Source organism: Gouania willdenowi, chromosome 18, assembly GCF_900634775.1.
Source record: "Gouania willdenowi chromosome 18, fGouWil2.1, whole genome shotgun sequence".
Taxonomy (NCBI): Eukaryota; Metazoa; Chordata; class Actinopteri; order Blenniiformes; family Gobiesocidae; genus Gouania; species Gouania willdenowi.
Window position 1 is genome coordinate 25,030,234 of NC_041061.1, and position 132,114 is coordinate 25,162,347.

At 38.3% G+C, this 132,114-nt stretch overlaps 3 protein-coding genes across 8 annotated transcripts; 1 reads left to right on the forward strand and 2 right to left on the reverse strand.

Moving 5' to 3' along the window:
* Window positions 1–8,601: 8,601 nt before the first annotated feature.
* Window positions 8,602–83,720, forward strand: zanl (zonadhesin, like). Of its 2 annotated transcripts, XM_028475034.1 has the most exons (70): window positions 8,602–8,776; window positions 10,964–10,989; window positions 11,818–11,964; window positions 12,071–12,336; window positions 14,149–14,233; window positions 14,304–14,456; window positions 19,584–19,751; window positions 19,833–19,930; window positions 20,917–20,995; window positions 21,076–22,062; window positions 22,343–22,536; window positions 22,893–23,034; window positions 24,079–24,323; window positions 24,853–25,001; window positions 26,392–26,520; window positions 26,838–26,976; window positions 27,758–27,899; window positions 28,904–29,103; window positions 29,223–29,361; window positions 29,511–29,627; window positions 31,727–31,851; window positions 31,975–32,120; window positions 32,213–32,356; window positions 32,585–32,692; window positions 35,299–35,468; window positions 36,416–36,618; window positions 36,780–36,924; window positions 37,108–37,301; window positions 38,072–38,213; window positions 38,572–38,816; window positions 39,346–39,494; window positions 40,772–40,900; window positions 41,218–41,356; window positions 42,135–42,276; window positions 44,688–44,887; window positions 45,007–45,145; window positions 45,295–45,411; window positions 47,334–47,458; window positions 47,582–47,727; window positions 49,448–49,591; window positions 49,822–49,929; window positions 51,240–51,409; window positions 52,250–52,452; window positions 52,614–52,758; window positions 52,976–53,223; window positions 53,298–53,475; window positions 54,871–54,979; window positions 57,088–57,182; window positions 57,569–57,745; window positions 63,623–63,831; window positions 63,915–64,059; window positions 64,137–64,234; window positions 64,315–64,461; window positions 64,548–64,712; window positions 66,439–66,566; window positions 67,796–68,067; window positions 68,149–68,357; window positions 68,661–68,805; window positions 68,895–69,142; window positions 69,238–69,367; window positions 69,449–69,650; window positions 73,591–73,752; window positions 73,886–74,016; window positions 76,821–77,023; window positions 77,092–77,227; window positions 78,220–78,357; window positions 79,659–79,755; window positions 79,903–79,947; window positions 80,166–80,206; window positions 83,435–83,720. In XM_028475034.1, exons 1-70 carry the CDS (start codon window positions 8,706–8,708, stop codon window positions 83,488–83,490), a joined length of 11,268 nt encoding a protein of 3,755 aa, XP_028330835.1. In that variant the 5' UTR covers window positions 8,602–8,705; the 3' UTR covers window positions 83,491–83,720. The 2 variants fall into 2 exon arrangements, with proteins under 2 accessions (XP_028330835.1, XP_028330836.1); XM_028475035.1 differs by lacking the exon at window positions 79,903–79,947 and having other exon boundaries at window positions 8,604–8,776.
* Window positions 83,721–84,593: 873 nt separating this feature from the next.
* On the reverse strand, window positions 84,594–104,968 carry gal3st4 (galactose-3-O-sulfotransferase 4). Of its 4 annotated transcripts, none has more exons than XM_028474496.1 (4): window positions 104,669–104,968; window positions 96,726–96,842; window positions 87,897–88,194; window positions 84,594–86,953 (listed from the first exon to the last, which is right to left on the reverse strand). In XM_028474496.1, the coding sequence occupies exons 1-4, from the start codon at window positions 104,689–104,691 to the stop codon at window positions 85,865–85,867; spliced, it is 1,527 nt and encodes a 508-aa protein (XP_028330297.1). In that variant the 5' UTR covers window positions 104,692–104,968; the 3' UTR covers window positions 84,594–85,864. The 4 variants fall into 4 exon arrangements, with proteins under 4 accessions (XP_028330297.1, XP_028330296.1, XP_028330299.1 ...); XM_028474495.1 differs by having other exon boundaries at window positions 87,897–88,197; XM_028474498.1 differs by lacking the exon at window positions 96,726–96,842.
* Window positions 104,969–122,127: 17,159 nt separating this feature from the next.
* tm4sf21b (transmembrane 4 L six family member 21b) lies at window positions 122,128–128,732 on the reverse strand. 2 transcript variants are annotated; one of them, XM_028475293.1, is made up of 5 exons: window positions 128,352–128,729; window positions 127,494–127,559; window positions 125,032–125,183; window positions 124,042–124,228; window positions 122,128–122,500 (listed from the first exon to the last, which is right to left on the reverse strand). In XM_028475293.1, the coding sequence occupies exons 1-5, from the start codon at window positions 128,541–128,543 to the stop codon at window positions 122,498–122,500; spliced, it is 600 nt and encodes a 199-aa protein (XP_028331094.1). In that variant the 5' UTR covers window positions 128,544–128,729; the 3' UTR covers window positions 122,128–122,497. The 2 variants fall into 2 exon arrangements, with proteins under 2 accessions (XP_028331094.1, XP_028331093.1); XM_028475292.1 differs by lacking the exon at window positions 122,128–122,500 and having other exon boundaries at window positions 123,789–124,228; window positions 128,352–128,732.
* Window positions 128,733–132,114: the final 3,382 nt, after the last annotated feature.

A 132,114-nucleotide genomic window follows, 5' to 3' on the forward strand; every position in this document is an offset into this window, starting at 1 on the left:
GTATAGAGGCTATATTGAATTATTGTTTATGTTTCTTTAATGGTGTTTTACGATGTTGAAAAATTAATCTAAATAAAAAAAGTTCAATCTAAATCAAAATGTTCAATCGAAATATTAAATCTAAATCTAAATTCGCTGAGAGTACTTTTTCCAGTGATAAAGACACCAGGACAATCGAAAAATGGGCCAATATTGGTTTGTTTTATGTTTTTTTGAATAAAATGGTAAAACGGTTTGTTTGAAAAGGAGAGGAAGAAGAACCATTCTTTTATTTTGGTTCACAGATGAATTAGGGATTATCCAATGATACCCAGACCTGATTCAAACCATTCAACCTTTAACATGTTCAGCTACTGCCTCCAACCCACTTTTTTCAACTTGTTCAACCTATTTCAACTTTTTAAAAAAAACTTTTTCAACCAATTTAACTGTTTTAAACTTTTTCATCTAATTTAAACTTTTTTCAACCTAATTGCTAATATTTAGCTATTGCTAGGTTACTGCTATTTCTAGGAGATTGTTAATGCTAGGTTAGTGCTAATGCTAGACGAATGTTCACGCTAGGCTAATGCTAATGTTAGCCTAATGCTAATGTTAACGCTAGGCTAATGTAATTGCTAGGCTAATGCTTTTGCTGTACTAATGCTTTTGCTGTACTAATGCAATTACTAGGATAATGCTAATGTAATCTTCTTCTTGCTTCTCTCAACGAGGACAGTCGCACTCTCTGTTTCTCCCTCCTTCCTTCTTATCTCTCTCCCAGCTGCTGCTTTGTCTGGTCTTGTGAGCCTAACAAGAGCCTCTCTCTGTAACTCATCCAAAACCGGAATAATGGAATTAATTAGTTGGTCTCTCAGTGCTATCGATCAGATTTTTTCGACAAAAAGAACCGGGGGTGGTGAACCCGCATGTCCAAGCGGGACGTTTGCGGCTGGATACACCCTCGACCCTTGGAACAAGTGGCGAGTTGTGTGTCTGTCCATCCTTTCCGTGGAAGACGTGGAGGACATCTACATGATTGGAATAATGATAGTAGGCATGCTGCTGATCGGAGCTGGTGGCTTCCTCATCTATCGAAAAGTCCGTACTACGCTGGCGACTGTTTTGGAAAAGCTGCCAGTGATTTCTGAAGGATGTAGCAGGGCTCTGAACACTCAGACTCATGTGTTGATCGATATCAAAAGCAAGCTGCTTTTGGATCGTCTACGCGTTATGGATAACAACTGGGAGAAGTTGGAGACCCGGCTTGGAAGTGGAAACTAGGCCATTCATTGGATTACAGCAGAGAGACCCAGGACAGAAGGCTATTGAAATTGACATAGCCTGTATCAAATCACATTGCTTATCTCCCTTTCGGCTCCCCAGCCAGCCAAGGCTAAAGCCAAGGTTGTCTCATCTCTTATCACCAGGAAGTTTCTGCAGACGGCGGCTCTTACCCCCACTCCCTCCCCCCGCTCCTTCCCTACATTCCCACCTGGAACTGTTGATGCTGAACTTTTCCACACGTCATCTGGTTGTCAGTAACGCAGCTACAGGTCTTCAAATTCAAATGCCTCATTGGCCATCTTTCCCCACCTCCCATCCGCAGCTGCATGGAGGCGTGGTTGCAGCGCCCATTGGCAGCACGCCCATGTCCCCAAACAGCTGGAATCCTGCTGTTCTTCCCACCTGACCCCCTCCCCCAGCCAACCTCCCACCCAACCCTTCCCACATGCCTTGTCTCGAGTTGTTTGACTGTGTCATGCTTACATTTATGTTTGCAGAGGCGGTTTTTTTTCCTGGTTTCACACTGCTTTCTCTGTTTAAGGAAATCAGTTTCAAACTGGCAGTTTTTTTCCCCTCACCCCTCCTCTCCTCCTGTTGTTGATCCCTTCTTCACCTAAATATGTGGGCGCTGCAAAAGGCTGCTCCGGTGTGTTGATGTGTCTTCTTTCACTGCAACTACCAAGTCAAATTCCTCGTATTGTTCTAAACTGTACCTGGTCAATAAAGCTGATTCTGATTCTGATTCTGATTCTGATAACGCTAAGCTAATGCTAATTCTAGGTTAATGCTAACATTAAGCTCATGCTAAGCTAATGCTAATGCTATGCTAATGTTAACCTTTGGCTAATGCTATTGCTAGGCTAATGTGATTGCTAAGCTTATATTAATGCTAGACAATGTTAATGTTAGATTAATGTTAGCATTAGGTTAATGTTAATACTAGGTTAATGATAATGCTAGGCTAATGCTAACGCTAGGCCAATGCTAACGCTAGGTTAATGCTATTGCGAGGCTAATGTGATTGCTAGGCTAATTCTAATGCTAGGCTAGGAAATGCAAATATTCTAGTTCAGGTACATTTTATGGAATTTCAACCACATTGCATATTTATTAATAGATTTTTCTATCTAAATGAATTTATTAACATTTTAGTCACCTTACTCTAAAGTGCCATTTTTAAACTGGGCTACATTTCTTTCTTTTTTAAGAAAGACCAATATTCAATTATTAAATTGGCAATTTGGTCCCACCGAATACAAATTAATGTACATATACAACCTAAACAATTGACAAATTAACATGTTGAAAACAACTGTAGGTTTGCAGACAACCAGGTAAGCCAGAGAAAAAAGATCCTATCAAACATAAATAAAACCATAAAGACAGAAGTGTTTTGATGCCAGACCTTTTATTTTCTCTCCTGGTCCCGGCTGCTCACTGCATTTAAATACAGTTAGAATAATGAAAACGCCCCGCCACAACTGCGTTTAATCATTCACAAGAGCCATTCCCATGTACAACTTCCCCTGCTCCTCCCAGTCCGCCAACACACACCCCACAAGCAAATAAAATATTTTTTGAAGTAAAAAGTTGATAAACTACAATAGAAAAATATAATACAATTTCTTCCTTTCAGTGCACGTTTTTTGTGGATTTTTCTTCAGTAAAAAAAGAAATGAGTGATCAGACAGACAGCCTGCTCTGCTTTTGTTTAAATCGCAGCAGTCAGCACAGGCAGGAGATAAAACAAAACAAGAGGATTGATCTAAAACTCTGGTATAATTCACTGTCAAATTCAACGTTGGTATCGATATTGTCAATATTTGATTTTGGAATTTGGAGCAAATAGAATGCAACCAGAGCACTTTTAGCCCCATTAGTTTACTAGTCCTGCTGCAAATGGGTTTACTAGTCAACTAGTAGATATCTTGCTTTCACTGGTTCACTAGTAAACAGAGCTTCATTCCCAGATTTCTAGATTCAAGCCTCAATATGATGCAGTTCCCTTTTAAGTTGTGCATGATGCTGCTCTGTTGTAGTTGCATGGACAAGGAAGTCGTTCATGAACAACTCTTTATAATGGTTTTGCTACAGTGATATACATTTCTTTAGCCTCATTCAGGGGCCAAAGTTGAAAAGGTTCTCTCTCCCTTGTTATTCCACATTTTGTAAAAAGTCAACTTCTTTTCCTGACAATCCTCGCTCCTCCTACCCTATAAGAATGTGAGCTCCTCCCTCTCAAACTACCTCAGAGGTAAAACAAACACTGTGGTTTAATATAGAATATACATTATATGTTATTGTCATATATATAAAGCTACATACACAAAATGCATTCTCTGCATTTAACCCCTCCCTGAGGAGCAGTGGGCAGCCACGGTGTAGCACCCAGGGAGCAGTTCCATATTTAGTACCCGTTATACCGCCTTGTATCGCCTTTGATATGATTTGACGTGTTTGTGACCAAATATGACGCAGCGGTTGGACAAAACAAATGATTATCACGTTGAATGGACTATCCCTGTGGTTAGAAGAGGACAGGATGATAAGAAAGTGACTTAGCAGTTTAACACTCGGGTGAGTGTTTGAAAGAGATGACTGACTCCGCTGCAGCTGCCAACCACACACACCCTGAAGCAGCGTTTGTTCACAGTTTTTTTTTTTTATATATACTTATAATATTGTATTGCATATTGTAATCTAAAGTGTTCTGACTGGACAGTGAATCTCTGCTCCTTCTCCTGGCTCTGTAAATGAGCTTTATAAATACAGGAGCTGGACTTCAGCCAATCAGAGATCTTTCTACCAACAGGGCGAGCCCATGAGGTGTTTTAAGCATTACTATTGGCTGCTCGAGCTGCTCAGCAAAAGTCAATGTGCGTTGACAATCTGAGAGTAGGGACAGTCCCACTCCCATGGCATTATATTCCAGCTGAAGTCTCTGACATGGCAAAGTAAGAAGAAAAAGAAAAACCGAGGTGGAGAAGCAACAGAATAAAGGCACAAATGTGTTCAGGAGGAACAGACTCTGCAGAGTTGGTGTGTGCCCCGAGTCAGAGAGAGAGAAAACAGACGGAATAAACAGCTTATTAAAAGAACAGACCCAATTCATCTGCAGTGTGGACGGAGTGTGTTTGCTCTGATCAGCTGGGATCAGGAGGCAGAGGAGTGACTGCTTGTGTGTGAGGAGCAGCTCTGAGCCTCTTACTGTCCTCACAGCAGCAAGTGATACGTTCTTTCATGTCTCTAAAACTCTCCAATAGCATAAGATAAAGTCCCTACATTTGTTACGAGTCTCTATGGATAAAATCATCGCAAAGAGTTCCACAGTGTGCACGTGCACAAGAAGACCGGTGAGGGGAGGGGGAGCGTGGAGCGCCTCACACTTCTACACACCACAGCTTAAAATAGCCATGTGTTTTACTGTAATGTGGAGTTTTCTGCTGAAAACAATAACAAGAGTGTGTGGATAGCAAAATAAAATCACAATAGTGATAACTAATCACCCTTGCAAGAGAGAGGCATAAAGTCTACGTCTACAGACACACCCACTCATGCATATGCATGAAGGCCCAAATACAGCCTGTTTTTAGAAGTGGTCTGAAAGTGGGGCTAAAACTCAGGAAAAAGGTGAGTTTGGGAAAATTAACCTAAAGTACTTTGTTTTTGGGGTTCTTAGATCAAATGGAGATGGGTGAAAAATAGCATAATAATGAACCTTTAGAGAGTACCTAAACCCCTGCTATATTACTCAAAAAACTGTCCCTACTCTACTCCCACCATTAGCCTCAAAGCACTGCAGTCTCACACACACATAAACCACATGCACGTTAGCGCACACGCAAAGACAGATGTCGATACACACAACATGTGTCTGTACACACATACACATAGCTTGATGAACCCTTTGATTAGACCAGAATCTGCTCTTTATAGAAGCACAGAATCAAAAACATCACTGCTACAGCGGCTGCTTCACACAGAGCATTAGACTTCCTTATTAAACTGTCAATCATTGCTCAGTGAGGGTTGTGATTGGAATAAACCCTCCTCCCTCCTCTCAGCTTTTATAGGAGGGGCGGGACTAACAGTGAAAGTTGATGATGCAGGGCAATCCTAAGAATCCGTTTCAGCCAATAGCAAAATTGAAAAAAGTGGGTTTGGGATTTAGTTACTCTTTAAGTAAGTTAGGTTGTAGCTGAATATGTGTAGTAAAATTTCCCAGAATTCACCAGTAGCCTCAAAGGAGGAAAACACTGTTGCTCCACTAAGTCTGGCTGTTATTTTGTCTGAGGCGGGATAGACGTAGTACTATCTTTTTACTGACTTGTTCAGTTTGGTGAGGTCGAAACAGATTCTTTACTTTGCCTGTGTTCTTCTTTAGAACCGGAATCGTCGGCTCCCACCAATCATCAGGTTGGCTTACTCATTCGATAAAACACCACTTTTCTTCCATTCTTTTCAGTTCATCTTCAACTTTGTACAGCAATGGAAAAGGAATTTGACATGCAGTGTGTACAACATATGGCACTGCATCATCATATACAGAAATACACCATGCTCACCATAAGCCTGTTGGTGGTTTGGAGTACGCCATTTCATCTACTCGCTTCACCAGGTTTGAATCTCCTCCGTTTAATAATCACTGCAGCCACCACTGTGGGTAAAGCTGTGACAGTTAGTACGTATGTATTACACATGCAAACCTTATGACAAAAACAGGCACCACAAACAGTTCCATGTTTGATACAATTGCTAGCACATGCTACATTAATTATGTTTTCACATTGCACATATTCATCAAATTTAAACACACTTATTAAGTATTAAGTATTGTGCGTGGAATGTCGGGTGCTTGAGAGACAAAATCCCATGGTTATGGTAGACGCCCCGTATGACACAGGCGCAGACCTTTGGTCGATAAAATAAATCATAGTCTTTGATTATCTTAGAGTTATCTGGTTTTTCATAGGTGTGGGACGATACACTGAGTTCACAATATGATACGATGTGCTCACAATCACGATACCATACAGTTTGTTAAGAAAGAGAAACATGGAAAAAAAAATTGCAGTTGGAAAAATAACCATGCTTTACATTGACTTTAACTTACAGACGTACTCTGAGTATGACCTTTATAACTCTGTAGGAATATAATAAATAAAAACAAACCATAGCACATCTGTGTGTAGTTGATAGTGTGGAATTTATTTAAATCAAACCCCAATCGATGATAGATCTTGAAATGTTTTAATATCGCAATATCTTGTGGCACGGTATACCTTCCCACCGTCAGGTTATTGTGGTTTCTTGATTGGTTCAGTGACTGTTGGTTAAAACCAAAAAAAGTCCCTCCAGCTTTTCTTTCTTTTCCTGGAATTTTGTCCCAAGTACAGCTCTCCACCAGGAAGTCGTCAATAAATCATTTATAATATGAACAATGCACAAACTCTCTTCGCAATAAATATATTCCCAGTGTTGTCTACGCGTTATGGGCCAACACACCCACTAAAGATATTTTCTGAGCAGTAATCACAGGGATAGCCCTTATTTCTCCGATAACACTCAGCAGTGTGTGTGTCATTGCTGGATGACAGATCAGAGGTTAAAGTGCAAATGGAAAATAAAGGTAATCTGGTTGCTATGTACAGGTTGATGTCAATGTGCTGAGTTTACTGTACTAGATCAAGACATTAAATGCCCACCAACAAAAACATGTAAATTATAATGAAAAGAGATATGTGTTCATGTTCCAGATTGACAGCAATGTTTTATATATAATGTATATATAATGTTTAAAAGTAGAGAAGGAAATAATAATATAAGAGAAATGAGAAAACATTGCGTTCACACCACCCTTAAAAGTATGTGTATCTCTCAAGTAGGAATAACTTGGATAAAGAGACTAATAGCAGCCAAAAAGTAGGACACTTTAAAAGAATGTATAAAGACATTATCTTTAGGAAATATGCTGGAGAATACTGTTTTTATTTTTGCATAACTATAAATGATAAATCCTTATTTGAACACTCTGTACGACCATAAACGAAAAGTATATGTGCTTTGTTATTTGTATGACTTTAAATTGTGCTTTTCTTTTTCTTTGATTGTACGACTATAAACAATTGTTGAAAATGTACAAGCATAGACTCATGCATGTGTTGTTTGCACGAGTCTACGCTGAAAGTTTGCCTTGGGATGATTTAGAAGCACGAGAGGGCAAGGTCATTATAAGTTCTTTGAACTCTTTCCTGCTCCTTTTGAGCAAAATTGTTTTAGTTTTGTTATTATGTAAAACAAGTTTGTAATATGCAGCTCAAATTACTAAATAAATAAAATGAAATTAATATATATATATATATATACACATCCAAGATCCGATCCATAACTCATCATGGCTGCAGGCCTTGAGCACCAGAGCAATAGAGGCCAAGATCTATCACACCAGACAAGACCCCAGGTGTAGACTGTGCAAAGAGGCCCCTGAGACAATCCAGCACATAACTGCAGGGTGTAAGATGCTGGCAGGGAAAGCTTACATGGAGCACCATAACCAAGTGTCTGGCATAGTGTACAGAAACATCTGTGCAGAGTGTGGGATGGAAACCCCAAGGTCAAAGTGGGAAACACCTCCAAAGGTGGTAGAAAATGGCCGAGCTAAGATCCTGTGGTACTTCAGACAAACAGAATGGTAATGGCGAACCAACCGGACATTGTGGTGGTGGACAAAGAGCAGAGGAAAGCCATTATGGTTGACATAGCAATACCGAGTGACTGCAACATCAGGAAAAAAAACATGAGAAACTAGAAAAATACCAGGGCTCAGAGAATAGCTGGAGGGTGAAGGCATCAGTAGTGCCCGCGGTCGTCGGGGCACTTGGGGCAGTGACCCCCAAACTGGAAGAGTGGCTACAGCAGATCCCAGGAAATACATCAGACGTCTCGGTCCAGAAAAGTGCAGTTCTAGGAACAGCAAAGATACTGCGCAGAACCCTCAAGCTCCCAGGCCTCTGGTAGAGGACCCGAGCTTGGAGAAAAAAGAGTTAATATATATATATACATATAAATATATAAAGCTCTTTGTCCAAATGTTATTATAGTGTGTATGCTGAATGAATGTGTCATGTAATCAAACTGTTTGATGTATTACACAAGCTTTATTATTGCTTACAGTTCTCATTTGTACAGTATTTGATGGGCATCTCCACCCAAGCCATGAACAGCAGAGGGGTCAACAACCACTCATACACACCTGTGAGCTCACACCCAATGAAGACACACCCTGTTCCTATCACACAGTTACTTATTTACACACATTACAACACCAAGTATCGCAGCAATTCAGCATCTAGGACCCCTAACGCCCTCACACCCATCCTTGTCCTGTATAAAAGCTCAGGTTTCCCCAACCCCAGTCTAAGGATAACTAAGTCTTAGTTATGGAGAGAATAAAGTTCATGATTTTGCTTCTGTGGATGTGCTGCTACAAGGAGGCAAAGGCAGAGCTAAGGTGAGCAGCAGACTTAAAAACTGGTTACTGTATTTCATAGTGTACAAATATGGTACACAAAACAGGGCTCTTTCATATATGTCTTCTGATGAAAGTCTTATTTCACCAAATTGTCAAATAAATTAAAAAAAATTAGTTGGACACATTTTTGAATTCAGTTGAACTTTTTTGCTTCTGTCTTAAGTTACAATACAGAGATTACTTCTTACTGGTTCTATTTATTATTATTATTATTATTATTATTATTATTGTGCATTTTATTCAGTTTTCATCCTATCTTTGTTTGCATTTAGTCTTGTTTTCATCAATGAATAGTTAATAACACAGATAAGGTCAAACAAATATTCTAATATCAGATTTACCAACACAATAAGTAGCTGATTTCAAAGTTGAAGGGGAAATATTTTATTCAAATAAAGTAAGTTTCTTCATCCCATATTGGAAAGATTTATATAAATTCAGTGTATCCTATAAACTTGATCAGCAGTAGCTGTTCCCGTATAGTGATCAAAAAGAGTTACCCAAATGAGCAATGTGTGAAAGATAAACTGAATATGGAGGACCAATAGTCTTTTCAAAGGTTAGATCTGCCCAAGGAAGTGACCCCAATCCATGGGGTGCCCCTGAATTTGAAAACCTAATGTCATTTATTTTATTGTTAATGGTAGAATAGTTAAAAATGGAACATTAGTTTGTTCTTAGTCAAATTGTCCATGTTCACACGGTATGATTGAAGTTGTTTCCTTACATGGTGAACAGAAACCGGACAGTGGCACTATTTACTCCATTTAAAACTTCATCTGAACCATCAGCCCAAATATATATGTTTATACAATTTCTTTTTTTTTCAGTGATAAACTTCATTATTCGTTATTTTAAAATTTATTCAAAGATGTTACTGTTTGTAGTTGAGCCTTTTTAATAAAACTAAATCAAAATCTATCAAATTTTAACCTCTTTTTGAAACTCCCTTATTCCCAAACTATGAACTTTTATCTATTATGATTTTTTCCTCTCTTTTTGATCTTAATCTCTGTTTGATTGTTAATTTAGTCTGTGTAGCACTTTTTTACCTCTTGTTTGCAGAATGTGCTATGTAAATAAAAAAGGTTCTGACTGGACATAGGAAATGCTTATTTGGTCGTATATTTAAACAACAGTACTCAGAGTGTAAACCAAGCCCAGCACCAAATATCTTCTTTGTCAGATATTATGCTACCATGATCATTCAAACTTTAAAGGCTTGGAAGACATTTCTATCGCCATTAATAATCATACAGTAGGTCCAAATGTATAAATGTTTCCCCCTCTCCCTCTTTTTTAAAAAGAAATTGCGTTGAAATGCACAATAATAACACATTTCACAATATTTGACATTTTGCCAATGATGATAGATTGGGACTTTTCAATGTTGGAAACACATCCAGAATCAGTATATTGATCAGGATCCCCTCCAATACGTCATAGACTCTTCTATGTAAAGGTCTATCTTTAAGTACTTTAACCGTAATCCTGCTAACAGTAAAACAAATAAATAAATAAATAAACGTCGGTGAAAATATAACCTCCTTGGCGGCGGTAATATTCATCTTGTGTTCATCAATAAAGGTACCGTATATTATGCAACAATATATTGTAATATTAAAATGTAAGAAGGTCTATCTCCGATGGTAAGAGTGGTATTGTGATATTGTGAGGTGGGGCGGGGCGCTGTGTAGACTGTTCCAGTTTGACGTTTTAGAAAAATTGTTTTTCTTTTCTCTTTTTTAATATTGTCTTTATGGCTGTCACAGATTGTTTTTGCATTCTATTTGCAGAGTGGCACTTTTTCACTTAAAATTGGTCTAATTTATGTTATTGTTTATTTTATTCTATTTATATTCCTATTGAGTTGAAAGGTTTATACCATGAGTAAGTATGACAGAACGACCAGTGTTAAAGTTTAATAAAAACATGACTTTTTATCCAACTATAATTTATTTTCTCGCCTTTCAAAATATTATTATATTGTGAGTGAGCCCATTATCATCTATCGTGTCCCACCCCTATTTTGTGTTTTACACCTGTGTTAATCCATTGTTAGGTTGAGTCTGTTTTTCTTGATCATCTTAAGTTTCTTCTTTGGAAATGCTTTGGATGCAATAGTTAACCTTTGTTCTGTTCCCTTTTGTTTTTGTTTTTTTGTAGCCAGTGGAAAGTTCAGCGTGACGAAGGTAAGAGTGGTGTACTTTGTGTCACACAAAGCTGGGACAGCCTCAGCACGTGATTCACTACACCTATAGCACTCTGTCCTTCTTATATGGCACATTGCCTGTAATCATTTAACTATAGGATCATAAACTCATTTCTGCCTTGTTGTCGATTCCGTTTTTTTTTCAAAGTCAAATTTATGGAAGAAGATTAGGGCCACTGAGAAAAAAAACAGCAACCGGAAGAACAACAACAAACTTTAAATCGTATGGTTATCTTTTTTGTCTTTTTTGAAATTTTTTGGTCTAAACCTTTTTTTATTATTATTTGTTAATATATGAAAATAAATGAAGACTAAACACAGACAAAAAAGACCATAACCATATGATTCACAAAAAGTGTTCTATAATAGTACTTTTTTTTCAGTGACCTTAACCTTCTTCTGTACAAATTTCAGAAATGTTACATTAAAGTACCAATAGTGTTAGTGCACGAGTGTTTTTAAATAGTTACACATTCCATCATGTTCCCATTTTTGAATTTTTCTGCTGATCTGAATGCAGATGTTAATGAATGTCTCAGATGAATTGATGAACTAATTAATAGAAATGTAAAGTTTAGTGCTAGGCGTAAACATATTTACAGATGTAACTATTACAATACAAATGTATTTGTTGTAATTCTGGGCTTATTTAATCCGTCTCTGATTCCTTTATCATTCTACTAATGTGTGTGTGTGTGTGTGTGGAAAATAAAATTGAAACACACATTTGTCATATTATTTTGCTGTTTGTACATTAAAGATGATGTGTCATGTTTTCTTAAATATTATGTTGTGCACATGTCAACAGGAGTGCTCACCTCCTGTGATTTTAACAAGGACAGCGAGCCATTCTGCAACTTTACACAAGACACGACAGATAACAATGATTGGATTCGACAACAAGGTCCAACTCCGACGCCGGGTACTGGTCCCAGTGGGGACTACCCCGATGGAAGTCAGTATCTATATGACGGAAACTTAATTCATTATACATATAGCCATCTTCCTCAATTTGGTTATTAAAAACACTACCAACACTTCTTCTGTCCCGTCTCTTACAGAGGGCTTCTATATCTATCAAGAATGTGACAATATGTCTAATGGACAAAAGATTCGTCTGCTGAGCACCACCCTGTCCACATCAGCCTCTCAAATTTGTGTCCAGTTTCACTATTTCATGTATGGCTCTGACAACACGAATGTGTTGAGAGTTCTTTCAAAGACGGGCGGAGAAGAGCTGGAGGTTTGGAAGAAGACTGGCATCCAGAGTCCATCCTGGTTAAAGGCATCAATCACTGTGTCCAAACCCAGCACTGATCCCATGACTGTAAGTGTTACCACATCACTGCACAATTTACCATCTAAGAAAAGAACAGTGAGGCTTAAAGCATGTGCTATGATAGGGTATGGAGGCTTATTGCATTCACAGAAAAAAAAAAAAGTTTCGTTTTTTTCTGAAGTGATGAGATAAAAATAAGTAAATAAAACAAATTTTGCCCTGTTTTACTGTTTTTATAGGAAATATTTTTTTTGGTTTTTCTGAAATGAGATACATTTTTGTAGGAAAATATTTTTCTTTTTTTCTGAATCAATGAATATTTTTGGGTCAATGAGATAATTTTACAAGGGACAAACCAAAACATATTTCCTATAAAAACGTTCCTCATCAACTCAAAAACCGAAAAATGATTCCTATGTCATTGATAAGGGTGAATGTGTGTGGCTAAGCCTCCCCTCCTAGTGACGCCTTTGGACAAAATGTTTCCTTTAAAATTCTGAGGGTTTAAGAAACTCAATCTCCTGAAGTTACTCTCAGAGCTGGGATTTGGTTTGAGGAATTGAGTGAAAAAACTAATAATGTTGCTGAAAAACACTTGTACTTGCTCTTCTTTGATGTACATAAAATGATTTTACAGTACTCCTTATCAGTTTTTATTATCAGCAAGCAGGTTATAAAACTGTGAAACAAACTTGGAGGTGAGTGAATGCTGAGGTTGAGACAGACGTGTTGATAACATGTTCAGCAGCTACGCCCTGAGCAATAAACCTGACTATCATATTTACATGCAGATATGGAGGTGGTTTGCTCACTTTCCAAACAGGTGCTCTCACAAATAATGTCATCTAAGGTTCTTATATACAGTATTTGATTGTGTGCTATGTTGAGTTCACTGAACATAAATACAGGATGACTGAAGCAACAAATACATTACTTTACATTTTCATTAAAGATAAAACAACATTAAATTGCTCCAAATGTCTAAAATCAATCAGAAATAATGTTTTCCAGTTTAGCAGCTACTTTTGATGAAGAGATGTTTATTGTGAAGTTTAGACATACCGACAACAGTTTCAGTTTTGTTTATTAAATGTGTCTATTTAGATGAAATGGACTAAACAAGTTAACTCAAAGAATTGAGATGACTAAAATGAAACTATATGTAAATTCAAGTTTCTCTAGAACTCAAATATTAAGTTTATCACTTGTTATGTCAGGGTTCCCAGCTGTCCATATGATGGTGATTACAGTGAAGTTGATAAAGTTTACTTTTCTTAGACATGTACGTGCAATACTAATTGTAAGGGAGGCCTGGTACCAAGAGAATACTAACACAATCAAACTTTTAATCTAATAAAATAAAAAGCACTTTTTGTTCTGTAAAACAACATTTCAACCTGAGGAATGGTTCTATTCAAAAGAAAAAGTTCTATATTAGCCATCATTTAGTAGCCATCCTTTCTCCTCTGATGACCAAAAGCATTTAGCAACAGCTTAACATCTTCACTACTCACAAAGGCTACACACACACATTTGTATCACACTCATTCTAAAGTTTCACCTAAATTTCCAGGTTATCCTATAGATTCCTGATCCAAAACCTTACTTTCCTTTTTTTTTATTCAAAAATTACATTATACATCTTGTGGCATTCATCTCAAAGTCTGCAAATGTGTATTCCTCTTTAGAAATGATTCATCTCAAATTGAAAACCCAAATACTCTGCTTACTTTAGTAACATTTAGTTGAAAACCTTTTCTCAACAATTAATGTCATTGTGCTGCTCAGACCCTCATTACCTATCATAGCTATGGAAAAACAAAAAGTGTTTATTGTAATGATGTATTTTCTCATTTGCAGATTGTGTTTGAGGCACAGAGAGGCTTTTCTTCATCCTGTGACACAGCTCTGGATAACATTGTTATCAGCCAGGGAGCATGTCCATGTGAGTAAAAATACACACACACAGACACACACTAACTACTATTTCTAATCCGTTGCTGTTTGGTCCTCAGCCTGTATCACTGGCTGTGACTTTGACACTCAGGACGATCTGTGTAGCTGGACGACTCACACAGACAGTCCAGATGTGTATGGCTTCATTCAGTGGTCAGGATCAACTGAGACAGAAGGCACTGGGCCTGATGATGACTTCTCCAAACCTGGATGTAAGTGTTTAATCGATGCACAATCCAATCTTTCTTCAAGTTTCATGTCTGCAGAGGTGATAAGTAACGAAGTACAAATACTTTGTTAGTGTATTTAAGTAATTTTTTTTGGTATCTGTATATTATTGAGTATTATTTTTTTTGGCTACTTTTTACTTTTACTCCTTACTTTTTAAAACAAATATCTGTACTTTCTACTCCTTGCATTTTGAAAATGAGCTGGTTACTTTTAAGACCTTTGAAGATGACGCCATGACGTAAAAAGACACAGGTCCCTTAGTTTTATGGTTGACATTTTGAAGTTTTTAGAAATGTTAAACTCAAAACATCTCTGGGTTAAACTGAGCATTTTTTTTCTTCTAAAAACTTTTTATTTACATAATGATCTAAATTCTCCAGGTGTTCAAAAGTAGCAGATTTAACTTGTTTCGATGTATCAATCAATCATCAGTCAATCTTTATTTGTATAGCGCCAAATCATAACCAATGGTATCTCAAGGCACTTTACAGTAGAGCAGTCTTAAGGACGGACTCAGTATTCAAACCCTGTCTTATTATTTGATGGGACATTTGTTTTACTTTTTTACTTTTACTCAAGTCTGGTTCAAAATGAGAATTAGAATAAATGACCAAAGAAAAATAACAAGACAATGCAGTTAAACTAATTTTCAAGTCACTTTACAAACATCGGGTCTGGTCACAGTACAGTGAGGATGGAGGTTAATGTAACTAATAGACTAATTACATCTACCCTTTAATTATTCTATATGAATGCTATAACCAGCTTTTTTATTTGGGGAAAAAAGCCTTGAGGAGGCAGCAGGGGAAAGTTTTGGAACAAATTTAGCTTTGGTAACACATTCATTTTCAATATATTGACTCTCCCGATCATAGATATTGGTAGAAGCATCCATCTTTCAATTAAATGAGTTAGATCTTCCTTTATGAGATCAAAACTACCATTTCTTTCAGATCTGGCAAAATTTGGATTCCCAGGTACTCAAACTGTGAAACTACATTAAATTGTGATACCTCACGAGGTGATTTGTTTATCAACAGTATTGAAGACTTGGTTGTGTCAATTTTGTAACCAGATATCTTATTAAATTACTGTATTAATTCCAAAATGATTGGTATTGACTTGCTTAAATTTGTCAAAAACAAAATTACATCGTCCGCGAACAGCAAAATTTTGGTCCAACCGAGATCCCACTAAACTGAGGGTGAGAACGCAAAGCAATAACAAATGGTTCAATTGCTAATGTGAACAGTAAGGGGGAGAGAGAGCATTCCTGTCTACAACCTCTGCTAATCTTAATTAGTTCTGAAATATTTTTATTTGTCATAATTTCAGCAGTTGGATTCTTGTATAGTATCTTCACCATTTCAAAAAGGTTGCCCCACAGCCAAATTTTTCTAGAACCTGAAAAAGTCTCTGCTAAATCGTGGGTCGTGCATGGTGTAATATACATGGGGTCACGAGAAGCGATTAACACCTCACGTCCAGCTCCCGATCAGCAATCGTAGGTCGTAAGTCACTCCTCGTGAGAGTATCACACAGTTGAAGCAGTGCCACGGACCGGCTTACCATAAACGCTCACACTGCGCATGCGCGAACACTGTAGGACCTCTGTAAAATTGACGATCAGTACTCCCCACGTCTGTCCAGCCAGTTCCTGGTCCATCACGTCACCGTCTTTTCTTTTTTAAAGCTCTTTTTGCTGAGATTTGTGAGCGTCTCTCCACTTCCGGGTTTTTCTTATTCGTCTGTTTTAATGGTGACGCTTCAGTGTTTTTCTTCTTCTTCTATTTTGTACGTTGCATTTCCGGAAACAAGACCCCGACGTGTCGTGTATGAACGCACAGTGTGAGCAGTCAGATCGTGTCAGAGTGTTGGACCGTACAGTGTGAGAACATGCATCGTGAGCACATTCGGGCTCTGCCTCTGAGTCGCACAGTTTGACCTGGAGCTGAGTACAACGATTAAAAAAAACACAGTGTATCCCAGCCTTTAGTCATCTATTGATAGATCAGTGTCAAGTACATTATTATAATGAATTGTATTTAACAATCTCCTTACATTGTGAAAGCCCTGCCGACCCATTATAATTCCATTCTGATCCCAGTCAATTATGTGAGGTACAATATTTTGTAGTCACCTTGAACAACACTTTAATAATTATTTTTGATCCGAATTCAATCGGCTAATGGGTCTAAAATTATCACATTTATTCATGGGTTTACCTGGTTTTGGTAAAAGAGCTGTATTCATCGTAGAAGGGAGACAGTTCGACTGAAAAACTTCTGTAATCATTTTCAACAGAGGGCCCACCAATTTGTCTTTAAATTTCTTATATAGAACAGTGGGGAGACCGTCTGGTCCTGCTCTTTTCCCTGGCTTCATATTGTCAATGGCTTGTCCTATTTCTTCTTCGGTCATTTCTAAGTTTAGATCATTTTCATTGTCCTTTGAAATCCTTGGTATATCCAAAGTATTCAAAAATACATTTATTTCTTCTGATTGTGTAGTTGTTTGTGCTTTATACAGCTCTTCATTAAAAAAATTTAAAGGCCATATTAACTTCCTGTGGATCTTGGCCATCAGATAGTATCGATGTGATAAGTAGTTTAGATTCCAATTGTTTTATTTGCCATGCTAAGATCTTGCCGGCTTTATATCCGTGCTCATAAAATGATTGTTTGAGGTGCAGAAGACTTTATGCATCTATAAAATAGGAAGCATTTAAGGCATTCCTTAGAGGTCATATAATTAGTTATACAGCTCATAAATCCAAAAAGAATCAAGAAGTTAAGACACAATTAGAATGTAAAATGATAATACTTCAATATAAGATTAACACAAACTATAACCCACAATTATAAAAAGAATTATTGACTGTGAGAGAAGAAAACGATAAGCACTTTAGATGCTGTTGTTTGTGTGGTGTTGATTTCAAAGGAAATATAAATTTGTTTACAAAATGTGACCATTTATGTTGAAATTGCCACAGTGGAGGGTCTCTTTTAAGCTTATCATCTTTTTATACTGTATCAAGCAGCAGGGAGCGTGGTCTGAGATCACGATGTTACCATAAGAGCAGTCATAAACTTTGGATTGTAATATAGTAGAGATGAGAAAGAAATCTATTCTAGAATAAGTCTGGTGAGTGCCTGAGTGGCAGGAGTAGGTTTTAATATTTTGATTTCTTTCCCTCCATATATCTATTAAAGTTAAATCTTTCATGAATCTATAAATTGTAGCTTTACAACTAGCATGTGACTGATCTACTCCACTTGATCTATCCAATTCTGGGTTGAATGCACAATTACAATCTCCCCAATTATGTGTGATCCCTGAAGAATAGAAAGAGTAAAAAAAAAAAAAAATCATTGTAAAAATCACTATCATCCACATTGGGTCCAAACATTTGTCAAATTCAGAAATTCAGAAAAAAAGAGTACCCTGGAGAATTAAATACCTTCCTCTTATGTCTTTGATAGTATTTTTAATTTGAAAGGGAACTGACTCATGTATTAATGTTAAGACTCTTCTAGACTGTGATGTAAATGCTGCTGTATACACATTAACCCACCACCTCCTTGACAATGGCTGTCAAAATTAACAGCCACTGAAAGAAAATGCAGAGTAAAGCGTGCGTGTGAGGGAGAGAAACATCTGGAGCTCCATGCTGTTGCTTTGGACACGCCAGTGAGCTTGTGTGTCTTCTTCTCTACATTTCAACTCTCGTGTCACATTGATGGCAAGGAGAATCAGGCCAGAATCAGCTGAGCAGCTGCATAATTTGCAGCGATGGCACAAGGTTCACTTCAGAGAGTGTGCGTGACACAGCCTACTCAGGAGCCCAGACCTGCTGGATGATGCTTTCCATGGACTGATAAGAGCAAAGTTACAGGAACTGATGGAACAGACACATTAATTTAGGGGGAATAAAACATTAGGTGTTAAAGTTTATTAAACATAATTTTTATTTGTTTATATTGTTTTCTACATTATGAATGTCTGTGCAGCAGACAGAGAAGTCCACCTGCCTCCAATTAAACTTCCTCAAATGTCATTTTGTCCTTCTGTGCACTCACATGTCCATGTTAATTAACAAAATGTTCATTTAAATAGGGCGGTCTTGACCACATTTATACGCACACCTATATGTGCTGCAATGTCAGTGAATTCCTCACAGCAGGTGAGAAAATAGTACCACCAAATGATTTAAGGACGCAGCTGGTTTACCATCCTTTATTTCAGATCTTAGTGAATCTGCCCCAAAATTGTTTTTTGTTCCTTATGTTTTTTGTTTTCTTGTCCCTGCTTGAAAAGAAGAATAAATCAAATTAAATAAATTATTAACCTAATGAAAATTCTACTCGGCAATAAAACTGATTCTGATTCTGTTTTGTCAGAACAACCTTCTAGTCTGGGCTGAAAGTGAAAGCATGTGTTTAGAAAGTCATTAAATTTCTCCAGTTTGATGACAGCAAGCCTTTTTTCAATACTGATGTGGTTCTCAGATATGTGAATAATGTGAGCTTTTAAAATTTCATCAACTATAGCATAACATTGTCCAAATCAAAAACTCTGCATCCAGAGGATTTTTATGCAACATTTTTAAGCAGGTAAAACACTTTACTTGAAGTTTTATGCATAAGGCTGACAATACGCTGTCATTATCTGTCATTACCATGGATACGGTGTCATGAAGGCTGTCATTAAGTGTCATTTGCTAAATTATGACACCTTTGGAGCTATGTTGCCATTTTTTGGGTTAGGTGGAGTGATCTAGTGGGGTTAGGGGTAGGGTTAAAGTTTGGGTAACAAACGGCAATTAATGACAGCCTTCATGACACCGTATTCATGCTAATGACAGGTGTAATGTCATAATAATAACTGTGTAATATCAGCCTTTATGTATAAAAATTAAATAATAGTGTTACCAAAAGTGAACTATAACATTAAATCCAATCAGACACCGTAGACATTACCACTAAGAGGAGTGAGTAAAATACTTGTACAAGAATAAGACTAAGGTTTATTCACAGTTTGTTGATTGCTTTTCAGATTTTAATTAGGTTTATTAATTATTTTGTTTGTTCTCACCTTTACAAACATAGTTGGCATGTACATGTTGATGGATTCGCTTGATTACATCGCTGGAGCAAGTGCTCAGATCCGAAGTCCTCAAATTAATCCTTCTTCTGGATGTTTGGATCTTACCTTCCATTATTACTTGTATGGTACCAGCGCGAACATGCAGCTCAGTGTCCACACCATCACCGCAGGTAAAATTGCCAAGCATCTCATTTATTTGCAATGGATGCCACACAAGATTTGGATTGGTATTAACTGTCTTTGTTTACCAGGAGGAACTGTTGGACCTGCTCTTTTTACTGTAAGAGGAAACCAGGGTCAGAGTTGGAAGCCTGCTGAGGTCAGATACCAGGGAAGCACGAATATTAAGGTAAATAGTGGACTTATTTTGTCATTACCATCTATATATTCATGTGAGAGATATTCAATATTCGCTTCTTTTTTTTAGATATCCAATATGCAGATATTGTCCAACGCTAAATACGCGATTTCCGAAATTGACCGACACAGACATATACATAGAGCCCCTCCCCTCCAACCTAATTTAGGTCACAATACCATGGAATAAACCTGATAAACCTGCTTTTAATATTATGCCCCACTGGATGTTTTCCACAAATAAACATCATCAATGCAAAATAGGATACTTCAGTAATAGTAAAAGTACCATATTGATTTGTAAGATGTTGTCTCAAACAACAGCTGTCTCAGCCTCAGTAGTCGTCCAGACTAATTATCCAAGCAGTTAAACAGTTATAAGAACTCCACAACAAACAAGGTTTACTGTAAAACACTAACAATACAGAAAAAAATAACCTTTCAATATTGTCCAACAAACATCACATATACCATTTCTTATATTGTATGTATGTACATATGATGCAGGTCGCTTTACATAGTTATCAAGTTAGCGTTAGCCTAAGCAGGCTAAGCTGGTTAAGTATGTGAACAACAATAAAATGACTGAAATACATAATGAACACTGTCTACCAACTGAAAACATTTACAGACATTGCTTTAGCACACGGAATGGGGGGCTAACAAGCAGTTTCTCGTCGATCCCACCAACTCACAGGGGGTAATATTCCTGGACATCTGGTTTTGACAGGAAACGACCCGCATTACAAAGGTCAGGGTGGGAAAACCAAAAAATATTATTTCCACCACGAGACAGCACTGTAACTCATTACCAAATTATATTTATTAACACAAAGCTTCTTTAAGAACAACCGCACATTAGTGATACTAATACTGATGTCAACAGGCATTACATTTTATGGCAAATAGTGATTATATTGCTCATCTCTAATTTTTGTGTGAAAGTTGTCTTACTTGTTACACTTTTATGTATTACAGTTTGTTATTGTGGGTACATATGGAGAAACTTCCCTGAGTGATATTGCTGTTGATGCTGTATGTGTCACAGCCTGCACGGGTAAGGAACAAAACTAAATACTCTTTTTAGCATTGGAAATACCAGTTAGCATATTTTTTTTCACTTTTCTCTTTTTGTAGCTCTGCCAACTCCATTACCTACACCTGTAACATCTGCACCAACACCTGGACCAAGCACACCTAGACCAACACCAGGACCAAGCACTCCAAGACCAACACCAGGACCAAGCACTCCAAGACCAACACCAGGACCAAGCACTCCAAGACCAACACCAGGACCAAGCACTCCAAGACCAACACCAGGACCAAGCACTCCAAGACCAACACCAGGACCAAGCACTCCTAGACCAACACCAGGACCAAGCACTCCTAGACCAACACCAGGACCAAGCACTCCAAGACCAACACCAGGACCAAGCACTCCTAGACCAACACCAGGACCAAGCACTCCGAGACCAACACCAGGACCAAGCACTCCGAGACCAACACCAGGACCAAGCACTCCTAGACCAACACCAGGACCAAGCACTCCTAGACCAACACCAGGACCAAGCACTCCAAGACCAACACCAGGACCAAGCACTCCAAGACCAACACCAGGACCAAGCACTCCTAGACCAACACCAGGACCAAGCACTCCGAGACCAACACCAGGACCAAGCACTCCTAGACCAACACCAGGACCAAGCACTCCAAGACCAACACCAGGACCAAGCACTCCAAGACCAACACCAGGACCAAGCACTCCTAGACCAACACCAGGACCAAGCACTCCAAGACCAACACCAGGACCAAGCACTCCTAGACCAACACCAGGACCAAGTACTCCAAGACCAACACCAGGACCAAGCACTCCAAAACCAACACCAGGACCTAGCACACCAAGACCAACACCCGGACCAAGCACTCCAAGACCAACACCAGGACCAAGCACTCCAAGACCAACACCAGGACCAAGCACTCCTAACCCAACACCTGGGCCAAGCACTCCAAGACCAACACCAGGACCAAGTACACCAAGACCAACACCTGGACCAAGCACTCCTAACCCAACACCAGGGCCAAGCACTCCTCGACCAACACCTGGACCAACAACCAAGCCACCAAGTAAACTGTCTTTTTTATACAATACTCCATCATTACAATTTTGATTTTTAATACTATACACAAAAACCACATTAAAAAATGATAAAGTCTTATTACTACGACTAATTTTCAAGTCACCCACCCTTTGACTCAGTCATAGAGGCTACATAGAAAAAATACTTCTACTTACTATAAAAAAAACTCCCCCATGAAAGAATAAATTCCAGTAACATTCCTACATCATTAAAGTCAGTAATCTTAGTCTGATTTCCCAACCTCTTATCTCTTTCTGCCTGCACAGACCCATGTCCACCGGATGCAGAGTTCATTGAGTGTGGTCCATCTTGTATTCCCTCATGTAAGGAACCCTCCACTAACTGCTCTGGCTCCTGTATCACTGGATGCTTCTGCAAACCAGGGTTTGTGTTTAAGGGAAGACGCTGTGTACCACTGGAGACGTGTGGCTGTCTAGATGAGCACAATAACTATTATGAGGTGAGAAGTTTACTATTCCTTTAAAATTCCATACTTTTATAATTATGAAGGGGAATGAGCATGTTCCATATAGTGTATAAATCCAAAATAATTCCATTGTTACAATGGCTACACTTGTAAGCCACTTGATTAGGTACAGTTGTAAAGTCTCAACATCAGTCATCCAGGGCAATCATTAGCTTGGTTGTGGTGGTTTAGATAAAGCAACCTGACTTAAACACAAGTCACCACTTATCCATGTAGCTTCTTATAGGTCTCTGGGGCAGATTTACTAAATATTTGTGGCTGTAAAAACGTGTGAACGCCACTACTTGCGCTGAGTTGAGTTTTACATCTGTTGAATTTGTCTGTTTCAGCCTGGAGAAATTATTTCTGGAAAGGGCTGCACTGAACTATGTCGTTGTGTGGGGAACTATACCTTGGAGTGTGTTGATAACTCCTGCGACCCTACCGAAGAGTGCCGAGATGTGAATGGTGTGGCAGGCTGTTATCCTAAAGGTATGATCAGTCCAGTCAAAGCGACTGTTTGAATATACACCATGGAATGAACAAAGGGTGTCCTAATCCAATTTTGATGACAAATATTGGCCCGATATCAGCAAAAATATGAGTATCAGATTAAATTGGCCTTCATCAAAAATCTCCGACACAAGCATGGACATTGGAAAATATTGTGGGGAAGGTTTTCATGTTCTCCGATGTTCCCACATATACTTAGTGTGGAAAAAAACTGGTCACACTTTATTTGAAGTTTTATACATAAAGCTGACATTACGCTGTTATTATCTGTCATTAGCATGAATAAAGTGTCATGAAGGCTGCCATTAAGTGTTGTTCACTAAATTATGACACCTTTGGAGCTATGTTGGCATTTTTTGGATTAGGTGGAAGGATCTAGTGGGATTAGTGTTAGGTAGGGATTGAAATTTAATGGGCACGGACCACAAGAACACTTCTCCCTCCATATAATTAAGGGTTAGGGTTAGGGGTTAGGATAATGGAAGTGTTAGGGGATAGGCTAACGAACAACATTATTGACAACCTTCATGGCACTTTATTCATGCTAATGACAGGTGTCATGTCTTAATAATGACAGTGTAATGTCACCCTTATATGTATAAAACTTCAAGTAAAGTGTTACCAAATAACTTTAGTATTCTTATTAATTATTTTGCTGACTATTGTTCTCTGTTTGAGAAACATCACAAAATCAAGCCTTTTCTAACATTCCACACTGCAAAATAAAAGTTTGTATAGTTTGTGCTTAAATTGCATTGGATTATTATCGGTGACAATATCAGTGTCATATTGGAAGTGAAAAAGTTGTGCCAGGACACCCATAGCAGGAACAGTAATTGTTTAAAAGAAAAGCATTGAATGTGAAAAATAAATGTGATCTTGTAATAATCGGTAAAAAGTGCATCCCTAAGTGTTATTTTTTTGGGAATGCTACACAAGGCTTTTCAGCATTTAAGTCCCAATGAGTTCAGGGTTTATTGGCTTTATGTTCCAGTGACTCTTTCTGATTTGATCTTCTCCTAGGAACATCTACATGTATCGCATCTGGTGATCCTCATTACACCACCTTTGACAAACGCAAGTACAACTTCATGGGCAACTGTAGCTACCTGATGTCAGCACCCTGCAATGACAGCGATCTGCCATACTTTGAGGTCCATGTCGATAATGAAAACCGCTTCAACAACCCCTACATTTCCTATGTAAAGGCTGTTCACGTGTATGTGCACACAATGAAGATCTCCCTTCTCAAAGGTGGCACTGTACAGGTAAGAAATGTTTTTTAATGACATTTGATGTCATGTCAAGGACAGTTCCCACCCCAGACTCTTCCTGTTTGAACTGTTACAATCAGGCAGACGGTATAGGTCACTCTAAACAATATCTTATTTATTTGTATTCATTTAGTTTCTTGCTTTTATGCTATTTTTATGTTACTTTCTTGATTGGATGACATTTTTAATTTTAAGGTCCTGGGTTCAAGCCCCTGCATGGACATTTACGTCCTTTGGAGTTTGCATGTTCTCCCCATGCATGGGTTTTCCTCTGATTACTCTAGTTTCCAACAACAATCCAAAAACATGACTGTCAGGTTAATTGGAGTCTCAATAGGAGTGAATGGGAGTGTGAATGGTTGTCTGTCTGTGTGTATGTTGCCCTGAGATGGACTGGAGTCCTGCTCAGGGTGTAACCCTGCCTAGAGTCTGATGACTGCTGGAGAAGGAACAAGTGGGTTGGACAATGGATGGATGTTTTACAATGACAATAAATAAATTATTTTCTATTCTCATCCTGTAGGTCAATGGAACCAAAGTGAACCTACCAGTTTCTCCTGCCCCTGGTGTTTCCGTGTTTAAATCAGGCAAATACTCCACTGTGTCCTTGAATTTTGGAGTCACTGTTCGCTATGATGGAAACCACTTCATGGACATCAAAGTGATTAAAGAGTGAGTTGGAAAACACGATGAACACTGTGATTAGATTAGGATTTAAAGGGATTGGGTGTGAAAACAAATAAAAATTAAAGCTGCGAGTGGCGTGGTAGGGTCCGAAGGAGTGGCCAGGGTTGCTAACCCATGTGTATCAAATATGAGACTGTTTGAACTTTGTATATGAGAGTTATAGCGGTTTTCTATTACGGCGTGCGTCATCTGAGAACGCAAAGCATGATGGGTAATTTTCACATTGAGCCTGTTTAGGGCTGGACAGTCATCATGTGTATCAAATATGAGGCTTTTTGAATGTTGTATATGAGAGTTATAGCGTTTTTTCTATTATGGTGTGCAAAATGGCGCCAGTCAAAAAAACACAGTATGGAGGAAAAACCAGTTTAAAATCTCTCTCAGTGAATTTGATGCAAATCCATTGAAAAATAGCCAAGATACAGCATTTGGAATGTGATGGCAAAGGATTTTCCGGTGAAATTATAGGCCCCTCCCACTGATCACAGCCTGTTTTTTTGCCATCAGCGACCTGCTCCCATCTTATAAGATTCATCCAACACTATTTTGAAGTCAACACGTCATATCGTCTTTCCGCTAGAGCTGTTAGCGTCGGACTCCACTAGAAGCGGCGCCCTCTGAGAGCACAAGGCATGATGGGTAGTTTTGACATTGAGTTATGTTTAGGGATGGACGGTTTAGGGATCATGTGTATCATCTGATACACATGATGATGTGTATCAGATATGAAGCAGTTTGAAATTTGGATTAGAAAGTAATATGCATTTTCCTATTATGGCGTGCTCAATGGCGCCAGTCGCGCCACGACCAAACCGTTAAAGATACGCAAATACTTTCGATGATTTTAAATATTTAGTGGGTCCTAAGTGTTCTGGCCGAGTTTGAAGCGAATCGCATTGAGCCCCTCAGACTAGTTCGCAGGGGGAAACACCATTTTTTGACCAAAAATGGCTGACTTCCTGTTTGGTTTTTTGCTCATCTTAGGGTCAACAATACATGTGGGGAAGTTCATATGAATTTTGCAAAAATATATATTTTTTAGGCAGGACTAAAGTGCATGCAAATTGTGATGACACTTTGGGTATCCTGAGTGGCATTTCTGAAAAGGAATAATAATATCCAAGAAAAGCAAAAAAATAGGTTCCTACGGCCAGTTTGGCCTTCGGACCCTAATAAAAAAAAAAAAAACTCTCTTTAACCAAAGTGTTTCATAAAAAGACAAATGACAACCTTACCAATTCTATCCTCACATCTACACTTATACCAGTGTTTGTGTTACTGTCCAATCACTTGTTTTCTCCACAGTTTTGTTTCAATGTTCTAAATTCAAAATTCCATCTATTCATTTTAAACTGAAACCTTTTTTCCCCCACAGCTATAAGAACACGTTGTGCGGACTGTGTGGAGACTATAATGGGAACACTAAGGATGACTTCCGTAAACCAGATGGAAACTTGACCAATGATCCGAATGACTTTGGACAAAGTTGGAACAAAGATCCAGAGTAAGTTGTGGAAACTGAGATATGTCAGGATTTAGGCTTTTTAAAAGAATGTAATGAATTGTATTATTTCGGTTTTTTACTTATGTAAAATAATTAACAACTTTTTATCCACATAGGAAAATTTGAAATTACATTAACTCAGCATAGCAAGGAAGGAAATCAGAGATATTGTTTGTTAAAATTTTCTGTCGTAAAAAATCTAGGATTATAATCACTTAGAAAAAAATCAGATTTTGCAAATCCCCTACAATCAAACTGTTTCATCAAATTGTTAAAAGAAAAAGCACTTAACTTTAACTCTATGTGTGTTCTGACAGTTGTAACAAGAAACCCAATGTCACCATTCCTGGGTGTGACGATGACGACCTGGACTTGTATCAGAGCTCAGGTTTCTGTGGCATCCTGCTGGACAAAAAGGGACCCTTTGCTGTGTGCCACCCCAAGATTAACCCAAATGTACACACACACACACACGCATGCACGCACACACGCGAGTAACATCGATCATTGTGATCTACCAATATGGACTTTTTCCAAACTGATTGAAATACCAAAAAGCTTGAACTACTTTGGTCAATAAGTTTAAAAAGTGTCTATTTGTACGGTTGGCGTACGGACAACCCCCAGTGCTATTGGTACGTTTACTGAAGTACGCATACGTATCATCTTAGGGTTATGGTTAAGTTTAGGGTTAGGTGATAACCCTATATCGCAACAATTTTTAGGGTTAGGGTTAGGTTTACGGTTCGGTTTAGCCTTAGTCCGTGACCTAAACTGGCCAATGAGGGGAGCTGCGTACGGATATAGTGTCGGTATATTGATACAGCAACCGTACGGATAGCCTCTGCCATAAGTTAAACCTCAAACTGTGTCTAATAAAACAAAGCCAAAAGTATTTTTACCAAACTTTTTTGGAACAAATGTGGAGAAGAATCTATTACATCTATATAAAAAAAAAAGAACATTACTTTATACTGAATTGCCCATGTCAGGTATTGGACATCCCTGTTTGATTATAAAATAAACCCAGAATAATCCAGTTTTTGCTGTAGTTATGGATTGGAGTGTTGGGGGTGGAAGCTAAAATGGAGACTTTTACATAAATGCAAATGAGTACATTGTATTACATCTTAAAGGTTGTTTGATTTGAATCAGGTTTGCATATAAAGCTTTGAAGGATGCAACATAAAATGGAGATATTTGGTTTGTAACTGCAAACTACCATATGTTCCTTTAGAATTACTTCAGAGACTGTCTCTTTGATCTCTGTGAACTGGATGGAGCAAAACCCATTCTGTGTGAGGCCATCGAAGCCTATGTGAATGAATGTCAGGATCGTGGGGTCATCATTGGACCCTGGAGGAATGAGACTTTCTGCCGTGAGTGTTGACTCTTAATGCACCACATCGTGAAAAGTAGGGATGCATGATTTTGGGTATTTTTGGTTAATATGCCAATATTTATATATTATAACTCATTTGGCTGATAGAAGATACTAATACTGATATTTTTATTCCCACACATAGTTGCAGATATCATCTAGTTTTTGTAGTGGAATTAATACATAGAATTATTTTTGCAGACTCTTTAGCATGTTGGCCTGCTGCCAAAGGCCGAGATAAGACAAAGCTGAAAACGATGTAACATCAGTAATTATTCCTTGTGCAAAATAAGAAAAGATACTTCAACTCACGTTATGCAAGTTTTGTTTTTAAGCCAAACAATTAGGAGACTTACAGCCAATCCTAGTAAGAACAATTTATATCTACATAAGTTTTATATGTGAGTGATAAAAACAGCATTTTTATAAGATACAAGTATTCTGTCAGAGCTATAAAATAGAATACACCTTTATTGATCCACAGAGGGGGAATTTGGTTGTTGCAGCAACACACAACACAATAAAAAAGGAGCAGACAGTAAGAAACAAGAATAAATACTAACATGAGATAATAGTGCAAAATATAACTGTAGGATATAAATAAATAGGAATAAAAGTACAAAAACAAACCAACAAACACAAAACAAAACAAATGTGCAAATGACAATTGAAGGAATTGGGTTGTTGTATATGATTAAAAAAAAAGATTAAAGTGTTTAGAAAATGGTAAATTTAGTGAATAATTCTACTTTGATGATTACTCCCGCCTTTCCACTGGACATGAGACGTCTACGTACAATATAAATATGATGTTGATTGGTTGATCAAGGAATCAAAACCTGTTGTTGTATTGGTTATTATCTGCTGAATGATCGATCTCCAATACTTAATTTTCAATCCAACGTGTCAGACACTGATAGTGTGTTGATAATATTGTGCATCACTGGTGAAAAGGATTAGGAGTGGAATCTGTTAATGAATCTTTTTCCTCCCTCTTGATAGCACTTCCCTGCCCACCTAACAGCCACTATGAAGCGTGTGCAGATGCATGTCAGGAGACATGTACTGGAAAGCCTCCCTCTTGTGGTGGTCAGCCGTGCTCCGAGGCCTGTGTGTGCAATCCTGGTTACGTTTTGAGTGCTGGCAAATGTGTTAGAAATAGTTCTTGTGGCTGCACCCACACCAACGGCCAGTATTATAAGGTACAGTGATGTGAGCTTTTGTTTGTTTTGTGTCATGGTTTTACTAACAATAAGAGACTGAGCTCTTGTTGTAGTTAAAGAAACACATTTTATTTGTTTTCTGCTGTTTGCTCTTATAGCCTGGAGAGGAGTTTTATTTGGAGGACTGTAAGCTCAAGTGTCGGTGTGATGCTCCGTTTATTACCTGTGTGGCCCATGATTGTCCCTCAATGCACGAGTGTAAACTCCAGGATGGCCAGTTGGGCTGCTATCCTACTGGTAAGTCTACATCGGTCCAACTGAAGTAAAACAATTGTTTTGCACAATAAAAGCCTCATGTAGACTTTTATTTTAGGAAAATGGCCAATTTTTGAGAACTTGACTGTGTTGCATATTGACTTGTCTGCTTGTTCCATCCTGTCCATCAGGATCCCAGGATTGTGTGGTCTCAGGAGATCCTCACTACATCACATTTGATAAGAAGTTCTACAACTTCATGGGAACCTGTACCTACACACTGGCCAGGAACTGCAAGAATACCACAGGTTATAACACTTTCACTTTAAACTGACAGGAGACCAGTTATTCTCATAGTTGTCTCTCTTTTTCTTCTAAGGAAATCCTACTTCCTATCTGTGAAAAATCTCCAAATTTTGCACAAAGGTCCAGTCCCATATCAGATTACCTCAGCTGCGTGATCTAACCCAATTGACACCAAACTTGCGACAGCACATCTTCAGACTGTCCTACACAAACGATTAAATTTGTGAACGATAAACCAATGTGACCGGATATCCGGTTCAGCAAGTGAGAGATACGGCTGCATCGGTAGTAGCCTCCTCAATCGATAGGAATTAGCCAGAAATATCTAGAATAATCGGTTGTAGAGGCAAGAATGAGGTATCGCAAGACTTGGAATCGGTTGGCGGCATCACACACACGGCAGCGTCTCTAAGCTCCACTTAAAAACAATGCGAGTCCCGAAGCTGCCGGCGAAACCAAGGCTGCGTCCGAATAGTCCCTCCTATCTCCTTTGCTATCCACTGTTCCTTCACCCTCGGAAGTGTTTAAGTGATGGCCGTGATAAAGAACATCCGAGTTCTCTTTAAGCTCAGTAAAAGAGGCTCATTTTTTACCTCCTTTAGCCTAGGAAACACTGTTGCATCCTTTACCAAAGGAGACGCGATAATGCTGACCCATAATTACATGCATGGCCGCCTTGAACAGTTTCAAATAAATAATCTTGAACTGTAAGTGAACTACATTACTGTGTGTGAGTTAAAAACTATAATGATTGTTTACTTGTGAGTCAGACTTAACTGCAATGTGAGAATATAAATGTTGGGCAGTCTACTTTGCACTTTGGACCAGATTACCTTTCCCAAGTCAAAAAGCAGCTGTTTGATTTATTTTATACATATCATGTATGTTATGTATTTATTTTCTCTAAAAAAAATTGTCACTTTGTGTTAGCATTGTTGAGATAAGATGTTAAGATAATGACCACCAGGGGTCATCAATATAAAGTTATAGATACATGGTTTGTTTATAGGTGTGTAACTTGTTTACATTGAAATGTTGCATCTTTGTTACCTACCTCTCGTGCTCAAAACACTGCTCAGGCTGAAATGTTGCACTGTTAGTATTCTTTTTTTTTTTTTTGGTCCATGTCAAAAAATAAATACATTGACATGTGATTTTGTTGTTCTGTTTTTGTTTTGCCAGTGCCATAAAGCCACCATGCTTGGGATATGTGGCCTTTTGCATATTTGAAAAGAAAATATTGTACAGTCACTTTAGAATTGACTTCTTTCTTTTATAAAATATCTACAACAAATATTTACCGTAGAAACAAATCAGAGAGTTCCTACACTATCAAATCAAATCGATTCGTATCAAATCGGTCTGTAAAAAAAAGGATATTGTTTTTTAATCGAATCGTAACCTGTGTATCTAGATGCATCCCTACAAACGCTACACGCATATTTTTGATTTATGAAATATTGAACCTGCAGTGCATCATAATGTTTGATTGTAAACAGTGATGTAAACATATATCTGTAAATTCTTGCTAAACACATTTTCAATGTTCAATTAAAAAGAAATCCCAAAAAATTGAAGCCATTGTAGATGATGTTTGGAAAATATCAGAATTTTATTTCAAAACTGAGTTTTTTACAGTATTTTGACTTTTGCTCTCGTGCAGATAATTGGAGTCAATGTAAAAAATAAATTGTTTTTCACTTATGGAACAAATAAACCATTGTTAAAAATACATTACCAACATCCCCATGCTGTCGAGATGCAATTTGTGTATTTTAGGATTTTTGTCTGGAAACAGCCGCTATCTTGCAAAAATACATACAGCTGACTAGCCTAGTGAACTTGTGAAGCTCCATGTGACATTTCTATTAGCCAATTAGCTCAGGGAGATAAAGCCGATGCTTTATCTTGTGCCAGAAACTATAACTTATGTAAAACGCACATTAGAATGCATTTTAGAGAACTGGAGCTTGAGTCCAGACTTGGAGAATGCCGACTCTACAAGTCCCCCAGTATAGTATTAGCTGATTAATTAATTACCTGCCAATGGTTTGTTAGTGTTCACCTGTGTGTAAGCAGTGTTTGCTCTCCCCCTGTACAGGTCCCTGGTTCTCTGTGGAGGGGAAAAATGAGGAAAGAGGGGTGTCTAGTGTGTCATACCTGAGAAAGCTCTATGTGACAGTGGACAGAACCACAGTGACTCTGATGAAAGGCAGGAAAACACTGGTCAGTCTGACTGATACCATTTTACCTGAAGAAAACTGTCAATAATATATTATAAAACAACAAGATGTTAGTTAATCCATGCTTAACACTGCTCATTCTTGTATTTCCTCATCCATCTGTCAGGTGAATGGAGTCAAGGTGGCCCTCCCTCACTCCCCTTCCCCTATGATATCCATCAGCCTTGCGGGTCAGTTTGTCACCCTACAGACAACCTTTGGCCTTAAAGTCCGCTGGGATGGAAACCATTATGCACAGATCTCAGTTCCAAGGTATGTATGCAAGTCTTTTCTGCACGTTTTCTCCTATATAGAAAGTGGCGCCCTATTCACCCTGTTAATACCTCTTCATCCTCCTCCATCAGCTCTTACTACAACCAAACGTGTGGTCTCTGTGGTGACTATGATGGGACACCAAACAATGACTTCACTAAGCCTGATGGCACCCTGGTAGGAAACGCCAACGACTTTGGGAACAGCTGGCAGACAGATGAGGATGAGGATGACACGTAAGTTTTTTCAAACCCTTGTGATGCTGTAAGCTGCCGTTTGACTGTTTTTAACAATGGTTTTCACATTATGTGCCTGTGTAGCATTTGACGTATTCAAAATAGGATCAAATAAAATTGTAAATAAAAAACAAGTTTGACTCAAATACTAACAAACATGAGGTTTTTTCACAGATCAGTGTTGTTTGCATCATGCTCTGTACTGTGTTTGTGCTTTGTGTGGACCAGATGCACTCCAGGCACCAAACCAGACCCAGATTGTGACCCCAAACTCGAGGCTGAGGTAGTGAAACCTGACAAATGTGGCAAACTCAAAGACCCTGCTGGACCGTTTAGGTGAGACTATGGCACCATGTGTGATCATCCACAGAAGCTGAAGCCAAACCCAGAACAATTACACATTTACACAATAACACAATGTAAGGGAAAGGCTACTTTAACTAGTGTTAACTTTTTAATGTGACTATCTTTCATTTGTTACTTCTAAAAAGATTTTGTGTTTTGAGCGCACTTCAAAGCTAATTCGTAATTCGGAACATATTCTCAGGAAGGGGTGTTTAGAAATAAAGCTCTACTCAGCCCGCAAGTCTTTTGACAAAAAAATAAAGTGAGACCATGAAACACAACACTTAAACACAATGAGGTATGAGATCATTTTTCAAGCAAAAACCTAAAGGAACTTTTAATTCACAGATATTTCAGAGCTGATTGATTGTATGTAATAACAATGAACCTTCAGCTGCTATGCTCAACACCGAGTGTAAAGGGGTGCTGTGCGGTGACAGCATTAGAAAAAGGAGATATAATATTCTTTCTTTACGGCTGTAAATGGCTCGGTTTCTTTTGAAACAAGGAAGTGAGCAGAAACGGTGGCATTACCATACTCACTTTCTTAGAAGAAGTAAGGAGGTGGGTGTGCCTTATTGTAAGGCTACTAACTTGTCGGACATACTGCCAGTATAGTAACTACTGGATCATAGCCAAACATCCTTGCATTTGGATGACTTGTGGATTACCACAGCTATTCCCCTGAACAAAGTTCATAGAGTCAGCGACCTTATTCACATTTCGGGCGGCCTCCTGAAGAACTTAGTCAAGTGAGTGGTTGGCACAGCGCACAAACACGAAACTCAACCGTAAACTGTCCCAACATATAAATAGCTTCATCAAAACAGTATCCCTGGGTCATTTGGTATGGTCACCCTGAGAAATGTCAGGAGGATTGCAAAATCTAAAGAAATTCTCCATGTTGTCATCCACATATTGCGGCATCACTAAAAATTGTTCCATTATACTGGTGTCTGTGAGTCCATAGTACGAACTATTTGCAGCATGGCATACAATGTTTGGTAACACTTTATTTAAAGTTTTATACATTACGCTGTTATTATCTGTCATTAGCATGAATAAGGTGTCATGAAGGCTGTCACAAGGTGTCGTTTGCTAAAATATGACATCTTTCACTAAATTATGACACTTTTGGAGCTATGTTGTCACTAGTGGGGTTAGGAAGGGTTAGGGTTAGGGGAACTGAAACGTGCCCTTCCACTGTGAGGATCAGGCGGTGCACGGTCCATCCCCCGGTCATATGCCCGTCTCCCACGTCCGTCATTCCAGTCATGCTGGTGGAAAGGTTTGGCCCTCCTCCCATAACGGACCACTGTCCCTCAATCCTAAGGGTGAGGGTTAGGGTTGGGTAGGGTAGGGTTAAGGTTAGGGAAACAAAGAGTCAGGGTTAACAAACGATATTTCATGACAGCCTTCTTGACACTTTATGCAGGTTAATGACAAGTGCCATAGTGTCATAATGGCAGCGTAATATCAACCTTATGTATGTATGTATGTAACTTCAAGTAAAGTGTTACCCAATGTTTTTGTGATTGGGCTTTCCTTTTTTTTATTTTTTTTGTCTTGTCTGCACATGCTGTCAAACGTCAACACTACAAGAAGTGCAAACAATGCATGTTTTGCTATTGCAATAAAATAAATTGATTTATTTTATTGCTTAATTATGACCATCACCAGCCCTCCCTAAGGAAGGGTAAGAAATCTTTTATTATCGGGAGGATATAAAAAGGGAGAGCAGTGTTACACCTAAGTGGAGAGGGAGGGGGAGGGGAAAGGGAGCAGGGAGGAGAGACTCAAGGTAGGAAATAGAAAGGGTTGGGAGAATAGATTGTTTTACAGTGAGGGTGAGATGTGAAGTTGTAGAATATATTGTGCTTATTATGTTGTGTAATCAAGCCAGTATAGTGACAAGTGTGAAGCTTAGCTATAATGGTGGTGGCTGTGGACAGGGGGAATGAGTGAGTGGTAGTACCTAAAACAGGTATTTGGGATTAACGTGTCTAAAGTTAAGCCCAGTATGAGTTTTATCCCACATCCCAAGGCGTGCCAGTGCATCGTATACCAGTAAATGTGCAAACACCACAAACCCAGGAAATGCCCCGGGCCCGCAGATGCAGCCAGGCCAGCAGAAAGAGTGGGGGCCAGGGAGCCCCAGGCCACCCCCCCACGGCCGAGCAGCTCCCCAGTCACCCCCAAGATTCCAGGCTGAGAGGCAGCCACCGCCCCCACACAGACATCCGAGGAAGCCCCAAGCAGCCGAGCACCTGGCACATCCCGCCACCGACCCCAACCCCCAACTGTGATTGGGCTTTCCAAAAAAGGCTAAAATACATTTTTGGCCATTTTGGCGTTAGCTCAATTTCAATCTCAAGTGAAGGTATGGGACTCTACATACTGTACGTCACACTTGACCTATTTCCCACGGTGATGCCACAATTAAATCGATTTTAACTTTCATTTCTGGGGCTCTGTAATAAGCCTATTGTGTGACTCATTAGGATAAAATATTGTTGCATTGTTTTTAAATGTCATATTTCCTGTATATAATATTGCTCTTTCACTTAGCAATAACCTGGGCACCTGCTTTCTTCCAGAGACTGTGTGAGGGTGGTGGATCCCACTCCATTCTTCCAAAGCTGTGTGTATGACATGTGTCAGTTCTTCGGGCAGCAGCATGTACTCTGTGACCAACTGCAGGCCTACACGGATGCATGCCTGAGTGCTGGGGCTAAAGTCCACCAGTGGAGAACTCCAGACTTCTGTCGTAAGTCTTGCTGACTTTAGTGTTATGGTTGGAGAGGTGGTGATCAGAGGTGTAAAGAGTACTGATATATCCGCTCAAGTAGAAGTACTGTTACTTTATTGAAATTCTACTCAAGTACAAGTAAAAAGTGTCTAAATGAAATAATACTCAAGGTAAAAGTTACTCGTTACTTTCACCCCCCACATTTATTTTTGGTAATAAATCTCATAAATCTCGCCTACAGTAAATCAACCATACATGTATAAACTTCAGAAGGAAGACAAAATCATGCACAATTGGAACTTAGTTTGTTTTCCACAAAGACATCTGTATAAAACAAAAGGTTTTTCAAAATGGACAATTATTTTTTAAATAAAACAACACCAATTAATTCAGTTAAAAATAAAAAGATTCTCAGGCTCTGTGTATAGCTAAATTATGAATTCTAAAACTGAGAAAACAACCGATATTCAATGGTGTTTTGGTGCCATGCATTACGTATAATCTGGTTGGTCGGCTATGATGTGATGCATTTGATTATTGTCTGATCATTTAATTTTTTGTAGTTTCACAAATTATAATTTACTCAGTAACGGTTGGGGGTAAAAATGTAACAAATGACTTTACTTCTTTTAAAATGTACTTTAGTACAAGTAAAATTACTGATTTAGAAATGTACTCAAAAAAGTACAAGAAGCCATAAAAGCAACTCAATTACAGTAATGTGAGTAATTATAATCAGTTACTTTCACCTCTGGTGGTGATAAATAGACCTGTTAGGTCCATAAGTTATTTAGCCTGTACCTGCATGAAGCTCAAGTGTCCTAATGCAGAATGTTTGATGTTATCTGACTGTTGCTTAAAAATGTACTTGTATCCAACTTTACATCATTTCATAAACTACCTTTGCACTATCCCTTCTTTGTTTGGGAGTGGTCTAGTTGACTTAAATTGCACTCTTCTTCCAGCCCTGGCCTGTCCTCCCAACAGCTCCTACTCCCTGTGTACCAGTTCCTGTCCTGAGACCTGTCTGGGTTCTGTTGGCCCATCTGGCTGTGAGGATGTGTGTGTGGAGGGCTGCAAGTGTAACCCAGGCTTCATCCTCAGCGATGACAAATGTGTAGCACTGAAAGACTGTGGCTGTGTGGATCCCAGTGGAGTTTACCACCCTGTAAGTCAGAGCCTTACATGTCTGAGCAGTGTTTTTTCTACAGAGTCTTTACTTGCTGAAATGTGGTCAACGAACGATTAAAAAGATTATGGTCAATGAAATATAAAATTTAATCTCATAGTGCTAATTAACTTCATATTGTGATCCCCAACCTTGCATAGGCAGGGGATGACTGGTATTTGAAGGACTGTGAGCAGAAGTGCACGTGTCACAGTGGAGGCCTGATCCAGTGTCAGAACATCAGCTGTGACCCAACCACTGCAAAGTGCCAGCTGCATGAGGGAGAATATGAATGCAAGCCTCTGGGTAGGTTTAACACACACACACACACACACACACACATACTGTAACCTAGTTAAAATACTTCTACTTTTTGACCTGCCAACACTTCCCCAAGTGAAAGAATAAATTCCAGTAACATTCCTACATCATTAAAGTCAGTAATCTTTGTCTGATTTCCCAACCTCTTATCTCTTTCTGCCTGCACAGACCCATGTCCACCGGATGCAGAGTTCATTGAGTGTGGTCCATCTTGTATTCCCTCATGTAAGGAACCCTCCACTAACTGCTCTGGCTCCTGTATCACTGGATGCTTCTGCAAACCAGGGTTTGTGTTTAAGGGAAGACGCTGTGTACCACTGGAGACGTGTGGCTGTCTAGATGAGCACAATAACTATTATGAGGTGAGAAGTTTACTATTCCTTTAAAATTCCATACTTTCGTAATTCTGAAGAGGAAGGAGCCTGTTCAATATTTTTTTATAAATCTGTCATACAATATATCCATTGTTACAATGGCTACACTTAGTAACTAATTGACTAAGTAAAAGAACGATTGTGCAGGCTCAACATCAATCATCCAGGGCAATCATTAGCTTGATTGTGGTGGTTTAGCTAAAGCAACCTGACTTAAACACAAGTCACCACTTATCCATGTAGCTTCTTATAGGTCTCTGGGGCAGATTTGCTAAATATTTGTGGCTGTAAAAACGTGTGCAAACGTCACTACTTGCGCTGATAATTAAGTGGTGCAAACTTTACGCAATCAGGATTGCATCTGTCAAGCATGCAACATAATTCATTTAGCGCGTTTGTCTCTGATGAAAAAGTAATGTGGGTGGCTCATATGTGGGACACAAAATATTGGGAGGAGGAAATGCAAATACATTAATGCAGTAGGCGCAGTCACATTTATGAAACCTAGAACTGTTTGCGGTGCCTGTTTTTGCGCATAAATTAAGTACATCCCTCAGGTAGGTATTAAATCTCTCAGCATTATGCGCAGAGATGCGGCTGCACTGAATATTGTCAGAAGACACAGTGGAAATGGAAATAATAAATGTTTATGCTCCAGTTAACCTAGCTTAACTAGCTGAAAATATTTCAAAGTGTGCTTAAAGCGGTTGCTTGTGCAAAAAGTTGGATTTTCCATCTGTTGAATTTGTCTGTTTCAGCCTGGAGAAATTGTTTCTGGAAAGGGCTGCACTGAACTATGTCGTTGTGTGGGGAACTATACCTTGGAGTGTGTTGATAACTCCTGCGACCCTACCGAAGAGTGCCGAGATGTGAATGGTGTGGCAGGCTGTTATCCTAAAGGTATGATCAGTCCAGTCAAAGCGTCTGTTTGAATATACACCATGGAAGGAACTAAGGGTATCCTAATCCAGTCAGAGTAATAATATGAGTGAGGTTGCTGCACCTTTTCACTGAATTCTTTGCCGGTTTAGCTTTTTTGGAGGCATCGTGTCCAACCAGAAGTGCTCAAAACCACAATTATCAGCTAAGAAAAGCATCTTTTACACAAAATAAAGCACGAACAGCTTAGCTGTGAAAAACATGTCCTCTCAAAAGGGCACCATAACCAGAACTCTCTAATTTCCATTTAAGTCCCAATGAGTTCATGGTTTATTGGCTTTATGTTCCAGTGACTCTTTCTGATTTGATCTTCTCCTAGGAACATCTACATGTATCGCATCTGGTGATCCTCATTATACCACCTTTGACAAACGCAAGTACAACTTCATGGGCAACTGTAGCTACCTGATGTCAGCACCCTGCAATGACAGCGATCTGCCATACTTTGAGGTCCATGTCGATAATGAAAACCGCTTCAACAACCCCTCCATTTCCTATGTAAAGGCTGTTCATGTGTATGTGCACACAATGAAGATCTCCCTTCTCAAAGGTGGCACTGTACAGGTAATAAATGTTTTTTAATGACATTTGATGTCATGTCAAGGACAGTTCCCACCCCAGACTCTTCCTGTTTGAACTGTTACAATCAGGCAGACGGTACAGGTCACTCTAAACAATATCTTATTTATTTTTATTCATTTAGTTTCTTGCTTTTATGCTACTTTTATGTTACTTTCTTGATTGGATGACATTTTTAATTTTAAGGTCCTGGGTTCAAGCCCCAGCATGGACATTTACGTCCTTTGGAGTTTGCATGTTCTCCCCATGCATGGGTTTTCCTCTGATTACTCTAGTTTCCAACAACAATCCAAAAACATGACTGTCAGGTTAACTGGAGTCTCAATAGGAGTGAATGGGAGTGTGAATGGTTGTCTGTCTGTGTGTATGTTGCCCTGAGATGGACTGGAGTCCTGCTCAGGGTGTAACCCTGCCTAGAGTCTGATGACTGCTGGAGAAGGAACAAGTGGGTTGGACAATGGATGGATGTTTTACAATGACAATAAAGAAATTATTTTCTATTTTCATCCTGTAGGTCAATGGAACCAAAGTGAACCTACCAGTTTCTCCTGCCCCTGGTGTTTCCGTGTTTAAATCAGGCAAATACTCCACTGTGTCCTTGAATTTTGGAGTCACTGTTCGCTATGATGGAAACCACTTCATGGACATCAAAGTGATTAAAGAGTGAGTTGGAAAACACGATGAACACTGTGATTAGATTAGGATTTAAAGGGATCGGGTGTGAAAACAAATTAAAACTAAAACTGCAAGCAGTTACGAAAGGGGGCCAAGCCTTCATGTGCGACTCGGCTCTCAGGTTTCGCGGAGCCCATGGAAGTACGTCACAAAGGATGACGGGCTTGGGGCGAGCGTCAGGACAGGCCAATGTGCCATTTGCTGTGAACAGTTGGATATGAAGTTTTGGAAGATGTGATTTAAATTGTGAAAGTTACAAGCCAAAATGCATCTGCACCCAATATAGCACCACCTAGTGGCGCACATTTTGGTATGGGTGATCTGTGTACTCTTATATATGTACTCTGTAAATTTCACAGCCCTCAACATAATAATTCAGCTGAAGTAAAAGTTTGTTTATTTTTATGTTGTGCTGTGATAAGCCACACCCACTTTGACCAATCGCAATTAACTTTGAGAGCGACCCAAGGTCATACCCACCAAATTTGGTAAAAATCGGTCTTGCCATTTAAGAAATATAAATTTCCCATATTTGCAGCGCCTCCTAGTGGCGTAAATTATTAAAACTTTGCTCATACCCTTACAGTCACACACCAACCAAGGATCTCAGATTTAGTGTTGATAGCATTTATTTTGACCGAGATATGCACCAGTTCGCGTTTTTATAGCTATCTATAAAATTTGCGCATATTTTACCCGAACAAAATTATTTTATCAACTTTAGATCAGGTCCAACTGAAGACTCTGTGTACCATGTTTCACGCTGATTGGACAAAACCCCAAGGAGAGTTAGAAAAAGTAGGTTTTCCAGTTTTTGCGATTTTGCTCCGACAAAAGTCCAGGCGCAAATGGGCGTGGCCAAGCCCAGGTGATTCAGTGCTATTCAAGGAATCTGTGGATATGAAGTTTTTGAATGTGCAACAAACAGTGTGGGAGTTAAGGGCCAAAACGCGTTGACCTTTGTTATAGCGCCACCTGCTGGCAGACATGTGTGAGTTTTTGCGTCCAAGGTACACGGGGGGGATGCTTACATACGCGGTTCCCTGGCCCCACGGGCTTGGGCCCGTAATTAAGAAAAACTTCTCTATAACCAAAGTTTCATAAAAAGACAAATGACAACCTTACCAATTCTATCCTCACATCTACACTTATACCAGTGTTTGTGTTACTGTCCAATCACTTGTTTTCTCCACAGTTTTGTTTCAATGTTCTAAATTTAAAATTCCATCTATTCATTTTAAACTGAAACCTTTTTTCCCCCACAGCTATAAGAACACTTTGTGCGGACTGTGTGGAGACTATAATGGGAACACTAAGGATGACTTCCGTAAACCAGATGGAAACTTGACCAATGATCCGAATGACTTTGGACAAAGTTGGAACAAAGATCCAGAGTAAGTTGTGGAAACTGAGATATGTCAGGATTTAGGCTTTTTAAAAGAATGTAATGAATTGTATTATTTCGGTTTTTTACTTATGTAAAATAATTAACAACTTTTTATCCACATAGGAAAATTTGAAATTACATTAACTCAGCATAGCAAGGAAGGAAATCAGAGATATTGTTTGTTAAAATTTTCTGTCGTAAAAAATCTAGGATTATAATCACTTAGAAAAAAATCAGATTTTGCAAATCCCCTACAATCAAACTGTTTCATCAAATTGTTAAAAGAAAAAGCACTTAACTTTAACTCTATGTGTGTTCTGACAGTTGCAACAAGAAACCCAATGTCACCATTCCTGGGTGTGACGATGACGACCTGGACTTGTATCAGAGCTCAGGTTTCTGTGGCATCCTGCTGGACAAAAAGGGACCCTTTGCTGTGTGCCACCCCAAGATTAACCCAAATGTACACACACACACACGCATGCACGCACACACGCGAGTAACATCGATCATTGTGATCTACCAATATGGACTTTTTCCAAACTGATTGAAATACCAAAAAGCTTGAACGATTTTGGTCAATAAGTTTAAAAAGCGTCTATTTGTACGGTTGGCGTGCGGACAACCCCCAGTGCTATTGGTACGTTTACTGAAGTACGCATACGTATCATCTTAGGGTTATGGTTAGGTTTAGGGTTAGGTGATAACCCTATATCGCAACAATTTTTAGGATTAGGGTTAGATTTACGGTTCGGTTTAGTCTTAGTCCGTGACCTAAACTGGCCAATGAGGGGAGCTGTGTAAGGATATAGTGTCGGTATATTGATACGGCAACCGTACGGATAGCCACTGCCATAAGTTAAACCTCAAACTGTGTCTAATAAAACAAAGCCAAAAGTATTTTTACCAAACTTTTTTGGAACAAATGTGGAGAAGAATCTATTACATCTATAAAAAAAAAAAGAACATTACTTTATACTGAATTGCCCATGTCAGGTATTGGACATCCCTGTTTGATTATAAAATAAACCCAGAATAATCCAGTTTTTGCTGTAGTTATGGATTGGAGTGTTGGGGGTGGAAGCTAAAATGGAGACTTTTACATAAATGCAAATGAGTTCATTGTATTACATCTTAAAGGTTGTTTGATTTGAATCAGGTTTGCATATAAAGCTTTGAAGGATGCAACATAAAATGGAGATATTTGGTTTGTAACTGCAAACTACCATATGTTCCTTTAGAATTACTTCAGAGACTGTCTCTTTGATCTTTGTGAACTGGATGGAGCAAAACCCATTCTGTGTGAGGCCATCGAAGCCTATGTGAATGAATGTCAGGATCGTGGGGTCATCATTGGACCCTGGAGGAATGAGACTTTCTGCCGTGAGTGTTGACTCTTAATGCACCACATCGTGAAAAGTAGGGATGCATGATTTTGGGTATTTTTGGTTAATATGCCAATATTTATATATTATAACTCATTTGGCTGATAGAAGATACTAATACTGATATTTTTATCCCCACACATAGTTGCAGATATCATCTAGTTTTTGTAGTAGAATTAATACATAGAATTATTTTTGCAGACTCTTTAGCATGTTGGCCTGCTGCCAAATGCCGAGATAAGACAAAGCTGAAAACGATGTAACATCAGTAATTATTCCTTGTGCAAAATAAGAAAACATACTTCAACTCACGTTATGCAAGTTTTGTTTTTAGGCCAAACAATTAGGAGACTTACAGCCAATCCTAGTAAGAACAATTTATATCTACATAAGTTTTATATGTGAGTGATAAAAACAGCATTTTTATAAGATACAAGTATTCTGTGTCAGAGCTATAAAATAGAATACACCTTTATTGATCCACAGAGGGGGAATTTGGTTGTTGCAGCAACACACAACACAATAAAAAAGTGCAGACAGTAAGAAACAAAAATAAATACTAACATAAGATAATAGTGCGAAATATAAGAACTTTAGGAGAGACATAAAAAAGAAAAGAAAAAAAGAGCAAAGACAATATAAAAAAAAGAACACAACAGATGTGCAAATGGCAATTGAATGAATTGGGTTGTTGTAGATGATTAAAAAAAAAAAGATTAAAGTATTTAGAAATTGGTAAATTCAGTGAATAATTGTACTCTGATGCTTAGTCCTGCCTTTCCACTGGCGATGAGACGTCTACGTACAGTATAAATATGATGTTGATGGGTTGATCAAGGAAACAAAGCCTGTGGTTTTATTGGTTAATTACAGTTGAGGCCAAAAATATTAGCCCCCCGGAAATTATGGAACGTTTCCCTAAAATTCTTCCCAATATTTGCAGCACTGATAAATGTGACACAATCAAACATTTGCCAGTTCTATTCAGTAGCTTTTGGTACATTTTTGAATATAAAATCCAATTTTATACTTGCTTTATATCAAATGGGGTCATCAAAAATATTAGCTCCCATGTGAATTCTTGCTTTCAAAACACACCTAATTAACAAATCGGCTTTCAAAATACACAAATCACAAACCACAAGTCAATTGGCTTGACATTCAATCATCATAACAGGACTCCAAGGAACAGGGCACTTGAACATATTATTGAGAGGGACACCTTTTACTCACCATGCCAAAGACAAAGGAAATCAGTCTTGAGCTCTGAAAGAAGATAGTCGAGGCTCATGAGGCTATACTGCAATTTCCAAGCGTTTCACAGTGTCTAGAACTGCTGTATGTTGCATCATTGCCAAGTACAAGGAGACAAATTAAGAATGAAACTTGGGTGTGGTCATAAGCGCAAAATTTCAAGAACTTCAGAGATGAAAATAGTCAAAAGATGTCAGCAAGAATTCCCAGAAATCTGTTAAGATGATTGTTGCCAGCCTGGCCTCTTTTGGAGTTGATGTTTCAAGGAACACTCTCCATCGTGGTGAACATTTAAACGACAAAGATGAGTTTTGGAAGTCTGTGCTTTGGTCTGATGAGAGTAAACTGGAACCGTTTGACCACATGTATGCTGCTAAAAACTGTTACTAAAAACAGTTCTCACAGTTAAACCTGGTGGGGGAAGCATAATTTTTTGGGGCTGTTTTGCAACCTCAGGCACATAAAGCCTTGTTCGGGTCCATGGAATCATAAAAAAAAAAAAATACATTGAAATTTTGAGGGATAATATGCATCTGTGTGTAGTCTAACCTTAGGTCGTCACTGGGTCTTCCAACAAGACAATGACACAAAGCACACATCAAAAGGATACCAAAACCAAGGTTCTGGAGTGGCCTGCACAGAGCCCAGACCTCAATCCTAATGAGAATCTGTGGCAGTGCTTAAAGCGAATGTCCATGCTTGGAAACTATGCAATTTGGACCAGCTGCAACAACTTGCAATGAAAGAATGAGCCAAAATCCCTCAGGAAACCTGTGCCAACCTCGTAATGAACCACCAGGTTGTTGTCAGTTGTGGCTCAGAAAGTGTAAACTATTAACTATTCGTGACCAGGGGGCTAATAATTTTGGATATCTCATTTTTTCCCTTTTTTGTTTGAAATCATTGTATTAATAAAATTCACTTCACACACTTGTTAATGGCCATTTCCGTGGAGAAATCAAGAGTTATGTCTTATTTCATAAGGGGCTAATCATTTTGGCCTCAACTGTATATCTGCTGAATGGCCGATATTCCATACTTAATTTTCAATCCAACATGTCAGACACTGATAGTGTGTTGATAATATTGTGCATCACTGGTGAAAAGGATTAGGAGTGGAATCTATTAATGAATCTTTTTCCTCCCTCTTGATAGCACTTCCCTGCCCACCTAACAGCCACTATGAAGCGTGTGCAGATGCATGTCAGGAGACATGTACTGGAAAGCCTCCCTCTTGTGGTGGTCAGCCGTGCTCCGAGGCCTGTGTGTGCAATCCTGGTTACGTTTTGAGTGCTGGCAAATGTGTTAGAAATAGTTCTTGTGGCTGCACCCACACCAACGGCCAGTATTATAAGGTACAGTGATGTGAGCTTTTGTTTGTTTTGTGTCATGGTTTTACTAACAATAAGCGACTGAGCCCTTGTTGTAGTTAAAGAAACACATTTTATATGTTTTCTGCTGTTTGCTCTTATAGCCTGGAGAGGAGTTTTATTTGGAGGACTGTAAGCTCAAGTGTCGGTGTGATGCTCCGTTTATTACCTGTGTGGCCCATGATTGTCCCTCAATGCACGAGTGTAAACTCCAGGATGGCCAGTTGGGCTGCTATCCTACTGGTAAGTCTACATCGGTCCAACTGAAGTAAAACAATTGTTTTGCACAATAAAAGCCTCATGTAGACTTTTATTTTAGGAAAATGGCCAATTTTTGAGAACTTGACTGTGTTGCATATTGACTTGTCTGCTTGTTCCATCCTGTCCATCAGGATCCCAGGATTGTGTGGTCTCAGGAGATCCTCACTACATCACATTTGATAAGAAGTTCTACAACTTCATGGGAACCTGTACCTACACACTGGCCAGGAACTGCAAGAATACCACAGGTTATAACACTTTCACTTTAAACTGACAGGAGACCAGTTATTCTCATAGTCGTCTCTCTTTTTCTTCAGAAGAAATCCTACTTCCTATCTGCGAAAAATCACCAAATTTTGCACAAAGGTTCAGTCCCATATCAGATTACCTCAGCTGCGTGACCTAACCCAAGTGACCCAAACTTGCGACAGCGCATCTTCAGACTGTCCTACACAAACGAGACAAGAATATTTTTGTTTTATGAAATATTAAACCTACAGTGCATCATAATGATTGACTGTAAATGGTGATGTAAGCATATATATGCCAATTCTTGCTAAATAAACTTTCAATGTTCAATTAAAAAGAAGTCCAAAAGAATTGGAGCCATTGCAGATGATGTTTGGAAAACATCAGAATTTTATTTCAAAACTGAGTTGTTTTTTAACAGTATTTTGACTTTTGCTCTCGTGAAACAATTGTAGTCAACGTAATAAAAAAATATATATATATTTTTTACTAATGGAGCAAATAAGTCATTGTTAAAAATAAATTACCAACATCCCAATGCTGTCTTGATGCAATTTGTGTATTTTTGGATTTTTGTTTGAAACAGCCGCTGTCTTGCACAAATACATACAGCTGACTAGCCTAGTCTACTTGGGAAGCTCCATGGGGTTAGGGTTAGCCAATTAGCTCAGGGAGATAAAGCATCATATCTTGTGCCAGAAATTATAACTGATGTAACCGGCGTCAGACCTGGGGGAATCTGAGCGGCCACATGTGATACACAGGCTGGAGAGCACTGTGGACCTGTAGGTGAATCAAGAGAGAGATGTGGATTTTAATTCTGACAATAACAACACATGCCCTTAAATCAGTAAAACAACAATGTTTTCACTCTTTAGAAAAATAATAAATGAAACAAATGACAATACAAAAATAAATTACTTTAAATAATATTACAATTATAAAATATAGACAAATACAGTAAAAATACTTTAAATAATATTATGATTATAAAATATAGAAAAATACTTTAAATAACAGACTTTCCTCTTAACATACTACCAAAATATATCTATTGTGGCTGACACAATATCCAATAAACTCACACACTTACTTTATACAGTTAAAACATACAACACTGTTGAAACCACATGAAGTTGCCACAAATTCAAAAGGTTTCAGTCTCTAAAAGACCATTTTCAATATAATCTGTTAAATACAGTAGTGTACAACACTCAACATTTAAAACTTACTTTCAATAACATAACCAAACACTTTAAACTTACTCTCAGAAACATTACCAAGTTTAACACTATCCATCATAAAGCTTTTATATAAAATCCACTGATCATCAGTCCTTACATAACCTGCTCTAATGGCGGTGATAACTCTCAGCCATACACTCTATTAACTCTGAACAAACTATCACACCCTTCTAGTTCCAACTTTACCATCCGGACAACTTTACTAAACAGTTTCCTAACCATTTCTCTTAATGTATGGATAAGTAAAAGGCATGAAATATAGTCAAACTGTACCTCTCGGTGAATCAAGAGAGAGACGTGGATTATTGTCTTGATCAAGCCAGCGCCATTTTAATTCTGAGTCGTGCTGGTTTGGCCCAATCTCTTACTCTCTTTCTGCCATACAAGCACTTGGTTGCCATCTTGTGACCAAGAGGTGTAACAGCACACCATTAGAAGTCAGTTAGTTACATTGTAGATAATATTTTTTAAAAATAGGGGGTGTCTGACTTATGCATTTTAACTTCCTTACGCTGATGTAAAATGCACATTAGAATGCATTTAGAGAACTGGAGCTTGAGTCCAGACCTGCAGAATACAAGTCCCCCAGTATAGTATTAGCTGATGAATTAATTACCGGCTAATGGTTTGTTAGTGTTCACCTGTGTGTAAGCAGTGTTTGCTCTCCCCCTGTACAGGTCCCTGGTTCTCTGTGGAGGGGAAAAATGAGGAAAGAGGGGTGTCTGGTGTGTCATACCTGAGAAAGCTCTATGTGACAGTGGACAGAACCACAGTGACTCTGATGAAAGGCAGGAAAACACTGGTCAGTCTGACTGATACCATTTTACCTGAAGAAAACTGTCAATAATATATTATAAAACAACAAGATGTTAGTTAATCCATGCTTAACACTGCTTGTTCTTGTATTTCCTCATCCATCTGTCAGGTGAATGGAGTCAAGGTGGCCCTCCCTCACTCCCCTTCCCCTATGATATCCATCAGCCTTGCGGGTCAGTTTGTCACCCTACAGACAACCTTTGGCCTTAAAGTCCGCTGGGATGGAAACCATTATGCACAGATCTCAGTTCCAAGGTATGTATGCAAGTCTTTTCTGCACGTTTTCTCTTATATAGAAAGAGTCCCCCTTTCAGATTCAGATTCAGAATACTTCATTCATCCCCGAGGGGAAATTCGGCTTCATTTACATCCCGTCCAAGAAACATGAAAAGACAATAACATATAACATGGGAGTACAGGAGCTGAAGTACAGTGGGTCACAAGCCATTAACTCATTCACTGCCAGCCATTTTCAGAGCAACCAACCCAATATTGCCAGGCATTTTAGATGATTTTCACTGATATTTCAAGACCCACAGAATATTTTGTACAATGACAATCTGAAATCTTAAACCGGAGTCTGAAATATTAGACTCTCGTCTATAGCTTGTTTCGCTCTTTCGTAATCCGCAATTGAATAGAGGCAAGTTTCACACAAATCGCCAGTTTGTGACAAAAAGCTGAGAAAAAAGGCTTTTTCTGAAAAAACCTGTCAATGACTTTGAAACAATTTTTTTTTTTGCTTTAGGGACACCTCAACATTAGTTCCCTTCTATAAAACTACAACACTGAGACCAGGCTTTTCATGACAAAATTATTATTATTTTGCTTTCTGGGTCAGAATTGAATGGTTTGCTTACTGTATTTTGGCCTTCCTCCAAGTCTCTCCCCCCCCGTCAGTTCCCACACATGCAACTTCCTCCTCCTCCGGACAAGTGTCACTACTTGCCCCGTTTTTTTATCGTTTTCTCTCACCATTGCGACACTCTCAATAGTCCACTGAGTTCTGCTTTGGTCAAGTGTGCACTGCATTGCCGCAAATCGCGCAAGCGCAAAATGACCAAAATTAACTTAATCTTTCTCAACAATAACTATTTTGTTTCATATACATCTACCTGGGCTGCAGATTTTTTTAAGACTGCTGCCAACTTGTTTGTAGTGTTATTTCAGCAAGTTTCAGTTTTATGGTTACAGTTGGGGACCTTTGTAATTGAATACCCTAGTTACAGCACAGCAACCAAATTGAACTGTATCAACAAAGTGAATTAATAAAAATGGCTTGTGTAAAGGCTTTTTCAAATGAAAAAATTCTCCTGTGAAATCTGACCTGTTTACCTGCACAACTCAAAGAATCGCAATCGAGAATCGTTTAGAACAGGAATCAAAAATGAGAATCGGGATTAGAATCAGAATCGTTAAAATCCAAACGATACCCAACCCTACTCATCACGGGTGATCTCTCATCCAAAGGTGCGCTATTGATATTCACGGGAGAGCTTCATCACACTGTCTCCTAGCAACCCCAGCCAAAAAACACAATTAACGTCTTTAGGCGTCTTTGGCAGACAACGTTACTAAACCCAATTGAAAATTCAAAATTCGAGGACATAGCACATACAGTATGGTCTGGGGAGGGGACTTATGGAGGGGAGATTGCAGCCAGCTGCTGGGGAGCGTGCGAGTGCAGCCTCTTACATTGTTTATTCGGTCAGGCTAAGCACAATTTTCCGTCAAACTTTGGGTCCATCTCTCAAGCAGTAAATCCAACATGGTGGCCTTATCACGAAAGCTTAGCAGTTAACTTTTCCAAGTTAGATTCAATTCCGTGTAGTCGTTCCGAAGTAGCATCCTGCTTACTTTTGACTGTTTATCACATGAGTCTGAGTGTTAAGAGCCCTGCCCAATCCATTGGCAGCCTTCCCAAAACAGCTGCCAACGCAATTCGAATTAATACCTCTTCATCCTCCTTCATCAGCTCTTACTACAACCAAACGTGTGGTCTCTGTGGTGACTATGATGGGACACCAAACAATGACTTCACTAAGCCTGATGGCACCCTGGTAGGAAACGCCAACGACTTTGGGAACAGCTGGCAGACAGATGAGGATGAGGATGACACGTAAGTTTTTTCAAACCCTTGTGATGCTGTAAGCTGCCATTTGACTGTTTTCAACAATGGTTTTCACATTATGTGCCTGTGTAGCATTTGACGTAATCAACGTAGGATAAAAAATAAATAAATTAATACAAAACAAGTTTTACTCCAATACGAGCAAACATGAGGTTTCTTCACAGATCAGTGTTGTTTGCATCATGCTCTGTACTGTGTTTGTGCTTTGTGTGGACCAGGTGCACTCCAGGCACCAAACCAGACCCAGACTGTGACCCCAAACTCGAGGCTGAGGTAGTGAAACCTGACAAATGTGGCAAACTCAAAGACCCTGCTGGACCGTTTAGGTGAGACTATGGCACCATGTGTGATCATCCACAGAAGCTGAAGCCAAACCCAGAACAATTACACATTTTCACAATAACACATTATTGTGTTACAAGTGTTTTACCTTCTGCTTCACACTCATTCACTGTTTCTTCCTTTTTGGCTGCTTTAAACCACCTTCTCCCTAAGATCTTGGTTGTATCTCTTTTTTAGTTGTTCTGTAACCAAATCCACTGCTTCATGAGACTCACGTCAGCATGAGTGTTGTGCTGCTGCCTCTGGCTTTGTGATTTGGGGTTTTTGTCATCCTGTTCACTTCTGGCATTTTCAGTCCAGCTGTGGATACCTTGTGCTGTAGGTTCTCCACCACTGCATCATCCATGCACTTTCTTAACAATTCAGTGCACTCAAGGGCACCCAGTGTGTTGTAAACTCCTGGCCACCATCTCAATTATTATTATTTTGCTATCTGGTTCAGAGTTGAATGTATTTCTTACTGTATTTTGGCGTTCCTCCAACTTTCTCTGCCATCAGTCTGCACACACGTAACTTCCTCTTCCTCCCCGACGTGCAGAGTGTCACTGCTTGCCCACTCATAAATATGCATAAGTAGTCCACAAATCAGCCTGTTTGCATAGAGTTACTCAGAAAGTGACATTTCAGAGGCTAAAACGCTGGAAAACAGGCGAGTTTGGGGAAATAAACCTCAAATACTATGTTTTGGGGTTCTTAGAACAAATGGAGATGGGTGAAAAATAGCATGACATGGGACCTTTACGTGTGTGACTAGCACGACACAAATTGTATTGACCGTGACATTTTTTAGTGTTTCCAAGTAACTTTTCAGGATAATATTAGATTTTTTTTCACTTTATTTAATGTATTTATTTTGGTGTGAATACATTTTTGGGGTGCCCACCAGCACCCCTATTTCCCATTAATTTCTTTCAACCATAATTTCTTGGGCTCTGTAATAAGCTTATTGTGTGGCTCATTAGCATAAAATATTGTTGCATTGTTTTTAAATGTCATATTTGCTGTATATATGATCGAGAGGTTGGGGGTTCGATCCCAGTACCTGACTATGTGTTGAAGTGTCCTTGGGCAAGACACTGAACCCTCAGTTGCTCCCAGTGGTCGACTAGCACCTTGCATCTGTCCCATCGGTGTGTGAATGTGAGAGTGAATGGGTGAATGAGCTGATTTGTAAAGCGCTTTGGGACTACTTCAGTGTAGGGATAAAGCGCTATATAAATGAAGTCCATTTACCATTTACCATATAATATTGCTCTTTCACTTAGCAATAACCTGGGTATCTGCTTTCTTCCAGGGACTGTGTGAAGGTGGTGGATCCCACTCCATTCTTCCAAAGCTGTGTGTATGACATGTGTCAGTTCTTCGGGCAGCAGCATGTACTCTGTGACCAGCTGCAGGCCTACACGGATGCATGCCTGAGTGCTGGGGCTAAAGTCCACCAGTGGAGAACTCCAGACTTCTGTCGTAAGTCTTGCTGACTTTAGTGTTATGGTTGGAAAGGTGGTGATCAGAGGTGTAAAGAGTACTGATATATTCTACTCAAGTAGAAGTACTGTTACTTTATTGAAATTCTACTCAAGTACAAGTAAGTCATACATAAAATACAGTACAAGTACAAGTAAAAAGTGTCTCAACTAAATAGTACTCAAAGTAAAAGTTACTAGTTACTTTCACCCCCCATGTTTATTTTTGGTAATAAATCTTATAAATCTTGCAAACAGAAATTAATTCAATTCAAAATAAAAATTTTCTCAGGCTCTATGTATAGCTAAATTATGAACTCTAAAACTGAGAAAACAACCGACATTCAATGGTGTTTTGGTGCCATGTATTACGTATAATCTGGTTGGTCAGCTATGATGTGATGCATTTGATTATTGTCTGATCATTTAATTTTTGTAGTTTCCCAAATTATAATTTACTCAGTAACGGTTGGGGGTAAAAATGTAACAAATGACTTTACTTCTTTTAAAATGTACTTTAGTACAAGTAGAATTACTGATTTAGAAATGTACTCAAAAAAGTACAAGAAGCCATAAAAGCAACTCAATTACAGTAATGTGAGTAATTATAATCAGTTACTTTCACCTCTGGTGGTGATAAATAGACCTGTTAGGTCCATAAGTTATTTAGCCTGTACCTGCATGAAGCTCAAGTGTCCTAATGCAGAATGTTTGATGTTATCTGACTGTTGCTTAAAAATGTACTTGTATCCAACTTTACATCATTTCATAAACTACCGTTGCACTATCCCTTCTTTGTTTGGGAGTGGCCTAGTTGACTTAAATTGCACTCTTCTTCCAGCCCTGGCCTGTCCTCCCAACAGCTCCTACTCCCTGTGTACCAGTTCCTGTCCTGAGACCTGTCTGGGTTCTGTTGGCCCATCTGGCTGTGAGGATGTGTGTGTGGAGGGCTGCAAGTGTAACCCAGGCTTCATCCTCAGCGATGACAAATGTGTAGCACTGAAAGACTGTGGCTGTGTGGATCCCAGTGGAGTTTACCACCCTGTAAGTCAGAGCCTTACATGTCTGAGCAGTGTTTTTTCTGCAGAGCCTTTACTTGCTGAAATGTGGTCAACGAACGATTAAAAAGAATATTGTCAATAAAATATAAAATTTAATCTCATAGTGCTAATTAACTTCATATTGTGATCCCCAACCTTGCATAGGCAGGGGATGACTGGTATTTGAAGGACTGTGAGCAGAAGTGCACGTGTCACAGTGGAGGCCTGATCCAGTGTCAGAACACCAGCTGTGACCCAACCACTGCAAAGTGCCAGCTGCATGAGGGAGAATATGAATGCAAGCCTCTGGGTAGGTTTTAACACACACACACACACACACACACACACACACACACACATCAAACAAACTCTTGACTTTTGCCAAGAGTAATAATGCTTAAAATGAATCGAAGAAATCATGTTTTTCCTAAAAAGTAAAATACTTTTTGGACCGCTTTGAAGTACAAAAATTGAACACACTTCATACAGTGTGTACACATCATCTAAACGTGTACCTTCCTGTGCAGGAAATGGCATCTGCTCTGTATCTGGGGATCCTCACTACACAACATTTGACAAGCGCACCCACCATTACATGGGAGCCTGCTCATACACCCTGACCAAGCCCTGCAATGAGTCCTCTGACCTGCCATATTTCACAGTGGATACCCAGAATGAGCATAGAGGAAGCAACAAGAAGGTTTCCTATGTAAGAGCTGTTGTGGTTAATGTGAACGGTGTGACTGTGGTGCTGGGAAAGGGCCGCACAGTGCAGGTAAGTCACATCCCAGGTCACTCTCAGATGTCTCCACCCTGCTTGCTGCCACCATTAACCTGCTGCTCCGACAGGTGAATGGAACAGCTGTTATTCCACCTGTCACCTCCATCCCTGGGGTCCAAATATACATGAGTGGAAAGTTTGTTGTCCTTGAAACATCCTTTGGTCTGAGAGTTCGCTTTGATGGGAATCACCATGCTGATGTCACTCTCCCAACATCCTACAACGGCCTGCTGTGTGGCATGTGTGGTAAGATCCATCCATCCATCTCTCTGTTTCCAGCTTCCCCCAAGAGTCCAAAAACATACATTGTAGGTTGATTGGATTCTCTAAAAGGTCTGTAGGAGTGTGTGTAAAAAAAAAAAAAATTTAAAAAAAATCATAAAACCAGCCACAGGTTTAAGAACTAAAACTATTTTGTATCAATTTTGTGATAAATGGTTTTCCTTATACTTGATTCCTCACTCTGAGACCTGAGCATGTCCTTAAATGTACACTATATGCAGGAGAAATGGCCAATGTCAAAAAGCCTTAATTGCTGCCAGATAATGTAGCTAAATGTAGCTAATATTGTTGAAAAAGAACATGACCGTGTATCCATTTATTTATTTTTATCATTATTATTGAGTTGAAAAAGTTTCACCCAGAGTAAGTATACCAAGTTGGCCAAATAAAAGCGTGGTTATTTTTTTTCCTTTCCAATATGTCGTCTCACCCTTGAACTTTGTATATCGTCCCACCCTGAGTACGTACAGAACAGGTTATTGCAGTGGTGATGGTGGTTGAGGTGTAGGTGGGACTATGATAGGGATCTAACGATTCACTCAACTCCCGATACGATTCTCTCACGATTTAATTTACAAAATGGGACTGTAGACATATGATGACTGAAAAATATTCCTTTTTTTTTGTGGGGTTCGAAACTATAAAATACTGTACTGTTTTCCTTTTATTTTTCATTGTCAGAAGAATCCCTTGTTAAACTATTCAAAACAATTCAATTTAACTAAAAATAAATCTTGAATGAAATAAATAAAGGAATAATACAAATGAAGAAGAAGACTATTAATTTAAATTCTGGTTCGATAGTAAACAATGCAAAACTGCATAATAGTTCTTTTTCTTTTTAAAAGTGCAACTAAAAATGTATTTTGTGCCTTAACAATTGGACTTAAAAAACAACCAGTCATTGCATTGTATTTAGGTCAGATATTGGTTTGGACCAGCAGAGGGCGCTGGTAACCCAGTGGTCGGTTGGCATGCAGATATCTTGCAGTGAAGAAGAGATGCTATGCTAGCAGACAGAGCTAATAGAAAAATGTGAGTTTTACAGATATTCACGTAATATTACAGATATTCTTTCGGTGCTAAAGGGGTAAGGAATCATTTATGAATATGTTTAAGAGTAGAAGGCGGCCAGAAAGAAAGTAGTAGCAGATTCCGCCCGCCACTTCCGGATAGTGCCCTCTGCTGTTTAAAAAAAGTACTGCGATTCAATTTTCACAGTATCAATGTGAACAGTGATACCTATGAATCGATTTTTAACTGCCTTACAATTAATCGTTACATCCCTAGACTATAATGTTCTGTAGTGTTGAATGGTAAAGCTGTTAGCCTTTCTTATTCTTTCTTATAACCTTGCAGGAAACTTCAACGGGGATTCCAAAGATGACAACTTAAAACCAGACAATAGACCTGCAGCTAATACCAACGAGCTAGGAGACAGCTGGCAGGTCCCTGACCCACGGCCTGAGTAAGTCCCCGACACTAACAAACACAGCTTAAGGTGGAAATGACTCAGCACATTTTGCATACTGGACTTAGGATCGCATACTAACGTGCTATACACTACACACTCAATGAGTATATACTGTCTACTATATACAATTAGTAAAATTAGTATGACTGTTCCCACTTAAGTATTCTTACAAGTTTCCCAAGATCATTTCAAACCTACAATAACAAAAACCTGAAGCGCACTGAGACTAAATATCTTCGTTGATTCGCCACCTTTGAAAGTTCTGAAAATATTTTAAGCGCAAAATTTTCATTTGATCCCTAAAACTTGCAGAAAACACATTTCATGCTGACATTTCGGAGATTTTCGTAGACCCGCCATTGTGCTACTGACGAAACTTCCGGTTAACTTCAAAACAAGAGCCCTATTTACAAAAGAGTTCAAAAAGTCAAGAGGCAGTTGAGTATGAGTAGTGTGCCAACCCTGCATATTATCCGGGTATTTCTTGCGTACTCAATCTTTGCATACTATCTAATGTGAACGCAATATATACTCATGTTGACGTCAGACTTAGTATGAGTAGTATGTTAATATGTGATTTCAAACACAGCATAGCCAAGTCTTCTTCTCGTAGACTAGAAGCGGCAGAGGCAAGTTGCTTTCCTCACAGGTCATCAAGGGAAGTGTGTGTGGACCATAAACAGTCTGGTGTAGTGTAGACAGTGCGTGTAAAGTATGTCATGATGATGAGCATATATTAGCTGTGTGCTTCTAGTTTCAGACTGGTAGGAATCGTCAGTCTGGCTTTCAGGTTTTCCCTTCAAAAAAGAAAAGTGTATTCAGTTTGAAACTTACAGTGTTCATCGTCAAATCATTTTTATTTTATTTTATTTTAGTATTATGATAACATTGTTAATTAAATAAAACAATATCTTTATTTTTCATTTTTAAAATATTAAGCCCGTGAACACAAAATAGTTTAATGTAACTTGTCATGAATTGTATCGTCACACCAGGGTCGGCCCGTTACATAGGCAATATAGGCAAATGCCAAGGGAGCCATACAGCCAGGGGGCGCCAAATTGGCTGAGTGAAAAAGAAAAAAAAGTAATTAAACAACCAAAGCGCTGACATTATTAGCATACTAAACTTGATAGTATTATTGACAAATAGTTTTAATGACAGTTTAAAAAAATTTATTTAGGGCGGCTAAGACTTTTAAATTTGTCTTGTTTTTTTGTGCAATGTCTTACTCTAATAATATTAATAATTTGTATTTTGAAAACGTTACTAAAACCTATATTTAAAATCGCTTTTATTTACTGTTTGTGTTCTTTTATATGTGTATGTGAAACCCTTTTATCAAAATGAAAAAGAAATATCAAAAAAGTAATTTTGCTCATGTTTTCTTTTTATGTGAAGAGTATTTGTGGGTATGGTGAAGACCACTATGCAAGTGTTATGAATTATTGTGATAATGATACTATTATAACAATAATGTAGATATCAATAACGCTATTTAAAAAGGCACCAAAATAAAAATCTCACCTAGGGCGCCAAAGAGACTAGGGCCGGCACTGTTTCACACCTTTAATAAACAGTAATATATAGTAGAATGGCTATAATATTGAGAAAAGAATGAAACAATGTGGCAGTGTACAAACACTCACACACACTCTTCGATTAGAACATTTGGCCCAAATACATAGAGGATTGTAGGGCATTTGCCCACCAGACAGTTGTTCACCCCAAAATTTGAAAAAAATTGTTAAATACTTACTAACCCTAGTCCTATCCTTGGATTTGCCAGGTTTTACGTAGTACAATATATTGGTGGTGGTTAAATGTCTCTTTGTGTACTTTTTGTTTGAGCAAAAATGTCCAGCAACAATAAATGTTCACAGTCATCTATCTACAAACTCAAACAAATAGTGTTAGTACTAACAGCATCTATCATGGTTTCTGTAAAACTTAAAATCCAACAAAAGAAAAAGTTACATTTCAAATAAAATGTCCATAGGCAGTTTGTCATCAAAGCAAGAATATGTGCAAGGCCACTAATCAACTGTGAGGCTCTATGACTAAAGTGTTTCTGACAGAACAAATGTCTACCTTTTCCTCAGCTGCACTAACGGGGGAGGACAAGAGGACTGTGACAAGACTGTGGAGGAAGAGGCCAAGAAGCCCACCAGCTGTGGCATGATCACTGATCCCAATGGTACACCAACACACCCACACTTCATATTCAAACATTAGTAAGCAGTGATTTTTATGACATTGATTTGGTTTTTTTACTTTTTGGATAAATGACTCATAGTTCATGGGTGAGCAGGTGAAACAATATATCTGTATTTTTGGGACAAAAATGACTCCAAACACACACAGAATGACAGAAAAATACACAAAAGGACAACAAAAAAGAAATTGGTGAAAGGAAATAGTAGAAGGAGCACAAAATGAAGGAACACTCCAAAGACAGATTTTAGCCTATAAAAGCCTGGTCTTTTACAAGACGTGAGATGACATATTGTGATTCCACACCATTATTATTAATAAAAACTGAGTCACATTGATTACATCTCTTCTCTGTGATCTCTTCCTCAGGGATCTTCAAGCCCTGTCACAGTGTGGTGCCGCCGGAGTCTTATTTTGGAAACTGTGTGTACGACATGTGTGCCACAGGGGGTCAGACTGTAGCTCTGTGCCAGGCCGTGGAGGCCTATGCTGACATGTGTGCGTCTGCAGGAGTCCCTATAGCGTGGAGAAACAACACCTTCTGTCGTAAGTTTTGGTGAATGGGTGCATGAGTGTTATTGACAAACGGTGACGGAGAACAATGAAAGGACGGGTGAAAGCGATGCCATTTTGTTCGTGCTGCTGATATTGTGAAGAGGAGTGGAGTCTGCTGTGCCAGTATTGTGAAATGTGTAGAGAGAATATTAGCGGGAAAACATCCTACTGCTCAGACGCTATGAAATAAAAGTGAACAGAGGGAGTGTGTGTGCTTGATTGTGTGACATCACTATGTATTAGAGGAAACTCATATTTAATCTGATCACTTACAGTCAGTGATTACTTTTATAAATGAGCGACTAATTAGATAATGATCATGATGGTTTCTGCTGGTGACGTGCTGGTGACGTGCTGACGTGGTGACGTATCGATCATTTCCTGTTTACACTCTACCGCTGTTTGCAGCGCTCTACTACTGTGTTCTGCTAACTCTAATCAAACTTGTTGTCATTGATATTTTAGCCTTGAAAACACTTGTTTTAATTTTTTACCGTACAGTTAAACGTACGAAGGTTAAGTAAAAAGCAATCTCGCCTCTTATAGGCAGTACAATCTCCTTTAAACTTCCTTTTGTCCTTAGCTTAGCTTAGCTTAGCTTAAATTTAGCACCTATGGCTTCTCTCTCCTCCCCTCCGCTCTCCTGCCCGGTGTGTCAGATGTTTAGTTACTCCTCGTCCTCCTTTAGGGACAATGGTAGTTGCATAAAGTGTAGCGTACTGTTAGATATGGAGGCGAGGATCAACAATCTGGAGAAGCGGTTCCGCACCCCTGATACCAAAACCGAAGCTAGCAAGCAGGACCTAGCCGGTGCGGACCGTGCTAGCTCTAGCTTAGCCTCCCCCCCGGCCAGCAATGAGTGGGTTACTGTCCGTGGTAAGCATAGTCGAAGGTCAAAAAGCCGCTCGGGACACCACCATGTTCACGTCTCAAACAGGTTCTCCCCCCTCTGTGAGGACAACACACTCACCGGGGAACAAACTCTGATAATTGGCGACTCCATAGTGAGAAACGTGAAGCTAGCGAAGTCAGCGGGCATTGTGAGGTGCATCCCAGGGGCCAGAGCGGGCGACATAGAATCAAATCTAAAGTTGCTGGCAAAGAGTAATCGTAAGTTTGATAGGATAGTCCTCCATGTCGGCACTAATGACTCCCGACGTCGCCAGTCGGAAGCAACCAAAGTGAACATTGAATCAGTTTGTGCTTATGCTAAAACAATGTCGGACTCCGTAATTTTCTCTGGTCCCTTACCAAATCTGACCAGTGATGACATGTATAGCCGCATGTCATCATTTAACCGCTGGCTATCGAGGTGGTGTCCAGAAAACGAGGTGGGCTTCATTGATAATTGGAGATCCTTCTGGGGAAAACCGAACCTGATAGGAAGAGATGGAATCCATCCTACTTTGGAGGGAGCATCTCTACTATCAGAAAACATGGCACATTTATGACATCTCATGAATGAGACCATGTTACAGAGGGGGAGTCCTCCACGCCCCTCTGCGCTTGCCTTAGGACAGTTTCCCTCCCATTGCTATCAGGATAGCTGTGTTCATCGCCATGACAACTGTTGTGATGGTGATGAATATTATTTTATGGAGACGGTGTCAGTCCCCCGACCCATATTTCACAATGATTTTAACATAAAATCAAATAAAAGAGCTATCAATTATAAAAATCTGAAAAAAATTAAAATCTCAAATCTAGAAACACCAAAACATAAAACCATTAGATGTGCTCTATTAAATATTAGATCACTGAGATCCAAATCTCTACTAGTAAATGACCTTATCTCAGAAAATAACTTTGATTTATTCTGTTTAACTGAAACATGGCTGTATCAAGATGAATATGTTAGTTTAAATGAAGCCACTCCTCCCAGTCATTTAAATACTCATATGCCACGAGACATAGGCCGTGGAGGTGGTGTAGCAGCTATTTATCATTCCTCTCTCCTAATCTATCCTAAACCAAAGGCCAGTTACACTTCCTTTGAAAGCCTGGTTCTAAATTTATCTCATATCGAATCAAAAACCTGCCAGCCAGTCTTATTTGCGATAATTTACCGTCCTCCAGGCCCTTATTCTGAATTTCTATCAGAATTCTCTGAGTTTATATCAAACTTAGTCCTCAGTTCTGATAAAATACTGATAGTAGGAGATTTTAATATCCATGTGGACAAAGATAGTGATAGCCTGAGCTCAGCCTTTATGTCCCTAATAGACTCAGTTGGCTTTTTTCAAACTATTAATGAAGCTACTCATCGTTTAAATCATACTCTTGATCTTGTTCTAACATATGGCCTTGATATTAATGAACTAAAAGTCTACCCTGAAAATCCTCTGCTATCAGATCACTTTTTAATATCTTTTAACATTATCCTAGAGGATCTCGCACTGTGCAATAAAATAGTTACAAGTAGAAATCTATCCAACAGTGCTGTGGCTAAATTTAAAGAGGCCATTCCTGCTGCCTTAAACTCAGTGCACCATCCAATAAATAACTATGATATTAATTATAACCCCTCTCAACTGGATCTGCTTGTCGATAGCTCTGCTAGTCTACTAAAATCCACCTTGGACTCAATTGCCCCATTGAGGGAAAAAACTATTAAACGTCAGAGGAAAGCTCCGTGGTTTAGCTCTGAAACTCACACACTCAAACAAACAACCCGTAAATTAGAGAGAATGTGGCGCTCCAATAAAACAGAGGAGTCACGAATACTTTGGCAAGAAAGCCATAGTAAATACATGACAGCCTTACGACATAGTCGATCTACATACTACTCCTCACTAATTGAAGAAAATAAAAATAATCCGAGGTACCTTTTCAGCACTGTAGCCAGGCTAACACAAAGTCAGAGCTCTATTGAGCCCATGATTCCTCTAGCCCTCAGCTGTGAGGACTTTATGACATTTTTTAACGATAAAATTCACAAGATTAGAGATAAAATTAGCCACTCCCTGCCTTCACCTGGGCCTGCTGTACCATTAAATGTAAATAGGCCTAACCTAAACTGTTTCACACATATAGGACTTCAGGAACTTAACTCTATTATTTCATCCTCCAAACCATCGACCTGCCTTTCAGATCCGATCCCAACTAAGCTGTTTAAAGAAGTTGTTCCCCTAGTCTGCCCATCTTTGTTGGAGACAATAAATATATCCCTATCAATAGGCTACGTGCCACAGTCCTTTAAAGTAGCTGTAATCAAACCCCTTCTCAAAAAACCTACTCTTGATTCCAGCACTTTAGCAAACTACAGGCCTATATCTAATCTTCCTTTTATTTCAAAGATTCTTGAGAAAGTTGTGGCAGCTCAGCTCTGTGAATTTCTTCAAAACAACAGCCTGTTCGAGGACTTCCAGTCAGGCTTTAGAGCTCAACACAGCACAGAGACTGCTTTAGTTAAAGTAACTAATGATCTACTCTGGGCTTCAGATGAAGGACGACTCTCAGTGCTGGTTTTATTAGATCTTAGTGCAGCTTTTGACACTATAGATCACTATATTCTACTAGAGAGATTAGAGAAATTACTTGGAATCACAGGGACTGCCCTAAACTGGTTTAAGTCCTACCTATCTGATAGGTACCAGTTTGTACACGTGAATAATAAGTCTTCTGTGTACACTAAAGTAAGCTACGGGGTTCCTCAGGGCTCTGTGCTAGGTCCAATCCTCTTCTGTATCTATATGATCCCCCTTGGTAATGTTATGAGAAAATACTCTGTTAACTTTCACTGCTATGCTGATGATACCCAACTGTATGTATCAATGAAGTCAGGTGAGACAAATCAGCTATCTAAACTTGAGGCCTGTCTAAAGGACATTAGGGCCTGGATGGACCAAAATTTTCTTCTTCTCAACTCAGACAAGACTGAGGTCATTGTACTGGGCCCGCGACACCTTAGAGAAACCTATGCTAGCCTAACTGCCCTAGATGGCATTACTCTGGCACAAAGCACAACTGTTAGAAACCTTGGGGTTCTATTTGATCAGGATTTATCCTTCAACTCTCACATAAAACAAACTTCAAGAACTGCCTTCTTTCATCTCCGTAACATTGCTAAAATCAGATCTATCCTGTCTCAGGGCGACGCCGAAAAACTAGTCCATGCTTTTGTTACCTCTAGACTGGATTATTGTAATTCTCTTTTAGCAGGCTGCCCGAGCAAGTCGCTTAAGACACTTCAGCTGGTTCAAAATGCTGCAGCACGTGTACTGACTAAAACTAGGAGAAGAGATCACATTACTCCTGTATTAGCCTCTCTGCATTGGCTTCCCATAAAATATAGAATAGAATTCAAGATTCTTCTTCTCACTTATAAAGCCCTAAATGGACAGGCACCAGTCTATCTCAAGGAGCTTGTAGTGCCATACAATCCCCCCAGAACACTACGCTCTCAAAATGCTGGACTACTCGTTGTTCCATTCATCTCTAAAAGTAGTATAGGAGGAAGAGCTTTCAGTTATCAGGCCCCACTTCTCTGGAACCATCTACCAACCACGGTTCGGGGGGCAGACACCCTCTCTACCTTTAAGGTTAGGCTCAAAACATTCCTCTTTGATAAAGCTTTTAGTTAGGAACCAGCTCATAGCTCATAATTAAGATGCAATAGGCATAGACTGCCGGGGGGGGGGGGTCTGGCATGCTCGGTTGGAGAGAGGTTGGAGAGGGCGTTAAGAGAGAGGTCATTTAGGTTAGAGAGGGACCGGAGAGGGTCCCATTCCTCTTTCAAACACTCCCTCTATGTCTGCTTACTCCCTTGTGTGTTTGCTCCTGTACTCCTTCTGGCTTTTGTCTTGCAGGTCCGTGGGATCCTCAGTGTGGAGTTACAGAGTCTCAGCGGCTCTGTCTCCACCCTTTTCTCTGCACACACCCAACACAGCATAACGTGGATGGCTGTTCATCATAGGAATGGGATCCACACAAGGTTCCTGCTGCTTAACAGAAGGTTTTCCTTGCCGCCATGATGAATTCATGTTGGGTGTGGGATACATATGTATGTGTATATACGTATATATGCATATGTGTGTATCCATAAAATGAAGAGTCCGTCCTTAAGACTGCTCTACTGTAAAGTGCCTTGAGATACCATTGGTTATGATTTGGCGCTATACAAATAAAGATTGATTGATTGATTGATTGATAGTGACTTAAAGAAATTCTCAGTAAGATTCAAATTAATTGACGATCTAAGTCAGGTGTTCTCAACCTTGGGGTTGCGAGACACTGGGAGGGGGTCGCCAGATGCCTTAAAGAAAACCTTACCCTTACTCTTTTCTGTAACTTCACCAAACTTGCCATATTTAAATTTATTTTCATCACATTTTACCATATTTTTGATCCTTTTAATGCATTTTTGCTAAATTACTCCCTTTTCTGCCACTTCTCCATCAAATTTCAATGTCTTTTCTGCACATTTTGTTCACACTTTCATAACATTTTCGGCACTTATTAATCCTTTCCACCACTTTTCCCACATAATGTCACATATGTTGACTCATTCTTGTCACTTTTAACCACTTTTCACCATATTTCATTCTTGTTTTTGCCGATTTACCCACATTCACAATGTGTCACCCATTATTTGCCAGTTCAAAGTAATTGTTCCAATATTGACACTTTGAACCACTTTTTCTGTCCATTTTATAGCCACTTTCATTTGCAACTTTTAACCAATTTATGTGGTTTTAAAAATCCCATTTCAACCCTTTTTCCACCATTTTTGGTCACTTTTAACCCATTTTATTTCTGATTTAAACAAGGATTTACACCTTCAATTGTCTATATAGTATGGCACGTGCATGCGTGCTTGCGTTTTTGTAATGTAAAAGTTGAATAAGAAGTTTTTGTTGTTTGTTGCAGCTCTAAAATGTCCTCCGGGCAGCTCCTACACACCATGTGGTCCTGCTTGTGCACAGCCCAGCTGTCAGAACCCTGCCGGCTCTGGTGGTTCCTGTAACCATCCGTGTGTGGAGGGGTGCGTCTGTAACCCTGGCCTCATCCTTAGTGGAGACAAATGTGTCCCACTTAATGAGTGTGGATGCACGGATGAAGATGGACATTACCGACCAGTAAGTGTGCTGAAGGGGCGGAGCTGCCAGGGTGGTTTTGTTAGATTGAACCAATATGACTGACACAGTCTGTGGGCACGCAGGTTGGAAACACTTGGTTCACAGAGAGTGATTGCTCAGAACGCTGCAAATGTGTTGGCAATGGAAACATCACATGTGAGCCATGGCAGTGCAGCCCTGCACAGGAGTGCAAAGTGGTGGAAGGAGTACTTGACTGTCACTCCACAGGTAAAACAGAACATACCGGTACCTATGAGCAGATGAACACAGATTATCAGTAACCGAGTCTCATTTCTTCACCCCAGGTAAAGGAGTGTGCCATGTAGCTGGAGATCCTCACTACTACACCTTTGACGGTGTAATGCACACATTTATGGGGACATGCACGTACACATTGGTTGAGGTATTGGAGAAACTTATCTGGATTTTTCTCATTTTCCCAATAAAACATCTAACAAGTAGCTCATCCCATTTATCATTCAGGTGTGCAACACCACCATGGTAACTCCTTTCAAAATTGTTGCTAAGAATGAGGAGCGTGGGCAGCCGGAGGCTTCCTATGTTCGCTCTGTGAAAGTTTATCTTCCTCATGAAACTGTGGTGGAACTGCAGAAGGGCCGCAGGGTTCTTGTAAGTAACTCACTTTCAGACTTGTAAAGGTGAAGATGTGGCAGTAGGAGTGCATCACTGATGTGTTCCCACCGACACCTTTTCAGGTGAACGGACGGCGAACAAGATCTCCTGTTTCCATTGCCTCAGTTGGAGCAAAGGTGATAACCAGTGGAGCCTACAGCCTGTTGGACACAACCTTTGGTCTGCAGGTGAAATTTGACGGAGTCCATCATCTGGAGATTACTATTCCTGGAGAATACTTCAACAAGGTAAGATGAAGGATCCAATCAGACATGTGAGCTGTGCCAGAAATCACACAGCGTTCGTTTACCTTAACAACCTTTGTGATGTTTTAACAGCCTATTAGTCTTTGAAATACAGTAACTGATATCAGCTGTAATGGTCAAATACAACACAACAAAATGCAAGACATTAGCAAATGTTTAAAGAGGAACTAAACCCCCAAACCACGTTTTTCTCTTCTGAAAACAAGTGTATTCAGTATGAAGTACTGTTGTTGATGGATTATTTTTCCCAACTTTCAACATTTTAGTCAAAGTATTTCAATTTGCCACATTTTGTTGTAAAAAGGTAAGAGTGACTGCCCTCTATAGGTTGAAACCAGACTTTTACAATTGCATTTTGCAATTGGCTCAGAATGTTGGTCAATGATGATTTGTCTTACATCAAAACCAGCCTTTTTAGGAGGCTCCACCTCTCCTAAAAAACAAGCACCTGTCAACTACTCTGTGGCAAATAGGTTGGATTGAGATAATTATGCATAAAGAAGTATAGTAAGTATTTAGTAGCTAGTTAGCATAGTGTAGATTGTTCTTTGGAGATGTTATAGCATAGACTGTGTGTGTCCTAACTGTTCAAGAAGCCTCGCCCATAATCAAGGCATTTTATAAAGTTTCCAGCCTGGACGCACGTCAGCTAAAACCTCAGGGTTCAGTTACTCTTTACGTATGATGTGTTAATCCTTTTTAGTATACTAAATATAAACTTTGAGTCTATCGTCAAGACAAGCTGGTTCTTTTAGAAGGAAGGTGTTATTCAACCTTTTTTAACTCATTCAGTGCCAGACGGTTTCAGAATTTCTACCCCCTCAGTGCCAGCCATTTTAGAGCATTCTGACTGATTTTTAAAGACCCACAGAATATTTTGTACTATGACAATCTGAATTCTGAGACCGGATTAAAGATTAAAGTCTCTAATTTCATTAGAAAAAATAATTTTGTTTCTAGCTTGTTTTGTTCTTCTGTAATCTGCAGTTGAATAGACACAAATCGCCAGTTTGTGACAAAAAGCTGAGAAAAACAGATTTTTCTGAAAATCATTGGTTTCTTTCTATAAAACTACAAAAACAACACTGTGACCGGGCTTTTGATGGCAAGATTATTATTATTTTAATCTCGGTCAGAGAATTTCTTACTGTATTTTGGCGTTCCTCCAAGTCGCTCCCCCGTCACTCTCCCCACACGCAACTTCCTCCTCATCCCGGACATGCCGAGCCTCACCGTCGAGTTCCACACATGCTCTGGTCGGGTGTGCGCTGCTATGAGCTGCTGGGAACTTCAGCATCAACTCTCATAGCGCCATTTTCTGTCTCGTAAACTCCTTTCCTCTTTCTCTGAGCTCTGCTCATCACGGGTGATCTCTCATCCAAAGGCGTGCTGCTGTCTGGCTCACAGTTGAATGTTTTGCTGATCACTCCTTAGTGCCATAATCTCCCTTGTCCCTGCTTCTTCCTCCATAGCTAATGGTAGCATCAGTGGCTCATCTCTTATTCAAAGGTGCGTTGCTGCCACCTTCAGGGCACCAGTTGGTCACTACATCACACTACAGCTTAGATATTGATAAGGGACCTCCGCCAGGGTGTAATTCTAGTAATCTCTGTGAAAAAATGTAAATGATGTAATATTGCATGAATGGCACTAAAAGAGATAATGTCAGAAACAGGACAATAATATTTTACACTGACCTTCTCATTAGGTTTGTGGCATGTGTGGAAACTACAATCACAACTCCTCAGATGACAACCTGATGCCTAACAAGAATCCAGCCAAGGATGTGATTGAACTTGGAAACAGCTGGAAGTCTGAGGGTGACAGTGATCCTGGGTGAGTGTGAAGCTCATCTTGTTTCTGTGATCAAGTTAGTCTTGATCAAAATCTAAACTAGGTCTTAACTTAAAGTAGTATTTTAGAGTGTGTTACATGGTGCGGTAAAGGACACTTCTCACTCTGGCTACACCCTGCAGTAGGGATGTAACGATTAATCATAAGGCAGTTAAAAATCGATTCATAGGTACCACGGTTCACATCGATGCTCTGAAAATTGAATCGCAGTACCTTTTTTAAACTGCAGAGGGCGCTATATATTAATCCTTCCAGAAGCGGACGTGACGGGCGGAATCTGCTACTATTTTCTTTCTGGCCGCCATTTACTGTTAAACATGCTCATAAATGATTCTTTACTCCTTTAGCACCGAAAGAATATCTGTAATATTACGTGAATATCTGTAAAAGTCAGGTTTTTCTATTAACTCTGTCTGCTAGCATAGCTTCTCTTCTTCACTGGTGGAATAACTGCATGCCAACCGACCACTGGGTTACCAGCGCCCTCTGCTGGTCTAAACAAATATCTGACGTAAATGCAGTAAAATGACTGTTTTTTTTTTTGTTTGTTTTTTTTAAAGTCCAATTGTTAAGGCACAAAATACATTTTCAGTTGCACTTTTAAAAAGAAAAAGAACTATTACGCAGTTTTGAATTGTTTATTATAGAACCAGAATTTAAATTAATAGGCTTCTTCATTTGTATTATTCCTTTATTTATTTCATTCAAGTTTTATTTTTAGTTAAATTGCATCATTTTGAATAGTTTATCAAGGAATTCTTTTGACAATGAAAAATAAAAGGAAAATAGTACAGTATTTTCCCCAAAAAAATAAAGGAATATTTTTCAGTCATTTGTCAACATTCCCATTTTGTAAAATAAATCGTGAGAAAATCGTATCGTGAACCCAGTATCGTGAATCGAATCGTATCGGGAGTTGAGTGAATCGTTACATCCCTACCCTGCAGACTGGTAAATATCCAGAATAACTTACCAACTTGTTGCAAAAAGTTGCTGTTAATTTTAGCATGCAGAACTTTACAACTTTACATAGTGCTCTTCCATGTCTGTGTACTGGTTGAGAGGGAGATAGCGCACTGGTTCTGCTTCACTTTTATACACTCCCCTTGGTCATAAAACTAACTGTCCTAATTACATTAAGAAACAAGTTGCTGGGTCACAGCAGGAAACTGTGACCTCACCCAAACTGATCCAAGCATATTCCTTTGCAGATGTCAGCCAGACACTCGTCCGGACATCCACCCTAACTGTACAGCAGAGGAAGAACAGCTGTATGAAGCTCGGTGTGCCGAGGTCATCCTCTCTGACCTCTTCAAGCCCTGCCACTCCCTGTTGCCTCCCGACGCCTTCCTGGGTAACTGTATCTATGACATGTGTGAGTATGACGGCATGCAGGCCACACTCTGTGATAACGTGGAGGCGTACGCTCAGGCCTGTCAGAGCGCTGGAGTCACCATCAGCTGGAGAAACGCCACCTTCTGTCGTGAGTTGGACTCGCACTAATCCACACACCAAGCACAGAGGAAACCTGCTTGTACTGATATTTGGATGAATTCTCCTGCAGCAATTCCCTGCCTTCCTAACAGCCACTACTCAGACTGCACCCCACCATGCCCCCCCACATGCTCGGACCTCTTCCCCATTTTCTGTCATCTCCCTCCGACCACCTGTGTAGAAGGGTGTCAGTGTGATGCTGGATTTGTCCTCAGTGATGGAAAATGTGTCCGTCTGGATAAATGTGGCTGCCTTGGACCAGATGGAGAATATCATGACGTGAGTAAAAAACAAAAGACACCCCAGCATTTGTCTGATAACCATCACCTTTAGTAGTACAATTCTGGGGAGTTATTTTCAATCACTATTAATGATTAAAAAAACAACTGATAAATGTGTTCAGGGTTCAAAATTTCTTATTCTTTAGAATTTAGACTAGGCCGTGATATTCATACTGATACTGATATTTGAATATTAAACTTTTTTTCTACCATTATATTGTGAACCCCAATATTGAGGATGTCTAGTCAGTGTGACGATACCGCAATGTGCAGATATCTCACATCATGTGTCCATCTGTAGGTTGGTGACTCTTGGCTAACGGATAAATGCGCTGACTCGTGCAAATGTGAACTCGGTGGTAAAATCACGTGTAAGGATCACATCTGTAATGCTAACTCAGTGTGTGCCCTGGATAAGTATGGAGATCTCTACTGCCAACCCACCAGTGAGTCCACTTGTCTGCATCAGACAGCAAACAGCTGATTGAGAAGAAAGTACACTTGATGATCCTGTTGTTTTTATCCCTCTCTGTAGAGTTTGATAAGTGCAGCGTGTCTGGAGATCCCCATTACCGGACATTTGATGGTTTCACCCACCACTTCCAGGGCCCTTACACCTATGTCCTGGCTCAACACCATGACCTGCAGAATTCCCAGTCCCCTCTGGTAGTGAGGGGTAAGAACATTAGACGTGGGGGCAACAGGAGGGTGTCCTTCCTGGATCAGATGTATATTGATGTATATGGTGTCAATGTTCGCTTCCTACAGAAGAAAGTTGTCCTGGTGAGTAGTGTGGGAAGCACTTCCTTTTTTTTTTAATTTCTTTTTTTATTTTTTTTTAAATGTAATTTTGCACTATTGTGCTGTGATATTTATAGGTAAATGGCGAGCGTGTTGCTCCCCCTCTTAGTCCAGTTGATGGTTTGACCATCACAATGAACTCCAGACAGGTCCAGCTCACCACTGTCTTTGGACTCACTGTTCGATTCGACGGCAACAGTCGGGGAGGTAAAAACAAAGGGTTTTCACCTTGATGATTAAAAGGTTTTCATCAGCCTTTCCTGAAATGTTCCTTTGTCTGTTCATCAGAGATCATACTGCCCAGCACCTATAAGAACTCTATCAGAGGTCTGTGTGGGAACTATGATGGAATCACCAGGAATGAGTACATGAAGCCAGATGGGACGGTGGTTAGGGATCTGAACTCCTTTGGAGACAGTTGGAGAGTGACTGACCGACAGGCTAACAGTCTTACAATCCGAGACACGCCTTTAACTGTTCACGTTCACAGGTACAACCTCCATCACAACACAGCTCAGGTAAAGTTAAAAAAAAAAAACAATGAACTAGATAGGCCTACGGTCAAATGGGAATATTAGCCTGCTTTGCTTAGTAAAAAAATACATGTATTAGAAATTTTTGATATTAGCTTTTTGATTTTTTTCAGCTCGATACTATGTACCAACACTAAATTTACAATTTTCAATATCAGCCAGAAAATATCAACCATAAAACTAAGGGACCTGCCTCACAGAAAAACTACCAAAATTTAGCACTCGCTTCTCCTCCATGTTAGCAGATTGACTAGCACTAGCTTCTCCTCCATGTTAGCACACTGACTAGCACTAGCTTCTCCTCCATGTTAGCACATTGACTAGCACTAGCTTCTCCCATCAATGTTAGCATATTGACTAGCACCAGCTTCTTCTCCATGTTAGCACATTGACGAGCACTAGCTTCTCCTTATTTTAGCACATTGACTAGCACTAGATTCTCCTCCATGTTAGCATATTGACTAGCACTAGATTCTCCTCCATGTTAGCACATTGACGAGCACTAGCTTCTCCTGATTTTAGCACATTGACTAGCACTAGATTCTCCTCCATGTTAGCATATTGACTGGCACTAGCTTCTCCTCATGTTAGCACATTGACTAGCACTAGCTTCTCCTCGTTAGCACATTGACTAGCACTAACTTCTCCTCATGTTAGCACATTGACTAGCACCAGCTTCTCCTCCATGTTAGCATATTGACTAGCACTAGCTTCTCCTCCATGTTAGCACATTGGCTAGCACTAACTTCTCATGTTAGCACATTGACGGGCACCAGCTTCTCCTCCATGTTAGCATATTGACTAGCACCAGCTTCTCCTCCATGTTAGCATATTGACTAGCACCAGCTTCTCCTCCATGTTAGCATATTGACTAGCACTAGCTTCTCCTCCATGTTAGCATATTGACTAGCACTAGCTTCTCCTCCGGCTTCGCGGTTGTTAGTTTGCTACTTTTTACGTCGTGACATCATCTTCGAAGATCTTAAAAGTAACAAGCTCATTTTCAAAATGTAAAGAGTAGAAAGTACAGATATTTGTTTGTAAAAGTAAAAAGTCTGTAAAAAATAAATACTCAAGTAAAGTACAGATATCAGAAAAAACTACTTAAGTACAGTAACAAAGTATTTGTACTTTGTTACTTGTCACCTCTGATATCAGCCCACTACGATATATACACAGGTCTAATTTTAGGTCAGATTATCCATAGTAATGACATAATAAGACTAAGCTTTTAATGTGATCCCACTGGCTGTATTCCACAAAAATAAAATCATCTGAAATAAGAAAACTTATTTACCTTTTGTAATGGAAATAGTTGCTTTTAATGAATACAAATTAATATGAATAGAACTTTATTGTCACTGTGAAAAACAATGAAAAAAGGTTTGGCATTCTCTGAATAGCAGCATCAAAAACAACAAAATTCCACAATTAACAAGGAGTTTGGATGATGTTTACTGTGAAACTGTAACAATATATAATAAAATAACTTTTCAACATTGTGCAACAAACATGTATGTGCATGTGCTGCAGATAGGGTGGTCAGACCCGTTTGTCCAGTTTATTAAGAAATAGGTATCTGTTGCCGCTGACAGAAAACACCCTGAAAGCAGCAGCGCATTTTGCTTAAAAACGTGATCTCTGTGGACTGTGAGCTGTCAATCACAACATAAACCAGTTAAAAAGCTCAAAAGTTGTCAACACGTTTGATTGGTCAATGGCATTGACATTACTTGTTCACTTCCTCTTATACTTCCTCCTTCAACAAAACAAAAAGCTAGTTTTTTTGATTCTTCAAAACTATTTTATGGTAACTTTTATTTTTTTATGGTAAATTTTGCTTTCTTTTACTGATGGCCCCTTTAAATTTGGTTCAGCCATCGCAATAATACATTTTATCCAAAAGGAAGAAAAACTTAAATTTATGTGGCCTTTTTTCATTACAAATAGTTTCTTTTGAAAATCTGTCACCTTCTTTAGCTAGTCTACTGTCTTGGTGTCATGTACTGAGTGCACATCGTACTGAGATTGTATATGTGCATATATGCGCATACGCGCACATGCGCACTACCGAAAAATTAAATTTTCCTCAAAAAATAATAATTCATTTTACTTTTCAAAGTGAATGGACACGTGTTTTATTTGTTTATTAGATTATGTTAAGGTTAGGGTTATAATCTCAGTACGAAGGTGACCGTGACACCGGTTTTGAGTTTTAAAAGTCTGGTCACCCTAGCTGCAGATCAATTATAATAGCTAGCGAGTTAGCATTAGCTTAGCGCATAGCCCGTGAGCAAGTTAATTATGTACAAAACTATCTATATTACCTCATAAAATGGCTAAAACGCATTCCAAACACTTGTCTACAAACGGAAAATGCTAACAGACAATATTTTAGCACCCAGAATGGGTCTGATGTACCGCGATAGTACGTTCCTGTTCTTCCGTTTGAATGGTGAATGACCCACATTGAAATGTTAGGTTGGAAAGCCCAATCTTTAGGGATGTAACGATTCACTCAACTCCCGATACGATTCGATTCACGATACTGGGTTCACGATATGATTCTCTCACAATTTATTTTACAAAATGGAACTGTAGAAAAATGATGATTGAAAAATATTCCTTTATTTTTTTGGGGAAAAAACTGTACTGTTTTCCTTTTATTTTTCATGTCAAAAGAATCCCTTGATAAACTATTCAAAACAATGCAATTTAACTAAAAATAAATATTGAATGAAATAAATAAAGGAATAATACAAATGAAGAAGAAGACTATTAATTTAAATTCTGGTTCTATAGTAAACAGTGCAAAAGTACATAATAGTTCTTTTTAAAAGTGCAACTGAAAATCTATTTTGTGTCTTAACAATTGGACTTTAAAAAAAAAACGAAAAAACAGTCATTTAACTGTATTTAGGTCAGATATTTGTTTGGACCAGCAGAGGGTGCTGGTAACCCAGTGGTCAGTTGGCATGCAGATATCTTGCAGTGAAGAAGAGATGCTATGCTAGCAGACAGAGCTAATAGAAAAACGTGACTTTTACAGATATTCACGTCATATTACAGATATTTTTTGGTGCTAAAGGGGTAAGGAATCATCTATGAACATGTTTAAAAGTAGAAGGCGGCTAGAAAGAAAGTATTAGCAGAATCCGCCCGCCGACAACACTTCTGGACAGCGCCCTCTGCTGGTTAAGAAAGTACTGCGATTCAATTTTCACAGTATCGATGTGAATCGTGATACCTATGAATCGATTTTTAACTGCCTTACGATTAATCGTTACATCCCTACCAATCATTGTTCTTTTCAACCACTAGTTTGCACTGTAACATCATAAAGACAAAGTAAATCCAGTAAAGCTTTAGGCAGAGCAGCACATATCGGTATTTTAATATCTAGGGGGAAAAAAACGATAGTGCTATCAAACAATATTACATTTTATGGCAAATATTGTCCATCTCTAATGGTGATTAATCAATATTATTGTATAAAATGTTTAAGTAAAAAGGCAAAAACTCCCAAAAATCAAATATGTTCTCTCTCTGGATAACTAACAAAAGCAGTGGTAACAGAAGCAGCTGGTTAGAGCCATACAAACACACAGGCCTGCAGTGGAATGTGCAAACCCCAGCAACAGGGTCCAGACACAGTGTGTAATACAGTGCTATAGGATAATGTCACAAACCCAAGTTCTTGGTTTAAGGTAGTAAAGTCATTCCAACACCACACAAGGTTTCATCTTCAAGTATCTCTACAAATCCAAGGAAGGGCAAGAGCTGCAAACCTGATGGTGATAGTTTAAAGAACATGTTTGCAGCTGCAGCCTATTTTCTTTAAGCTATTCCATTAAAGTGCACTTTGGACACTGTGTCTTTGTGTCTGTTGGGTCTCAGGCGAGAGGTGGAGACGGATCCAGACTCTGGGTTTGAGACGTCAGACTGCTCTCAGGATCAACTCAATAACTACATTAGTGTGGCTCAGTGTGGGATTCTGTCGGACACCAGCGGACCCTTCGCCGCCTGCCATGCTACGCTGCCTCCCAAAACCTACCAGGAGTGAGTGTTAGTGTGTGAGAGCAGACATCATCCTTCCAAACAAGCTTCTGTGGTGTTTGTGTGTGTGTGTGTGTGTGTGTGTGTCCCCCATACTCTTACTAAGAGCATGTTTGTTTGCTACTGTGTGTTACAGTGACTGTGTATTTGACTTGTGTGCTGAGAGTGGCAGTGCAGAGCTGCTCTGTAATAGTTTGGAGGCTTACGCTGCAGTATGTCAGGAGGCTGGAATCAAGCTGGGAGCCTGGAGGCAGCAGATGGGCTGTGGTAAGGCACAGGGTCACACTATCCTCAGCTGATAGATGGAATGTAAAAACATATTTTGCCACTTTCCTCACATTTAGCTCGTTTTTCTTTCATTTGAGACATTCATGTAAAACAGCATGTTCTATATCATTGTTAATTTGTAAAATAAAATACAAATGTTAGTGCTGTCAATAATTAATTATGCTCTGTGATTAATTAATCTAAATAATCTCTTTTTAATCTCATTTAAAAACGCCCTTAACTTGGGGTATTTTCATTTAAAGGAGCAGAGGTCAAGATTTGAGAAAAAATAAACATTCATTTTAAGTTTTTATAATGCTAATGGGCGATGAAGCACTCTAAACCAAGGAGAATGAGCCCACACACATTTCTACCTATATTGCCTAAAAAAAAGACTGTGTGCTAAATGTTTTACTGCTGTTCCGGGTCCGATTTCCGCACGCAGTTCTGCGGAAGTGAAGTCAAATGACATTGATAGTGACGTCAAATGATGCTGGTGCGCGTTCTTGATGGCTTGGAGAGGCGGCTCGCTACCGGAAATAAAAAAGAATGAGACGAAAACGGCTTGGAGACTGAAAGAAGACAAGCACGGTGGATTAAACTACTGTTTCGTTCCACAAATGTACGCAGAGGCATGCGCACAGATCTTGCAATGAACAGTCACATGAACGGAGAGTAAATGAATAACCGTGTCACAGTTGGAGTGTGGATCGAGCTGCATTTTCTCGCCCAAGTCTGTCCCGACAGTGGAAACCTTGTTTTTTTTTTTCCAAGAAATGACATATTTAGGTTTGTTTTAGTGGTAAGTACCGATTTTATTAGCAAACAACTGTTAATGTCAACATCAGCTCAGCGGACGGGTAACAAGAGAAAGTAAAACACAAACAGGGGCGTAGTGCACGCAAGACACCCATCGGATTTATTTACATAATCTGAACCCTGTCATCTTGTCCAGTGTGGATTGTATGGGCCACCCTGTCTGCTCGGTCTAGTGTACCGTCCGAAGGATCGCTGTCCATGCTAGCTGCTACATAGTTAGCATTGAGGTGAAAAAGCTCAGCTGGAGACTCCTCAGCTTCTACTGTTGTAGTTGGTGCATCAGTATTTAAGGGTATACCGGGAACTCATGCAATAAAGAAAGGTTCTGCGCTGTTTGCGGTGCAAAAACAAAGTGGTTTTTTTTTACGTAATTAATAGGGATGTAACAATTCACTCAACTACCGATACAATTCGATTCACGATACTGGGTTCACGATACGATTCTCTCATGATTTATTTTACAAAATGGGACCGTATATAAATGACTGAAAAATATTCCTTTATTTTTTGGGAAAATACTGTACTATTTTTTATTGTCAAAAGAATCCCTTGATAAACTACTCAAAACAATGCAATTTAACTAAAAATAAATCTTGAATGAAATAAATAAAGGAAGAAGAAGCTTATTATTTAAATTCTGGTTCTATAGTAAACAATGCAAAACTGCATAATAGTTCTTTTTCTTTTTAAAAGTGCAACTGAAAATGTAATTTGTGCCTTAACAATTGGACTTGAAAAAAAAAAAAAACAGTAATTTCACTATATTTGCGTCAGATATTTGTTTGAACCAGCAGAGGGCACTGGTAACCCAGTGGTCAGTTGGCATGCAGATATCTTGCAGTGAAGAAGAGATGCTATGCTAGCAGATAGAGCTAATAGAAAAACATGACTTTTACAGATATTCACGTAATATTAAAGATATTATTTCGGTGCTAAAGGGGTAAGGAATCATTCATGACTATGTTTAAGAGTAGAAGGCGGCCAGAAAGAAAGTATTAGCAGATTTCGCTCGCCGCCAACACTTCTGGATAGCTCTGCTGGTTAAAAAAAGTACTGCGATTCAGTTTTCACAGCATCAATGTGAACCTTGATACCTATGAATCGATTTTTAACTGCCTTACGAATAATCGTTACGTCCCTAGTAATTAATGAATCGCAATTAATGCATTAAAGTGACACCCCAAATAAATGTTAAAGTTAAATCTAAATGTTAAATATAAATCTAGAATGTAAATCTACAGTAGTTCCTTTCAGCTGTCATCCTTGTTTTAAAAACGCTAGTTTGTTTTTTCTATTTACAAATCTCATGACGACGACTGATCTTTTGCTGTTTTTCTTGGTACATGCAGATTTAAGTCAAAGCACAAATGCATATATTGCAGTACCTGTGTCAGTCTATGGAATTCTAGACAGAATGCAGTTGCAAGCTTAGAAAGATTAACTTTAATGCCACCCTGGGCAAATTCTTGAAAGTCATGCTGAAACCAGAATCATATTATAACAGGGAAAATGTTGGCATTGAAAATAATGTAAAAAAACGATATCCATTATTTAAATTATTTTTTTTAACTTAATTATAAATATCGGCATCGTTTTCTATTTTGGAAATATAAAAAATTACAATATCGCCTATAGCGATATATATATATATATACATTTACATTTAGATTTAACAATTACATTTGTTTTTAACAATTACATTTAGATTTAACATTTACATTGAGATTTAACATTTACATTGAGATTTTACAATTACATTTAGATTTTACAATTACATTTAGATTTATTTTTCATGTGTACACATATTTTAACAATGATATAGAACATGCTGTTTTAGATTAATTTCTGTCTCAAATGAAGAAAAAGTAGCTAAATGTTCAAAATATGTCAGCAATGAAAAAATGACCAAGGTTTTACATAAAGTCCAGGGTGGTTTTAAGCTCACACAAAGCCTGAGAGTTGTTTTTTGTCTGTGTTTGTGCCAGGGCTCACCTGTGATGCCAACAGCACCTACTCCTCATGTATGTCCCCCTGTCCTGCCTCCTGTGCTGACCTGGCAGCCCCCTCTGAGTGTGACAGCAGCTCCTGCATGGAGGGATGCCAGTGTGCAGCAGGCTTTGTCATGAGTGGGGGTGTTTGTGTCCCATACACCCAGTGTGGCTGCACCTTCCGCAACAGATACCACCCTGTAAGCACCCGCAGCTCCTGCAGAGACTGTGTGTTCTCCATGTGTCTCACCTCTGTCTTCTGTTGCAGCTGGAAGAGAAGTTTGTGACGGAGGACTGCTCTGAGTCCTGTACGTGCACGGTCACTGGCACCGTGTGCCAGCCCAAGGCATGCACCAGCGGGTTCGTCTGTGCCATCTTTGACTATACACGGGACTGCTACAAAGGTCTGTGTGTGTTCAACCTTGGGGTTGGGACCCCATTTGGGGTCGCAAGACATTGGCAGTTGTCGCCAAATGCCTTCAAGAAGCTTTTGCTGCAACTTCACCAAACTTCTCATATTTTAACCTATATCCATCACTTTTTATTTCCATATTTTTGCTTCTTTTAATGCATTTGTGCTACATTACTCCCATTTCTGCCACTTCTCCATAAAATTTAAATGCCTTTTCTTCACTTGCAACTTTCCTGCCTCCGACCCGGTTGCACGATGTACTGCTTTACGGCAGTCCAATACAAAATAATGATAGATTATGACCAGCCGCGTGGCTGCACGCTGTTGTCTACAAATTCACTTTTCTCAAACTTATAACATGGTGGAGCCAGCAAAAAAAGGCAGAGAAGACCTTTGTCTTCTCCATGCATTGACAGCTCAGCAGCAACACATAGCAATCACACACACTGTCGTCGTAGTGTGTGTGATTGCGCAACAGGCACGGACACACACTCGCAACGCAGCACTCCATCAGGCGGCACACACACATATATGGACTTTTTATCATGAGAACCCCTAATTTTTTCAGCAGAAAAAACACTAAATATGCAATATCTCCAAAAATAAGGTGAACAGTGAAATATTTTTTGATGAGGATATTGCAGCCTTGATCATGTCATTAATTGATAATAGAAGTGAATTTAATGCATTATTATTTTTGGTACAAGGACAGTTTTAAATAAATAATTACACTTGTACACCTTGTGTACACAAACAGTCTGTATCATCAAAGTGAAATAAAAATGCACTACATGAATATTTTTTTTACTTCAACCACATATCAGATCTTTTCAACTACTTCATAGATATACACATTTGGTACCAGAGATGCTGCTAAGCAAAAGTCCCAGGTTTAAGCAGCTGCTGTATCTGCTATCAAACACATGCTGTACTGGGACATTGAGGCTGTTTGAGTGACACTAGTCTCCTGTGTCTGTGTTGCAGCAAGTCCCTGCTTAAGTTCCCCATGTCAGAATGGAGGCACATGTGATGCATCCAGCAACAACATCTACACCTGTCAGTGCACAGACGGCTTTGAGGGCACAAACTGTGAGGTGGAGAAAACGCCAACCGAAGGACTGGGTAAGTCTTCCAATGCTCTGACTGACTTCCTCACACATTCCATGTCTGATCTGAAGCTGCTTCTACAGTGTGGGCATGTCAGATCGGAACGCAGTGAGACTAATTAGTTCAAGACAAATCTGTGACACCAGTACCATACTCTGTTTCTAATACACTTTAGCAATTGTAATATTCTTTATTGTTTTTTATTTTATTTTATTGAATGAATACATTCAGAAAGCCTAGTCTGTGTGGATTGGGGAACTGTCACGTAAATAACTGAATCTATTTTCAATTTCCACATTTCAAATGTATGTATTTGATTTGGAAGATATTTCCATAACCCTGAACAAAATGTTCTGTTCAGTTTTAGCAATGAAATCCGGCCCTCCAAATCGGCCCTTAGGGGAAAGTAAAAATGGCAGAGAAAATGACTTAGAAAATGATTTAGTTGTGGATATCTAAGTAGGTGGTGTCTAAGTATGGTGGATACACACCCTATCCACCATATTATGATATATTACTCCATGACAAAGCCGTAAAATATCTGGCAAATTTCCACAAGAACTTAAGCTTGGGAATTTTGGCAATATTCAAAAAATAGAAACTTTTCATGGTAATTACTAATATATGTACTGCAATGTTTTTGTGACAGCTGTGCTTGTTTTATTATTGCAATTAAATAAATCAATTTAGCCAGTCTGGTTGTCGACTATATCCTTAATGCTATTTAGTTGACTAAAACTTAACTATAACTGAAATAGTCCTGATAACTAAATTTTGACTAAATCTAAGTTGCATTTTGGTCAAATACTGCTCCTTTCTAAACTGATACTATATATTTTTCCTCCTTTTCTTTCTGCCTTCCTAAGGCTGCAACACCAATGAGCAGTTAGAGTAAATGACCCGTAGTGGTGGGGTTCGACCCAATGACCCTTCAAAGTCCACCTCTTTAACCATTCGTCCACTCTGCTTCTAATTTAATGGATTAATGAAAATTACTTTTGGCAGTAACCAAAAAAGTAAATTTGAGTTTTCTTGATAACTAAAATATATAATTAAAAGCAACATATGATCCGATTTTTGTCTCAGGTTTTTTTTTTAGAGAAAGTCTACAGAAGGCAGAGACGTTGTGGCGTGAGAATAGCAGGCTGTAGACTGCCTTCACCAAAGCATTAATCTGAATAAAATTCACTCACAGTTTTTAGTAATTTTAACAACTGCTAAAATACAATTTTTGTGAGTACTGAACCGTATTTCCGACAGTTTTATAGAAACTGCTGTCAGAGATGAGCTCTAGACTCTCTGTTTTTCTGTTACAGAAACCAAGTGGATCATCCTGATCGCTGTCCTGGTCTCAGTTGCTGTGATCATCATCATTGTGATTGTCACCGTGTGTGTTTGCCAAAAGAGTTCTAAGTAAGTTTCTTCTTTATAGACTTCTCTAAAGAACAAGTTCAGAGTTAACCACGACCAGGGTTGTATGTGTATGTGTGCGTTGATGACAGAAGTGCTCATATCACAGCTGCCACCAGTCAAGGAAAAAAGTTTCGTTTTCATTTCCAGGTCATATGTTTATGTAATTCAGAAGAAGAAGTCATCTCACAGTTGGTGAGAGAAAATACTAATTTTCACCTTATTGTGGGAATTTCGGGGGGAGCACCATCAGCACGGGAAAGGGAATGGGTTGATTTTTGTTCAACTGACTTCCACTTTCACTCTACCTTTGGTTTTGGGAACCTGTCACACCTTCATACTTGTTCATGTAAGTAGACTGGTCATCACGTCTGTGCTAATGTGTTCCATATTGTTTCTTCTTGTTACCACAGGAAAAAGAAACACGAGATACAAAAGCTCAGCATGGCAACAGGTAAGATCAAAGAAGCATGTATGCTAACCTTTGACCAGAATGGGCAACTGTTTTCACAGCAGGGCCACAAAAATGCTATTGTGTCCGATCCAAGGGCCACATAATCAATGTTCATGTCAGCATTTAGTTGGTTAGTTTAATAATGTCCAAGCTGAGCATTAACACAGGAAAGAACACAGGGTTTCATATATTTTCTGTCAATTTGTGTATTTTCGTTGAGGTTTTGTATGTCTTTGAAGTTTATTTGTGTCTGTTTAGCCTTGTTTTTTTGTTTTTACTTTGAACTAGTACAGTGCCCGTTGGAAGTATGCATTCATGTGGGAGCATAAGGGATATTTTGAAAAAATATTTTTTTTAAAAAAAAAAAATATTATATTTAAAAAATATTTTAAAAAATTGCATATTTTTGTATCTTTCTGTTGTGTTTTTGTCCATTTTTTGTATAATTACTGTTTTTGTTGCCATTGTAGTGTGATTCAGGAGTCATTTGGTGTATTTTTTGTGTGAATAGTTTTGTGTGTTTTTTGTATAAATATTTAGTTTTGTGTATTTTGAGCCATTTTCATATTTTTGTTGTATTTTTCTGTAATGTATATTTTTTGAAGTCATCATTAATGTTTGTTTTTTATCTTTCAGTTGTCTTTTTGTGAATTTTTTGTATAATTATTGTTATTTGTTGCCATTGTAGTGTGATTCTGGAGTCATTTTGTGTATTTATTTGTATAAATATTGTTTAGTTTTAGTGTGTGTGTGTGTGTGTGTGTGTGTGTGTGTGTGTGTGTGTGTGTGTGTGTGTGTGTGTGTGTGTGTGTGTGTGTGTGTGTGTGTGTAAAAAAGAGAGAGAGAGACCCGAGAGTACCACGAAAATAAACACCAAAGTCGCAACTCTCTCAACTGCTCTGTGTGAGTTCACCATGTACGTCCCAATGTGGTGCACGCACGCGCATCAGCCGTGTGTGTGTGTTTACATTGTAGCTGCTAGCATCTTTCTTAGCTCATAGAAGAATATAAGAAGAAACACTCACCGTTACGCAGAGCAAACAATAATCATAGTGGACCCATCCGCTCACAAAAAAGTTACATTCCTCTGTTTGAAGAATCAGAATGTTTGTGATATAATCGGCTAACGACCGTCAGCACAGGCACCGCCCACACTCATAGAGATGAAGGAGGAAGTGACGTCTGTGACCCGAGATTTAAAGGAAGTTTGCAATAACGGGAATAATATCAAATAACCATGAAATATTAACTTAAATGACTTTTAGCGGTACAAAAAACGTTTTTAATATTGACCTTTTTTTTGTTTTAACCCAAACAAACGTCATGAACCCGGAACCGGAAGTGGCTATAGATATAGATGGTGCGCTAGCGCCCCCTCACACCCTGAGGTCAAAAGCTGAATAGGTTTCATTTCGGGGCCGTCCAGAAGTTAAATAAAATTAAAATAAACAATTTGAAATGACCAAATTACTCCAAAATAACAGATACACACACTTGGGGTATTTGGAACCCGTTGACCGAGTTTCAGCTCGAACTCGCACCGCGTAGGGGAGATATTTGCTCCACACACACATACACACAGACCATCCTTGAATTATAGTATAGAATAGATAGATAGATGCAATTATAGGTAGATGTATTTAGAGCCAATTTGTGTATTTCTGTTGTTGTTTTGTCTTTTTTTGACTCAATTTTTGTGTTTTTCATGTCAGTTTGTGTATTTTACTTGTCATTTCTAATGTTGTTTACTGTATTTTTTTAGTCATTTTGTGCATTCAGTCTTGGGGCCTCACAAAAATAGTCCGAGGGTTAGGGTAACCTTGTTCAAAATCGTGCACTCACTTACCTTACTTAGTTTACTTCCTCAAAGAGTTACTCAACTCCCAATCCACTTTTTTCTGTATGTAATTGGGAATTAAAGTGTTGTTCATTGATTCTTATTCAACTCTTGACATTTTAGTCAGAGTATTTCAATTTGACATAATTTGTTGTAAAAATGTAACAGTGACTGCTTGAAGCCCGGCTATTATAAATGAATTTTGCTATTGGCTCAGAATGATGGTTTGTGACGTTTTGGTGACTTCTTACACCTGCACGAGCCACCACTAATGCTTTCTAAAAATACTCGTTTTCCTGCTTTTAATCTGTGGCCCACATATTCAGCCCCTGCTTTAGAGACATTGTTGATAATGTAAGAATACAAAAGCGTACTGGAGTTAGCATCTCATATACAAACTATTACAAATAAAATTTCTTTTCGCTTAAAATTGCTTTATCAATCAGTTAATTGTTTAGTTACTCAGTTAGAAAAATGATCATTTCCCAAGTGATTCTTCCCATTATTGATTCCAGTGATATTATTTATCAAAACACCACTGCCACGATTCTCCAACCACTTAATGTCACTTACAATAGTCTGTGTAGATTTATCCTCCGCTGTCCCTTTAGAACTCACCACTGCCAAATGTATGAACATTTGTCATGGCTCTCTCTGGCATCTAGACGACAGCTTCACTGGCTATTATTTATAATTAAATGTATTAATTTAAGTTTTCCTAATTATTTAAAACAATATATAATTCCTTTCAGATCTTCATACAGTTTGCGTCATGCTGATCAACCATATCTTGTAGTCCCTAGAGTCAAAAAAGAAGTCGGTAAATTTTCATTCAAATATAAAGCTCCACTTGACTGGAACATTCTCCCATTACCAATCCACTCTCTAACCTCTCTGTCTCTGTTTAAAAATGCTTTTGTCCTCCATCTCCAGAATATCTGTCAGTGTTTTTGATCATAGGCTATGTAACCTAAACCTTTTTATTTATTTAATCTAATGAAAGTTCTTACTATCATTAGATAGCTACTATTACTTTTATTACTTATTTATTTTTTGTATAAAATATTTACTGTTTTGAACAACTGTCAAATGTATACTGTGTGTGTGTGGGTGTGTATGTGTGTGTCTATCTAGACTTTGTTGTATTTATTATTTTTGAAATACTGAATTCCTGTATTGTCTGCTCTGCTGTATCTGTCATCTTATGTAAGTTGAGGACCCCCTCGAAAACGAGATGTTCCATCTCAAGGGGCTTATCCTCCAATAAATAAAAAATAAAAAAAATAAAATCTCCATCTGTAACACATAAAATGTTATTTTGTAATGCTCACCTAAAAAATATGTCTGCCACCATTGCCTGCTGTGCTTACTCCATATCTTTTCTATTTCAGGGGCCCCTTATGCAAATCTGGATGACGAGAGTAAAGAAAAAGTGACCAACATGTGATGGCAGACCTGAAATAATTACCCACTTCAAAAGCCTTTCCTGCATCATTTATTTGGAGATTTAAAACTGTAAAAATGAATGCATTTTTTTGTGGTGTTGAAAGTTGGTGTGCTCATGTTCACATGCCTGTATGTTGCCTTTTTAACTTATAAGATGTCAGTTAAGTCAAATGTGAGCGTTTGATTGCCAGAAATTCTGTGTATTTTTAGAATTAAACGTGCAAAAATTAACATGTGTTTGTTTTATTATTAGAAACACTAAAATCATAACCTCATTACCTCATGGCTAAATTCAGAAATGTTTAATCCTTAGTCTCAGTTGAAGTCACACATTTTTTAAGGGATTACGCATACATCATACAAAGAACATTTTGTTCTCTTGACATTAATTTTTCGTACTTTCTCAAATCGAGATGTGTTATCCTGCCTGTCATTGTTCTTCTGAGGAAATCCTACGTCTCTTAATTCAAAAGTCAACAAATTAAACAAAGGTCAAGTTTTGTGTCAAATTACAAAAACAGACCAATAGCCCTACAAGTGGTGATACAACAAGCCTTTTAAAGTCTTGAAAATTCACAACAACCAACCTTATGTGCTATAAATGTGCAACTTTAAACAAAATGTGGCCTAGATACTGAACAAAATTTAAAACTTAAACCCAGTGCAAATTATGACGTCTGTCACTATTTTTTTCAAGTACTGTAAAACATATTAAACTTATTCCCTGACACGCATCTTCAGACTGTCCTACACAAAGGATCCACACAGACTTTTGATTCATCAAACATTGAGCCGACAGTGCATCAAAATGTTTGAATACACAGTGTAAACATATACTAGTACGTGTTCATTACAAAAAAGAGGTCATTTTGGGGTTAATGTAGATAATGATGGTTGGGAATGTCAGAATTTTATCTCATATTTATTTTTACAGCATTTTTAATTTTGCTCTTATTCAAAAAATTGGAGTCAAAGCAAAAATGGCAATTTTCATTTGAAAAACATTTTAAGAAAAAAAAAAATCTAAAGTACATTGTTGGTACTGAATATTACCAAAGAGATGAAACATTTCAAACCATTTTTTTTTAAAGTCAAGAAACAGGGTAAGTTCAAAGCTTTTTTATTATGCAATTGACAGACAACGTTTTCACAACGCTTAAGTAAAAGTCTTTGAGGTCACTGGAGGTATTGTTCTTATTGTTGCCAAAAATGCAAAATTTGATAAGTGATCTAGTAGAAACATGAATGATGAAACTCACACAGTTCTACATGTACATACACTAGATGACTGATGACAGTGGGACTTGTTCTGGCATTTTCAATCCTCCTGTAGGGAATGATTCTTCTCATTAGCAGATCTAAATGTAGAGTGCTGGTCAAGGCTAATCAGAAGGCCTGGGTTTTTTTTTTTTTTTTTTTTGACTGCACATAGACTAAATGTTGTGCACATCAATGTTTACCAACCTTTTGTGAGCCATGAGGCATCTTATGCTTTGAGTCAAGCAACGAATTCCACCACCTAGCCTTTAAAGTGTAACATCGCAGCAGTTGCTGACAAGGCAAATATTTTGAATTACTCTGCCTATGTATGAAGAAGGCAATGAAGTTTAAGGAGTTTGCAGCCAATGCAGTGACATGTTAGCAGAGGACCAAATGCCTTTAGGAAGACAGAAAACAGACTCGTTTCTTAGTCTTTAAGGGATTCCTGGAGTGAGTTTCAATTGCAAGCTCTATTGAAAGATCATTACATGTGCAGGTTTAGTTGGATTATTTTCTTTTAAAGTCTTTGTCGAGGAGTGAGGAGGACAAAAAAAACCAACTCATTTGTGAGACACTGTCACTATCATTCATGGTCGTCATAGACAGGTATTGTGACAAAATCTGTGACTTGACAAAAGCTTGCAAATAAAATTCACTACAGGTTCCCTTCAAGTGAGACCACTGTAATCTAGTTTGTCCTCCCCTGGTACATTGAAATTAATGTCATGACTACATCAGCTTGTTTGCAGGAAACAGGTTTCATCAACCCCTGGCCAGAAGACAATCCATTACAGCCTAATAAAAACTGGTAGATAAAAGTTTCCCAAGTAATTAGAAAAACAAGCAAAAGGTGGAAGTAGAAAGGCAGAGCAGTTTGTTCTCTCTGGCTTAGGTTTCACTTTCATAAGTCCATCACTTAAAACTCTCAATATCTGAATCTGGGTCAGTCTTTAGTACACTGGGGAGCAATGCAGCCTCTAAGTGCAGAGGTCATGGGTTCAAGTCCCGTTGGTCACATCCAAACTTGGCTGTATATTGCGTCGTTTCCAGGAGGGTTTAAGCAGGCTTATGCCCTGTGTCTGCAGGAATAGAAAAAGCAGGTATTGATGATGAGACTATCTCAACCTTTTCCCTCGTCCTCGTATTAAAGTCTGGTTGTTTCGCATCAAGCGACCTCTGTCCCAGTCCCTCTCCTCGGCTGACCACCCTCCAGCCTCTCGCCCCACACCTCTGTCCCCTGTCTTGGAAGAATCCTGTTTCAAATAATTGCCACCAGCGGCTACCATCAACCCTTGTACATGTTGTCCTGGCTGGGCTGGAATGCCATGGGCTTGTGGAAACTGTTTAACATCTAAAAAGTCTTTGTACTGAATCTCAGGTCGGATCATCCTCAGACAGGCTATTCTGGTGGCATTGTCCAGTCCTGGTTGGAGCTCATAGCCTAGAATCTTTACTAATCCACTCTGAAAGGGCCTAATAGTTTTGTCTCGGATACGATGTGCCTCTACTGGTTTCCCACCATCCCTGAGACAGACCTGGGCCAAATCTTCCCGCCGTGTCCTCAGTAGAGAAACTTCTTGCTTCATCCGGTGACGACCAAACTTGTCTATTTCCTCCCAGAAGGTTTGGTTGAAGGCTTTGTATAAGAACCAATCTAAGGAATTCCACTGCCGCAGCTTCTCTCGCTGATCTTCTGTGAGTGAGAGGTTGGGCGGAGTCTTGACTAGGGAATTAGAAGTCCGAACACCAGCCACTGCTGCTGCTTTACCCATCCAGCTCCCAGTCATTCCACCAAGACTGCTGGACTTCTGCTGCCGAGCGTTGAGACTGAATGAGACAACAGCATCCAGGGGCCAACACAGGGCATGTCTCAGCAGAATCATGGACTCGTCAAAGTACTCAGACACAAGGATCAGCTTAAAGGTTTGCCGTATCATGGCCTCGCCTCGATGAGCCCACACCAAGGAAAAATTGGCATTGTGATCCATGCCAAAGTCAAACCACAGAAGGTTGCGGGCATAGTGGTTATTACGAAGCCGTGGGTCATAGTATTTGTTAGGATCCTCAGCAAAGTCGCCAAGGCTTAATGCCTTCCGAAAAGCAGGTGCCACCTCTTTGTAATACGCAAAGGAAGACTCAGCCATGCTGACTGGGTCTCTGATGATGGAGAAATAGAAAGTGTCTGCAGGCATCACCTTTTCCACCTACAGGAGAAAAAAATGGCAATTTGGTAAAAATTATAATCTTAAATAAATATATATCAATTCACTTTAACGTCTCTTGCACAAACAAATATGCAACAGTAGCAAGATTTTTTTACATGATGCATGACAAGCACATATCATACATACTTTTATTTAATTGTAGACAAGAATATTCTGGCATAGAATAAAGTAAATAATAAAAAACAAAATAGAAGACCCTGAAAAAAAACTTCAATAAATCCAATAAAAACAATACATATTGTATCTGAAATTTTAAAAGCAGGGCAATATAATACGATTTTTTTTTTTTTTTTGCTGATATCGAACCAATATTCAATATAAATATCGGATCGAGACACCCTTACGCCTTGTACATGATCAATTCAAATCCAAGGTTTGGCAGAAAAGGCACTTAACAATGCACTGTTTGTTGTCACCTGATCCAATTTGGATCGATACATCGATTGGTTAAGACACGATCCAATCCAATCAATGGAAACTCAAAACCTCTAGCTTAATTGATTTCGTTCAATGGGTAATTAATGTGGTCTTAAATTGATTAAAGGCCCCTGAATTAAATCAAAATTGAATGACGGCAGACCTTGTATTGTAGGTTTGACTATATATCAAAACCCTAACCCTAAACATGGAACATCTCTTCAGTATTGAATTGATTTGACATTATTAAATGGGATTTCAGAGAAAAGTAATTATCAATTATCCTCAGCAGTTTGTTCATCAGCTTCAGAAATAACACAAAACGACGTTAGCTGAAGTCAAGTCCGTTGAACTACGTTAGATTCAGCTATTAGCGTAGTTAGAATTTTCTCTTCTATGTTCAGATTCTGGAAATATTAAAAGCACCACAAATATTTCTTTTCCAGTCAGCAAATGCAATTACCTTGGCATGACAAAGGAGTTTTCCTGTTATTTACCAGCTTACCTCAGGTTTATTAAATCTCATGTGATTGCCGATGATGTGAAACTCAACAGCTCTGGGACCTCGATAGCCTTTGACCCTATGGGCATTGAAGGGCAGCGGGTAGCCCAGCTGGTAACCCACAGGCAGGGCAAAGTGCAGATTGTGCTCCTCTCCAAAGCGGTACAACATGTTGAGCACAGTGCTGCTGGCTGTCTTGTGTGTTTTGAGGAACATAATATGGCTGTGTGGCTGACAGGATCCAAGCAAGGGTCCCTGGGCATCTGGTGACTGGAAGATGGAGCTAGAAGCTTGTTGAACGCTGCTGGTGGCAAGAAGAAACAAAAGAAGAATCTTAATACCAGAACCTCCTTAATTGCTGATTCTTAGAAAGCCTGATTTGATGTTTAGCTGCTTGTAAGTTATTAAATAGGAGTTAGATTTCCACCCTAGAACATCAGGAACAACAAACATGTTTCCATCCATTTTTGGGAGCTCTGTTGACACTTGCATGCTGAAGCTTTGTAAATGCAGTCATCAAATTCTTCACTGTACCATATTACCTGGGAAATTCTTCCAGATTCTCAACAAGCTTTCTGAACTGCCACTCCCTGGAAGTACCAGCTTCAACTTGCTGAGAACACTGCTGTAAGCATGGGCTGGGTGTGCAAACAATCTTAAACTATGAGACTATAACAAATCAAGCCTCTACAATGCCTTTAGATCTGTTTATTATTTACCCCCACACAGTGGGTTCAGGTCCACAGCTTTTATGTCCGGCTTTATAAGATGTCCATATTAAATATTCTGTGCTGTGTGGCATTTAATGTGATGTTACTGTACCTAAGCAGGAGGTGCCAGTGACAATGCAAGCCACTCCTCCTTTCTCCAGCTTGACATGTCTCTAAGTTTATCAGTTAAAGACATATTGTAGGCTTAATAAAACAATACATGTAATATTATTTACTTGAAAAAAGATATAAACGGTTGAAATTGCCACTCAAACGTTTGTTTTGATCTCAACTGTAAACACTCCCTTTATGACATTTTTGGAAACGTTTCAGTCATTACATTGTGGGATGTGGAGTCCCAGAGACGAATGCATTGGGGTGTTTTACTTTGGAGAGTAAGTAAGAACATTTTACACTCCAATATGTCCACCCCTGTTTATCTTCTGAATGTGTTATCTGTTAGTAATAAACCTGTTATTATCAAAACATGGCTATCACTAGAAGATTAGATTCCTCTTTTACACGCTCCTCCCTTAAACAAAGCATATCTACAGATGCCTAGAGTTTGATTGTGTTAGAAGTGATGGTTTATCTCAAGCCATAAGTTTCATTCTTTTGAACTTAACTAGCTTAATATTATTATCGGTATTTCTCCGTTAATCTGAATTTTAATTTACAGGTCACCCATATTGTGTGGTTTTATCTCTGAGTTTCCAAGCTTTTATCCAGGGTATTATCTTGTTATGACAGAGTTCTTATTCTCAGGCACTGTTACTCCCAGTCTCTTTTATCTCAGTTATGACTCTTTTACACTTACATAACACATTAGTCACTTACATTGCCACACATGGTCTTACTTAATGACTTCGACTTGTTTGAAACTATTGTCTTTAAGCCATCAGCTTCAAACCCCCAGTTCTCAATGCTTTACTCATGGCAGATTTTTAAAGCTTCTACACCCACTGCTTTCACAGACATACAAAATCCCCAATCATTATATTGCGTCTCATTTTAATATAAATATACTTTAGGCACTTAAACTGGAGATGAACACTTCAAGCAGAATGCCTATCTGCAACTCGTGCTAAGATTCAAAGCATGGAATGTCAGAAAATATTTCTTTCATTGCTTTGGCTGTGATGAGGAAATACTCTCACAGTAACGTCCACCAAAAAAGGCTGTGGTTCAGAAATCTCGCTTAATTTCAATCATTTCTCATGGTTTGTTAACTAGTGGATTACAAAAGTATGACAAAAACATTTTACTGTCTGAATATTTTTTTGAATTGCCTTTTTAAAAAGTATAATTACACGCCATTAGCATTTTCAGAATCAGAAAGGATTTTATTCACTTTTATGCACTTCTTGTAGTGTTGACCTTTGACAGCATGTGCAGACAAAGTTATAAAAAAATGTTAAAAAAAAGAAAGGATTTTATTCACCAGGTACAGTTTAGAACAGTACAAGGAATTTTATTTGGTCGTTGCAGTGGAAAAAACACACATCAACACACCGCGGCTGCCATTTTCAGCGCCATCATGTTTAGAGGAGAAGTGAGATAAGAACAATGGGTAAGAAGAAGAGGTAAAAAAACAAAAACCAAACTAGGCCCTTGTAGGGAGGGGCAGAGTTTGGGATCATGAAAAAACTCTTCAGCAGCATTGCGATAGAAACCAACAGACACAACATTCACAGTCACAAAACCATATCACGTAGGCAGATGGGGGTGGGTGGTGGGTCTGGGAAAGGGATGTAGGGGGTGGTAGCAGGGTGAAGTGGGGGAGGATTTCCAGCCATTTGAGGGCGCGGGATGCAGCCACTGGCGCTTCTCGACACCTCCCAGCAGCACGGAGGGGAGGGGGGTGGATGGAGGGCCGGTAAAAGCGAAGACAAAAAAATAACCCTTGCTTCCCTCTGATCCAGTCAGATGACATTATGACATTAAAGATAACTGGATTTGACACAAAATCTTTGCAAAATCCTTGTTTCGCTAAAGTCCCTAATCAGTCCCCTGTACCCTCTTCTCTGATGGAGATATCTTACTTTCCAATCAGGATTAACACACCCAATTTCTATTTTGGTCACATCTGTAACAGTGATGCATGATATTATCGACTCGTTATCAGTATCGGCCAATGTCAGCTCTAAAATTAAGTGTCGATATCGGATATTCCATATATCAACTTCCTTCCTTGATCAACCCATAGACATCATATACGTAGATGTCTCATCGGCGTGACTAAGCGCCGCCATCTTGTGTTGGGACCAGACTGCAGGAGTGCTTGTAAATCAATGGAGGTGCGAGCCAGTCAACAATCTCAAAGTACAATTATTCACTGAATTTACAGCTTTTCAAAGAGTTTGACTTTTCCCTAATATTTAGCTTCTCAAAATGCTGTTTTTACTACTCAAACACAAAATGTAAGTAGGTGGCAACTGCTTTAAGTAGCATAGGCTGCAAGTATCTTACTTGTTTGGTTTAAAAACAATTGTCATCAATAAATATGAAATTAAATTGAAGTATATTTAATATAAAGAAGTAATGTGATGTAAATAGTGATGTTAGATCATTTTCAGCTTTGTCTTATATCTGCATTTTTCAGCGAGCCAATATGATAAAGAGTTGACAAAAATATTTTGTTATGTTAATTCAACCACAGAATTCTACAGGATCTCTGCAATTACGTGTGAGTGGAAAAAAATGTCGCTATCAACATTGGTCATCGACCAAATGAGCTGTAAAATATCGGCATATCAGATATCGACCAGAAATCCAATATCGTGCGTCACTAATCTGGCAACACATGGATCACTGGGTTTCCAATCAAAGTACTGGAGGGCTTCGTCAGGGCAGAAACAATATTAGAATTGAGCAGTAATTACATCATGTACATTACCTTTCATAGACACCTTAACAACAACTATTTCTCCTTCACTGACACATCTCATCCATCAACTGAAAAACATCCTTCACATTATGCTCACAAGCATGATGACCTCTGCTCCCTGTCCTGACCTAAAGTCCACATCTGGATTCTGGATGAATTTTCAAATATTTCAAAGTTCACACTCCTAAGCCTTTCCAGAAGGGCTGAAACGTTCACAGATTAAGAACAGGAAGTCAATAAAGTTCACGTGAAAAATTAAAGATGTTCAGCCCCTCCCCTCAACACGTTTTTAACAAAATGAGTAAAAAAAGGAAAGAATTGTAAGAATTGTGATTGTTCCATGTTCAATCACTTGTTTTCAACCAGCAATTAGGAAGTTCTTTGAGTGCAAGAAGACATTTTTCTATTTTTCATGTTCAATGTTCAGTAAGGCTGTTCTGAAGCCCGACTGTCATGACGTCATGCCCCCTCGCTTGGGAACCATCAACCCTAACCCAAACCATAACTCAAACTCTGAATGAAGTGCTGTAATAAGATGCAATAGCACAAAATGACCTCCAATCGAAACACATTGAGTTTGAGTTTTCAGCCTGCGACCCCCAAAATAAAGGTTCCAGAGACCAGGAACCCTCACTGTAAATGAAGATGGTTGAACACAGACATGAACATTGAAGAACAGTCATGTGGATACAGGGTCATGTATAAAGGGGAATACAGTGGAGAGCTTTTTGGGGCCCATCCATAAAGTCAGCAAAATGATGGTCCACTGTTCTATGAATCTGTGATAACCACATTTATTCATTAACTTGAATAATATCCACTGTTATCCAGGAAGTTTATTATTATTTGCTCCATACTATAAAGTCATCTTAAAGATGTAAACCCCCGTTAATTTCCCCGTTAGATCATGTTAACACTTTGGACAATAAAGAGCATTTCTGAGGACATCCAAATGCTGATTCTGACAAATATCTTTCAAAGCTTAGTCGTTGGTTTTCTTTCTGCAATAAGATTTTAGACCTCTACTGACTGCAGGACCATTTCTGTAGTCTGTGTATTACAGTGGGTTAAAAATGCTCTGTTTCCTCCCTCCCTTGATATTCCACATTTTGCCATAAGTCAGCACCAAAGTTGGATTTTCCGCCAAAATTATGTCATAAGGTGGAAATTCCTCCTCCTGACAATCCTGGCTCCTCCTACCCAATAAGAATGTGAGCTCCTCTCTCTCAGGTAAAACAAACACTGTGGTTTAATACAGAGTATATATTATACTTTACTGTCATAAATGTATGGCTAAATACACAAAATGTGTTCTCTGCGTTTAATCCCTCCCTGAGGAGCAGTGGGCAGCCACGGTGTAGCACCCAGGGAGCAGTTATGGGTAATATAAGGCAGTGTTTTTCAACCACTGTGCCGCGGCACACTAGTGTGCCGCGAGAGATCGTCAGGTGTGCCGTGGGAAATTATCCAATTTCACCTAATTGGTCTAAAAAAAAATTTTGAAAACATATTAATTATTATCTGCAAATAATATACCATTGTCGAGTGTCCGTGCTGCAGTAGTGACTAAAGGTGCGTGCACACCGAGCGACGGAAGCGATGCCGTTGCCTTAAATCGTCCCTGATCGGTAGTTTGCACATAGTGGTGCTTTTTTGTCAGTCCATCATTTCATCGCTCCAGCGACGCGATCACTAGGGAGCTGTGTGTGTGTGTGTGTGTGTGTGTGTGTGTGTGTGTGTGTGTGTGTGTGTGTGTGTGTGTGTGTGTGTGTGTGTGTGTGTGTGTGTGTGTGTGTGTGTGTGTGTGTGTGTGCGTGCGTGCGTGCGTGCGTGTGTGTGTGTGTGTGTGTGGCCCCGGTAACAGGGTAGAGACAGAGAGAGAGAGTGTTGATGACGTCTTTTTTTTTCCTTCTTGCTCCGCTTCTACGGTTAAATGATCAACTTAACGGAGATATTAAAGGATGACTTCACTCAGAATGTGTTTGATCAGTAGTTACTGTGGTTTTAAAGAAATTTACCGCTTTAATTTTGAACCTGATACTTTGAGGAAGTAGAACAGCCTCCGCTGCAGCCGTCAGCACTGAAGCGGGAGCGGGAGGGAGGGGCTGCTGCCTCCGCTCTACAGACAGTGGAGGACGGGAGATATCGCTTCACGTCGCTTAAAAAGTTAAAATTTTTCAACTTTGATCATGCAAGTCGCGTCGCTGAGGGGGGGATAAATTGACGTTGCGTCATTTACATTGATTTTTAATGTAATCGCATCGCTTCAGTCACTTCAGTCGCGTTCGGTGTGAACCCACCTTGAGAGCGTAATCATGTAAAACTCTTCCATAACACTAGATGGCAGCAGGTAGCGAATTGCATTGTCCGTTGAGACAAGAGAATTAGTGAGGCATGAAAGTGACAGCTGGCGGTAAAAGCATTGTGGGTAAGCGAAACTATGGTGACAGTGATGGAGAAGTTTTTGAAGAGGAAAAATACCAATTCCGAACTGGGCCCTGGACAAAATTCGGACCCAGAAGAAGGCCCTAGTATGAGTGGAGGAAAGAAAGCAAAGACGGTGAGCTCGAGGCAATACAGCGAGAGTTATGTTTCATTTGGATTCTCAGTGTAGAACAGTGAAATCTTTCCCAAATATTATTGCTTCTGTCATAATAAACACGATATTTCTGTATTCCTGGTAATTAATAATTTTGGACAGAATTAGAGTTTGCAAAACACTTTGACGTTTTCTACTACCTTTAAGACCACATTGTTGTTTCATTTGTTATGTTCAAGCTGTATTTTTGAAGTGGACATGTTAAGTGCACTTTTTATTTGAAAGAAGAAATACAAATGATGATAAAGTCCTTTATTCTTTGTGTTTATTTGATTCCTATTCAAGACACTTTGATGAGAATGGCTATATTGTTAATATAGGCTACAGAGTATCATTTTTTAACATGTTTGGCTGGTGGTGTGCCTCGTGATTTTTTCAATGAAAAAAATGTGCCTTGGCTCAAAAAAGGTTGAAAAACACTGATATAAGGGAATGATCAACATCCCACAGTGATGGACCAGGGAGATTAGAACCAGTGAGCCTACGATTACAAGCAGGCTCTACACTAACTTTTCCAGTAGTGGCACTGGTGCGACTAACTTTCTCAGTTAGTCGCACCAGCACAGAATTTGGTCGCACCCTTTTTCTTTTTCAAGCCATGCATGCTGATAAATAGTTGACTTAAGTGGCGTACTGTAGTTGATGTAAAGATTGACAAAGACTCGGGATATGATTATTGCAAAATGTTTTAATGTTTTAGTGTCAGTATTAAGTTTTCAAGCAGTGGCTGAAATAACAGGTCATTTCTTTTATATAATGTTAAAAGTCGTAACAAAAAGGTTTTAAATAACAACAAAGCATAACAACAGGTTACACGTATTCTGTTTTTATTTTTATTTTGTAGAAATGCTGTACTTGAACTTAGCATCTGCATTGCTTCACCCCATGGAATTCAATTCAGAGGGTCCAGCTCTTATAGTGGGGTCTCTATGAAGGTAAATATATGTTGCAAAATGTGAGAGCCTGTAAAATGTGATGTGAGCTTGTGTATAAAAAATCCACACACGTGAAATAAATTTAATGTCACAAATTATGGAAACAAATTTAGAGACTGACATTTACACATAAAGTTACAGCTGCAAACAAGTTTTTTAATTACTTGCATAAATGATCGTTTACAACCACAACTCTCCGGTTACAACTTCTCAAATCTGCCGCAACAGATGCACAAACTACTTTCCTCGTGTGAATCTGCGCTGCTTGAGTTTTGCAACACATTTTGCGAGACGTCTGTAGCAAAACTGATTCACGCTCGTAGAAATGGCCCCTCCCCTCCCCGCTCCCCCGTGTGTGGGATTGACCAATCAGAAGCGAGGATTTGGAGACAGAGGGCTGTGTCTTTTTAGCGCAGCAGCAGGTGATATGACCGAAACAGTCATTTTTCTTCACTGTAAAGGCAGGATGCTGAAATTTGCCTCCACAGATTGTTAGAAAAAAGTTCTTAGAGTCATTTATGAACAAAAATAGTCATGGAGAGTGATTCTCCTTGTTTACATTTAGGTTAACGTTATGTGGAGATGAGGATCGAGAGCTGACAGCTGATGCAGTGGCCAAGCGTTCAACGTATTTTGTCATGTGGTCGTATGTCATGTGGTCAACACATGCTAATTGCTAATTTATTGCCACACGTAAAGAATGCATATTTAACCGGCACATTGGTGGTTAAATGAATCTGTTCCCACACAATTCAAATCTCTATTTTCTTCCAGAATAGTGTTGGTTTAATTATCTTACCAGGGATTTAAAACTTAAGGTTAGCCACAGGAAAGTTGATGTTCTGTAGATGTTGCAGGAGGTGAAGTAGGAAGGTGCTGAGTCATTGCACAACATGATTTACTTTTAGGTTAACAAATTGTAATATCTTGATTTTATTTGTCATTAATCATTAATTGCGTTTGTAAAAAAAAAATAACTATTCATTTCAATAGTTATTATTTAAAGCTATAGGGAGCCATTGCATAAGAGTCAAAGGGCTGCATTAGGCCCCAGAGCCGCAGGTTGCAGACCCCTGCCCTGGGAAAACCACAGCTGAACATCTGGCCTGGCATCATAGTCCATCAGTTCTGGACCCTCCATGCTGATTCTGATGAGGTCCTCCTCTTTGGTGTGGAATCGTGTACGCTCTCCGATCGGCGCCCCACATGCACTCCGTCACTACGCCCGGTGAGCTCAGACCACTAGTCCCTTTATCCATAGATAATATATTTATGTTCAGTAAATAGATAATCCAGTTTATAAATAATCCGAAGCAAAGCGTGATCGCTCACAATCAGTTCCATTTTTAGTAGCCGTTATACTGCCTCGTAAACACACACTGTTGTCGGACTCACAATCACAATAGCCTCTTAAATAGCCCTGTGTTTTACTGTAATGTGCAATTTAGCAAAAGAATCTTGCTATGGGGCTCAGTTGTGTGTCGAGTCAGTGTCTACAGACACGCCTATGCATATGCATGAAGGCCCCAAAACAGCCTGTTTTTAAAAGCATCGTGACAGTGACTTTTCAGAGGGCTAAAACTCCGCAAAACAGGTGAAGTTGGGAAAATAAACCTCAAATACTAAGTTGTTGGGGTTCTTAGAACAAATGGAGATGAGTGAAAAATAGCATAATACTGGACCTTTAAAAAAGTAACACACCTCTTATTGAAGATGATGCCCAGCAGTTGACCAGCAAAAGCAATGGCCACAAAGAGCAGCAGTGCCTTCCACATCCAAACAGGGCCCAAGCGACCACACACCAGCCATCGCAACATCCTGCAAACAGGGATGAAGAAGCTGCAATTAGGCCTGAGGACGGAGCAGAGGACGGGATGGAGACAGAAGCAGGTAAAAGGTCAGTGCAATGAGCAATGTGGGGGGGGGGGGTGATGAAGGATGGTGGAGTAAATGGAGAACATGATGTTAGAGGAGGAGGATGATGATGTCATTCAAGAGCAGAAGAGACAATAACAGTGATGGAGAAAGAGATGGTGGGTGTGTGGGAGGTGGAAGAGGCCAGAAGGGAATGAGAGGGAGTATTCGGAGTGAGTCATACAGCAGACATGTCTACAGTCAGCATTGCAACATGATCATCAAGAATTTAAGAGATCCACCGGTTGGGTCCCTTCACCCCATCTGTCGGAAAACCCCCATCTGCTTTTATTTCATGACTAGTGCAGTGCCGTGGGATATATGTGTTGCTATAGAAAAGTGGGAGGTTATGTAGCTTTTCATGGATGGTTTACATTGGAGCTTTAATTCCTCTTTAATTCAGAATAAGTTAAATCCTCTTTTAACTGACCTTATAACACTATGCAAATTTATTTCTGAATTACACACATGCATTTTATTATTATTATTATTATTCACCTTAGTCACAAATGTTGCTCACTGAGGACACCTGCTGCTGGTCAATATTTACTGGGTGTTTTTTTTAGGATAGTAGACCCACTTAGTCATTTTTAAAAGCCCTTTGTGCAGTCACTCCTGTAGATTCTATGCAGCTTTCCACTTATCCTGAGTTACCATAACTACCTGTCAACATTGAGCTGACTAACTTATCCTGAGTTATCCTGTTCTGCAAAGCTGCATTAAAGACAATTTCATGAAATGATTTATGAATGGCATCATTGTAATCCAAAAAAATATGACATTGCACACCCTTGAACCAAGCAGCAGCCATGTTGAAAGTCTCAGGTCAGTTTGAGCCTGATTCGCTGAGATATTTGAGGAACACACACACTGACAGACAGACAGACTGAGATTAATTGCTTTTGTAGAGAGATGAGCAGTGTCAGCTGGATGAAACGTCTCCATCATGCTTATTATTGATCCAATTTCTCTTAACAAAAAAAAAACAGTTATGGCGTATCGTAACGTGCCCCTCAGTCCTCTTAAAGTGTCCTTAGTAGAGTTTCTGATTTTCCGTGATCGTGGAAAACTGACTCTTTTTTGTGTTTTTTGGAATTCACATTTTGACATTTTTTTCTCTGTTTCTCTAGTACAAAGGCACTGGTAAAAAGACAGGTTTAGCTGATGGTGTATTAGTTCATTTCAATTAGGAAAATATTAAGGGGGCAATTTTGGCCCCGTAGTAAAAAAATAAATAAAAAAATGGGGGCCATGGAATAGATTTTCCAATATTTCAGTTTCAGTTTCTTTGTTTCAGTCTAACAAAAAATATCCAAATCATAATTTGAAAATATATAACAAGACTGAAACAGGCAGAAGCAAAAATGCTTATATGCCCAACATAAATAACGTTTAAGTTACCTTTTCCAATAATACACACAAAAGAAATGCAAGCATTCAACAAGTAAATTTGAGCTGTCTTTTTTCAAATAATGCAAAAATACTAATATATACACATGCACTTTCTTTTATATAAAACATTTAACAAAAAACACATATTTCTACTGCTTCACATAACTCTAAAATATATTGTGACATGTTCTTTTTGAAATTAAATAGCGTGTCGGTCATTTTTATTTCTTTATCAACACTATTCCATAAATTAACCCCTAGAACAGACAGACATCTTTGTTTAACTTCTAATCTTACTTTTGGTAAAATAAACATAAATTGATCTCTTAGGTTGTATTTGCTGGGCTGTAGTGAGAAGTATTTTTGAACGTCTTCTGGAAGAGCATTTATTTTTGCTTTGAACATTGTGTTATTTTATAATAAACAATATCTATAAATTTCATTGAGTTTTGATTTAACAAATAATGGATGTGTGTGGTCATAATATCCTGCTTTGTTTATCAATTTTATGGCCTTTTATTGCAATAAAATAATATAATTTATTATGGTTTTAAAAGTGGAGTTCTACACAGTACATCATATATGGCAGTATCAAAGTACAATGAATTGTAAACAAGGAATTGTAAATATTTATAATTTATATGTTGCCTCCAAGATAATTCATAGTCAATTATGACTCCCAAGAACTTCGTATCAAATACACACTCAATATCATCTCATTTATTTCAAGTTTTGTTTCTTCAAATACATCAATTTTGGTTCCAAAAATCATACGTTTCGTTCTTGCAATGTTAACTGATAATTTGTTCATATCAAACCAGCTTTTAAGCACTCTAATTTATTTTTCTATTTTTACCAAAAGTTCACAAAACAATTTTCCAGAACAAATTATGGTTGTATTATCTGCAAACATACAAACTTTGAAGAGGTTTGATACATCACAAAGATCATTAATAAAAATTGTAAATAATTTAGGACCAATCACAGAACCCTGTGGTACTCCACAAACTATATTTTTAAGTCCAGATATTGTATTTTCTAATTGAATACGTATACGTGAACTTACTTTGTAGTGATGAATGTTAGAAAAGGCTTGATCATGTCACTCAAACAGAGAACAATAGTCAGCAACAGTAGGTATGAGAAAACTGACCCATTTATCATTAACCAATTGGTTACATACATTTTAACCTTAAACATAATATCTACAGTATTGTACAATTGAATGAATTAAATAAAAAATAGATTATTCGTTTTCAGGCTGATATCGGACCAATATCCGATATCGATATCAGATCGGGACACCCCTACTTTAAATATTGCCCAAAATAAAACCTAAAAACAGAAATGGAAAAAAGTTTAATAGACCTAAATTTCTCAAGAAATTAAAATGAGATATATAGAAAAAAAAGTAAAAGTTAAAGTGTAAACAGGTTCTTTACAAACATTAATAAAATTGAATACATCAACACTAGAATCTGCTTCAGTAATAACATTTACACATTAAAACCGGCTACAATAGCTGTAGACTTACTTACTTACTATGGAACATATTTGTGCATGTGGGTCACTCTACTAGTGTTATTGTATGCAATTCATTTATTTCCTATCATTTATAATCAAATAATAAAAAAAAACTACAATAGTGTTTTTACTCTTCAACTGCTGCTGAATCTTGTTTATTTCATTTCTGATAATGAGTTGCATAAAGTTATGATTGATAAATATTGCTTTGATTTCCTATAATTGAACCAGATCAGGCTTGATGATTTAATCATTAATTACTGAGAGCGGTGCTAACAGGATATTTAGGTGTAATAATCACAATAGTTACATTACTGTCTAATGGGACCAGCTTTCTCCGTGAAGACGTGAAATAGAATTAAAAAATATTGCGTTTCACAAGTCGGGATGGATAAAAACAGTAACGTTTGTTTAATGTTAACATTTATTTCAACGTGATGACACGTTAGCTTTTATCCTTCCATACAAGTGTTAAATCTGACCATAAGCAAATCATGGTCCTTCGTGGTTAAATAAGCTGTGTACTTTTTACTTGGTCTCTTCCTTTTATGAAATCATTAGCGTTGGCTCTTCCTGGTGAAGCGTCTCCAATCACACGGCTGTGCAGCATTAGTGAGGGTGATTTATCGGCTAGTGGTAATTCAAGGTTTCCCAAATAATGTTTAGGGACCAGATCACGCGCAGTATTTTTCCTGTTTAACGGGTGGCAGAGGGACTACCTAGCAGTGTGGCTAATGTCGTGACGTAATCTTGTGTGATTCCAGATATTGGTAATCATTTGAAGCATATCAAATGTAAAATTAAACCTATTTAGCATGTTTGGTACAATCTGTGGAAGTTTAACAGCCACTAAAGTCATCTAAATGGAAAATCGGAGGCCCTACCATTGTTTTCAGCTCTTAATACAACTCTTAATAACTGTTAATAGCAGGCCATTTTTATACATTTACATGACAATTTCACCTTTCGTACTATTATTGATTAAAAAAAAAATGTCCCTGAAGCTCATCCCATGTGATTTGCATCTAGTTGATCACACTCTTGCGCTTTTAATGTTGAAAATAAATTTCTTTTCAATAATCATTAATACTGTTGCGTTCTCTCTTGCGCTTTTAATGTTGAAAATAAATTTCTTTTCAATAATCATTAATACTGTTGCGTTCTCTGGTGGAGCCAATGGAGACCTGTAGGGTAAAAAAAGTGGATGTATACGATCAGAAAAGTGGGCGCGCACTGTAGCTGTTCCCACTCAACGTTCTTGAAGCCAAAATACGGCGCTTAGGGGTGCTGCCATCTTGTAAATTTGACGTCATTTGGAGCCTGTGCAGTAGTGTCCGGCGGGAAGGGCCCTGGTAACATGCCCCGCCCATTTAGCGCACTGCCCTGATGACTTACGCACAGCCCAGCTACGCCGAGAACATAAGTATCTTTCCCACTGGAAATTCTACAAACGGCTTGTTCAGATCATAAAGGTTAGTACAAAACCACCATATATTAAAACTTAAAAATCTGGTTAAATGGCGTCTCGGCTTTCCTTCACGATGTAGCTGCTATTCACAAAGCTATTCGTAGCGAGATCCGCAGCTGTCAATCATCGTCATATATGACGTAAAATCCCGTTTTTCAGCCTCAAATAACTTATTTAAAACAAACTTCACAGAAAAATGAACACTTGAACACAATCAGGGTTCTCACCAGGAATGTTTCACAGCATAGGGGGATCGGGTGGAGCGGACAATTTTAAAATGTATAACTCTCTGAGGGCCAAATTTAGTGAAGTAAAGCAAAAGTCCGGTTTGGTTTTGTTTTGATGATGATGAATGTAGTTTGAGAGTTACTCATGCTTGGTATATATATATATATACAGTATATATTCATATAGGTCCTCCACTCATAAATACTCACACACCCTATAGAGACAAGAAATTATATTTTGTTATTGTCCGACCAGAATGAAGACAAACACGTTTCAATCAAACGGTATTCACTTCTGTGCGCGTGTTTGTAGAATTATCAGCTGTGAGTTAGAAACATGACGAGCAGCTTCATGTGCTCTACAAACTACTCCTGGTTGAAGCTACACTGTTTATAGTGGACGTTAATTACGTTTACCAAGCGAAGCAAGTACACAGGCAGCATCAGGGGCAGCTAAGTGGCAGCAGGGGTCCTCTGGGTCCTCAGGCAAAGACGGGCATCCGAGCAAATCGCCTGCATTAAATTGACGGTGCGGCTGATTTATTGTTTCTCAGTTATGCAGATTAAAAAGAGAGTTTAAACAACCCATGCACGTCTGGAAGTCCCTTTTGTGTCAAAGTGTGAAACAATTATTACGACGGTACCGATTAAAAAAGGAAAAAAACAACAGAAAATCCCCCCTTTGTTGCTTGAAAGACAACGTAGGGGGCGCCATCGCTTCGTAGGGGAGCAAAATCTGAACGTAGCGGGCCGTTACGTTCAACAGCGCTTGTCCTGTCAATTCTGTTTTACAGAGTCTATGGATCAGAATCACACTTCACAATATTTCTGTTGGGTAAACCACTAATGCTTTCCTTTTCAGAGGCACTGACTCTAAGGTTTAATGTCAGTCAGCAGTGACCATAAAGCACTAAATCTAACTTGATGCTATGTTGCCAGTATTTACTCTATGTGCTTGGACTGTGGCAGGAAATCAGATAAAGTATAAAGATATATTGATAACTTTTTAATGTCACAATAAGCTGACATTACGGGTTAGGGTTACGTTTAGGGTTCAGGGTTAGGATAACAAACAACACTTAATGACACCTTATTCATGCTTATTACAGGTGTCATGTCATAATAATAACAGCATAATGTCAGCCTTATGTATAAAACTTCAAGTGAAGTGTTACCTAATACATTTTAGCTATCTTAACTTAAAGGGGACATATCATGGTTTTAAATCCTTCCTTTTTACATATAAATCATACAGTTATGGTCTATAAACTATAAATTGCGGAACTGCAATGCTTGGGTCTGAATTCCTCATTATTATAGCTCCACAGGCCCCTTTTCTACCCCTTTTCTGATGTGCTTCTAAGAGCAACTCGTTTTGGTGCGGTCTCTTTAAATGCAAATGAGACACTCCATACCCCGCCCCCTCTTCAGGTGACACTCGGTTCAACTCCACCCGGCTCGGCCATTTTTGTAGTTTGATAGAAGAGATATGTAGCGGCACAGAAAACGTTTATTCACACGTTATTTACACAATGTCAACAACGGAAGACTTGTCCATCCAGCCTTACATGTTTGAGCCAGAGTCTGACTCACAAAAATGACCTTACCACAGATGTGGGTACATGTCCGTGAAAAATAAAACTCAACCAGGCACTTTGAAAAGGTTCTGATGCTGGGAGACGGTGTAATGAAGCGTGTGGGTTACTACATCCAACAACCCAACATCTTGACTTATCCTCTCGTAACTTCGGCATCCTGGAGCTTGGACTACAAAATAAAAGCGAGAAATAAAAATGGCGGATTGCTCGAAGTGTTGGACCTGGAGTTGATATACTAATTTGGCAGTTCCGCTGCAAATACTGTGATGTAATAGTTCAAAAAACGTAATAGAGAATAGAAAAATCTAAACAGATTGAAAAATATGAGCAAAACAGAATATAAATATATCTACGGAGCACCTGAAGAGACTTATTTGATTTTTTCTGTACTTCTAAACACTCTAAATATACAACAAAATGCATTTAAGGGCTAAAAAAGTGGATTTAGCATGATATGTCCCCTTTAACTGTAGACATTGTGTTTGACACGTGAGACTAAGAACAATTTTCTCAAACTAGAATCCATTAATATTTATCCAAATGAAATCTATGACATATTAAGTGAAACATATTAACCTAGTTTGAACAAAGCTCATTTTTAGGTGTGTTTTACTGAATCCAGACTAAAGAAGTAATTTAGTGTGATTTGGGCTAAATAGATGCAAACATTAGAGAACCCTAAACGACTAAATGAGTGGATCAGAACCACATCATGTGTCTGATGTCATTTCCCAGGAAGCTTTATCAGTATCAAAGTCATTTTAGTTCAGGGGCCAAAATACGGACCAGTTCCATCACAAGTGGGCCACGGTTTTTAGGTGGGAAATTGAACAATTTCAACATTAAGTTTTCACTTCCATTTATAAATTAAACAAAGTAAGACATCAACAATATCAAAGCAATAACTGACAGATACGTAAATGTCCTGTGATTTATTTATTTTACCAATTTATATTTATTTTGGGAAGATTTTGTGGAATAATTAGAGGAAAATTGCAGGATTTTGACAAAATGTAGAGTTCTTTCAACAACAATTTACAACTGAATTATTTGGTCATTTACACAATGACTCGTGTTTTTGCTGTAGTTTTCACTTTCTCCTGAGGGGCCGAATCAGATGCTCTGAAGGGCGGGTTATGGCCCCCGGGCCTCGAGTTTGACACGTGTGGTATAGGTGGACCGACCCTGGTCCTGATGAGACCGGGTCTGGGAGCATGATGCTCAGAGCAGCATCTACAGGAGAGCGTGCAGCACGCACACGCGCATACACGCGCACACACACCCACACATCCTTTCCAACACAATGGGCCTCTTATTTAGGTACACGACTCTCTTGTACAGTCGATGGTGCACGCGCACACGCACGTCGTGCTGCAGCCTGATGGGATCTGATCTGAAAGAAAGAAAGGCCTAAGACGGAGGAGGAGGAGCTCCCCTCCTTCCTCCCCTCCATTCCCCCCCCCCTCTCTTTCTCTCACACACACACACATGCACGCGCGCGCCCCGGTACCCGCCCGGTACCTGGCTCTCCGTCTTAGCAGCATGGCTGATTCCTGGTGTCGGTGCCGGCCTCGGAGTGTCTTTGCAGCACCGGGGGGCTCGGAACATCTCGAAGGCTGGATCTGCAGCTGATGGAGATCAGGCTCCGGACCGAAGCGGCCCAGCCCGGCTCAGCCCAGCCCGGCCCGGCTTGGCTCGGCTCGGCTCGGCTTTAAATCGTTTCTATCGCACGGGGACTGCACGGGCTGTGGAAGCTCCGGCCCGGTCCTGCACGCGGACAGAGCCCGTCTCTGTGGTCCCTAGGCACGAAACCAAACCCGGCCTACTTCCGCTTGTTAACAAAATAAAAGCGTGAGGAGGCAGAGCTTTTTTAGTGCTTCTCGTGTTGCATCTTCAACCATTCTTCCACTGTAAACCTCTAAGCATGAAAAATAAATAAATAAAGACGTTTCCAAATAAACGTCTTCAAGGCAACGCGTGATGATGTAGAGTATTATTCATGGTTTATTTTTTAACATACTATTAAAAAAAAAAAAAAGTATTATCTTTATATTCAATAATCCTATTCATAAATATATATTGTTAGCTGCTATTTTCAGCGACAAGTTTCAGAACATCTAATTTCAACTTAATCTAAATTTACCAACAACACAACAATGTTCGTAAGCGAAAAAGACAAATCAGATATAATCACCAAAACAGTTTGAGAGCAAAATGAACCCTAAATGATAAATAATACATCAATAATCTTGTACATGATTTATATTGCTTTAATTAAATCAACAGTAAATGTCATCTTTAACTAACTACAGTAACTGATCGTTTGGTTTCTAAATGAAAAACATCTTCTAATTGAAGATATAAACTTTTGATGATATGCCTTGACCCAAATAATGTCTTACTACATGTATATGTCTTTATCTCTGATGAGTTCTTGTCTTTAACCCTATATTGAACTAACATGTGTCTCATTGTCCACTTCCTTCATAACAATGGCCTACATAACAATCCTCACTGTATCCATCAGCCTGGCTTTCCTCTTCCCTTGCCTGTCAGTTCAATATTTAGCATCCGTTTCCACACATTGTCATTGTTTCTCCATCTGAACGTTTATTCACAAACAAACACACACACACGCACACACACACACACACACACACACAATAATTTAATATCACAGTAAGGAACCCATTCCCGCCAGTTAAAAAATATTAAAAATAAAAAAATAAGAAAACTGTTTGGTTTGTTAGGTTTTTGTTTTTTTTAGGCTAAGCTTTTTATATTTATCTTGTGTTTTCGTGCAATGACTTACTCTAATATTATTAATAATTTGCATTTTTAACCTATTTACTAAGATGTAAAATTTATTTTATTGACATGTTTGTGTATATGTGAAACCCTTTTATCAAAAATAAATAAATAAAAAAAGTCAAGTAATTTTGCTTATGTTTTCTTCTTATGTAAAGTGTCTTTATGGGTATGGTGAATACCACTATGCAATTGTTAGAAATTATTCTGATAATAATAATATTATAACAATAATGTAAATATCATATAAGGGGGCGCCGAAAGAAAATCTCGCCTTGGGCCATTTGTAAAGATTTGTCTCAGCCCCTTCCTACTGTAGCTTTGGTGCATCATATGGAAGACCATTTAGACCTCTTAGATAGTAATTCATACTAATAGTTATAACTTAGTATCTCATAATTATGACTTTGCTTTTTATTTTTTATTTTACCTTTCCTAGTTTTTTTTGTTTTGTTTTGTTTTTTGTGCTGGTGGGAATGGGCTACCATAGAACAGGGACATCCAAAGAAGCTTTAAAACTGCAGTATATAAGGTTTTTTTTGTTTTTTTTGGCGTAATTTGGTCAAAAGTCCATATTCTTTCAGCATAGTGTAATTCAAAGTGTTCTGAAAAGTTAAAATCTGCTCTTTCTCTCGGCCATGTGTTCTAGTTTTAGAAATCAAGGAGTGTAACGCTCTTTTTTTAGCCAATCAGAAATCTTTGTACAAACCAAGTGGGTCATGAGCTGTTTTGGGTGTTAATATTGGCTGCTTGACAAAAGTCGATGCACGTTTACGTCCTATCTGTACTGAAGGTGCAATGGCGGACATTTTGACAGGTAAAGGTAAAGGTATCTTTTAATGACGGTGCAGAACAATAAATGACTGTGTCATCAGCATAAAAATGAAAGTTAGTATTCACAACATTTTGATCAAGGCTATTGATATAGATTGTAAATAACAATGGCCCGAGGACCGGCCCTGTGGAACACCTTTGGACACAGGAAGTAACTTGAAGGTGCTGCTCTCAGCTTTGAGACGGGGGAGGGGCTCAGAAAACTCTCCACTGACCCAAGAAAAAGTTGTGAAATTTGTCGATAGTCGCTTTTGAGAAAAAAAAGTTTGTAAGAGGAGTTGGAAAGTCCTCAGATTTAGCGACAAAGTTGCTGCAAATAGCTCTACAGTCGTGCACGTTCAAGAGGAAGCCGGTGGATTCCAAACAGTCTCACTATTCTATACTACAGCTTCAAGAGCTGATGGGCCCAAATACAAAAAGCAGAGGACAAGAAACATTTTTGATCACAAAACTGTCATTATCCTAACAAAAATAAACAAATAAAGATAGATTTCTAAATACCACAGACTTCAAGCAATTTCTTATTACATTTACTTTAGAAAATGTCTGTTCAATCCCTCTCGATAGCTCTAAATCAGCTGGGCAACTGGCGGGTGACCTGTGGGCCCATAAATTGTGTGCTGTCCCAAGACAAACACGTACAAAATGACAGAATGAGACAAAACAACAGCAACAATATACAAAATAACTCCAAAAACACACAAAAATCACACAACAATAAACATAACAAACCAGAAACAGAAATACGCAATAATCATTAAGAAGCATGCAAAACATTAAAATGCACAAATTATGCAAAAAGTAAATACTAAAAGACAACAAAACACACAAAACGTCTAAAAAATAAATCTGAAAAACTTACAAAACAACAATGAAAATACACAAAATGGTTTAAAAAACATATAAAATTACCAGAAAGAGTATACAAAGGTTTACTGTGGTTGATATAACCGATGTACAATATATACAATATGACTGAAGAAACAAACAGAAATAACAGAACAATCTCAAAATGATAACGGAAATATCCCAAAATTACTTCAAAAACATAAAATGACAACAAAAACAACAAAAAACAGGCAATAAACCATTTTTCTTCCCTGTAATGATGCTCAGATTGGTCATTATTCTAAATGCTGACATGAATGTTAATGCTGTGGCCCTCGGATCAGACAAACACGTTTTGGACTTTTGACAGTGAAAATATGAATAATTATGTAAATTGGCAAATAGTATAGATCTCTGAGTCCCTTTAAATTCACAAATTCAATGAAACTTTGGATTACTTGCAGGGGCTTGCAACTGCAATTTATTCATATTTGTTGAAAGAATGCTCCTTTCTACTAATTTTCTTTTCTAACAAATAACCAGACAAAATTGTCCTAAGTTGAATAACAAAAATGAACACAAAATGATAGAATTATGATTAAAAAAAATTAGCACTGATATCTGTCATTTATTACTAGGATATTGTATGTGCCTTACATACTGTATATATTAGTTATACGTGGAAGTACAAAGTAGTATATGTTGGCCATTTTTGACCTAAAATCTGCAGCTCACTTGGAATTAAACTGCTCCATATTTGGCCCATGGTCAATGAGTTTGATACATGGCCACAATATTAAGAGTTTTGGTTGAGACTATATGGTTTCTTTACAGTGTGAGGAGCAGCTCTCCACGTGAGCCTCACCAGTCATGTGTACTGTATCTGCTTTAGTGGAACACAAAGGGAATGGATTAGTGTAAATCAATATTCTATTACAGGGTTTGTTTAAACCTTGTTTTTTTCACACTGACTTTTTATCTGTTTGCTCAGCAATACTAAAGACCAGATTAAATAAAAATGATGCATTTAGGGTTTACACGAGAAGAATAAAAAAAAAAAAAAAAATGAAACATGAACAGAATTTAGCTAACTTGTGGTGTCACTTAACACACTGTCAAATTCTGCACATTTCCCAAAGAGGTTTTTGTTGAGTCCAGGCAAACCTCTGCTCTTAAATGCTGAAAATAACAATAAATCAATAAGCCAAACACATATTTAATCCACAACTATTTCATGATGAAACAACTATGTCAGAGAGCTAATGAGCACATGGAAATGTTACCTGTAGCTTCACTAATTGACTAAGCCTGCAGTCACTTGTGTAAGACAGCAGCTGTTAGCGTTTAAATTTCAAATGACGTTCAAAAATCCCGTTATTAAGAGAAAAATCTGAAAATAAACAGTACATATTGCATCTACACAGCATGGATGTGTTGGTAATTTGTTTTTAAACAATGATTTATGGGCAAAAACAAGAAAAGGAAGAAGAAGTGGAAGAAGAACTAGTATTTGCACTGGTGACCAGTTTACAAATGAAGGAACAGAAAGAAAAAAAATGTTTTACTCTAATTTTGTGTGTTTTTGTGTGTTATTGGAGTATGTTTGGAGTAATTATGAGTAGTCTTTTTGAGGGGGGGGGGGGGGGGGGGGGGGTTGTCGCTTTGCATGGTTTTTTTCCCCCCTCATTCCATTTACTTTTGTTGCTATTTTGTACGTTATGAATGAATTCGACATTTTCTGTTGTCATTTTGTGTTTCGGAGTCCTTTTTCTTTTTTTTAGTTTATTTTTCTGATATTTTTGTATATATTTTTTCCTAATTTTGTGCCAGCTTCTGTAATTGTGGGTATTTTTCTTGTCCTTTCGTCATCTTTTATGTTCTTTGGGGTCATTTTGTGTATTTGTGTGTTTTTGCAGTGTAGTGAAGTGTTTAACTTTGAGGGCCACACAAAATTAAGTGCCACCATTTACCCCGTGATTGTCTGATCTGAAGGCCACACAATCAACATTCAAGTCAGCATTAGAATAATGACCAACCTGAGCATCAATACAGGAAAAAACCAAAGCGTTATATGTATTTCTGTTGTTGTTTTGTTAATTTTTTACTACAATATCTGTTGTTTTTGAGTAAATTTTGTCTATTTTTCTAACATATCATATGCTTTTGGTGTAATTTTATGTGTGTACTTGGGGGGCAGCACAAAATTAGACCAAGGGCCACATGTGGTTCTAGGGCCACCAGTTACCCATGTCTGCTCTAACTGGTTGCTTAATTTTGAGGCTCAATTATTTTTGCACTGGCCACGGTTACATGATGTTTTTTAATGCGAAATCAGTTATTCAGAATTCAATTATTCAGAATTAAAGTGTTCTGTCTTGTGTTTACATGGAAAGAGTAATTCCGAATTGACGTTTACATGGAAAACAGGTTTATTCGGCTTTATTCAATTCAGCTTTAGGTCTGAGGATTGGGGAGGTTCAGATTGGACAGGGGGTGAACGTGACTTATTCACGTCTATCAGGATAAATCGCACAACAAACCTTTTCGGCTACAGCATAGAAGACCACATAATAAGAACAGTTTTCACTTTTATTTTGATTGTAGTTTTGAAGCAGCAACTCAACTGTCCTTAGTACTGGGTGAGAAAGGTGCTCTTACAGTCCTGTAACTGGGAGAATGAATGTACACCCCTGCTTTTACTCAGTTGAAACACTAAACTGCACATAGAGCGAGTTGATTTAATTTACTTAACAACAGAAAATGCACAAACTAGATCAGTGAATGCTGAATGCAAAGGAAGCTTCTCCGGCTCTAATTATAGAAGTAAAGCCTGTAATTACTAAACTGTTACCTTTGTTGAAGAGAGCCAGGCCAGCTGCTCCTGACCTGCATGTGCCCCCCCACCCCCCCCCCATGACCACACGCCCCAAATCCTCACAATTAGCCTAAAACAAAGTTAATCTGCTGTGGGCGTCAGTCAGGTGATTCATACATCAGTAGAGACCATCTGTTCAATACTGCCCTTACTCAATCCAAAGGACCATGTATAACAAAGAGGACAGTATGAAAAGAAACAACCTGAGGTTCTTAGTGAGTAAAGAACATTCACATACTGAGCAGTAGCTACAGTTAGTTGCAGATTTACTAAGCTGTCATATAAAGGGTGCAAAATCTGCTCTTTAAATTAACATTTTGCGTGTGTAAAGTGTTCAAACGTGCTATGAGCAGATATTTGCACAAACATTTCTTTTAGTGAGTACACTGAATTTATTCAATTATGGGATGTAACTGAACTGAAATGCAAATTTCCCCTTTGTGGGGCGAATAAAGGGTATCTCATCTCAAAATCTTTAAAAACAAACTAAAATTATTTAATGTAAAAAAAACTAATCCACCACATTATGGACTGTGCAGAAAAGTGTTGTAGATTATCAGTAGCCTGCTAATGTATATTACTTTTATTCCAGAGTAAAATAAAATAGCTTTTAAACTAGCAAAGCTAGGTCACTTCTTTTTGTAGGAATTGGATTAGTGGTTAGCACGTCCGCCTCACAGCAAGAAGGTCCTGGGTTCAAGCCCTGGGGTGCACTTTTGGGTCCTTTCTGTGTGGAGTTTGCATGTTCTCCCCGTGCTGTGTTGTTTCCTCCGGGTACTCTGGCTACCTTCCACAATCCAAGAAATGAATGTTAGGTTGATTGGAGTCTCTAAATTGCCTGTGTCTGTGTTGCCCTGCGACAGACTGGCGCCCTGTCCAGAGTGTACCCCCACCTAGTGCCCAGTGTGAGCCGGAGATAGGCACCGGCAGACCCCCGCGACCCTGAAAAACAGGAGCAAGTGGGTTTGAAAATGGATGGATGGACAGTCTTTTGAGAGGTGAGTAGTGTTGTACTCGAGACCGTTGTCCAAGACCAGAATGCACCGAGTCCAAAACAAGAAACAAGACTTTTTGGAGTCTAGACCGACTCAAGACTGAGACCATAAAAAATCATTTTTGAAAACCTATTTTTTTCCTAGTGTGTGAATCATAAGGCACTGGAAAAGATGTCCAAGGAGGCAGGAACAATCAGTGAGCTAATGCTAAATGTCTAAAGTCAAATTACAACACAAATTAATCAGGAACAGTTCCAAGTGCTTCTCCTCATTATTGCATTAATGTAAATGAAGAATAGCAGATCAGTGCTGGTCTCAGTTGGTCTAGACTAAAGGTCTGCAACATTTACTCTCAAAGGAGTCATTTTGCCTCATCTCACCTTAAAGTCCTTCTGGAGCCGAAAAAATACCTTCTCAACAAAGACAATACAGTGTCTAAAATTCTATACAGTTAAAATAAAATAAAATAATTTTACGCGTTAACGGATTTGAAGGGCTTCAAAAAGTAACTTGAACTTGATAACACATGATCAAGTCAGTCAACACATGCTAACTGCTGATTTCTTGCAACATATCAAGCATGCATATTGAGGTGGCATGTTGGCAGTTAAATAAATCTTTCCCCAATAAAATCTCCATTTTCTTCCAGAATAGTCTTTTTGTTTGTTTAGTTATCATACCAGGGAATTAAAAAATGAAGGTTAGCCACAGGTGCAGGAAAGTTGATGGTCAGTAGAGGTTGCAAAAGGTGGAGTAGGAAGGTGGCAGTTATTGCACAATGTGATTCATTTTTAGATTAACAAATTGTTTTATCATAATTTTATTTGAAGTCAATGTAATTATTCATCAATACCCTCTGTGAGATATAACTACTCATTATTTCATTTTTTTTTTATTTAAAAAAAGCTATAGGGAGCCATTGCAAAAGAGTCAAAAAACCCACATGAGGCTCCAGAGCCGCATGTTGCAGACCACTGGTCTAGACGGATAATTCCGAGTCCGGCCAGTCCGAGGCTGACACAAGACCAAGAACTTCAAAATGTGGTCTCGAGCCCATGCGTACTACAACACTTCCAGTTGACAAAGTATTAATGAATCTTCATGTCTGTTACATATCAGTTTGATGTGGTCCCTTGAAGTGAAAGGCTATAGCTAACAACAATGTGTAGTAGTACTGTGTAGGTCTGCCTTTTGTATGGAAAGTGGAAATAAAAAAGCACTTCAAGGAATTCACAAATACACATATAAGAGAACTAATCAAGCTAGCCAGGTTAAAAAGTAACTAAACCTTAAAGCTGCTGTCTGTAGTTTCTGAGAGAACGTCTCCATGCCCCGCCCTCACCAACGCTACTGCCTCTGCCGATGTACCAGATGCTACACCTCTACGTTTGTGCACACGCATTGCAAAACATAACAAAGTTGCATAACTACAAAAACTACACATTTATTGTTAGAGTGCCATAACTTTTGATTAAATGAGAAATGTCGCCAAATCCTGGTTCGTTCGGAATTCTTTTAAAAGCAGCAAGTCTCTCCACCTTTGAAAAGCAGCTCTGAGATAAATCCTGTTGCAGTCATGAAGACGTTTATCCACAAGCTTTGTACCTGGACTTTTCTTTTGTCTTTTAGCAGAAGCTTTATACGTTGGCATTTGTGTAATGGGTAACTTTACACTCCTCCATGACACTCTGCTGCTCAAAGTGATACTTGTTTGAGACGTGCGGCCTCCTTTCCGTGCACAATTTACGCATCACGCGCAATCACTTTGATTGACAGTTCTTGCTCCAGGAAATGGAATCCTATTGGCTGGACACACTAGGCGTTTTTTTTTTCCCAATGTATACATGTATGGGGTCTATAGGATGAAGGAGGGACTTATATACATGAATGTATATGAAGGACCACTGCCAGTAGACCATAGTAAAAGACTAGCTTGGTATTTTTTCGCATTTCAAAAGAATCATACATAAACATAGATTTCTCACAAACTCTGGATATCAGCTTTAAGGTTTTGCTGACCTGCGTCCAGGCTGGATATTCAAAAAATACCTTGATAATGAGAGGGGCTCCTGGAGCAATTAAGACACGCCCATTTTATACAATAAAATCTCCGAACAACAATCTATGCTATGCTAACAACCTACTCACTACTCACTATACGTATCTATTTGGAATTCTCCAATCTAACCTACTCGCCACAGTTTGCAGAGTCGACAGGTGCTGGATTGTGGTGGGCACTTGGGGACTGTTCTCTCATTCAAGAGGTTGATGGGTTGGAGGTGTGGTTTCATGCCCTATATAATGTGTTGGCGCACTTTGTATCTCGATTTGTGTGATGCTGCTGAACTGATTAAAGCTGTTCTAACCTCCACCTGAGTCGTTCCTTCATCCTGCCACACTATCAGGGTTTCATCCCGAATACGGATCAAAATGCATGTTCTCACTTATTGACGCTATTAAGAGATTTAATGCTTCTGAAATACAGCAGCATATCACAAGCCTCATATACCGTTTGAAAGCTTAGAATCTTCCGTTTTTAACCATATAAATCATTCAAAGACACAACCATCACAGCAACCACAGTCAATTATTTTGTCTAACTCGGAAAATAAAATGGCGACATAAACAAGCCAGCATTCCTCACATTTTAAGCGATGCCATGTCTTACTGAATCCATGTATTCCATCAAAAGTGGTCTCAAAATCAAGACATTCAAAAATCCAATAAATCCCAGCATTTAGTCCAAAACACAAAATAAACTGCTGTACAAAAAAAAAAAATGTAACATCCTAATTACAAGAAAGTAGCTCAACCCCTGACTTCTTCTAACTTGTTTAACTCTGTAAGGCTGAGCGTGTCATTATAAATCCTCATTTCTTAATTCATGATAAAATCAGGCCGAGGACTGCTTACTGCTTCATTTTTGCCACAGTACCATACATGAACTGTTGGGCGCTGTGTCGCTTCACAATTTACATTTGGAAGAAGAATTGTGCAAAAGAAAAAGAAAAAAACAAGTCAGATGACTCGAGCGCCAAAGAATAACTTGTATTTTTAAAAGAACAACAATGAATTCATATACACAACCGGTCAAAAGTTTTAGAACATCACACTTTTTCCAGTTTTGTCCTAAAAATTATTCAGTTTATTGTGTCATTGCGTTCTCAAATGAAAGCATAGAACAAATAAGCAATTTGAGTTGAAAAAGAAATGATAGAATCTACTGTTCACCTGATGCTCATGAAGGTCTGGTACCACAGTGTGTTCCAACACTGCTTTAATGCAGACAGAGGTGGTTGGAAGTAACCAAGAAAAGTTGGAACACCTGTAGGAATTAATAGCACCAGCTTTCAAGGCTGATTCAACCTTCATTGGTGCAGAACAGCTTTAAATTGTTAACCCACTCCCTGTTCCCTGAAAAAGGCCTATTTCTCTACAGAAGCGAGTCTCTCCCCGACGTGAAACTTTTTTAACAGCTTCCACATAGCCCAAGTGTGTGTATCCGTTATTTTGGACTTGTTTGGTGTTGCAAAACATTTATTTTAATTTTAAGATTACGGCTCCCTCTCGGTATTGAGCACGGTACTTCCGGTTCATGACGTCACTGTGTCGCAATTTGTTTGGGTTTAAAAAAGAACGTCAATATTAAAAACGTTTTTGTACTGCTAAAAGTTATTTAAGTTAATATTTCATGGTTATTTTAAATTATTCCTGTGACCCCAAACTTCCTTTAAATCACGGGTCACGGACACGCTATTTTACTATGCACCCGCAAATATATTCTTTTATATAGAGTATGTACACCTCTTTATACATCCAAATTTCAAACACATACTCATTCGGCCATAATTGGCAACTCTACTTAAGCTCCCACTATATGAATACATACTTCCGACGGGCACTGTACTAGTATGTATAATTCTGATTATTTTTCAGTTTTGGATAACCAAATAGTTGTTTTTTTTACTTCTGGCTGTTCAGTACCTTACCTTTGTACCATTTCAAGATATTCATTTGACTTTCACGACTTCAATTGCAATAACTAACTGGAAAAATTAGGGTGTTCTAAAACTTATGTCCGGTAATGTATATTTTGTACAGTCACTGTGTTTTATGGCACTTAAAATATATTTTAAATCAATTCGCGCAAACTCTGCGTATGGTTTTGGAGTTTAGTTTGTCTTTAAAGGTGCCAACATGTGTCCAATCAGGTCACAGCTCATTTGGGGAGAAAGCAAAAGAATAGTGGCTCACAAAGATATCCACGCTGTAACTAACAGAGCAGAGAGCAAAGGATCAACAGATCCTGCTTAGAGAGCCCACATAAACCAGAACCTCAATGAATTCCTTCAACACTCAGACTCATTTTTGTGTCATTCAAACTGTGTGATCACAGGATATGAATCGACACCAGTTCAAAGATGAGTTTAGCTCAGTTCTTTCAGGGCAAAGCTTTTCATAAAGAAGTACGCTGGATTTAGTGCTGGAAGAAGAACTTGGTCAGCTGTGATAGGCTGCGACAGTGAGTTCACTCACCTGCAGATGGAGAGCAGCGGGGGGGGGGGGGGACACTGAGGTTGGAAGCCCACCTGATGGCCAGCAGCGTCTCTGGGCTGTGGCTCGTCTGCAGACAGAGGAGCGTCTGTGCTTCCAGCTCCCACTCCGTCATAAGCCTGTCTAAAAGCAGCGTTTAAGTAGCTACTCTGTGGCAGTCTTAGATGAGCCGAGCACAGCATAACAGAGGTGTCCCACTCATTGTACACTGCTAAATCTGTAGGACTCTACAAACGCATAAATAGATAACACTGTACATTATGTATAATGACTTCAAATGTTGTCAATTTTTTTGAATGTACATTGAAAATGTATTGAGCAAAGATGGATGATAATAAATCTGTAGACTGTGCTTGTACCACATCCTCCCTCTTTGTGGCTTTCTGTCTGACTTGTGTTTCTACAGTTTTCTCACTTCCCTGTGCAATATCTCTGTACTTTGTTATGTATAAGTGCATTCCTCAGTATGTGTCATATAATCAGTCATACAAGGCATACCCTGGTGGAAAATAAATGTGTTAAGTGTACTAAAATTTAGCATACTTTTGTGTACTTGAAGCCACACTAATCATCAATATACTATAAGTGTATCTATGATTAGTTAACTTAAAGCATGCTATTTTGGAACAACTCATTTTGTACTAAATATATTTTAATTGTAAATAAATTATATTAAACAAAAGTTCTACTAAAAGAGTATTTAGTGTATTTTTACATGCTAAAGTGTATTTACTATAGTATGCCTTAAGTATATGACTTTAAATGTACTAATTTATGCTAATTTAATAGATGGATTGAAGCGCATGTTTACAGTAATATTATTGGACATCAAATACATTTTATAAATAAATCAGGTCCTAGTTAATTTCATAATTACACTCAAATGTAACTTAAAATACGTTCAGACCTAATATCAGAGTATCGAGATATTAAAATGTGTACTTGTGCAATATGCTCTCAGTGTATGATAAAAGTATGTAAAAAAAAAAATACACATAAATTTAATTTAAAGTATATTTTAGTAAATTGTATTTTTTTGTATAAAGTGTAATTGAGTACATTGGTTTTGAAGTGTATTAAAAGTTTTTCCGCGAATGTGTGATGTTAGTATACTTTTTATATATTTACTATACACAAAATGTACTATACACAAAATGTACTATACACAAAATGTACTTTATTGTATTTTAAGTATATTGAATTATTTAATTTACTTAAAATACAATAAAGTAAATTTTCCTTCACCAGGGTTATTTAAAGTATATGTTTAGATCACAATTTACAGCCAAACATTTTGATGCACTGTATCGGCTCAATTTTTAATAAATCTGTGTGGATTGTTTGTATAGGACAGTTTGAAGATCAAGCAAAAATCCTAAGAAAAAGCAGAGTGATGAACTTCATAAATATGCAATAGGTTCAAAAGTTTCTTCAGTGTTGGGGCTAAATTATTGTGAAAGTGGCAAATCTGTAGCACATAATTTGTACATTTTCAAAATGTTGAATTTTAAAGGCTTGCTGTAGAGCAGGGCTGTCAAACTCATTTCAGTTCGGGGGCCAAATATGGAGCAGTTTATTCTAAAAGAGGGCCACAGATTTTATGCTGAAAAACGAGTAATTTCAACCTTATTTTGCCCTAGTTTGCTCTTCTACGTGTACATAAAATACAAAATATGTAAGAAACCGACAATATAAGCAATAAGTGATAGCTATTAGTCCCAACAGGATCTTCACTTTAAATTTCTTAGAATTTGTGACCAATTTCTGTTTAATTAAGGGAAATATTATGTCATCATTTGTGTAAAATAGAAAGATTTTGTAAGAAGTCTTTTTCAATAGTTTAACACTTAAAATGACTGCAATCATGTGATATAAGCACCAGAAGTGCAGAGTTTTAGTGGTTCCCAAACCTTTCACAGTCTCGTCCCGTTCAGACATTTAACCTGATGCCATATACCCCCTACTCCTGCACACCTAATAATGTCATGTCATATATATTGTATATAATAACTGAATTTCATATTTGCGCTTTTCAATTACATTGACCAATATTTTTTCCAATTACAATATTTTTTTTTTATCATCAGAAAGTCAATTACAATTACGTTCTCAATTACTAAAGTACATTTATAATTAATCACAATTACTGAGCCTGAAATAAATAACCTAAAAATTAACTTTCCTCTTGTGTTAGCTTTCTGTTAGCATCTCTTATGATAACAGGTACTAAATCAGCTGTAAAATACACTAATAACAAATATCTATCATCTAATTTCTTTCCTATCTATTAGTTATCTTGTTAGGCTTCCTAATCAATGAAAATATAGGTTTTAATATTTTTGGTGTGGGTGTGTGAGTGGTGTCAGTCTATACCCCTTGATTTCAATTTTTTTTTAAATGGTAAAATGTTGAAAACCTTGATATGAAACATATTTTACTAAATGTTAACTACATATGTGTAGAGCTTTACATAGAACTGCAACATGGTTCCCCATTTTGCGTTTAATTGTAATTGACAATTTGTTTAAAATTTTAATGGCATTTACAATTGCAAAGTCAATTACCTGAACTCAATTACAATGTAATTACGATTATGCCATAATTGTATTTAACTATGGCATAATCACACAATTACAATTATAATTGACCCCATCCCTGGTTGTCTAGCTGTTTATAATTTTTATTCTTCTACCCCCTATGACAATTTGTGTACCCCTGGGGGTACCCGTACCCCACTTTGGGAACCAAGGATTTACACAATGATTCATGATTTCTCTGTAATTTTTACTTTCTCCCGCGGGCTGAATTGGATTCTCCCCAGGGCTGGAGTGTCTTCTGTTTTTGCAGTTGAGTTTGCATGGGACTGGACCTTAATGAAAATATGGTGATTGTTTGTGCTGAGCATGGGCGGAGTTAAAGCGGTGGTCCAGGGTGGCACGTGCCATCCCTAAAATCTAATTGGCCACCCCAAGTTCCACCCCATCCAGATTCACAATAGACAACTGAAATTGCAGCTTGTCAAAGAATTTTTTTTTTTGTTGAAACAGTGATAAATCTACAACCTTAACTAATATATTGTATATATATATGTTTTTGTCTGAATAAACTTATTTTATGCTTTTAAAATAAATAGTCATGCGTTCATCACTCTAATCCAGTGGTTCCCAAACGGTGTGCCGCGGCACACTGGGTGTGCCGTGAGGCAAGTCTGGGTGTGCCGTGGGATTTTGTGACAACATACATTATTCTTTAGGTCCCCATAAAATCCATGTTAACAGAATCACGGACAGAATCAATCAATCGATCAATGAAAACTGAATCTACTGTTGAACGCGGAAATGGACAGAATCGGCATGAAACGCCGTCACCGTGAGGCAAGGAACGTTTTTTTATGGAGAAATGTTTCTGGGGAGCACCGCCGCCCCCCTCCCATCCTGGCCGCATTAAACACCGCCTAAACAACCCAACACACCATCTAAACTACCAAAAAACTATGCAAATCATCACTGACTCCTAAATACAGAGCCACCAGTGCCCGTTTAACTTTACTGTGCCTGTGAAGGTCAAGCGCAGTGGCACTCCATGAAAACATGAGTCAGCTTTAATCAGCTTCATCTGCTCAGAGTGTTTAAACAACATCTCATCAGCGCTACAGAGAATCTGTGGATAAAGTTGTTCTGTTGTTGTGAACGAGGCCAGGATTGTAGAGTCTGAAACATCGTATAGATTATTGAAAACTTCAAATACTGTAAAATATTATGGCCCCTAGTGGTGAAATGACTGATGCATCCTTGTGTCCATTTGTTTGTTTAATCATTACAGTCTGGAATGATGTCATCAGGATCATTTAAATTATGTTAATTTAAATTAAGTTGATCAAAACTTAATCAATAAACCTGATCAGATTCAGGAAACCATTGATCCATGAGGGTGACATTAATGCTGTTCTCATACATCTTTATAAGACATATAAATAATTAAAAAGGAGCAGTCAGAATAATCCATGTCAATACAACTTATATCTACCTTTTAATTGTATCTTACTTTATTTTTGACACACATTTTTGTTTAATTAAGGGTTTTTTTATTTATTAGTATTTATTTTTGTTTCCTCACAGGAGCTAAAAACTAATATTTTCTGAAAAAACTGATTCAAATTTCTAAAAAAATGAATGTGAAAAACACGGAATTTGGGGAAAAATAAAACAGATTTTATAGGGCCCTAATTATTGCAATATACAACTACACAAAAATAATATATTTTTTTAATTTACTACTTTGTATGTACTAATTTCATAATACAGAGGCAAATTCTATACCTATTTTATATATATATATTTCATGAGTAATACACATAATTATGCACATTTACAGATATTGTACATATACGTATATGAGAGATAACACGTGTCATAAAGGCTATTTTGCACAATAGGTGTGCATTCAGATTTCTACTTGTCCGTTGGTGTACCATGGGCACAGAAAGTTTGGGAACCACTGATCTACTCGCATGGAGATTTAAACCTTTATACTGGGTAGGAACTGGCATTTGATCCACATGCAGATACAGTATGATAAACTATTTTATAGCATTAACTACATATCACATGCATTTTTTTTTCTTTCGATGAACACTTTTTGTCTCTTCAACATATGAGGGAAATGCCCACGTTGCAAATAATTACATCATTTAGGATAAACAGTCTTATTAATTTAACTTTTAAGTGGTTGTTTTATTATTTGAAATTTAGTGTGCCACCATCATCCGAGTCTGTACTCCTGCAGTGCACCCCTAACCAAGATTTCCTACACCCGCCCCTGGTGCATAGGAAGTAGGATTTCATCAGAAGAAATATATGCAGGATAACAATAGTTTCCTCTTTAATATAGCAGAAGGTCTCAATAGACTCAAACATGTGACCTGCACAGCAAGGGTGTCCTTACATTCCTGTACAGCTAAAAGATACACTGAACATGTCCCTTTACAGTGTTTGGATGCAAATATGTTTCTGCAAAGTTGTAAAGTTTCCTGGACTGCCCTGTCTCATTCTGATCTCCCAATGTTCACAATCCATGCGTCTGATTGTTTTTCAGTCTGTAAATATAGAAAATCAGATCCATTCAAGACTTGTGTGTATGAGTGATCAAGCAGCTGTCATCATATTTAGAGCTGTACAGAATCTACCAGAATAAAATACACATTATGTGACAAATGCAAAGATGGATGATAATAAATCTGTTGACTGTGTTTGTACCACATCTTCCCTCTTTGTGGCTTTCTGTCTGACTCGTCTTTCTACAGTTTTCTCACTTCCCTGTGCAATATCTCTGTACTTTGTTATGTATAAGTGCATTCCTCAGTATGTGTCATATAATCAGTCATAAGAAAATATGATTGCTCATACAAGGCATACCCTGGTGGAAAATAAATGTGTTAAGTGTACTAAAATTTAGCATACTTTTGTGTACTTGAAGCCACACTAATCATCAATATACTATAAGTGTATCTATGATTAGTTAACTTAAAGCATGCTATTTTGGAACAACTCATTTTGTACTAAATATATTTTAATTGTAATTAAGTTAATATTAAAGAAAAGTTCTACTGGAAGAGTATTTAGTGTATTTTTACATGCTCAAACTTAAAGCGTATTTACATGTAGCATGCTTTAAGTATCTGACTTTAATGTACTAATTTATGCTAAATTAATAAATGGATTGAAATGCATGTTTACAGTAATATTTTGGACAATTTCCAAATACATTTTATAAATAAATAAGGTTAATTTCATATTTGGACTCAAATGTAACTTAAAATACATTCAGACCTAGTATTGATATTAAAATGTGTACTTCTGAAATATGCTCTCAGTGTATGATAAAATGAGTATGTAAAAAATGTGTGTAAAATGAATTTCAAATAAGTACACTTTAAAAATTACACATACATTTCATTTAAAGTATTTAGTAAAAAGTATTTTTTTGTATAAAGTGTAATTGAGTACATTGGTTTTGAAGTGTTAAGTGTTTCCGTGAATGTGTGATGTTAGTATACTTTCTATATGTTTACATAAAGTACAATTGCGTAAGTACATTTTCAATATACTCGTGAAAAATTTAATATTCTTAAAATACAAGTAAATTTTTCTTTCACCAGGGTTATTTAAAAAAATACAATATACACATTTACATTTCAAAATGCAGCATAAATTAGATAAATTACTGTCATCACAATGTTCAAGAAAGCAATTTTTGTTAATTTTTCCCAGTTCAACTTTCAGCAGTAACTGTAATCTGATGATAATCATTATGATGTTTTTAGAAAACTCATTGTTCAATTGTCATTGGCTGATCAATGCTTTTTATAATAGTGATGGTGGAGCTGGATCTGGATGATGATGATGATGATGATGATGATGATGATCCTTGCAGTGATTCTCAAACTCACTCCAGTGTTTACTGTTAATAGAAAGCAGAGGAAGGATTGAGTTCAAATGTACTTAAGGGGCAAGTTTGTGAGCTATATATATATATATTATATATATTATTATAATATATATATATAAACCCTCTAAGCTATTAAGGGGGCGGGGAAAAGTACATTCAGGCTTGCCATTGGCTTTTGAATAAAATATTACAATCAATCAGGGGGCTGGAGTTGGTCCTACTTCACTTGCACTAATGTTTATTTTGGCTTCACTATTATGACAAAACTAAAATCAGTCCAGTACTGAATGAATAATGGTTTCCAACGCGCTTTGAGTCTCCTTGAAAAAAAGCACTATATAAATCCAAGCCATTATTACTATTATTATTATTGTTAGTGGATTTGATTTCTAAACTAACAGTACACCACAAAAGGACATTTTTGTGTTATTCCATACAAAGTTAAATTCTGAAAAGTTAAAATACACCAATTGTTTTATGGATAACTCAATGGTATTTCAAATCAGTGTTAAATTCCACAGAAAATTTTGACTTTTCTCTTAGTTTGTGTCTTTTTATGGAAATTAAAGTTAGTGTAAGTCGTATTTATATAATCAGAATCCTTTGGTTTGATTTCAGTTTACAAGAGCTTCCTTTATAATTGAAAAAATACTGTAAATAAAACTAAGTATTAAGACTTTAGTTCATTAAATTGCAAATACTTCTTTTTACATTTACTAACTAGTTTTATCCTCTTGCAGCATGGTGGAGCTGTGATTAGCTATAAGGGCCAGGGTTTGTTATGAGTTTCTCCCGGTTCCTCTCACGGTCAAAAATCATGTATACTACCAAACACTTTTGGAGCGTCTAAACTGATGGTAGCTGTACAGTATGTCTGTATTTGTGACTATAATTTATGATTCATTTTAGTGTTAAAAACATTTTTAAACAATTTTTATTTATAATGGATCATAGTTTTCATTAAAGTGTTCTGATTCAATATTGATATTCCTCCGATATTAACATGTTCCAATATTAAAAAAACAAGTATTGGATTATATGTTTGATATAACCACAATCCATAACTTGTTTTTATTGTATTTATTTAGGGTTTTTCAGGGTCTTTTCATTTATTTTTATTTATTCTGTTCAATTATAGAATATGATTATGTTTAACTAGTGGTTTTTTGGTTTTGTTGGGTTTTTATTTTATTTATTGCATTGTTCTAATTATTGTTTCTATTTATTTAATTCAAGTGTAGAATATTCTTAAGTTTAAGGTTAAAATCTTTGTAACCGATTGGTTAATGTTAACTAGGTCAGTTTTTCTCATACTTACTGTTGTTGACTATTATTGTCTATTTGTGAAATATCATTAATTTGCCTTTTCCTTTATTCAATCTTAGTCTTTTTTGTCATGTTTTTTTTTTTCCACAAAAAGAAATTGCCAGAATAAATAGTTGACCACATTAACACTGGTTGACTCATATGTGAAGAACCTACTATGTACAGGGAATTTTCCTTTCTGAACGGTGGTGTGTTGTTTACCACAGAGAGGTCTATAGTGGTCTCACCTCTTTGCTACCACATGTGCCACAGATACAGCCAAACAATCCATTGATCATCTGAATGAGACAGAGGATCAGCTCCAAGCCTGCAGCCACCAGGAGAGTGGCGAACAGGCCCAGGTTAAATTCCACCACATTCTTTGGTATGAGACACCACTTCCACATGTCCTTATCAGACAGGTAACTGCCAGAACTAGAAAAAAATAAAAACAAAACAAAACAAACAGAAAGACAGAGAGAAATAAAAGACAGAGTTATGTAATGGCATTATTGTTGAGAGAAATACATAAACAGTTTGGTAATGCCTTACTTTAAGTTTTATGCATACATGATGCTGTCATTATTATCTGTCATTAGCACCAATAAGGTGTCACGAAGGCTGTCGTCAAGTGTCGTTCATGAAACTATGATACCTCTCATTAAATTATGACACTTTTGGAGCTATGTTGGCATTTTTTGGGTTAGGTGGAGGGATCTAGTGGGGTTAGGTAGGTTTAAAGTTAGGATAAAGAACGACTTTTAAAGAATAACTGAACCCCAAAATCACTTTTTTTGCTGAATACAAATGTATTTGGGTATGAAATTGATCCTGGTCCAACAAAGTATTAAATTGTAAAATATTTTGTGTTGTATTTTGTAAAAACTAGCACCTGTGGGCTCTACAATCTGTGGTGAGTAGGTTGGATTGAGAGGAGTGAATAGAGGTATATTGAGTAATGACTTGCTAGTTAACATAGCATAGATTGTTCATTGGAGATTTTATAATATAGACTGGGTGTGTCTTAATTGCCCCGGCTATAATTGAGGCATTTTTTAATTTCCCTCCTTGTGGCAGGTCAGGAGAAAGCAGGGCTTTAGTTACTCTTTAATGACAGCCTTTATGACACCTATAGCATGAATATGGTGTCATAATAATGACAGCGTAAAGTCAGCCTTTATGTATAAAACTTTGAGTAAAGTGTTACCAACATTTCACATCTAAAATATGTAATTTACCTGTTAGCAAAGGGAGTTGTCCATTGTGGAATCGGGTTGGTTTCACTGAAGCCATAGCACAGTGGCCCATTAGCAAGACCGAGGGCAGCAACACTCAAACTGTAAACAGCTCCAAGTACACCAACTGCTGCAAACCCAATGGACAGGAACATCTGCAGCAAACACACATGTCCGAATCAGTGTTGTCACTGAAACACAAGGTTTCCCACAATACAGTCTTCAAAAATTATAGAAAAACAATCAATTCAAATGTATATGTTTAAACTTTAAATCTCAAACCTTCTCTTGAACTCAAAGAAAAACCACACCTGATTGGTTAATTGATCACCAGTTTTGTGCTTGCCCGCAGATTACGGTGAGATACAATGATGTAATGATTAAATTGATTGCGTACATTGGGAAATGATTCGCTGCACTAAATCCACCACTGAAAGGAGCAGTGCTGCAGATAAAGCCTTTCACCAACTCCCACTGTGTGGAATTCCAATCCTGACCCTATGGTCACTAGTCTAGTTCTATACCTATTTTTGTAATGATATTGGTCATGAGACTTGTGGATTGACAATTTAAGCAGAAAGCTAGAAATAATAATGAACTCAGTTTATTTCTTACTAAATTAAGGATTTTTGTTTTTGCCAACCAGCGTTTAACATCATCATGTAGTTCTTTGGCGACTATTGAGTAGCACTTTCAATTATTCTCACACGAAGATTAATCTAAATGTTATTCTTTTAGCAATGAAATGACAATTTATGTTTGACTATGATAGACCCAAGAAGAATCCTGTGTAGGGAAAACAGAATTGAGCTAAGAATGGATCCCTGAGGAACCCCATGTGAGAGAGGGTCTGTTATGAGAAGTAATCCCCAACCATCGATGTTAAGGCATTACTGTAATCTGATGACTTTTCACAATTAACAACTAAAGTAAGGAATTATAATTAAAGGAACAATAATTATTAGATGAAACTGTCTCCCTCTACTGTTTGTTTGGCGTTTTATAGCGCATTATAACCCAGTCGGCTACTATAGTTTCACTGAGACAATAAGGAAAGCGGCACGATGAGAGTGAGAGAGAGCATGTCCAAGCAGCTTTTAATTCCTGGAAGTAATCTACATCTCTTGCCAATTTCTACCGTAGACTTTCATTCCGACGCGAAAAAATACCGGCCAAAAATGGCGTCAAGCTGCCAAAGAGAAAGACGGAATTATAAGAAATTATAAGAAATGTGGTGCAATGTGCAGTAAATAAGTTTAAATGTTCAACAATTTTCTCAGAGTCAGAAACTGTTGCATTTCATTTCATTTTTGCTTCATTTTGCGTAGTGTTAAAACATTTAATAAAACAAAGATAGTTTAATTTGATTACATTTTTAATTGGGGAACATGCCAAAAGAATAGAATTAGGCTGAATATTTTGTGCATAACATTTTTGAAGAGTAACTTCATTATCTGTAGTAAAGTAATGAAAGAAACTTTTGAAAAAACTGGATTATTTCCTTGAAGGAGTCATCACTAATCACTAAATAACTACTATTTCCAAGTAACTTCACCAACACTGACCAAAATAAACATAAACAGCATGTGTATTTAAAAGAGGGTCGGTCACATTAACTGTTAGCTAATCAAAAGTATAAGTTAGCACTTTGAATTCTGTCTTGTTTTTATTATTCGATGTGGTGCATGATTTTATTGGAATATTATCGGTTTTAAAATGAAGTATTGGACATTGGCCATTCCGCTGATATGATTAGCCATTAAAAGAACATGCTTTGCTTCCTTGATCAACCCATTGACATCAGACACATAGACGCCTCCTGCCTGTGTAGAGGTGTCACTAAGCAACGCCATCTTGTGTGTGAGCAGCAGACTGCAGGAAGTGTTCGTAAACCAGTGGAGATAAATCTCAAAGTACTGTTATTCACTGAATTTACCAATTTTTAAAAGACTGATTTATTTTCTGTCATATACTGTATAGCTATGACACTTGTAAAAATTCTGTTTTTACCACTTCAATAGAAAATTTAAATAGGTAAGTTGGTAGTAACTAGCATAGGCTGCAAGTATCGTCAATGTTTTGCGTAAAAACTACTATCATAAATATGCATTAAATGTTTTACATAATGAAAGTACGTCTATGATGAAAAGAGTTTGCAGAATAATGATGTATGTTAATTCCACTACAGAACCTAAAATATCTCTGCAATTAGGTGTGATTATCAGTTATTAACTAAAATATTAAAAATAAAAATCCAATATCGTGCATTTCATTCAAAGCTGGAATTGCAGGATCATATTCCCTAATGAAGATTTTATTTTTGGGGGAAGACACTTGTTTCTTTTTGTTCTCATCTGCAGTGTGTGTTATTTTTAATGTAAAGTTTTCCTTGTGGCCCTTCCAGAGACTGCAGCAATACATGCTGCAACCTTAAACTTGATAAAGTCCTTCCACTGTACACTCACCCCACAGCGATTGGCACAGCAGTTTTTTGCACTTGTCAGATGAATGTGGATCGCTGGGACAAGGATCTAACACAGAGAGAAACAGAGAAATCATGGGCTGCACAGCAATATATGACATTTAAACATTTGCATTTCTAACAATTTATTGCAAAGCTTTGTCACTTGGAGGCATCTCTGTTGGTAGTCCAGAGTTAAAGAACAGAGGACTTATTTCATTTCATTTTGTATTGTGTTTACAACACAAGTGACCAAGTGAAAACTCAAAGAAATCCTCCTTTTTGAGTCCCACTGAGTCTAGTCGATAGGTTAAATGACCCCTATAAGCTTTGCCACTAACCATTCCCAGTTATGCAAGACCATAATATTATTTTAAAAGTGTAAAGGACAGTGGTGGCCTCACAGTTCACTGGTTTGAGTTGTAGAACCAGCAGGAGAACTGGGTGCTGGCAAGGCCATCACTTCCCTAAAACCAGCTCTTTACTACTGTGGGCCCTTAAGCAAAGCACTTAGGTAATGCTAACATGGGTTTACACAGTTCCATTGATCCTACATATTTGTTTTTTAAGTATATATGTACTCATATTTATTTGTCAACACACAATAGAAATTAAAATGTGGAAGAGAACATGAAGCTTTAGGTCTTAACAAGTACGGTGCGTACTGAAATCTTTCATCAATACGTACATCAGTATTTATCAATAAAATGTCACAACTCAGGTTCTACTTAATGTGGCAGAAAAGTTTGTCAAAGCCTTAAAAAAGAATTGCCTTTGGAAAATATTTGCTTTTTGTCCTCCCAACAATAATGTGGACTTTCCACCTTTTCCAAAGACCCAGATTTGAAGCAAACAAACTCACCATGAGTCCTCCTCCAAGCAGGCCACCCATATATTTGACTTCCACTGTGAGCCGGGATTTTCCTTCTCTGTCCTCCTCTGCAAATTCTGTACTAAGGTCAGGGAAGAAGAGCACGATGTTGCAGATAATTGACAATAGAGCCAGGACATAGAGAGGGATGGCAATAAACTTGGAACACGCTCCGGTGCACATTTTGTTCGTTGGTTGATCACAAAAAACTTCAAAAAAAGAAAAAAACTAAACAGTTTTCCAGTACTCGGGTAAGTGATGAGGTCCTTTTCTCAGAACCTGTCCTTCAAATCTCTTTTTGGGGCTCGGCTCTTCTTCGCTTCGAGCAGCTTTTATCGCAGGGTTTCAGAGACAGTGACACGGGAACAGCTCAAATATATAACCAAAGGTAGAGGCTTGAAGGTGGAGCTTCAGGAGATAAGGATACCCAGCCTGTTATCACTTTTGGGACCAGCACTTTATGACATGCCTGACATCATGTTGGAAAGCCTGAAGCATAGTAAACACAAGAACTGCACTGAACCCAGTAACATGATGTATCCATTACAGAGGCCAATGTCTAATTTGTGACAATACATGGAGGCTCCTGACTGTTGGTCTATTTATATTCTAGCTTCCGATGTTGTCACGCTGTTTTATTCATTTTTCTTTTTGTTAACAAACCCCATATGACAATTTGCTTACCTTACTTTGGGAACCTGGGCTATAGAGCAGGGGTTCTCAACTGGTCTCACCCTGGGACCCACATTTTGCCATGATAATTAAATTGCGACCCACTTTTTTGTTTTTCAAAAATAGCTGCTGAAAACACACATATATAATCTTTTAAAAACATAAATCTATATATTTTCCTGTACAACATGCATTTCACAGCATGCATGTCAAAAGAAAAGTTTCTTCCAAAATAAAAGACAAGTCCAACATGAGAGAGTATTTATTTATTTTTGGCCAGCTCCTCTCAACCCACCCAGTACAGGTCCACGACCCACTTTTGGGTCCTGACCCACCAGTTGAGAATCACTGCCATAGAGCACATGTGTCAAACTCAAGGCCCGGGGACCAGATCAGGCCCTTTGGGGTATCCAACAGACAAAACCTGAATCATTGTGTAAATGATGCTCAACAATATTTGCTCTTAAAGCATGACTGCAGTCATTTTTACTGTTAAACTGTTGAAAAAACTCTAAATTCTTACAAAATCTTTTAATTTTCCTCAAATTACTACAAAATATTTTCTTTATTTAAATTGAGAAGAACTTTAAAGTAAAGATCCTGTTGTGACTGATATTTTTTATTTATTATATTTATATAATATTGATCTAGTATTTTTCTTTAATAACATAATTTTCATTGCAAAATCAGTTCAAACATGTTTTCTTCTACAACTTTTCAATCAGATCAAACATCAGAATATCTGATGTATAAATGGAAACTGGGAAAGAGGTTCTTATCTTATTCTGTTGATTCTGGTTAGTTTGGAGCCCTTTGGAGAAGTGTTTCTCAAATGGGGGCACATGTACCCCTAGGGGTACGCGATGGCACTACTTGAGAGGGAGAGACAGACAGAGAGAGAGAGAGAGGAAAATTAACAAATGAAACCATCAAAAATATGGGGGTTCATAATATTTATTTTTATTTAAAAATGATAATCGTGCTAAATATTACCAGCAACTCATAAAACGACAACAAAAACACACAAAATAAGAAAAAAAATGCACTCAATAATAAAAAGAACAGACAAACAACAACAAAATACACAAAACGACACCAAAAACACGCACCAAGAGAGAAAAGTACACACCATTACCAGCAACACGCAAACACTGAGAATAATTTAAATAATACCAACAACACACAAAAATGAAAAAAAAAAAAAAAAAAAAAAAATGACACAAAAACAAACAAAGGATGATAGAAATTGAATAGAACATAAACTGAAAATGCAAAGGTCAGTCCTGGTCCCACTCCAGGCTTGAGATGACCATAAATGAAATAAATAATAAAAACTATAGAAATAAATTTGTTCAGGAAGCACTAAATACTGTTTCATTCTACTTATTAGGTGTTTTTTCATAGAATTGTGAGCAAAACATGGATTTAAAAATTAGAGTTAGCACACATACATCTCGCCGATGTCGGCACGATGAATGAAGTTGCATCGACGAGACGTATTATGGAGAGTGTTTGCTCATTAGGCAGACGGCGCGGAGACATCGGCATTTGGACAATGGATTAAAGATGCTCAGCATGGCCTCTCTACAGCTTATATTAACCTTTATTTAGCTCGGATCATTCAATTAGTAATAATATCTCCATAGTCCAGTATTTACTTAAATTTGATAGGAAAATAGCAATATCACAACAAAAACAACAACAACAAAAAAACAATAGATACTACCACTAAATAGCTTATTATGTGTGGACAAAATAGAGAGAGCTTCATGGAAGTGATATTTTACAGTTCTACAATTTTATAGGTGGTATCACCGATTTGAGGGGAAAAACACACACTAAATGATGCATTAGGAGTAGAATGCCGACGCACAATCTGAGGCCGACATCGGCGTGTGTGCTATCTGGGGGGTTTTGAACCAAAAAAGTCCGCAGGAGAAAGTAAAATTCACTGAGAAAACATGACTGTGTAAATGAAACTCAACAGTATAGTGCTTTTATCCCATGATTGCAGAAATTTTTAATGTTAAACTCAAAATTCTTACAAAATCCTTCAATTTCCCTCAAATTATTACATAAGGCACAATAATGTTGAAATTAATCATTTTCCTGCTGGAAATATGTGGGTCTCTTGAGATCAAACTGCTCCGTACAGTATTTGGCCCCTAAACCAAAAAAGGGTTTGACACCCCTGCTATAGAGTGCACATTTTGATCACCTGTTCAAAGGTGTGATGTAATGCTGTGGGTGGATGTCTCTTAGCCCGGTTTAAAGGTGCTTCTCGAAGGAGAAATCACTAAGTGAATCTTATCACAGCTACAGTTTATTGATAAAAAACTAGGCTGTTTGCAGAAGTACCTGTGTGTGTGTGTGTGTGTGTGTGTGTGTGTGTGTGTGTGTGTGTGTGTGTGTGTGTGTGTGTGTGTGTGTGTGTGTGTGTGTGTGTGTGTGTGTATGGGTGGGGTTACGTGTCGATTATGTTATCAGGAGAATATGGTGCCGTTGGGAGTGGGGAGGTGGACTCTGCCCAAACATCCACACACTATCCCAGGCACACATGCGCACAACAAACACGGAGATAAATCTATCTTTGATAGGACTATTCCAAGGTTTCAGTGAGTCATTGTTTCCATCGTTGATAGATCTAATCTCTGCAGAGGACGGCTTAGCCACGGCAGCATTTACTTGATGGATGATTAGTAACAAGTAGGAGGCCCAACACGCTCAAACAGGCAGAGCATGCCTGCAGTTCCCTCAACTTGGTAACCAGTACTCAGGGGTGGGCTGGCCATCTGGCATACCGGGCATCGTGGACCGTCGACCACCCGAAGTGGGCCAAATGTGGAACAAAAAGAGGTCAAATGTAGGGAGAAAAGGAAACAAGTGGTATTTATTAGGCAAAAGGTAGCTTATTTGGATGAAAAGTATATTTAAAAATGGTTAAAGAAAGGGCAAAAATTGGATTAAAGTGTCATAAGCCATTTGCAAAAAAAACATCTGAAAAAAGTGTCAAAAAATGGTGAAAAGGGGCAAAAATTGACAAAGGAAAATGGAAAAATACCCAAAATACAGAGTCAAAAAG

Coding starts and splice junctions, on each gene's coding strand:
- zanl (XM_028475034.1), top strand. CDS start 8,706: ATGGAGAGAATAAAGTTCATGATTTTGCTTCTGTGGATGTGCTGCTAC. Junction 26,977..27,757: donor ACCCCAAGATTAACCCAAAT/GTACACACACAC, acceptor ATGTTCCTTTAG/AATTACTTCAGAGACTGTCT. Junction 52,759..52,975: donor ATATGAATGCAAGCCTCTGG/GTAGGTTTTAAC, acceptor CTTCCTGTGCAG/GAAATGGCATCTGCTCTGTA.
- gal3st4 (XM_028474495.1), bottom strand. CDS start 104,691: ATGCTGCTAAGACGGAGAGCCAG. Junction 88,198..96,725: donor GGCATCATCTTCAATAAGAG/GTGTGTTACTTT, acceptor TCTTGCCACCAG/CAGCGTTCAACAAGCTTCTA. Junction 86,954..87,896: donor TGAGATTTAATAAACCTGAG/GTAAGCTGGTAA, acceptor TTTCTCCTGTAG/GTGGAAAAGGTGATGCCTGC.
- tm4sf21b (XM_028475292.1), bottom strand. CDS start 128,543: ATGTGCACCGGAGCGTGTTCCAAGTTTATTGCCATCCCTCTCTATGTC. Junction 127,560..128,351: donor TGCTTGGAGGAGGACTCATG/GTGAGTTTGTTT, acceptor TCTCTGTGTTAG/ATCCTTGTCCCAGCGATCCA. Junction 124,229..125,031: donor ACAACTCCCTTTGCTAACAG/GTAAATTACATA, acceptor ATTTTTTTCTAG/TTCTGGCAGTTACCTGTCTG.